Here is a 144,179-nt window from a genome sequence, read left to right on the forward strand (position 1 = left end):
AGGTTGAGCAATACGACCTGAGGCCTCAAATAAGCCCAAATGTGGCCTTGCAGTGATCTGGACCCCACAGCTGGCAAAAGGAACCAAGCTGTCCTCTGCACACGAGATGGGACTTGTCCCTGCATCTAGACTGGTGATCTCCTGGCCCACACTTCCAGCTATTTGGTTAAACAGAGTTGACCCAGGTTTGACAGAGGGGGTTTCACCACTGACCAGCTTGAAGGAAAAACAAAGTCTCAGTTCTTTGTCAGGAAAACATGAAAATCACTCCTGGGATGAGGCTATATCCTGGGATGAGAACCTGTTCTTTAGTTTTCTTGTTCCTTTAACAATCTACTTCAGTCAATAGAAACGAAATTGCTCCATTAAATTTCTAAACACATTAAGGGAAAAAAACACACAGACAAAACAAAAACCTCCCAGGCTGAAGGATATAAATCCCAAACCGAATAGTGGGACACGATGTTTTCCAGAAACAATTAGACTTGATTTTTAGACCAAGAAATGTAATAATCAGTGACATCTCAGAACCTCAGGGTTTTGCTGTGCTTTTGAAGGAAAACACAAAGCTCTGGTGCTGGAAAGCACGGAGGCATGGCGGTTACTGTCGGGACAAGATCACTGAATTCTCCTAACAACCCTCTGAGGTAGGTACTATTATTATCCTCATTTCACAGGTGACAACACTGAGGCACAGTGATTCCAGTAACTTGCTGAAGGTGATATAACTAGTAAGTGGAGAGCTGGGATTTTAACCACAGTTGTAACCACTAGGCGGTACTGCCCCTCATGACCCAGAAGAAACTCCAGTGCCCAGTACCAGAAGGAGCCCAGGCTTTTACTCAACAGGCTCCCAAGACTGTCGAGGGCTTTGGAATAACTCACAGTGCCAAGGAATAAGTCATGATAGCTCAGGACATCAGTTTTTGAAGCATGTTCCCACATCCTGGCTGTTTGGAAATCCATCCAACCTTGTTAATTTCATCCCCATTTCACAGTCATGGAAACAGGCTCAGAGGGGTTAAACAACTTCTCTGAGGTCACACCCATTATCTCCTAACTCCCAGGCACTGTCCTCTCCTTGGTGATGTGTAATCAAGTCTAAATGGACATATATACACTACCAAATGTGAAATGGATAGCTGGTGGGAAGCAGCCGCATAGCACAGGGAGATCAGCTCGGTGCTTTGTGACCACCTCGAGGGGTGGGATAGGGAGGGAGACGCAAGAGGGAGGGGATATGGGGATATATGTATACGTATAGCTGATTCACATCGTTATACAGCAGAAACTAACACACCACTGTAAAGCAACTGTACTCCAATAAAGATGTTAAAAAAAAAACAACAAAAAAAACCCCCAAACAAAACCAGGGGAGGCGGGAGGGAAGCTTCAGACAATGGCAAAGCTCTCTCCATACGTAGCACTGTGCTCAGACCCGGGGAAGCAGCTGCTTACAGCAGAGGAGGGACTGGCTTCAGAGCCAGCCAAGTGGCTCTGTGACTTTGGCCAAGTGACTTAATGTCTCTGAGTCTTGGTGTCTCGGTTTGTAAAATGGCATAACAGCAGCGACTAGAACTTAAGTTCCTTGTCAGTAGGGAACTTGCCTGTTCACAGCTAGATCCCCAGCTGCGTAATATTCGACCACAGTAGATGCCCAATAAATGCTTTTTTTTTTTTTAGCATGAAGATAAATGAACCAAATCCCCCCACTTCACAGAGTTTCTGTAGGGATTCAATGAGACACTGCAGGCATCGTGCATAAAACGGAGAACAGGTGCTCAAAACATGCTAATCACCTCCATCACTGTGTCACAGGCATTCATATTCATTATCTTTTTGTGTCCTCCAAAGAATCCCATGAAATAGGTCTGGCTATGCCCATTTGATGCGGGAGGAAACCAGAGAAGAGGGTAAGGAGTGAAAGAATTCTTAGAGAAGAGCTCATCCCTTTTCATAAAAATTGCACCTTTAAGAAAAAGGGTCATAGCAAAGAGCTGTAGGAAAAGGTTCTAGAGTCAGTCCAGGGGGAAGAGAAGGGCTGTGGGAACTGGGCTTTGGATCCAGACTGGTGAGCGTTTCTGCCTCCCTCCTGAGTCCTCCTCCACTGCGGGGGGGCATCCCAGGACCTGGCGGGATGGACCCCCCCCCCCTGCATTTGCCATCCGTCCCTCCTGTCTGCAGAGAGCTCTGGCCGAGACACTGAGTGCCCAGCTGTGCTCTTACCGACGATAATAGTGATCCTAATGAATTGCAGCCTGATGACTCACTGATTGCAGGAGAGAAAAAATTAAGAGTGAGCTGATTGAAACTCTTAATAAAGCTTATTCTTTGGGGAGGGTCTGGCTTGGCAGGTGGGAGGACTGCGGATCTCCCTGGGATCTGAGGGGAGATTTTTAAAGACGGTTCTGATGGTTAAACTGCAGAATACTCTCCTTCTCTATGTGGACATTGGCTAGAGCATTTTTTCACACAATATCAAAACTGCTTGGTTCCTAGGCTGTGCGCCCCTAAAGGGCACCCACCTCGTTCCCCGGTCGCTTGACATCTAGCATCCTGAACAGAGCAGGTGTGAAAATATCTGGTCCATATCCAAGACATAAGGAGTCTACGTACTAGTGAGATGAACAACGAAGCAACAGAAAGGAGCAGAAAAAAAATCCTACAGGGTGAGAACACACAGATTTGTTTATGAATTCCAACTGTAAAAGGGCTTATAGAAATTGATTGCTAAAACTTGAGCCATGCAAAGCTAATTATGCTGGAAATAATCCCGGCGGCCACACCCTCTTCCTGTGCTGTGTGCAGCATCTCCTGCGGCGCTTCTCAAGAGAAGCCGGCTCCCCTGCAGGAGCATCACCCTCAAGGTGTCCCTTCCTCAGAAAGCGCATTTCTCCACCTAATTTAATTGCAAATGCCCTCACCAGTGCTCACACCTCCCCTACAACGTGATTACTAGTGGCTTTTGAACCTGCCCCCACCTGTGTGCCCCCTTTAAAGAGAGGGGGAGGGCAACAGGGAGACACATGTCAACATGAATTGTCATTTAATAGGGCTCCTTGGTGATGACCCTGGGGAGAGGGATGAGGGAAATCAGTGCCAGTGACTGAAAAACAATATGAGAATTAAGAGGCCATCCTGAAGTCCTCTGGAATGGACAGAAAAATGCCTCTCTGAACATTCTGTCCGTGGTCCATCAAGACTGTCACTTAGGGCTTCCCTGGTGGCACAGTGGTTGAGAGTCCGCCTGCCGATGCAGGGGACACGGGTTCGTGTCCCGGTCCGGGAAGGTCCCACATGCCACAGAGCGGTCTGGGCCTGTGAGCCATGGCCGCTGAGCCTGCGCGTCTGGAGCCCGTGCTCCGCAACGGGAGAGGCCACAACGGTGAGAGGCCCGCGTACCGCAAAAAAAAAAAAAAAAAAAAAAAAAGACTGTCACTTATTCAAAGCAGTGCCATTCAAGCATTTCTTGAGGACACACTCTACGTCAGGCACTGTACCAGACACAGAGGGGACTGGAAATGACCAGGACAAAATCCAGGTCCTCATGTGGTTTTCTCTGTGAGTCACTAGAGGATGGGGGTCAAGATAACTAAGATGGATAAAATAAAAAGGTGACAAAGCAGAATTGAAAGTGGCTTAAGAGAGAGGTATGCCACCTTTCCTCCCATGCATGACATCACCTTATAAAGGATGGGAAAATGCTAGGCAGGGCAGCTGGGGCTTTGATTCATGGTTCAGTTCAGAGTAACCTGATTGGGAATCCTCAGGAAACTGGTGGCACAGGACAACTCATTCTAGCACCTTCTAAAGGAGGCAAGTGGCTGTTTCTGGACTCTGAATGCAGCAGGTACTATCTTCGGGGCTAGAGGCAGCTTTTTGGGATTATGGGCTGCTCAGCTCCATTTAAGGATGGGGCGGCTGCTGCCTGGTCCTTATATTCCCTTTTGAACAGGGGCCGCCTCTGGAGAAGGGGGCGGGGCTCCTGCAGCTGGCTTGGAACCGCCATGCAACCTTGGGTGAGAGAAGCAATCCAGGACCACCCAGGACGGGAGGCCAGCTTCAGATGCAGCTCTCAGGCTGGCCAGGGCCCGAGGGAAACACTGGTCAGCCTGGGTCACTGCTGCACACTAACCCGTGATGAGCCCTAGTGGGCAAGCAGGGCAGAGGGGAGCGGATAGGGGATGCCGGGAAAACCTTCTTGAGCCCAGGCCACCAGCTCAAGGATGTGGCTCCTTGCCCTCTCCCTCCATCTCCTTCTGCCACATTTTTTCTCTCTTTCTCCTTCATTTGTGTATTTTGTTTTTTTTAAAATTAAGATAACATTGGTTTATAACATTATATAGGTTTCAGGTATACAACATTGTATTTCCACTTCTGTATATACTACAGTGTGCTCACCACCAAAAATTTAGTTTCCATCCATCCCCCTACAGCTGATCCCCTTTACCAACTTCGCCCTCCCTGCTTTGCCTTGCAGACCAAACAAAAACACACACAGAGCTACAGAGTAGCTATTACCAGAGGGGAAGGGGTATTTTCATTTTTGATGCATTTTTTTCTCCCTCTTTCTTTCTATCCACTCACACTCACCAATCACCCCCATCTTGCTCTCTTCTTACACACACACACACACATGGGTGTGCACAACGGCAGAGTGCAATGTCAGGTTCATGGGCCTAGCAGTTAATCAGATCTGATTCACATCTCGCCTCTGATGCTCTGTGACCCAGCACACGTGACTGAACCTCTGAGTCTCCACTTCCTTGTCTTATAAAATGAAGATGATAATAGGACTTCTTCCCAGTGTGGTGGTGGGGACTAAATCTATAAGGGTCAAGTGTTGTACCTACTTGGACCAGAGTAAAGCCTGTTTAAGTGAGTGGTGTCCTTCCTTCCCAGGTCTTCTGGTAAAGCCTGGCCTGCAATGATGACAGTAACAAATATTTATGATGTGTCTGCCACTTTGGAAGCACTCAATAAGTGCTAGCTATTAGAATATAATAGTTTTGTTAATTCTGTTATATCATATTGCTTAACTTAAAAAAATTAATAGACTACTATTTAGGGCAGTTTTAGGTTTATAGAAAAAAGTGTGCAGAAAGTAGAGTTCCCATATCCCCCCTTACCTCTCTTCCCCTAGTTTCTCCTACTATTAACATCTTGCACTGATTCACAACTGAACCAATATTGATACAACAAAACTGATCATTAACCAAAGGCCACAGTTTATGTTAGGGTTCATGCTTTATGTTGTTCACTTAACGGGTTTTGACAAATCTATGGTGACACGTATCCACCATCACAGTCTCATACAGAAGAGTGTCACGGCCGTAAAACCCCCCTGTGCTCCACCCGTTCAACCCTCCCGCCAGGCTAACCCTGGCGACCCCTGACCTGTTTACTGTCCTTGTAGCTGTGCCTTTACCAGAATGTGACAGAGCTGGCATCACACAGTATGGGACCACTTTGGATTGGCTTCTTTCACTTACTAAGATGTATTTACATTTCCTTCATGTCTTTTCTTGGCCCGAGAGCTCATTTCTTTGTGGCTGAAGAACACCCTGCCGTGTGGATGCGGTCTGTCTGTCCAGTCACCTACTGAAGGGCATCTTGGTTGTTCCCAATTTTTGGCACATGTTGCTTAACTATTAATGGCATTTTTGTACACTTGAATTAAAAGAAACATGTTTCCCAAATTGGCAGCCTTTCAGAAATGCTGATCTAAATATATGTGTACTCAGCTCTTCATCAATGCCTCTCAAATACATAGAGCAAGAAACTCCTTTATCAGGGGTAGATACCAGTAGAGCCCCACAGACCATGTGGCCAATGCTCTGGATCACAGGATTTTGCAACAGGCCTGAAAAGGGTTAACCATTTACCCCAATGTTGGAGGTTTATATTTAAAATGAGGGTTTCTCCCATAATTTGAAAAGATACATAGCACCCCACTGTGCATCACACCATTTACAATAGCCAAGATGTGGAAGCAACCTAAATGTCCATCGACAGATAAATGCATAAAGAAGATGTGGTACATATATACAATGGAATACTACTCAGCCATAAAAAAGAATGAAATAATGCCACTTGCAGCAACATGGATGGACCTTGAGATTACCATACTACGTGAAGTAAGTCAGACAGAGAAAGACAAATATCATAGGATATCACTTATATGTGGAATCTAAAAAAAAAGATACAAATTAACTTATATACAAAATAGTAATAGACTCAAAGACATAGAAAACAAACTTATGGTTATCAAAGGGGAAAGGGGAGAGGGATAAATTAGGAATTTGGGCTTAACATAAACATGCTGCTATATATAAAATAGATAACAATCAAGGACCTACTGTATAGCACAGGGAACTATACTCAATATTTTGTTATAACCTATAAGAGGAAAGAATCTGAAAAAGAATATACACATATATATGTATACTGAATCACTTTGCTGTACACCTAAAACTAACACAACACTGTAAATCAACTATTCTTCAATAAAATACAGTAAGAAAAAAAGAAATTACTTTTTTGTATGCCAACTGGAAAAAAAATCAGGGTTTCTCAACCTCGGCAGAGTTGACATTTTGGGCCAGCTAACTCTCTGTTGAGGAAGCCGTCCTGTGTGCTGTAGGGAGTTTAGCAGCACGCTAAAATCCGTCACCAACTAGCTGCCAGTAGCAACTCCCCTCCAGTTGAGATAACTGAAAATGTCTGTAGACACTGCCCATGTCCTCTGGGGGGTCAAAGCTGTCCCTGACTTCTCCCACTGCTGCGAACCACTGTTTTTTTGATTAATTAATTAATTAATTTTATTTTTGGCTGCATTGGGTCTTCATTGCTGCGCGCGGGCTTTCTCTAGTTGCGGCAAGCAGGGGCTACTCTTCATTGCGGTGCGCGGGCTTCTCATTGCGGTGGCTCCTCTTGTTGTGGAGCATGGGCTCTAGGCGTGCGGGCTTCAGGAGTTGTGGCACACGGGCTCAGGAGTTGTGGCACGCGGGCTCAGTAGTTGTGGCACACGGGCTCAGTAGTTGTGGCGCATGGGTGTAGTTGCTCCACGGCATGTGGGATCTTCCTGGACCAGGGCTCGAACCCATGTCCCCTGCATTGGCAGGCGGATTCTTTCTTTCTTTCTTTCTTTCTTTCTTTCTTTCTTTCTTTTTGGCTGTGTTGGGTCTTCATTTCTGTGCGAGGGTTTTCTCTAGTTGTGACAAGTGGGGGCCACTCTTCATCGCAGTGCACGGGCCTCTCACTGTTGCGGCCTCTCCCACTGTGGAGCACAGGCTCCGGACGCACAGGCTCAGCGGCCATGGCTCACTAGGCCCAGCCGCTCCGCGGCATGTGGGATCCCCCCAGACCAGGGCTCGAACCCGTGTCCCCCGCACTAGCAGGCAGACTCTCAACCACTGCACCACCAGGGAAGCCCCATGGCAGGCGGATTCTTAACCACTGCGCCACCAGGGAAGTCCCCCACTGTTTTAAATATTTTGTTATTGTCAGGGCTGTTATGATGAAAACTTTCAATGCCACTCCAAACCTCCAATGTGAAACTGTACCTCCTAAGAGGGGGCCTTTCCTTTTCTAAGCAGTAAGGAGATGCCTCAGCCTCCTGATGTCTCTTGTATTTCACTCTTGTTGGGTGTGTTTACATACATCACAGCCAAATGCTGTCACTATGTGGACTGTCCTCTGGATGTTTCCTCTAGAAATGACAAATTTAACGTCTCGATGATATGAAGCTTTCGTTGACTTGCCAAGTACCACACTGCTAACGGATGAGGCCTGTGTCCTGACTGCAATCCGGTGACTTTTCTGTGAGCCAGAAAGATCTCACCAGCGGAGTCACAACAAGAAACAAACCACTCTTCTGCTCACCCCAGTTTATGCATCGGCGACTCCTGTCGGCTCTTCCTCCAAAATATACCCCAAATGTGACCCCTTCCCATCACTTTCCTACCCTGGTCCAAGCTGCCATCGCCTCTCGCCTGCTCTCCTGCTTTGGCATTTGTTCTCCAACAATCCAGATTCTACGCTGCTTTAGGGCAATGCTGAAAAATCGCAATCAGATCACATCACTCCCATCTCCAACGGCTTCCCATTTTTGTTATGAGTTTTCCGGTCCTGTGACTGCTCTGTCTCCTGTCCTTGCCTCTGCTGCTGAAGGGGTGTCTTTAAATGGAAACAGGAAGAACCAGAAGCTGGACATGTAAGGATCAGAATATCTCAGGGTTATACGGTAAACCCTGTACACCTGAAACTAACACACTATTGTAAATCAACCATACTTCGGTTAAAAAAAAAAAAGAAAAAAGAAAGAAAAGCACAGGTACCAGGCTCAGCGTTAAGTGCCTCCCTTGATCTGCTGGATTTGCACGCACCTTGGGTTTCCACTACTTGCCTCCGATTCCGCGAGTTTTCTCAGTCCCCTCCCCCGCCAGCTCCCATGAGGGCCAGGCTTCAGCATGGCCAACGTCACACCTCAATAAGGCAGCTGCTGTGGCTTCGTTCAGGTCCCACCTGGCCAGTCCCAAGGACTGGACCAGGGTGGCAGAAGTGGGCTTCAGGAAGTGGCAGGCCCCACAGTTGTCCCTGGGGACTTGGGAGGGAAGGGAGAAATTCTAGGGGACCCAAGATCTAGTTTTGTGTATTTCACCACTTCACAACTTGGGGCGGGTCACCCTCCTTCAAAAAAAGGAAGAAAGAATGTTTAAATAAATTAAAGAAGAAGATTCTTGAGGGTGGAGGCAAAGGACCTTAGTCACAGCGGTTGCAAAAAAAAAAAAAAAGTGCAAAGCTCATCCGTTGGCTTTGGAATTAAAAAGAGGGATGTGTGGGTGCTTGAAGAATTATGCAAGGAAAGTTACTGTTTCCACTCACACCTTTCAGGGAACAATAACCACACAGGATAAGCCGCGGTGCAATGCTTGTCTATGTCTGAAACGTGGCCAAAGAAAGATGAATCACACAGGGAAGGCTGATATCTCATGGGCAGATTAAGACAACAAGCTGGCAGTTTTGAGTTTGATTAGAAACTGCTCAAATCAGAACTTCCAGTTAGGGACTTCACCTTCAACAGCCTTCTGGTTTGAGGGGGATATGGGAGCAGGGAGGGTGATGGATTTAATTAAACCTAGTGCTTAATTAAGTGTTCTTAGGTATAAACTATCTCCTTTTTGCATGGTTAATGCAAACCTGGGTTCACAGTGCCCTTCAATTTGCTGGCTGGAAGGTTTAAGGAGCTGGGGAGGTTTCCACTAGATGTATGAATACAGGGACTCTTCTAATGGTAAGTTATGGAGTGGTGGAAGGGGTGACTTAGGGATAGGACAGAAACCCCTTCTCAGGAACAGTGCAAAGCAGAAAGGGTCCTGATCTTGGGGTCAGGGAAACTGGCTTCTACTGTCCACCTGGCCTCTCACTAGCAGGATGACCTTGGGCAAGTCACCTATCCCCATGGAGTCCCGGATGTGTTCATCACACAAGATGCCCTTTGTGATGCCACTCCCATGCCCCCTAAGGATTTTGTCTCCAAACTGCATTTACGAAACTCAACTTCATTTCCAGTTGTGATTAATCAACATGCACGTAGCAATGGCGATACATCATATTTATCGCAGGCTTCCCATTTATTCCAGGTACTGTTGCTCTAAGCACATGACATGGATTAACTATTTAATTCTCAGAACAACTCTAAGAGGTAAACACTATGATCCCCATTTTACAGAGGAGAAAACAGAGGCATAGAGAAGGAAAGTAACTTCCCTAAGGTCACACAGACAGTAAATGGTGGAACGGAAATCTGGACCCAAGATTCTGACTGAGCACAGAGAAACAGTATTAGTCAGGGTCAGCCTTGACCTCTTTTGCCAAAATTTAAGGGCTCCAACCTTAGTTTTCTTATCTGTAGAACACAGACACTCATCCCTGCTCTAACCTTCCTCCAGGAGTTAAAAGGCTCTGCTGTCAAGGTGCTTAGAAAGCTTTATATTGTAGCTACGAGAGGTGTTAGGATAAAGGTGGAGGGGCCTGAGTGCCCAGCATAGATCCTTTTAGCAACCTCACGTGCCACCGGGCAAATTAACTGGCAGTGATATTGCATCTGAATCAGAAGAATTTGGTCACGCAAGTTATTTGGTGTTTATCAGGCGTTAGTTAGATGATGCTACTACCTTCTGAATCACTGGGTTCAGTGAACTCAAGCTTTAGATGGGGTAGGGGTATTTTTTTCTGTTGTTTCTTGGGGCATGAACTCGGGTTCTCTAAGATAACGTTTCTATTGTTTGAATGGACCAGATGCTTGGGGCAGCACCTGTTTTAGATGCTTTTTAGGGCGGTGGCAGGGTTTTACCTTTGATTCAATTGTAGTACGTTTTCCCCTGTGCACTGCTCAATCTCAAGGTTCCAAAGGGACAGTAACAGCATCCTTGCTGAACTTTTTCATGGGAAGCAGAGGTGCCCAGGCCCCTGAGGCACAGCGCCTACCTCCAAGTCTCAGCTCCATCATGGGGCGACTTTTGGCAGGTCACTCGGTGTCACTGAGCCTCAGCATCCCATCTGGAAAGATGGGATAATAACAGTACTACTTCTCAGTGTAGTTTTGAGGGTTAAATGAGAGCACGAGGAACATTTCTGACTGCAGGGCAGCACTCAAGAATCTTAGTTAATGGGGATATATGTATATGTATAGTTGATTCACTTTGTTATAAAGCAGAAACTAACACACCATTGTAAAGCAATTATACTCCAATAAAGATGTTAAAAAAAAAGAATCTTAGTTAATTTTAAACTCATGTACTTCTCATAAAAACCCTATAAGGGAGGTAAAATTCTCTCCAGAGTCCCGGAGGCAGTAAGTGACATGTCCAAGGCCACATATCTGCAAGAGGCAGAATCAGGATTTGAACACAGTCCCCAGGGCTGAGTTGCAGATTGGTGGGGGTGGAGACAGAGAGAGGGTTGGTTGTACACCTGGCTTTGCCACACTTAGGCTCTCTGGACCTCAGTGTCCTCATCTGTGAAATGGGAATCATGCTAGTCGTTAGTGTTATGGGAAGTATCAAGTGCAAAATAAATTCAGGGTATTGGGCTACTATGAAAAAAATGATGTGGAATTAAGAAAAAATCCTTAGACAAGACCTTTCTTTCATTTGACCTACATTTCTAGGCAGACTGCCATTAGGGCAAACCTTGGGTACAAAGTTCTGCAGGGAAGCACATGGCTAACCCTGAGTTCTCAGGGCTGTGTGGGAAAGCAGCTTAGGACAAGAAGGTATCCAAACCCAGTGCTATGGAGAGTACACCAGTCCCCATTCCTCAGCCAAATGTTCTGCATGTCACTGCAGACACCTCGAGTCAGGGAGCAGGTGTGATGTTGAAGACACAGATGCTGGCTTCGATGCCATGCGTTGAGGACCCACTTTGAGGTCAAGTTCATCTTGTGGCTTCTGGGCCAGAAGAAATTATATGACTATTCCAATTTGTCGTTGAGGACTCCTCCTCCTAGATGGCTTGATGGTTCCATCAGGTGGATTTGGGGAAACATGGGATTGATTGTGATAACGGTCCTGATTCTGTATCCCTTCTAGTATCCATACTCTTTGACACAGAAACTCGTAGAGCCTTCCCACTGCCACTCTGGCTATGTGACTTGCTTTGGCTCACTGGATGTTTGTTAGCAGATGGGATGCAAGCCATGGCTTGGGAAAGCACTGGCACCTTTCTGCCTGTACTGTCGCCTGTCTACCATGAGGACATGCCTGGGCAAGACCTGGAGAGTGACAGTGTGTGGAGTTTTGTCAAGTCACCCTTGTCATCCCAGCTGAAGTCATCTCAGAGCCACCAGCATCCTGCCAACCCCAAAGGTAATGGTAAGCCCAATCAAGACCAGCAGAGCCGCTTAACTGATCCTTACCTGACCTCAGGTTCATGAGCGAACCCGACACAGACCGGCTGAACCCTGCAGATTGTGAGCTAAATAAATACTTCCTGTTGTTCACCAGTGAGCTTGGTGGTTCTTTGTTATGAAGTGCTATGGTGGCAATAAATAGCTGACACACACACACACATATATATTACAAAATGTAGGACACTATGGCTTTGATTATAATTTGCTATGCAACCTAAACTATCGTTTTTCTTTCTTTGCTTTTAGGGTTACTAGCACAAAACGTTTTCATTTTCCATATACATACACACTTGGTACAGACATTACTCCAACGAAATCCTGATACGAGGAAATGGAGAACTCTAAAAGCTGTGCTCTCCCTCTATGTCTCATAGAGACATATTTTATGTTTCTAAATTTTTTTTTTCTAAATTTTATTTTTCTAAATTTTTTAATTTAATTTAATTTTTTTATACAGTAGGTCCTTATTAGTCATCAATTTTATACACATCAGTATATTCATGTCAATCCCAATCGCCCAATTCATCACACCACCACCACCACCCGCCGCTTTCCCGCCTTGGTGTCCATACGTTTGTTCTCTACATCTGTGTCTCTATTTCTGCCCTGCAAACCTGTTCATCTGTACCATTTTTCTAGGTTCCACATGTATGCGTTAATATACGATATTTGTTTTTCTCTTTCTGACTTACTTCACTCTGTATGACAGTCTCTAGATCCATCCACTTCTCTACAAATGACCCAATTTCATTCTTTTTTATGGTTGAGGAATATTCCATGGTATGTATCTACCACAACTTCTTTATCCATTCATCTGTCAATGGACATTTAGGTTGCTTCCATGACCTGGCTATTGTAAATAGTGCTGCAATGAACATTGGGGTATATGTGTCTTTTTGAATTATGGTTTTCTCAGGGTATATGCCCAGTAGTGGGATTGCTGGATCATATGGTAATTCAATTTTTAGTTTTCTAAGGAAGCTCCATACTGTTCTCCATAGTGGCTGTATCAATTTACATTCTCACCAACGGTGCAAGAGGGTTCCCTTTTCTCCACACCCTCTCCAGCATTTGTTGTTTGTAGATTTTCTGATGATGCCCATTCTAACTGGTGTGAGGTGATACCTCATTGTAGTTTTGATTTGCATTTCTCTAATAATTAGTGATGCTGAGCAGCTTTTCATGTGCTTCTTGGCCATCTGTATGTCTTCTTTGGAGAAATGTCTATTTAGGTCTTCTGCCCATTTTTGGATTGGGTTTGTTTTTTTAATGTTGAGCTGCATGAGCTGTTTATATATTTTGGAGATTAATCCTTTGTCTGTTGATTCGTTTGCAAATATTTTCTCCCATTCTGAGGGTTGTCTTTTCGTCTTGTTTATGGTTTCCTTTGCTGTGCAAAAGCTTTGAAGTTTCATTAGGTCCCGTTTGTTTATTTTTGTTTTTATTTCCATTACTCTAGGAGGTGGATCAAAAAAGATCTTGCTGTGATTTATGTCAAAGAGTGTTCTTCCTATGTTTTCCTCTAAGAGTTTTATAGTGTCCCGTCTTACATTTAGGTCTTTAATCCATTTTGAGTTTATTTTTGTGTATGGTGTTAGGGAGTGTTCTAATTTCATTCTTTTACATGTAGCTGTCCAGTTTTCCCAGCACCACTTATTGAACAGGCTGTCTTTTCTCCATTGTATATCCTTGCCTCTTTTGTCATAGGTTAGTTGACCATAGGTACATGGGTTTATCTCTGGGCTTTCTATCTTGTTCCATTGATCTATGTTTCTGTTTTTGTGCTAGTACCATGCTGTCTTGCCAATCCATTTATTTTAAATAAAAATTAAATGTATTTTTAAATTCAACAGGTCATATTTGTTTAAGATGAGCTCCCACTCAATGTGAAGAACGTGCCTTTTAAATAGTCAACCATGCTGTGGTTTTCCTCCAAATGTTCCCATCCTCTGTCCATGAAGACCCATGAGCCTTCAGGGCATCCATGGCCACTCTCTCCAGACAGCTGTCCCCAAAGCCCTCCAGGGAGGCACCTGTGGTCCCAGCACCACCTGTGTGCTCCTCCTGGTGGTGTGATTTGCATTTTGTTAGGTGGCAGATGCAGACAAACTGGATTCAAATCCCCTCTTACTAGCCTCACAACTAGTTCCCCAACCCCTCTGGGCCCATCTCCTCATCTGCAAGGTGAGGACAGTAATAATGAGAGTCTCTGTCTCACAGGGCTGCCGGTGAAGATTAAATGAGATAGTGTACCTCATCGCTGCCTAGTGCCCGAGGGAGAGTAAGCCCTTCATAGACAATTGTATGCATGGTACCATGGGAACCTGAAATCCCAGCGAGCAGCTTTTTAATACTTACCATGTGCCCACTGTTTTGCATATTTTAAGAATGATTTTAGTGCTTTTTATACGTTTATTTCATTTTTCTTAAAACCTCACAACAACAGTTAGGTTTTCATATAGGTAGTGTTGTTATCTCCAATTTATGGATGAGAAAACTGAGGCACAGAGAGGTTAAGTAATTTACCCAAGGGCACACAGCTAAAAGATCACCATGATAGCACTCTCCCCAGTTTATTATAGTTACTTACCCATCTTTCCCCATGGGGATCTGCAATGGGTAATTAATTTGTGCCTCCCCCGTGCTCAGCATATAGCTGGTCCACCACAGTGGTGGAGGTTGCTACAGAATGGTCTCGTCTTTCCTCTCTCAGCATTGACCCTTTTGAGGGCAGAGGACTGGGTCCTCCAATCGATCCCTGCACCTGCCTGTTACTGAATCGATCAGGTGGGACCAGATGGCCCCTTGACGAGGAAAAGAGCTCTTTCTCACCCCAGCGCACACACGTTCTGGGCTCTTTGCACACTGTCCCACAGCCCAGCTCGATTCAAGACACAGGAAGCAAACAAGGCTTGCAGCAGCCTCAGGCGTGCAGCGGTGAAATTAGTAGATCTGTGTACAAAGGAGTGTTTAATAATGCTATCAGGCTACCCTGACCGTGCGGAGCCATTGTTAACATTCTGTGTTAAAGAACTGACAACCCTTGGGACTTCCCTGGTGGCTCAGTGGTTAAGAATCCGCCTGCCAATGCAGGGGACACGGGTTCAACCCCTGGTCTGGGAAGATCCCACATGCCGCGGAGCTACTAAGCCCATGGGCCACAACTACTGAGCCCTCCTGCCACAACTACTGAAGCCCACGCAACTAGAGCCCGTGTTCTGCAACAAGAGAAGCCACTGCAATGGGAAGCGCACACACCACAAGGAAGAGTAGCCCCTGCTCGCCGCAACTAGAGAAAGCCCGTGTGCAGCGACGAAGACCCAACGCAGCCAAAAATAAATAAGTAAGTAAGTAAGTAAGTAAGTAAATAAATAAATAAAAGGAAGCGACAACCCTCAATTGCTGCGCGTAACGGAGGCCTGGCATCACGCTGGCTCCCAGCCCCCAGAACACTCGCATTTTCTGGCAATGGATAGCGCATGGGGATCAGGGGGAACTGATGGCTTTGTGCAAAAATGTCCTCTAAGTGCTTTGTAGTGTGGTTGCTCTTCTGATTGCCTGTCAGGAGTGTAATTTTCATTAAATATTAAGGAGCTGTTTGTTAAAATAGTGTCGTCATGGTAACTGGGTGGGGGAGGGGTGCTGAAATAGTCTGGTGCTGCCCGAATTGCAGCATGTTAACCAAATGCTCGGTGCTATTTAATGAGCTTCTCTGGGCAGCTCCCCACGACAGTGAATTTGGAGGACCCAAGGGCTTGGGGTTTACCCCAGTTGTCACTGTCAAAGACGTGGGTGCTTGTGAGTTCCTGGGGCTGTGCTGTGTTTGCTTGACGGATGGATGGGTGGGTGACGGACAGATGGATGGATGATGGATGATGGATGGATGCTGTAAACAAAACTTTAGACGCTCGAGTCTGAGCTGTCTCTCACAGCTCTTCCATTTTTCAGTTTCTCTTTTGCAGTGGAAAGGAATTTTGCCAGAGAGCTGGGAGAAAGAGGTGAGGGGAGTAAATGGAGGAGGGCTTTGCCTGAAAGGAGAGCTGATGGCAATGACAGGGCAGCAGCGTGGGAGAGTGTAGACCCGGACCGCCTGGGTTCAAGTCCCCACTCTGTCTCCTCTCCCTGTGTCATTGCGACTCGGCGACCTGCTCCCCCAGGCAGCTTCTGTTGCCCCGGACATCACAGGCGTTCACAGTGCGTGTCCCTCAGAGGGCTGGTGCGGGGATTCAAGGAGATGAGGCTCTTAGCGCAGCGCTGGCCCAGAGTAAATGCTCAATGAACCCTGGGCACCTCCTCTGCTGTTGCTATGGGTACTGCTGCTGCAGAGGGGGGTTACGAAAACCCCCCTCCCCTCTGAGGGAAGGCCTCACCATGCTTTCAGGGCCTAAAGGTCTAATGGGGCCCTGACCAGCCAGTGCAGGACCCAGACCGAGGTCTGCTTTACGCTTACTACCCATGTTCTTTCTGAGGTCGGCACACTTTTCCTGGAAAGGGACAGATAGTAAATATTTTAGGCCTGGTGGGTCACGTGCAGCCTCTGTCACATACTGTCTTGTTGTTGTTTTTTTTTTTAAAACAATCCTTTCAAATTATAAAGCCATTCTTAGCTCCCAGGTTACTCAGAGATAGGCCTGGTTGGCCAGTCCCTGCCATGCTGCCTTATGAGGAAATAGAGGAAGAAAGGAAAGCAAAGTAAAGGGAGATGTAGACGTGGGTATTTTCTTTTTCCCACTAAAAGTAGGTTGAAGCTACATAGAAAAGAAAAATTGGGGTCCAAGAATTTGTCTGACTTTAAAAATGAAAATAAAACCAGCCACAGTGATTCACTATAGCCTTGTAATGCTCATTTCACTGTCCAGGAAAGGGGGGCAGACGGAAGTGGGGTGACCTGGCCGAGGTCACATCACTAGTAAGGGACAGAGCTGGGACATAAACCCAGGGGGTCTGGCACCAGACAACCTCCCCACCACCCCATCTTCCTTGACTACTGTAGGAAAGAATCTCTATTTTCTATTATTCTGAGACTCCTGACATCTTCCATCAGCTGACCTCCTGGTTAAGAGCCAGACTTTGGGGTCTGGCAGGTCTGCAGTCCAGCCTCAACTCTACTGTCACTGCATCTATGACCTTGGAAGTGATTAACTTTTCGGTGCCTCAGTTTCCTCAATGGTAAGATGGAGAGATCTGCTGTACCTCCCTCTGGGTGGTTATGGGGATGAAATGAGTTAAAGGCATGTAAGGGACTTAGCAAATGGCTTTGCACACGGGCAGTGTTGGATCAAGGTTAGAACTGATGATTATAAGAATCACTGTGGCAGGCAGAATAATAGCCCCCAAAGATGCCCTTACCCTGAACCGCAGAACCTGTGAATATGTTATCTTAAATGGCAAAGAGGACTTATGGTAGCAGATGGAATTAAGACTGCAAATCAGCTGACCTTAAAATAGATAATCCTGGATGATCTGGGTAGGCATGATGTAATCACAAGAGCTAAGTTAGAGATGGAAGGGAGAGGCAGAAGAGCCAGCCTCGGAGTGATACGGCCCGAGAAAAACTCCACTGGCCATTGCTGGCCTTGCAGGTAGAAGGGGCCATGAGCTAAGGAATTCCGAAAGCTTCTGCAAGCTGGAAATTCAATGAAACAGATTTTCCCTTTGAGTCTCCAGATAGTAATGCAACCTGTTGGCATCTTGATTTTAGCTCGGTGAGATGCATTTCAGACTTCTGACCTCCAGAACTGTAAGACGATAAATGTGTGTGGTTCAAGCCACTAAGGCATGTGTTACAGCAGCAATAGGAAGAGGAAATTAATATACCGTTTGTCCTACACACAAGAGGACGCCCCAGTGTTGGCAGAGCCACCGGAAGTGAGCGTGGCATCCCGCACAGTCTGGAGAAGGAGGCCTTCTCTGCACACTCCTCAGCCGGCAACCCTTGGCTTAGGGATGGACACGTGGCCTGACCCTCTCAATTCCAGGGCATTTGCTAGGATGACGACAGAAGCAACACCCTCTTTCTGAGGGGGCTGCAGAGAGAAGGGGCTGGGTCAGTGGGGGACACATGCCTTGGTAAAGCCTGCGTAGGGGAAAGTTGAGGCAGGAGATGGAGAAAAAGCACACCCGCCGGCACTGTTTAGATCCAGCTGGGCTCAAAGCCAGACCAGCTCAGACTTTTCAAGTACATGAGCTGCTGTTTTGTGTTGCACGTACGTCAGTATGAATTAGATCTTTAGTTTGTACCTAAAAGTCTGACTAATATAATCCAATACCCACTTAAGTACCGTTTCCTACTAGTTTCAGGTGTTATCTTTTCCTTGGCCGATAGACTTTGGGCTCTGGAGTAACGTGGAGTGGGGTTTAGGAGTGGGCATTTAGGGCAAATTTGTATGTTTTCAAATTTAAAACATTGGATTTATTTATTTATGTATCTGCCCCCACTGCGAGGCATGCGGGGTGTTACTTCCCCGACCAGGGATCGAACCGGTGCCCCCTGCAGTGGAAGCTCGGAGTCTTAACCACTGGGCAGCCAGGGAAGTCCCTTAGGGCAAATTTTTGGATGGACGACGGTAGGGGAGAGTGGGCTGCCGTCTCTCACTTCTCCTGCTTAGCTCAGAGATGTCAAGTCTACTGCTGCTGGCGGAAGAAGGAGTGAAGAGCCCCTCGTGGGCTACTGAACGGGAATGTGGTTTGAACTTGCACCTGGATCTGTGGGAGAACCAACAGCCTATGGCAGAGTCTTCATGTCTAGTCCATTAGGGTTGAGTGATTTGCACATTTATGGCACAGGGGACGGCTGTGACTTGCTTTCCTGGTTAGGCTGTTTCTTCTGGTCTTGCCCCTTGCATGTTGATGGTGTGCCAGGGTTCTGTCCTCTGGCTCTGAGCTGTCCCCGAGAGAGCGCAATCCCCCCACGGCCTCCCTTGTTTCCTTCATCCGCTGTCCGTCCATCCTAATTCTGTCCCAGTAGGCCTGAGGGATGTGGCACACGTCCTTGGGTGACAGTGACCCCTGCCCTGCCTCCTTGAATTTTCATAGGGCAGTAAAGGTGGGGTGGGGCTATGTCACAGTCGGGGAAGTTGATACGACTCGTAAAGAACCCAGGTCACGCTCGCCTTTTCCTCCCCCAAGCATACACTGGCCAGGTTGATGGATAATCACTGACCTATATAAGGATGACTCCTGAATTAATCCATCCCGACCTGAGCTTGCTCCTGTGTTCCAGGCCCAGGCTGGACATTTCCACCAGGACGATGATACGAACACTAATCCTAGAATTACTATCAGCACTGATACTAATGTAATTCCGGGTCATGTTTATTGAGCAGCTCTGTGCCAGGCATACTGCTTAATGCTTTACATGTACTGACCGGAATGACCCTCTCGGGCAGCTAACAGCTACATAATCCCCATTATACAGATGAAGAAACTGAGACTTAGGAACGTTAAAGGACCCCCCAGGATTTCAATTCAAGCCATCTGGACTCCTGAGACCACTTGTTCAACCACTGCTCTATATTGTCTCCCAGGCCCCGGGCGTCACACCGGTGTGCCCAGGGCCATGTCCCCAGTACCTTCTGCGACATACGCTACTTTTTCCCTACCTGTGCACTACCTGGTTAATGGGATCACTCGCTTAGATTCCCAAGCCGGGAGCCTGGGGCTCGCTCTTGACCCCTCCTTCCTCAATTTTCATGTTCAAGTCCAGTCAATGCTTTCTCTGAATCGGTACTCTTCAGAGACCCCCACTCTCACCCCTGCTGTGACTGCCTTGGTTTAGGTGGCCACACCCTGTCTCCAGGGTCATCTCTCTGCAGCTGCCCCCTGACTGCTGCCTTGTCTTTGATGTCTCTTATCTGCAGCCTACCCTCTGCGCTGTGACCATGTCAAGCTTCTAAACCCAAGGCTGCGTCGCTTGGTTTGAGAGAGTGGCATGGACATATATACACCACCAAACGTAAAACAGATAGCTAGTGGGAAGCAGCCGCAGAGCACAGGGAGATCAGCTTGGTGCTTTGTGACCACCTAGAGGGGTGTGATAGGGAGGGTGAGAGGGAGGGAGACACAAGAGGGAAGAGATATGGGAACATATGTATATGTATAACTGATTCACTTTGTTATAAAGCAGAAACTAACACACCATTGTAAAGCAACTGTACTCCAATAAAGATTAAAAAAAAAAAAACCCACAAAACTTCTGAAAGTTGCTTATTGCTTCCTGCAAACAGTCCAGTCCTGAGCATGGCATTCGGGAACCTCTGCGGTTTGACTCAGCCGACCTTGCCCATCTCAACGGCCACATGCTCCCCAACCAGGCTCTCTCTGCTCCAGCCACAGCAGGCTTCCCGACACCCTCCACACGTCTTCCTCTCCCTTGGCACCCCTGCCCAGGCTGCCCCTTCCTCCCCTTCTGCAGAAATCCTCCCCCTCCCTCAGGGTCTAGCTGAAAGCCTCCCTGAGCCCACAGGTCGAATGAGGGACTTCATTTCTGTGGGTAGGAAACTGACTGTCTTGGTGTCCATCAGGCGATCACGCGACACACTGACTTCTGCATTTCTTTACCTACTGATTTTGTTTTACTAACACCTCTACTCAGTGCCAGGCACTGCTCTAAGCATGTTTCATAAGCTCAGTAGTCGTCCTAACTACCCTATCCAGTGGCGCATTTTAAAGATGAGGAAACTGAGGCACAGAGACATTAAATAACTTGGTCAAGATCACAGGGCTAGCGAAGGTACGGCCTGGATTCTAACGGAGCCAGTCTGGCACCAGAGTGCACGGATTTAAATGCTCTGCAGTGCCGCCTCACGCTGGGTGGTGTAGACAGTACCCTCTGTGGGAGCCCAGAGAGGAGACAAGGGCCTCGGGGAACTGTGGCACCTGCTAAGTTTGGAGTGATGTGATGCCCATGCCTGCCCAGGCCTCCAGAGGCCAGCTCCCCAGGAGAGCCTATGCCTTCTAACCCCAAGGCTTCCCCCTGGTCCATGGTGCCCTCAGCTCCATCTTCAGGAGCTAGGAGTCTGAGGCCACACAAGGATGAAGTGAGGGACCCAGGACAGGGTCCTTGCACCAGGGTGTGGAGCCTCAGTGGGAAGGATGGGAGGGCAGGATGGGCCCCACTCCTCTTTTCCCTGCCGGTGGGACATAGGGTGACCACTGGCCACGCCTTCTCTGGCGGGGCTGCTGCTTAGGCAGGGGAGCCGTTCTGCTCTAGGCCTCGGAGAGAGGACAGAGGAGAAGCATGAGGTTATCTGACCCAGCTCACCAGGCCAGGGGCTGGAGAAGACTGGGGACAGATGCTCAAGGTGGCCAGAATAACGGGCATGCACTTGCCTGGTGCCCCCGAGAAGCCAGCTCTGGGCCAACAACCCAGGAGTCCTAATGAGCCAGCTGGGCTTCCAGGCCCTCCCCCCGCCCTCGGCTTCTGTGACCAGAGGCTCTGCTCTTCCCACTGTGCATGAGTTCCAATCCCCCCTTCATATCGATTTAACTGCTCTTGATGTTTATTTAAGTATAAATTGAATGCTTCTCCTGAAGAGTCTCAGAAACTAAGGCTGAAAGAGGAATTCCAGTTCAAACTTCTTCTCCATTTTAAACAGGTAAAGCCCACCCTTTAGACATGCTCCCACTCAAATTCAGTTGGTGCCAACTTGGCGTTCAACCACCTTGGCTGTCCGCACTCTCCCTGCAGTGGGAGTGAATTCGGGTGTTGACACTTGCTGAGCTGAAGGGAAGACACGGTCTAGTCACTGTGGGGTTCAGTCCCCTCCAGAGACACCCCCTACCAAGACACTCATGCACATGCATGTTAGGACCCTTGGGGCATCAGCTACTCTCTGCAGAAGACCGAGAGTACAGTGACTCAAGTTGAAGGCTTAAGTGGACCTTTCCTATTGGAGACTCATCAACAATAAAAAATGAGCCTCTGAAAAACTAACAGGAGTCATTTGAAAGTATGATACTATTAAAACAATCTGTAACTTCATTTTTCTCATATTATAAGAAGAAAGCTCTACTTTCAGGGTGATTATGGATGGGAAGTGATAGAAGGGGAGAAGATACAGCATCTTTTGACCATATTTTGTGAACAAGATCTTCTGCTAGGTCTCTTCCACATTTTATCTCATTTACTCTCCTGCAGAGCCCTGTGAGGTATATTATATCCCCATTTTACAGATCGGGAAACTCAGGGGAAACCTAGTTCTGAACTACTTTGTCTCATCTTCTGCATATAATTCTGGAAACACAGCTTATTCCCAGCTAGTGCAGTGAAGTCTAATTCAGAGCCCTTGACAATTTGAAATAGAAGCAAAGCTGCCCACGGAATGATTTGCTACTTTAGAAAACGTCCTGCTTTTGTGAGAGTTTCGTTGGTATCCATCCTAAGCTCATAAACAGAGTAAGTGCCCTAGAAGTACAGGTTAGGTGTGCTCAGCCAAACGGTCAGACATGCAAGCACAGGCCGCCAAGGCCCCTGCCTCCCCACCTGTCAGCTAGCTGGGCTGAGCTGACTCCGTGTACTGAAGGATAACAGAGCTCACCTGCATGCAGAAGACACCCACAGATTAAGACTTTTCACTCACTCGGCTTGGTACTAAAGTGGTCCAGATTAATGAGGTTTTGCTGTGCTTTGCCTCTCTGATGTAAAACAAGGCTGCTAGGTAAAAGCACGAAGTGTGAGAGCAGGGAGGGGCCTTGGAAATCGCTTTGTCTCAGATGCCAAAAGGCAGCACATGTGCTACGCCCTCGTTATTGCTCCCCAGCAGACATCACTAATCCATTGCAGCACACCCTTTCCTGGGTATGCCTCAGAATCCTTCTCCACACAGTGCCCCTGGCAGCCATGACCAACTGATAAGAATGGGCGGGAGATGAAATCTATTTGCCACCCCTCACCTAGCCCAGTTGCCTCATGGGAATAGAGGTGGAACAGAAGCTGAGAGATGCCAAATGGCTGACGGAGCCAGGAATTGGGACCTCTTCTCTCTGACCGCTTTGCCTTTGAAGCTGCTCCCTGCCTCATCCCTGTCCCCTTCCCACTAAAGTTAGAACTGAAGTTGGGGTCGCTTGGCAAATGTTAGGGGGTACATGGGGAGAAGGAGACTGATAAGAGTGACAGTTTTTAGGATCCCCATAGGCATAGGGGCTGTGCCTATGCCATAAACAAATTTTGGCTTAAACTACCATCATATTAAATTCCAGCTAGGATCACAGGGCGATGGGGCAGGAGAGGCAAAAGGTAGGCCCCCGAGTAAGCCTGTTCCATAGTCCCAGGTCTACCACTAATGCAAGAAATGTGACCCTGACAAATGCTTCAGGCAAATGTCATTTTATTTGAAATACGCTACAAATCCTGGGTGGTGAATGGTGCCTTTTGCGAAGTGAAGCATCGTTTTGAGAATCTGTCTTGAGACAGCCAGGCCTCACTGGAGAAGGGATGGGGAACCAACATTGACTGTGAGACTCCAGACTGCGCTACCCAAGCTCAAGTCTTGAACGATTTTCCATCTGTACCAACAGACCCTCATACCCGTGCTTTTCACTTTTGCGAGGGAAGGACGTCCGCATTGTTTTCTCATTTACTGGGAGAAAGAGAGGTCCTGAGAAGTCAAACCACTCACCATGAGGCCCCCAGCTAGTAATAAAGGGCTGAGCTGCCCCTGCCTTTGAACCAGTGCTGGGACCACCAGAGGGAGAGCAGGAAAAACGGAGCTGCCCTTGACCGCCTTCTTGCAGCATCTCTGCTGTGGAGTGAGCTTTGGGGGAGTGATCACTTTCCTCACCCCCTCCCTGCAGCTAAGCCAGGGCTTCTGACTCCCCGTCCAGTACTCTGTCCTCTCACCTCTGTTGCTATTTCCTGTCCCAACACTGAACCTTAATCTGGGGTCAGGCCCCACATCTAGAATGAGAATAAGGGCTAATATTTATTGAGCACTTACGATGTGCGCGCACAGGACCAAGCGGCTTTGCGTGAATCAGTTCATTGACTCCTCACAGCCCCCTTATGCAGTAGGTACTATCATGACGCCCATTTTGCAGATGGGGAGACTGAGGCATAGAGAGGTGGGCAACTTGCCTGAGGCCCCACAGCTAGCGGAAGAGGCAGGATTTGAACCCTGCCGTCTGACTCCAGGGGCCCTGCTCTTAACCACAGACACGGCCTCCCGAGCTGCCTCCTCATCACTTTCCCTTTTAATCATTCGACAATCACTTCTTGAGCACCTACGACATGCCAGGTTCTTTGAATCAAAGACACAGCCTCTGTCCTCAAAGCCCAACTCATGCTTGAAGGCTTGCCAAGGAAGCAACAAGTCACAGCTGAAGCTCCTGTTCAGCCCCCTCCCCTTCCTCTCCCACCGATCCACCCACCGCACAGCACTCAGGACTCAGCTGAACGTACAGCCTCTGCACAATGACTGTCAAACTCGATTCTCGTCCAGGCTTCAGTTTCTTAAAGAAAAACCCCATCTCTGGCCTCCCACAGCGCCTTGCCCTCGCTACACATTTTGTGCTGCAGCTGACCCAGGCCCGGGGGAAGAAGACCCAGTTACAAAGCACAAAGGAAGCCCCCGTGCTCATTATTCAGACCTTCAGACCCTCTCCCTTGCAATGGGTGTCTCTCCTGGGCAATGTCGCCCCCGGCGTCTGTGGTATGATTCCTCTCACGCTCACTGGGCCAGGTTTTGGTCACTGGAGAATGTGGTCCTACCAAAGGAGCCCAGCTCCCTTGGGGAAGCCATGCTCACTGTCCTCCCACAGTCTGGGGGTTTGGGGAATCCTGCCGCAGCGCCCCCCCACCACAACCCTGTGCCTTCCCTTCTGGTCTGTGTGGTCGGGATCCCGGGCAAGTCTCTTGAAGGCGCAACTCGCTGGCAACTCTTTCGGTGGTCCTAGTATGGGGGAGAGCTCCCTCGAGCCTCTGGTCAGAGCCCGTATCGCGCTTGGAGAGTCGCCCACCCCTTCACACAGATCAGGTGTTTGGGGTCACAAGTGTGATGTGTGGACGTCTGGCATAAGCTCAGGTACAGCTGGCCAATGGACAACAGGTCTGAGGATAGACCATCTCATCCAGTAGCTTAAACTGTTTTAAGGCAGCACCCTGCCCCATAAAACAGGCAGCGCCGAGAGAGTGTGTGTGTGAGCTCACAGGTTCCCCTCATTCACTCTCCCTAAACTCTCTCCCTCATCCTCCTGCCTCTCCGGGATTCTTAGTCATCACGGAACAGTCTGTAAAACACTACCCTGTCAAAACCCCTCCCCACTTCAACATTTCCCATCCATGCTTCTCCAACCTGTGCTTGAATTCTGCCAGTGACAGGGAACTCACTACCTCTAATGGACGTCGATTTTACCGTTGCCAACCTCTCTTTAGGAATTTCTCCTTAGGCTGAGTCAATAGCTGCCCTCTTGCCAGTGACAGCCGTTCAAAGGTGCAAAGGTGGCATTCTCACCTCCATTTACTCATGTCTCCCCAGGGCTATGGTTTATAAACTGGTGTGAGCCCGGTAGTTCCCCCTCTAGTCCAAGCATATGTCCCTAACCCTGGGTACAGGGTTAGAGAACAATTCCCGGCACGAACCCTCTGGATGGTGAGCCTGAGTTGTTGTCATCTGAGCAAAGAAAGGTCGGCACAGCCACCTGCATCTCCCTTTGCTTCTGGGGAGGGACGGGCCGGGACCCAGTGAATTCCAAGGGATTCACACCTGGATTCTCTGCACTGTGCACTGTTTCCAGCTGCATCTGGAGGGAAACCGTTTCGGGTGCAAAAGCTCAGCTTCCCCTGGCCCTTCCATTCATCTCCCTTCCCTTCCTGAAATCCAGCTGAGGCCCCGACCTCCGCCAAACACACGGGTCACTCACCAGTTCCATATTGCTTACATCCTGGGAATCTTTTTACACTTTGAGAGCAGACAGTGCGTCAAGACCTACAAAGAAGAGATACTCAATATTAAAGGCAGAACAAGGCAAATGGGGGTTCAACTCTCATTTCTAGAGGGACTAAGGCGCTAGGATCCTGGGATGGAGATGGGGAGGAGAAAGAAAAAGGAAATGGTCAGGACCGGGGTGCTCGTTAAACTGTCCTCAAGAATCTCAGGGCTTTGGGACGATGCTGAGAAGAAGAAAAAAAAAAAGAGAGAGACCCTTACTCTGGGTGAGTCAGCGGCTTTTTGAGAAGCAGGCCTTTTAGAAGAGCAAAACTAAAAGCCAAATCTGCTGGGTGGGGCTGGGGAGGCGTCTCTTGAACCCCACTCCAAGTTTCCTTGAGTCTTTGGTGTCCGTTCCTAGCAGCAGCGGGGGTTCACAGCTCCACGTTGGTGAGGGTGGGGGGAAAAAGCTCTGCACGCAAGGCCTCATGTCCGAAAGATACCGCAGTCCTGAAAACAAAAGCCCCCGACGTGGATTTCCATCCTGGGAGACTCCCGCCAGGCGAGCCCTGTGCGCTTTGAAAATTCCTCAGGAGAGCTGTAGCCGGAGGAACATGCGTGCGCCTGGCTCGGAAGATGCGTTCCCCGCATGGCAAGTCGAGGCCTGAGCTCTAGAGGTTTCTGCAGCCAGGCAGAGGCCCACCTGCAGCGCACACGTGAACGTGGAGAGCCTGTCGATGAGCTGCAGCTGGGGCCACGCTTCTCCTCGCTCCCCACGCCCTGCCCACCTTTAAAGCCAAACTTGTTTTTTCTTGTGGCCCTCAGAATCCTGAGGGGAGCACAGGTTTCTCTATTCACCTATCGCTGTTCTCAAAGGAGCACCCTTTGGGGGGAAAAATCTTCATGGCAACAGTTTCTATTGACTGAGTACATACTATATGGTAGGCGCTTCATATCCCGGATCCATAGTCAAAACTGAAATCGCATCACCTGGGAGCTTGCTGGAAGAGGCGATTCTCGAGCCCCACTCAGCCCTACAGAATCAGAACCTGCTTTTCAACAAGCTCCTCAGGTGATTCTTGGGCAAATTAAAGTCTGCAAAGTGTGCATTTCTAATCCTCTTAATCAGAGAAAGAAGGAAGGAAGGAAGTCAGGAAGTTGTAGCCCATTCCCAAGGTGAAGAAATAGGTTCAAGAAACCACAGCTTGGCTATTATGATTTTAGAGCTGCTGTGTGGTAGAGCTCATTCAAACCCGTGTTCATGTGATTCCGGAATCGGTGTTCCTTTTCTCTGCACCATTTTGGGGAAGCAAGATGAGAGGGTGATGGGACAGGCGGGCCTGGCTTGGTGGGAGGGGCCTGGGGAAGAGCAGTGGGCCAGGGGTCGGCTGATGACCTCAGGCCCGGAGACGGAGGCTGCCGGGTGAGCACTCAGAGAGAGAGGCATCAGGTACTGTGGACACAGGGGCTCCACAGAGGCCGTTGGACGCCAGCAAAATTTCCTGAAGCTCATTCAAGCTTCTGCACTGAATCTCAGTGATTAATTTATTTTGTTTGATTCCAGTTTAGCTGCATTTGCCCTCTGCCCTTAGAACTAGCCATCCAGCAGGAGAAAGTACCCTAGGAGGCAAGCTAAGCTGAGTATCCCAGCACTGATTTGCAGGAAGGACAATACTCTGCAAAGCCCCTTATAGTTTAGAAAGAACTTTCCACCCACCAGCTAATCTGCTCTTTCAAAGAACTTGGGGAGTGTTGCTAGTGCTACTCTGCAGTTGAGGAAACTGAGGCACAGAGAGGTTAAGTGATTTTCCTGAGGTCACACAGCTTTCAGGCAGGTTGGGGTTGAGGTCCCCTAAGTCCATGTCCAGAAGTGTGAGCTCAGCTGCTTCTGATGGGGAAAGCGCTCACACCACAGGTTTATGATGCCCTTGCTTAGTGTCACCCCACCCCATATGTCTTGTTTTACCTTCTGCTCACTGAATGGGTTTACTGAATAGACTCATGAACCAAGAGGAAAACAGTCTACAACCCACACAGGGTGTGTGACTGGGACCTTACTTGATGTAAACTGGCCAGTGGGCATTCTTGGTTTCTCAGTTAGTCATGTATTCCATTATGTAATGTTTGATCTGCTGCACTTGCTTCCACGAGGAAGATTAGTGTATATAAGGTATATAGGGGTCAATAAAACCTGGAGTTTGCACTGGTTCATAGGCTAATGTTCCCAGCACATTAATATTTTGCACCATGAAGTGCGGGCAGTGGATGCAAGGTACACACAGCTGAGTAGAACAGGCCACGGGGGACTCCGCCCTCCCAGCTCCTCCTCTGGGCTCCAGTGGCCACGTGCTCTGTCTTAGCCACTCCTGTTGCTCGGTTCTTCCTGGTCTTTGTGCAAAGGCCATGGGCTAGAGAAACCATCTGTCCCTGCTACGCCCTGGCAGAGCCTGAAACTGCTCTTCCACCGGGAACTCCTGATAAAGATGATCTGCTCCCTTCTGTCTCTAAACCCATTAGCCTCAATCCTTCTCTAGCCCCTTACATCAAGTTTTCCCCCTTTTAAAAATAATATATTGTCCTATAGTTACTCAGGTGCTAAAGTTATTGCTATATTTGTTTTCATCGAAAAAATTTTAATATAAATTTATTTATTTAATTTATTTATTTTTGGCTGCATTGGATCTTCGTTGCTGCGCGCGGGCTTTCTCTAGTTGTGGTGAGCGGGGGCCACTCTTCGTTGCGGTGTACGGGCTTCTCATTGCGGTGGCTTCTCTGGTTGTGGAGCACGGGCTCTAGGCGTGTGGGCTTCAGTAGTTGCGGCACGCGGGCTCAGTAGTTGTGGCTCGCGGGCTCTAGAGCAAGGCTCAGTAGTTGTGGTGCACGGGCTTAGTTGCTCCACGGCATGTGGAATCTTCCCGGACTAGGGATCGAACCCGTGTCCCCTGTATTGGCAGGCGGATTTTCAACCACTGCACCACCAGGGAAGTCCCTCATCCAAAATATATCATGCCCTTTGAACTCTGCTTGGTATCATCACTTGGATTGTGCTTCATTACAGAGTCACATGAATTGTGAATGCTCTGCTACAGCCCAATTGTCCCCAAAGCGCTGTGATTTTTGAACTTTTCAGAGTGCAGGGTTTTATAGGCACGCATATATCATTTTAGAGCAGAAATGCCTGCATAATGGAAGTTATATTACAGGTACTAATATCTATATATAACAAATATATAATATATAGTTATTAAATATTGAACATGTTACTATTATTAAATGTTGACTATTTTAAATATCTGATGAACAACCATTTATTGACTATCCATATATACCTGATTCTGTGCTAAGCACCAAATAGCCATAAATAAATAAATAAATAAATAAATACATAAATAAGACCCAATCCCTACCCTTAGGAAACTCACGGTATAAAAAAGGAGAAAGATACATAATAAACTGAATGTGAGGAAGGGCAATGTACATAGAGGTGGTACAGGTGGGAGCAGTTAATGAACGCCCCATTTGTCTCAGGAAAAAAACCACACTCCTTACCCCAGGGTCTTGGAGCCTGTGAGGTCTGGCCCCTGCTCATTGCTCCCTGCTCCCTTTGCCCCGCTGTGGTCTGGGCTCACGGATGCCTAAGCTTCTTGAACCCACTCTGTCCCCTGCAGCCCTATGGCTATGCTATCTCAGACCCTCTCTCTTCAATGCTCTGTTCTCCCTCTTCCCCAAATTGACCCCGAGTTACCCCGTAGGACCCAGGGTGGTAACACATACAAAACACTTAGAATCATGTAATCAGGCATGATAGCTACTATGATTATTGATAATACTTATTATTATCCTCAGCTGACTAGGTGCTTCTTCTTGAGCACAGAGGCGTGGAGTGGGGCTTGGCTGGGGCCACACAGTGAATTCTTCTCAGAGCTGGGGCGTCTCAATGAATCTGTTACACCTTCCCCGTTTATCCTGGAACTCAGCTCTGCAGCATCACCCACTAGACACTGGATCCTTCCTAACCAGCATGGGAGGAAGATCACTGGTCTTGGACACAGGACGTCTGAGTCTGGTCCTGGTTCTCTCACATGCTTGTTCTGTGCCCTGACGCCAAGCACCTCCCTCCCGGGGACCTTGGTTTTCTTAAGCAGCCAAGTGGGGCTCTAAACAGAACCTGGCTCCTTGGGTGGCATGGGGGATCCAATGCCATGGTGCCGACCACAGTTCCTGCACGTGGAAATGGCAGCTTTCATCGCGAGCAGCATAAATGAAGTAAAGGACTTTTCACTGTCTTTCAAGCTCTTAATGGGCACACGTTTCCCGTCTTCCTGGCTCAGAACTCCTTTCCCCAGAAAATGGTCACATGGCACAAAATCCCAATAAGGAAAAATGTGCCTGTAGGATTTTCCCTACAGGTCCCTCCTATTCCCTTTTGGCCTAGTTTAAACCTACCAGATGGCAAGACAACTGCAGGGGAAAAAAAGAGGAACGGTGATTTAACGGTCTGTAGAAGAAGAAAAACACACTACCCCAGGGTCACCCCCTCTCACGTAGTTGATTCCAGTCCATTTTTTTCACTCGGCAAACGTTTAGCGGATGAGTGAGAAATTCTAGTAAACAGGTCATGATGTCCCGAGGTGATGGCCTCATATGGAGGAGAGGGTGAGGAACCCATGGAGGACAGACCTGGGGAGTGACTGACTCAGGCCAGGGCCAGTGCAGACTGGATACAAGGGAGGAAGGTCAACTGCAAAGAAGGTGGAAAACTACAGGCCACTTCTGTGCGGCCATCATCCTGCCAGCCAGAAGCGCAGCCTTAAGTTGCCTGTCTTTGCTCCCGAAAATGTTCCACTTTGGACACCAACAACAGCCTTTAATTCATAAGAGCGAGCAGCGGGTGACGAGCACAAAGGCCACCACTTCCCGAGTGCTTGCTCTGCGCCAGACGCTGAGCTGGGCCCTCCACGTGGCTTGTCTGTCTTTCCCACAGCAAGCCTGACGAGCACGTATCCTTATACCCCTTTTACAGACAACAGACCTGCACCTTAGGGTGATCAAATACATTGCCACGTGTCAGAAGTGTAAAATGTCCAGCACTGAGCTTTGAGCTCAGGCCTGATTGAGTGTAGTCTTTCCATTCCCCGTCCCACCCCCACCCCACTGCCTCTTAAACTTTGGCTCCATGACTTGAGCTGCTGGCAAACTGGGCCACGTCTCCCATCACCCCCAACCTGGTCTTCCACTGAGACGCCCCCAGGAGCACGGAGGAGGCTGAGTTCATAACCTCCCCGACGTGTGAGGGCGCAGCCCGACACCTTGAACATTCACCAGGACACTGAATTCTACTCTAGACTTGATCTGTATTTGTTTCCAAATATTTCCCCCTGAAAACTGTCAAGTACAATCAACACTCCACGAAGATGTGCCCAGCACCGGGCAGGGCAGTGTCTGATTTGCTCACTGCTGTCATTCCTCCAATAACTATGGGGCACTGACTACGGGCCAGTGCTGGGGACATAAGATGAGCCCTGCCCTTGCAGTTGGGTTGGATAAGAGACTCCAGTGACGTGACGGTGCTACCTGAAGCACATGCAATGGTGACAAGATCGCCAGGAGAGGCACGTGAGGATATGGCAGATGGGGGGTTGCGGGGTGGGGAGCTGGACCTGAAAGGCAGGCAGCAGCAAACCTGGCCAAGAGGGGAAGGAAGAATCGAGAAAGCCAGAGAGACCGTGTATGGGGCCGAGGGGGAGGAGGCATACGGGTCACCAAGCAATGGAAGCTGGCTGGGGTGGCCACAGCCAAGCAGGGCAGAGAAAAAGCAAGTGCCAGCTCTTCCAGGGACTTGCTGGCCTTTAAGAAGCTGGGTTTTTATCCCTTTGAGTGACGGGAAGTCACCAAAAGAGTTGGATTCTCAGTGTCTGCAGTTCTCCACACGTGGTGGCCCTCGGTAGTATTTGTTGAACGGATGGTGGAATCTTATTTACCCCCGGCCCCATCAGGTCCTCCAGCAATCTGAGAAGCACCGCCTGGGACTCTGCCATGTCTACAAAGGGCAACCACGGGACAATCTGATTTGTGTAGGGAAAAATTCTCCCCGGGCACCTGGCCTGAGCCTCCTCTGTCAGGCCTCGGGGAACCGTGGCTCCGGCGTGGCTGCTGGCAGATGTGTGGGGATGAATACACCTTTGATTACAGCTCATGTTTCCGAGGGAAAGACACAGCTCCCTGGAGATTGGGAGTCTATGAAAATGAACCCTTGCAAAAGAGATGTAAGTGAGCTGGAAATACAAGTCCTCTGGGCGGGTGGTGGTTTCTTTCTTTAAAGTAAACAACAGCAGAGAGGACCAGCCTGGATGAGAAGCAGGTTTTTTTGTAAACCCAGACGGGCGGGACTCAAAGGCAAGTGGCAGGCGGTGGTTAAAGGGACTGGTCTGCGAGAAAGTGGTACCTGCCTAGGATATGCGGGTGTGATCTCTGAGAATGGGTGTCTTTGCTTCCCTCCTTGGTGGGGAAACGCAGCCCCTGAGGACATTAATTTAACCCAAATTTCTTTACCATAGGGAGACTCACAGACCCAGTTTAGAATACGATTTCTACCATTTAAGAGCTCTGTGCCCACAGACAAATTATTTTCTCTTCTCTGAGCCTTAGTTTTGTCATCCATAAAATGGGAGAAGAGGGGTCTTAGATAATATTACGAAAGTAGGCTGAGGTTTGAACCCAAGCGCGTCTGAATACAAGCATTCCATTTTCCCCCACACTGCCTCTTGAACTTGGGACATGTACCCCGACCCCAGCCCCGATTATCTGGCACATAATAGCTTCTTAATAAATGCTGGTTATGCCTCCCTTCTTTCACATATTTCTTTCCCCACTATGTTGAGTATAAATCAGGGAATCCAGGAGGTGCTTTATAAACCCATGTACATCGGGTCCTCCTATGTGCAATGCAGCAGCTGAGAATACAGAAGGAAAAGGCAGCTAGCTGTGTTTTCTCTCCTCAACTCTTGTTTCGAACCCTTTATTAAATATCTTAAGTATTACTTGCCTTCAGGGTCAAAATACAGTTTCCGGAGATTTCCACTTTGCACTCATAAAGGATTCTTGCTGAAGTCTCTTTCTTCTTAAAATTTTTAAATGTGTGTGTGAGAGCGCATAAATGTACTGACTCATAGCTGGAAAAACTCTCTCTCGCTAACACATTCCAAATTTGTCGAGTCACATGAATTGAGTAAGAGCGCTTAATGTGGCTGCTAGCCCCGAGCTGGCGAGCAGTTACGCCAGAGACGGCTCTTCTCTCCCTGCCCTGCCCCCTGCTCCGAGCCAGTGTAGCCGGGGAGGCTGTGCAGATGGCAGTGAATACCCAGTGCAGGTTCTGTGAATGCAAGGATTGGAAAGGATCTGGCAACTACCTAAAGCTAAGCTTGAATTCTGTAAGGCGGTATAATATTTTTTCAAAAAATCAAACAAAAATTTGCATATTGGATTGCCAGAATCTCACTTCACTTATTAAATCAAGTCTATGCTGGGCATGACATCAAGCACTTGACAAACATGACTCATTTAGTCTCCACAGCCACCCTGTGAGGTAGGGGGTTATGACTTATCCTCATTTTACCAGTGAGGAAACTGAGGCACAAGTGTTAGTAATCTGTCCAAGGTCTCACCGTGTGTAGATGGTGGAGCTAAGATTCCACCCAGTGCAGCTCTAGAACAGACGCCTTTACACATCTGACCATTCATTCTGAAAGGAAAGAATCTTTTCACATAGAAGAAAGAAAACTCCACTTATTCCACAAATATCTACCCAACACTTAGAATACGAACACCGCAACAGATGTCAAAGAGGAGGCTGGTGATAGGCATGGGCAAAATGGAGGCAATTTGAGCTTGGAATTGTGTAGAGGAGCTATGATGTATGCACAGATAATTACAATACAAGTAAGTAAAAATGGCACCAGCAGGATTATAAAGTGGGATGCATGGGGAAGCCTTGCTTAGGTGATGACTCTGGCTGGGGTGATCTGGAAGGCTTCCTGGTGGAGGTGCCATTTGAGTTGGATTGAAGGATGTGTAGCATTCAGACAGAAGCTGGCGGGAGGAGGTCCTGCTCCCTTATCCCGGTGAGTACAGACAGATGGCTGATGGCCCTGGGAGTTCTCATCTTGGTTCTGACTTGGGACCCACCCACCCCAGGAAAGGCTGAATCTCCATGTCTGGCAGGTGAGGCACACAGGCAGAGGGGAAGGAGGGAAAGAGGTGTCCAGGAAGGAGATCGGGGAGAGAAGGCAGGACGCTGGAGCAAGCGGGGGAGGAGTGCAGCTCTGGCCAAAGCTAGAGCTCCAGTCCCACCTCCAAATGGGCTGGCTCAGATCAGGTCTCTTGCTCTTGGGCCTCAGTTTCTCCCATCTACAGGGAGGAACATGAAGGAACTGCCTGAATAGTCCAGCTGGGCGGAACCTTGGAGAGCTCCCAATTTATCCTATCCATTTGTAGCTGAGAGAACCAAGGGCTGGAGAAGCTGGGCTTGTGCAAGTCCTTGGATTTGAATCCAAGTTTGTGGGATGAGGATGCAGGGGTCCCATCTCCCAGTCTAGCTGCTCTTCCCACATCCACACCTCAAAGGGCATGCTGACCTGTGTCAGAAGGCCAGGAAACTCCAGGTACATTGTGGAAAGGGAGACGTGCCTCAGCTGGTCCACGGGCATCAGGCTCAGACCTCAGCTAGTCCTCTGGCCCCCATTGGCCCCAGAAAGCTCGGCCACAGTCCCGACAGCGCAGCCCTGGCCCAGCCCCCAAGCACGGTCTCCTCTCTCTGCCCTGGCTGGCACCTATCCTCAGAGTGCCCCTGCTCCACACTGAGGAAGTTTCCAGGAAACCATGACCAGTTCTCCGCAGCCATGGCTCTCCCTGACAAGATGTACATCTGGTTGTGACTCACAGCACTGGATTCTTGCCCGGGGCCCTGCCTCTTGAGTGGGGAAACCCGCCCACCCCGCCGTGACAGTGAGGGCTGCTGCCCTTATCAGCTCACGCTGAGGTCATCCACGTGGTGCCTTAGGCTCCCGGCCTGGCATTGCTCTCAGAATCAGCTCAGGCCTGGGCAGTCTCCCAGGGTCCCTCAGACACCAGGCTCTTCGACCAAACTCCCCTCTCCCCCGGGATGCTCGTTCCCCACCCCCCCCACCAAACGCCACATCCTCCTCCTCCGCTGCTGTCCGTTTCCCAGCACTCCAGCTCTCAAGGTGCTGCTCCCCTCTGAAAGCCGGGTTCGTCTGGGCCCTGCTCCCTCCCTGGAGGGCTGGGCAGAGGTCCTGTGTCCCCCCAGGGTGGTGGCCTCTGAGGGTGGGACCACGTGCAATAGGACCACAGCTATCAGAATGAATACCACGGGCACTGAGGGTGCCCACCTTCAGGCCTTCATGATTGCTACTCCCCCACCTGGAATACTCTGCCCCGAGTCTTTGAATGGCCCTCAGCTTCTTGTCAAAGTTACCTCCCCAGTGAGGCCTTTCCTCCCCTGCTGCCTTCTGCTTCTTTTATTTCCTTATGGCCCATGTCCCATTCTCAAATGACGACGTGTTTGCTATCTGATCACATAATTCCTTGTTTATTATCTGGCTCTTCAAGGAAGAATAAGAACAAGGGATCTGCTCTGTCCTGCTCACCACCGGCTCCCCAGCACCCAGCAGAGAGCCTAGCATGGAGGATGTGCTCACTAACTGTTTCTCCAGGGCGGTCATGAATGCTGCTGGGCATGGTGGATGTGCATGGATCTTGCTTAACCCTCAAACAAACCCTGGGTGGTTGGTGTCATTGTCCTCCTTTCACAGTGAGGAGTGCAAGGCTCAGAGAAATTGCATAGGTTGTCTAAGGTCACCTGGCCAGTAAGCGGTGGAGCTAAGTATCAAACTTGAATTTGCCTGATATGAAAGCTCGTGCTTTTGACCACTGGACTCTGCTGTTTGCCTTCAATGTTTTCAGAATCCCCATAGTGAGGACACAGGAAAGACTTGTGGATTGAATGATCTGGGATGCCATGTGTTATGGACTGAATGTTTGTCCTCCACTCCCCAAATTTACATGTTGGAGCCTTAACCCCCAGTGTGAATGTATTTGGAGGTGAGACCTCTAAGGGAGGTTAAATGAGGTCATAGCAATGGGGCCCTCACCCCATATAATTAGTGTCCTTATAAGAAGAGACAGCAGAGAGCTTGTTCTCTCCGAGTGCACACACCGAGGAAAGGCCATGTGAGGACACAGCAAGAAGGTGGCCATTTGCAAGTGAGGAAGAGAGTCATCACCAGAAACAGAATTGGCTGGAACCTTGATCTTGGACTTCCAGCCTCCAGAAACTGTAAGAAAACACATTTCTGACGTTTAAGCCACCCAATCTATGGTATTTTGTTATGGCAGCTTGAGCAGACTAATTAATACACCATGTTTTACGGAAGCCAATTGCCAGGTCTAGGAAGGTAAATTCTTCCTTTTTTCCTCCCCTCCTTCCCTCCCTCCCTCATTTAAGTAGTGACAACCGAGAGAAGCACAAGAATCCCGAGGAGCTCCCAAGAGTCTCAGACTGGTGGCCCATGGTTCAAACACCAGCCACCAAGTTGTTTTGTTGGGCTGGCGTGTGTTTTAAAAAAACCCACAAGGAATCAGAATGCTCTTAGGCGGGGCACACATTGTCCGGTGCTTCCACAAGCCACCCTGCTCCCTGCTGTCCTTTGTCCCTCTATCTGCGGGCTATGTTAGGTGCCAGTGACGCCGGGTGAGCTATGCTGCAATGGGGTGTGGTTCAGGGTGCCCTGGGGCAGAGTGATGCTGGGCAGGGAGAAGGGCATGGGAGATGGTGGCTCAGAGGAGGCTGCATGGAGAAGGTGGCTTTGGCCTGGTGCGTGGAGGATGGATGGGAAATCACCAGTCAGAAGGGGAAGGAGTGTGCCTTCCAAGGAGGGCAGCAGAGAGGCGAGGTCCAGAGCAAGGGCATGGCCTGAGCGGGGAGCAGCTGGTAGTTGAGTGTGGCTGAGAGTGAAGGTGGAGGGGCTAGGACGTGGGCTGGAGGGTAGGTGCCGTGGGCACAGGGAGGCCCTGTACACCACGACAAGGAGTTTGGACATCGTCCTGTCCAGGAGTCATGACCAGCAGTCCCGGTAGGCTTTAACCAGGGAGGGGTCACCGGACAATCTGTGTCAATGCATGCAGAACCTGGGTTTACCACCTCCTTGTTGTGTGACTATACGCACGTGTCACCCTGGGGCTGTGTGGTCTCAGGCACCTCATCTGTGAAATGGGAGTCATAATGCTATATATCTCAAAGGGGTTATTGTGGGGATTAGAAGGACGTAAAATGTGAAAAGCCCCTAGCACAGCTCCTGGCACATCAAAGGTACTCAGTAAAGGATGGCCACCATTCTGACAGGAACTTATTACTAATCTAGTGGTGACAACAGTGTAGGAGGTGGCTGGGAGCAACCGAAGACTCTGTTTGCTAAGATTATTACAGTAAAGTGAGAAAAACCCTGAGGAAGGACCCAGGAAATACTCAGAGGAGATAGGAGGAGATAAACGCAACCTTAAGATCAGCCTTCTCAACCTCTATTTCCTCGTCTGTAAAATGGGACTCTCCCTGCCTGTCCACACAGGGTCTCTATGTGAATCAAGTGAGAACAGAGATGTGAGAGTGCTTTTAAAGTTAATCAATGCCAGAGGACCATATGGGTTTCATAGATTTTTTTTTTATCACACAGAGGGGAAGGATGTCTGGGGATAGATGAGCACCTGCGGGCTCTTATTTCTACAAACAATCAAGGCAAGAAAAGTAGCAAATGACAGGACAGCAAGACACAAGAGAGAACCTGATGGAAATGAAGCCCAGATCGTGGACCTTCCTGTGATAGCCTTGATCCTGCTGCATCCCAGTCACCTATACTTCTTGCACTCATACCAATGACTCAAAACTACTACCATGTTCTCAGCCTTACAAGCATAGATTTTTCAAGCTGAAAATATGATTGAATGCATTCCCCACAATTTACAGATGAAGCTGAGAGTCACAAAAGAGAGCTGGTTAAAACCCATCCTCAGGAGACATACGGCCTGCGTTCACATCCCGGCTCCGCCGATCGTGAGCTGTATGATTTTGGTCAAGTTATTCAACATCTCTGTGTTTCTGTGACTAGGATTACTGGGGTTAATAAGAGTACTTATTCCCATGATTGGTTGGGGAACTAAATGAGTTAATATGCATAAAGCACTTGGAATGTCTCTAACAGCTGGTAAGACGCAGGGAATAAGAGGTATATTACTATTTAAGGGCACAGGTTATCTCAGTGGTAGAGCTGAGAATGCATCTTTGCATGGTCCCACGCTGAAATATTTGATTCTTATCAACACACCATGTTTACTAAAGGCGGAAAATGGACTGACCTGTTTTTGGAATAAAGGGCACATTCACGCAGCCTGCATGCCCCATTTCCAGAACATTCCGGGCCACTGAAGTCTGACAGGAACTGAATAGAGCAATAGTGCCTCACGGACACCCTTCTTACCCCCTTACCCCCATTGTACCATCAGGGGAGGCAGCAAAAAGAGCTCTCACAGTTGAAAGCATTAAACGGGAAGGAGACCCAGAGCAAATCTGGAGCAATCAGCTTAGACGTGCTGGGCTCGGCTATTGTCGTCCTGGTACATTCATGTCGTGCGTTTCTGTTTCCAAAGGTCTGTCACCACAGTCTCTCATTTCTGTCTCATGACAGATGGTGATTCGGAAAGTGGGTTCTGGCAGGAGCCGAGCTGGTTCAGATCCTGCTGCTGCCCTTCCCTCGTTGGGTAGCCCAGGACATTTATTTACTGTGTCTGTGCCCCGGACAAAATGAGGGTGTGACCACACCGACATCACTGGTTGCTGGGAAAGCAGGAGGATGCGTGCAGAGCCAGAGCCCAGCCTGTAATCATTCCCTCGTCCAGAAAGTGCTTCTCATGTGCTTAACATGTGCTTGGGGCTGAGGACCCAGCAGCCATCAAAACACAGTTTCTCCCTTCACAGACTTGAGCGTGATGGGGGAAAGCGCACAATGCCACAAGCAAATAGACATCTGGTGCCAGGTAGCAAGCTGTGTTTTGAAAAAGACAGGTTGAGAGGATGGAGATTTGTGGGGATGCCGGCTGAGTGACGACCCTGCGGTGGGCAGGGAAGGCCTCCGTGACAGCGTGTCTTTTAAGCACAGACTGAATGAAATGAGGCAGAAAACCACAAAGATAGCTGGGAAAAGAGTTCTAGGCTGAGAAAGTAGCAAACACAAATGCAAATGTGTGTGTGTGTGTGTGTGTGTTTTGTTCAAGGCTGGTGGCAGAGAGGAAGGTGATCACGTGGGCCTGGGGGTTACCATAAGGACTTTGGCTTTTGCTCTGAGTGAGATGGGGGAACCATTGGAGGGTTTGGAGCAGGCAAGTGACAATCTGACCTGTGTTTTTAAGAAGCAGCTGTGAGGAGAGGAGACAGTCGGGGGTGCGTGCGTGAAGTGAGGGAGGGGCGGCACCTAAGGGACGAGCTGAGAGGACAGCCAACGGTGACTGCAGTGACCCACGTGAGAGACGATGGGGCTTGAACTGGGGGACGGGGGTGGAGGTGGCAGGAAGCAGCACCACGGCGCTGAATATAAGACTCCAGAGGTGCCATTCACAGCCACCAAAATGGGGAGGGCGTCCCCTGGAGGGGTGCAACGTGGTGGTACTGAAAGACGGTGGTCACACTGGGGATCTGTTTTGAAGGCAGAATAGACAGGACTTATAGATGGAATGAGGTGTGAGAGAAAAAGAGGAAACCAGGGTTATTTAAAGGATGGAGTAAACAGAGGTAACTATTTACTGAGAAGTTGAAGAATGAGAGTCAAGAGTTAATTTTAGACGTGTTCAGTTTGGGAAGCCTCTTCACAAATGTTAGGGATGATGATGATGATGGTGGTGATAATGGTAATGGTGATGGTGATGGTGGTGATGGTGGTGATGGGGGTGGTGATGGTGGTGGTGATGGTGATGGTGGTGATGATGATGGTGATTATGAAATGATGGCTTGCTGAGGATTATGACAAAAGCAAACACTGAGTGTTTGCTGTGTGCTAGGCACAGCTCAAAGGACTTTAGACGTATAAACTTGTGTAGTCTCCATAATGGGATTTCCATTATCATCCTCATTTAATAAACCAGTGTAGTGGGTTGAATTGTGCCCTCCCCCCACAAATGATATGTCTATGTCCTAGTCCCCAGAGTCTGCCAATGTGACCTTATTTGAAAAGAGTCTTCGTAGGTGTAACTAAGTAAAGGATCTCAAGATGAGATCACCCTGGCTTATCCAAATGGGCCCTGAATTCAATGGCAAGTATCCTAACAAGAAACATCTGGAGAAGAAACCCACAGACAGACGAGAGGGTGATGTGAAGGCAGAGGTGGAGATGGGAGTGATGCAGCCACACAGAATACCAACAACTTCTAGAAGCTGGAAGAAGCAAGGAAGGATGTTCTCCTAGTCTTTAGAGAGAGCAGGGTCCTGCTAACTGTTGATTTTGGACTTCTGGCCTCCAGCACTGTGAGAGATCAAATTTTTGTTGTTTTAAGTCATCAAGTTTGTGGTCCTCTGTTATGGCAATCACAGGAAACCAACATAACAAGGAAAACCAGGCACAGAGATATAACGTAACTTGCTCAAAGTCACACAGCAAGCAAATAGCACAGCTGGCAATGTTTGCCTCCAGAGCGGCTCACTTGGTAGGTGAGTATTGTTCACCCTGTGTCTCCAAGGAGGAAATGGAGGTCAGAGCCTCAAGGCCACACCAAGGAGCACAGCTGGTGAAAGGCAGTACCAGGCTCCCTTGAGTCTCTAGCAGGGAGGCCAGATGCCTTTCCCACTCTCAATCCCCACCTCTCCACTTTGAAAAATCCAGAAAGGCCCTTGTCCAGACCCTCTAATGCTTCTTGGCAGCCACCACATGCATCCAGGGCTTTGCTGGGAATCCCATCCAATCTGGTGATTCCAGTTTACAGCTGCTGGGTCCATGTACAAGTGGCCCCAGAGACACCCTGGCGGGCTGGCGGCCTCACTCAACAGATTTCAGTGGCACCAAGATTCACAACAGTCACTCAGGGAAGGCATATGATCTGGATTTCAAAACCACCTCCTCTTTCTGTGATACTGACACTGAAAACCTCTTGGCTCCCTCCGTACCGGGGACACGAGGATTGAAAAGGGAGGGGTGCTGGGGCAGGGTACACTGGCCGCCCCTGAACCTCTGCCAGCAGCTAAAATCAGTCTCTGAAGAAACAGAGATTGTCCATTTCCTCTCCCGCTGATGCCCGGGAAAATATTTTACCGGACAAAACCCAAATATTGGGAATCCGGGGAAAACATCCTCCCTCCCTTTCCACCCCCAACCCCCCGCCTCCTGCCTTGTCAAAGCTTCATCATTTTAAGAGAGATGGACAGTGGGACCTGCAACAAACAGGGCCTGTGAAGAGGGCCCAGGCCTCTTCCCACACAGAACCGCGTCCTTAGAGCACCTAATGAGGGGAGGGCAGTTAGTTTCCGGGTTGGGGTGGGAATCAGGGGCAGGGGGAGGTGTTCTATTTATGAAGAATACAATCATGACATTCAGGTCGCTGGAGGGAGCCAGCGGGCTGGAACAAATGTGGGGGCTGGGGGAAAGGGAGGCAAGGGGCAAAGGGATGACTGCTATGGCTGCTGCAAAAACAGGGCTGTCTCCCCCGGGCTGGCTGGCCTCCGGGGGCCCAGGGGGCTCAGCAGGCCCCGCTCTCTCCCCTAAGGCACACACGTACACAAGCACAACAACACACGTTGTTCTTCCGATCCAACACACACTCGTACACTCGTTCATTCCTCTTTGAGGACAAATTTTAAACACAGTCACAGAAGTGAGCCAGCCCAAAGCGAACCACTGTCTCAACGAGGTCCCCATGGCAGAGCCTGCACGTTCATCTCCACGATGCCCAAGACGTGTGTGGAAGCCTTCCTCTGGAGCTGTCTTCAGAGTCAGGTTACAAGGCAAGGCGTAAAACTGCTCGCATTATCGTTTAATTGCCCCTGATTCAGACCACCCTTCCTCGACAGCTGTATTTCTAAGGGGCGTCACAGTCCTGGTTCCACAGATGTGAGCCGTGGAGCCACCCTCAAAGGGCAGAGATTGGCCAACACCAAGGAGAACAGTGCGGTGTTGGGGGACGTTCTCGAATGTTCTTGGGGGTCTCGGAGGTTCCGAGCCAGGGAGCCACCTTGGGAATAAGGGGTAAACTTCCCAAAGGGATGACCTGGGTGAACGCACCACCCCTTTGCATAGGTGGGTGCTGGGCATGATTATTTTTATTGTTTTCTAAAAGTCAGTTGTATAATGTCATGGCACCTGCTCTGGGTGTGGCCCTGGCCAGGCACATGGGAGCTGGAGAGTCACAAGGTACAAGGCGAGGCCTCTGTCTCCCTCTACCCAGTGCGGGAGCCAAGACTCACATCTGTGGAGTCATCTGGGATGGTAGGGGTGGGGCCCGGGATGGCTGGAGAAGGGTGCCGTGAGGGCGGGGGTCAGGGAAGGAGGGAGTGGAGGCGGGGTCTGAACCCCACTTCAAAGAATGGGGCCCACGGGAAGATGAGCGGCAGAGGGCAGGGGGCACAGGGGCAGGAGGCAGGGAGGAGGGGGGACAGGCTCCGAGCGGTCCTGGATGGTGTGTTCAACCCACCTCACGGGGGATGGGGACTTGCAAGGGAGAGAAGGGGGGATGGGGGAGGAGAATTTCAAAGGGATCCAGGCCCGGCAGCAGCCTTCCCGCCTAACGACCATCACTTCGGATCCCTTCTGAGCGTGGCATCCAGAAATACCGCACATCCTACACAGCTCGGAGTTGATTCCACTGCTGAGCGTGTACGACGCAGTTGCATTGTGCCTCAGTTTCTCTATCTAGAAACTAACCAGACAAACAGCAATAGCTACTGTTCACCAGCCAGCCCCGTTCCAAGGACCTCAACTCTTTTTTTTTTTTTTTTGCGGTATGCGGGCCTCTCACTGTTGTGGCCTCTCCCGTTGCGGAGCACAGGCTCCGGACGCGCAGGCTCAGCGGCCATGGCTCGCGGGCCCAGCCGCTCCGCGGCATGTGGGATCTTCCCGGACCGGGGCACGAACCCGTGTCCCCTGCATCGGCAGGCGGATCCTCAACCACTGCGCCACCAGGGAAGCCCCAAGGACCTCAACTCTTTTAATCTAGCCATGCCATAGTTACCTCACTTTTACACGCTCTTGGCTACTGTAGTCCTCCGCCTCTCAGAGCTTAACATGCTGTTTATCTCACCTCAGAGATTGTCTGGAGGCTAAAATCAAATAACGCATATAAGAGAGGTCTTTTAATTAAATGACACTCCACCAAGGCTCATTATTGTTGTCGATGTTATTAGCATTTTACTAGGCTTCATCTACCTCAGGGTAAAGGTTATTTAAGGCCTGAGTACAACACTAAAAAAAAAAAAAGCATCACTTTCAAACATTAGCAGAGGAAAGATCCCGTGGAGACTGGCAAAAGAAAAAGTTACCCAAAGCCTGAAACACAAGAAGGCAGGACATGGGGGTTTTTGTTTGTTTCTTGTACGGGCCACAACGTTCTCAGAAGGGGTCATTAATGGCTTTCTGGTTCCTTGGTGGCAGAAGGAACACAGCACCTTGCCATCGGCAGCATGTTTCACAGACCGGCTGCCCAGGGTGGACCTGAGTGCACCCAGCTCACATAAAGCATTTATTCAATGCCCAGCAGCAAGTGAATACGACCTGCTCTCTGCCATCAGACGGCCCAGTGTTTGGAATAAGATACTCTCCTTCGAAAAACAAACGCAAGTAGAGCCCCTGATTGGCCCCTCCCCCTCACCTCTGAAACGTGTTCCTCCACAGATGTCCCCACCGTCAACCGCCCATCAACCCAGTGGGAAGCTGGAAGCCATCCTTGGTTCTCCATCTTCATCAACATCCACAGCCAACCCACCCTAAGGCCATCTTGTGACCTCCACTCTCTGACCCACCTTCTCTTTATCTCCGTGAACGCTGTATCATTTCTTGCCTGAACTTCCAAAGCCACCTCCCAAGTGGCCTCCTTGGTTCCACTTCTGCTCTCTCCCCTCTCTACCAAGAGATCTTCTAAAAATGTAGATAAGATTGCAGTACTTTTCTGCTTAAGCACACTGAACTCAGAACAATCCAAATTTCTTTACCAAATCCTACAAGGCCCAGTGGGATGCGGTTCCTGACTGTCCTTCCCACTCAGCATCAGCCTGAAACTGTCTTCTCTCCCCCGAGGACTGGGCAGAATCATACCTACCTTCCAGGACAGTTGTGAGGCCACTAGGGGTGGGGAATACCTAAAACTGCTCTGTAAACCAGAAAATGCAGCACAGTGTAACCTCTATTCCATTATAATTGGGCTTTTGTGTTTTGACTCTTGTTTTCATGGTTTCCAGTTCATTGATATCTTTCATTGTTTGCAATTTTATATCCTTTTCAGATATAAGGATATTTATATGCACAAGGTAGTACTGAAAACTACCATGCCAGCATCTTGGTATTCCAAAGATAACAGCCCAGCTACGGTGTGCTTAAAACCTCGACAATATTTGTTCTTCCCAGGGCAGAAAATCAAAGTTTTAACTATGCAGTCAGATTGCCAGAGGCCTAGAGAGAGATCTCATTTAAATGATGAACCAGTTCATTCTCTCACGAAAATGATGCAAGAATGTGATCTTCAACATCTCTCCAACATTTTCAGTAGCAGCAGATAATGTTTATTAAGCCCCTACTTTGTACCAGTCCCTGTATTAAACACTTTTAATGCTTTACCTTTGTTAATCCTGACAGCAACATTAAGACGTGTTATAATTGTCCAGACGAGGAAGGTGAAGCTCAGAGAGCTTAAGTAACTTACCCAAGGGCACACCACTAATGAGAAATGTCCAATCCTCTGTCTATTTTAATAGCCCATGTTCTTTTGTTCTACCCTATGTATGTTGCGGGCGGGAGAACCAGGAATGTGTCTCTCTGTGAAAGGGGAAGAGGGATAATTGGGGGATGGGGGTTTAGGCAAGTACAAGGCCACCAAGCCCTATGGATGCAAGGGATTTGGGGCAGTAGATTCTCCTTAACTTCAAGCTTCACTCCTCCGAGTCTTACGTTCTATCTTGCAAAGTTACATGATGCCCAACAGTTTTCCCCATAATCAGTGAAAAAGAGTAGAAGTCTCTCCTGTAAAGGGTAGTCACTGCCTTTTTGTTATTTACACCGAGAAATGTGTGTGTGCCTGCATGTGTCTGTGTGTGTCTGAGAGACAGACAGAGAGGCAGAGAAGGTGCTCTGGCCAGAGAGATTCCCAGAGAAGTTTTCCTGTCACTTCACTCACTGTTTGCAAAACAATCACTCAGATGGAAATAGCAACAGGACCACCAGGGCAATACCCTCCTTCTACTGTCAGTTCTCTAGTGCCCCAGAACTCGCTGTGCAGCTTCCTGCAAGTTACCTCCTCCCTCTGGGCCTCGGGTTTCTCATTAGTAAAGTAAAACATCTAGATTCCTAGAATTTCATCCAGCTCTCAGACTGGAGGGGTGCTCTCAGATCCATGATCTCTTTTCCTATCACCACCTCCCTGAGGAGACGGGTAAGTCAGACTGGCCATGGGAGGCTGGGAGAAGGTGCCATGGTTGAGTGGCAGATCCTGGACCAGAGCTATTGACTTTCGACGCCAATTCCAATGTCAGTAGACTCCACCAAGCTGCCTTCAAGGGTGCGGACGGAGCTTGTGCAGGACCTATGCACGTCTGTCCTCTTAAACCAGAAAGGATAGCACGCCGAGGCCACTGTATGGGGGGCTCCGGCCACGCCAGTGGATCAGTGTTTGAGGGCAGTTCCTTCATTTATTCCCTCCTCCCTCCCTCCCTCCCTCCCTCTCTCCCTTCCTTCCTTTTCTTTGCAGAGGGAAGAGAACAGGTATAAGTAGGAGATGCCGCCCAAAAGGTATGGATGGCTTGAAAAACTTGAGATCCCTGCCAGACATAAAAATAACTGAAAACAGGGCTTCCCTGGTGGTGCAGTGGTTGGGAGTCCACCTGCCAATGCAGGGGACATGGGTTCGAGCCCTGGCCCGGGAGGATCCCACATGCCGCGGAGCAGCTGGGCCCATGTGCCACAATTACTGAGGCCCAGGCACCTAGAGCCCGTGCTCCGCAACAAGAGAGGCCACCACAATGAGAAGCTCGCGCACCGCAACGAAGAGTAGCCCCCGCTCGCCGCAGCTAGGGAAAGCCCGATGCAGCAACGAAGACCCAACGCAGCCAAAAATAAATAAATAAAATAAATTAAAAAAAAAAAACGGAAAACAAAACAAAACACACATACACACACACACAAGCATGATCTGTGTTGTATGTGAGTGTGTGTCCGTGTTGACGAATGGTAAGATTAAAGAGCTAAGTGTGGAAAAAGCCCTCATGGCCACTTGTATTTCCTAGTTACTCTGTATTTTATATGTTTGCACAAATCAGTGAGCTTCCTATTAAACAACAGGCCAATTTTCACATGTTAGAGGGAAAGAAGCTCCCCCACTAAGACGCACCAGCTGGGAGAGTTGAAGTCATAGCTCAACCTTGTCCACTGCTATCTGTTCCCTGGGATCCGGCACCAACAGTTCTATTCCAGGGCGCTTACAGGCAAACAGAACGTTGGCCAGGCCAGAACCCACGCAGAACCCCGGCAGGTTGGGATCCAGCAGCAGACCACCGTTTTCACCCCAGGAGCTCAGTCGGCTAGAGCTGCAACGGTCCCCGCTTACCCGAGGGGTCCTTTCAAAGTGGGTGAAACGAGAAGAGTAGCAAGCAGGCTGTCCCGCAGGTGTGAGCCAGGGGCCACCACCGGCAGGGTACAATTTGTGGGGAACTAATGAAAGCCTCCTCCAACCAAAAGCCCACCCCCAACCTGGGTGGTGACTCCTCTCTGAACCTGGCTGGAAACTCTCCCGACACTCCAGGCAGAGACAGCAAAGACAGGCCTCATGGGGTAAAGAAAGTAGCCCGAGCTTTCCTCTAGAAAGTCCTCGTGGTATTTGTAGCAAGTGCAATCTTAGATGATCACTTCATCTCATCCTTTGTTTTTGAATCTGCAAACCCTATATAATAATGAGAGACATGGATCGTAGACATCTAGCACAGGGCCTGGCATGTAGCGCGTATCATACTAAATGGTAGCGGTTATTATAATATCGCAATAATTTCGAAGGTCTCTGTTAAAAGTTCATGTGCTGACAGGACTGCTCCACCCCGGCCATCGCCCACAAGTAGAGATGCCTTTGCTGGCTGGCTTGGGAAGTGAGTTAGGGCAGTGGTTCTCCAAGTGTGGTTCCCTGCATCACCTGGGAATTCGTTTGAAGTGCGCATGTGTGGACCCCCTTCTGAACTACTGAATCAGAAATTCTGGGGGTGGTGCCCAGTCATTTCACACCCCCGCCCCGTGACTCTGATGCCTGCCAAAGTTGGAGAACTATTGAGCTCAGCAATAACTGCCAAGTCTGGCTGGTGAGCAGAATTTCCTGGGAGTGTTTAGAGGAGAAATGCAGGTTCCCGGGCCCATCTCCCAGGGACTCAGAGTCATCAGGTTCTGGGAAGCTGCCTGGGAGTCAGCATTTTAACAGGCTCCTCAGGTGATTCCACTGAGCTAGAGGTTGGGTTTGTTGGGGAGAGGGGAGCACAGAGGCTGGAAAAGACCCAGGGATGGGGGTTCCTGGGAAGGGACTGGGAGTGCAGGCCTGGCAGAGCTGGGGGCACTGAGATGTAAGAAAGCACTGAAGACCAAAGTGTTCATAGTTCTATAGATTTATGAGATGGAATCTCCTACCATCTTCTCATTTTCCATCCAGGGAAACTGAGCTCCAAAGAGAAGTGACTATTCTAAGTCCATGCAGCTCATGCTTGGAAGAGCTGGGACTTGAGCCAGGGGTCTCCCTTCCAGAGCCAGCGCCCTTTCCACCGAGCCCCACAAGCTCATGCTCACGTGTTCCCTCCCTCTCAGCATCTCTCTCTGCGCCGAGCACTGAATCCACGCGCATTCCCTCAGTGTTGACCACGAGGGTGAGATCTAGGGAGGAGTTGGAGTTAGACCTCAGACCTGAGTGCAAATCTAGACTCAGTCACTGAGTAGCTGAGCCATCAAGTCACCCTCTCAAGGCCTCAGTTGCCATATCTGTAAAATGGGGATAAAATCTGACGGCACAAAGCTGCTGAGAAGGTCAGTAGCTGATGAGTCAGGCAAAGGTGCTTTCCAAGCTGTCCATCACCCCCACAAGCACAGGGGCTAGAGAAGAAGGAGCAGGGTTCACTATGACCTCTTGCCTAGAAGCACTTACCATCTAGCTGAGGCAGAAGAAACACACTCAAGGCAACTGGAGAACAAGGAAGCGCTCAGCTCCACGCCGAGTGCAAGGTCACGCCTCAGTGCCTCTGCTCGGGCACCGCTCTGCCTGGAACACCGGCCCCCAAAACCCTGTGGGTACAAGAATCCCCGGTCATTTGGTTCACAGTCTGGGCCTGACTTTCCCCACCCGTGAAGGCAGGAAGTAAAGCTCGTTCAGCTTTGTGGCCCCAGAATGTCTACATTTCAAAGGTGTGCTCAGGAAGTGGCTGATTCGGGTAGGGAGGCTTCTGGTCAGAGGGGCCTTAGAGACCTGGAAGGGCCTTTTCAGGGGGGCACGTGCCTCAGAGAATTCCTGTAACACCCCACTGGGGCAAGCATAGTGGGGACAAGGGCTTCAAACCAGCCAGAAGCCACCAGCCGACTCCTGGCCCTCCTACAGGTCCCCAGCGTGTCTATCATCCACCCCAGGGACCAAGGCTCTCAGGTGGGGTTGGTGGTTCCTTCACAGTCAGGAGGGGAGGAAAGTGAAACAGGAAGCCTCAGCTCCACCCAAAGCGGCACCAAGATCTACTGAATAAAGGAAGACACTAAGCAAGTGGCAGGTACGCAGGAAATAGCGATCCAAACTAGGGCTCCCGAGGATCTGGTCATTTGTTTCTCCTGTTTCTCCCTCTTCTGGACTGGAGGATCCAAGGAGGTGTCCAGAGGGAACAGGGCACGGCAGAGTGAAGAGCTCTAGAGACGGGAACTTTCTCCCACTGCCCCTAGGAGCAGGGTGACCTTGACCATACCACGTCAGTTCTCAGGGCCTTTAAAATGGGTACCTGGTGAATAAGGAACTGGTGGATTGTTTTCCCCTGGAGGATAAAGCAAATGACACAGCTAGCAAAGTGAATGCCCCCGGCCCAGCCAAGCAAAATAGGTTCCAAGCTGGCTCTGGGTCCTGGCTGCGGTCTTCCCGTGGAAAACTGATAATAACAACGATGGTGTTGAGGCTGACAACTCATCTTTACTCAGTGTGTACTGGGCGCCAGGAACCAGGCAAGCACTTCTCATTCATTACGCTGTTCAATCCTCGCAATGACCCTTACGGCAGATACTACCGTCATTCCCATTTTACAGTTGGGAAAACTGATACTCAGAGAAGTTACACCTGGGATCGTGGGTGGGGGAGGCAGGATTTGAACCCAGGCTGTCGGATTCCAGAGCCCACCTACTTTCCTACTGGAACCTTCTGAACCTGCGAGTCAGTATTCCACAGCTGGGAAATATGGGAGGATCTAGAAAGGCAATTACAGTAATCGTTTTCTAGACCCAGGACTGAGTCTGGAAAGAAAGATCACATTTGGAGCAAAAATTCAAAGTCTGCTGAATTTTTCGCAGTACAGGAAACACAACTCAGGGACTTGGTTTAAACAGGCAGATTGGGTGCCCTGGAGGCAGCCCAGGCCTTCGGGGTAGACACCCTGGATTCTCGGCCACTGCCCCCATGCACCAGCCTGCTTAGCCGGGGTCAGGCAGCTGCTCTCCAGTCCATTTTCTCATCCATCAGGCATGCCAGGATATTCCTGCCTTCACCACCTTGCAGGTGGGCCCAGATTAGCTGAGTCCCACCAATGTCCACCTTCTCTCACCCCAAATTTTAAAAGATTTTGTCTCTCATACAGTAATTAGTTTCTCCATTAACAAAATAACGAAGCATTTGTGTAAGTGCTGAATTTTCTGATCAAAACAAAGTAACAGGGCTTCCCTGGTGGCGCAGTAGTTGAGAGTCCGCCTGCCGATGCAGGGGACACGGGTTCGTGCCCCGGTCCGGGAAGATCCCACATGCCGCGGAGCGGCTGGGCCCGTGAGCCATGGCCGCTGGGCCTGCACGTCCGCACCCTGTGCTCCGCAACGGGAGAGGCCACAACAGTGAGAGGCCCGCGTACCGCAAAACAAAACAAAACAAAACAAAACCCCCAAACCCCCAAAGTAACCATTGTCACCAACTTCCAGCCCAGAGTGAAAACAAAACAATCCCCCAAAGCCCCTACCACACCACAATATTTTTAGGCAGCCAGTGCCACTGTATCCTGGGTACTGTACAGCTTCCACTGGTTTCTGGAATACTGACTCCCATTACGTGGACTTTTAGGAAAACACTGGCCTAAACGGTTTCTGAGGTCTCTTCCAACACCAAGTTCAACAAGTCTACAAAATCGATGCCGTCTCTTCGTGTGCTTGGCTAATTGCGAACGTGTAGTCACCGCTCTTCTTTTGTTTGCTCAGTCCTAGAAACGCAAAACCAGGGAGGACCCTTGGAGTCTAAAGGAGGTCACCTAAGGATACCCATTGCGCAGGCCTCTGCCACCTCACACCGAGGGTGGAAAACACAGGGAACTCCTTGGGCCCTAGAGGCTGTAGCAGCTAAAAATATAAACAAGTTCAAGAAGTGTTTAGCTGGACTCGTGGAGGAGGGAACGACGGGTGAGGGGGATTAGGAACGTCGGGTCTCGTCCTTATACCCCTGCAGCTTTCTGTTTCCTGCTAGCAATACGATATCTGGCGGGCAAAACACCGACGGTCCCTCTGACAGCACAGCTGAGGTTCTCGTGCAAGGAGATTAAAAGAGGAAGGAAAACAAAGAAAAAAGGAAACGAGTGTATGTGATAGTTTCCTGCTTTGACGTCTAACTTCTATGATCGGAAAAAAAAGAAAAATTTCCATTGTAGGAAACTTAGAAAGAGAAGAGGAAACAATCTCTGATTCCACGTCTAAGGAATAACTGCGTTAACATTTTGCTATGTTTCCATCTGTGTGCCTGTTTTTTAAGAAATAAAAACTCTATGTGCAACAGGTATCCTGCATTTTTCACTTAACATTGAAAAGAATCACATGACTTAATAGACATGCTGTTGACTTAAGGATTTCTACTACTTATTTACTTAAGAATGAATTTATTTAATCGTTGAATTATTTTGTCATTCACCTCTTGTTGGACATTGTTTTTCTCTTCCTAATTTTCTACCGTATAAATAATGCTGGGATAGACATGCCTACTGACTTCTCTTTGGAGAAATAACAAATCTCAAAATCTTGGAGTGTACCATTTAATAAGTTTCTCTTACACAGACAGAGGGCAGGTGAGGGACAGGCTGGCGAGGACTTCCCCAGGGAGCCCTGCGTCTTGCTACAATACCATTTTAAAGGCTCAGTGCTTCTGGTACTCACTCCCCCATCCCACTGTTTCCCCTCCTTCTCCACAGCTATTTATTCATGCTGAAGACTCTTGCCTTGGTCCCTGCAAAATAGAGCACTTAGAGAGCTAAAGAGACTCGCAGCCACAATAAGGACCTACTGGATAGCACAGGGAACTCTACTCAATACTCTGTAATGACCTATATGGGAAAAGAACCTAAAAAAGAGTGGATATGTGTATATGAAGAACAGATTCACTTTGCTGTACACCTGAAAGGAACACAACATTGTAAATCAATTATACACCAATGAAAATTTAAAAATAAAATAAAATAAAATTATATATATTAAAAAAAAAAAAAAAAGACACTCGCAGCCATTGGGCTGCAGCTCCCCAGGACATGGCCCTTATTAGAAATGCAAATCCTCAGCTAACAAACCCCAAACACCCAGCTCACCAGCCCCCCTCACCGCCTGCCCGGTCGGGTGGCCTCTGTCCTCTGTCTTCCATTTTACCTGAATGAGCTGAAAGGGAGTTGGCTGGGCTGTGGATGAGTCATCTGAGAAGGAAAGGGTCTGCCTGAAATGGAATCGTCTCCTCGGGGTTTCAATTTTACCCAATAAGAGGAAGTCAGTTCCTTTCTTCCCAGCCTTAACTCTACTAAAAGCCATTAAGCACTGCCAGGGACAGGAGACATTTATCTGTTGGTGAGTGTGAATGCTGCGTTCTGTACCTCCAGCTGGGATGGAAATGAAGCTGTTTACTTGGTGGCCACCCCAAGGGACCGAAAGGAAGCTCTAAGGTGATGGTATTTCTGAAATGCATTTTTAAAATCTCAAATTCTCGGCCTCCATTCCTGCCTGTAAAATCACCAGGAATTTGCAAAATTCATTTAGCTGAATTACACCCTGACCAGCACTGACCACCAAATGCAAATGGGGTGACCAGCAGGTGACCTTACCGAACCGGTTCTTGTTTTGGAAAGGGTGGTGGGCATCTGAAGGCTGTTGTGGTTGGAGTCAGGCTAGCTTATACGAAAACCAAGATCAAAGAGATGTTTGGTACTGGTTTTGCAGGTGCACTTCCTCTACGTGTTCAGTCACATTCAAAACTTCACATGATAGAGTCCCGTTATGTAGGGCAGGCCAGCCCCCCAATACGTCTCAGTGACGTATTGATTACTTTGAATTAAAGTTACTTGAGAAACAGCTGGTGGCAAGAAATGACATTTAAAAAACCCATTCTGATCCCCACTTTCCCCCTGAAAGTGGGGCATAAATCTCCCACGTGGAGGTACCCTCCCTATATCAGGAGGATAGAAAGCATCCTTCTCACCAGAGTTAGGAAAGTCAAGGCTAAGAACGCTATAGAAACAAACTTTGTTACTTCTTCATTAGTCTGCTACCCCAAGCACAAGCCCCTTTGTTTTGTTCCATCTTCACAAAGAACTGTTTCTTCTTTGTCAAAAAGTGATATATAAACAGCCTGCTTTGGTCACTTGAGGGAGGGCATCCCGTTTCTACAGAACCTCCATGCCTATGAATAAAATTGGCTTTTTCTCCTGTTAATTGGTCATGTGTCAATTTAATGATTAGACCAGACAAAAGAACTCAAGAGGGGTAGGGGGAAATTTCTCCCTTTCCGTCCCCCTCGACGTGGCATGAGCAGGTTCTCCCTGTTTAGAACGACAAGCCCACTTCCTCATCAACAGACTTCCCTTCACAATTGGCCCATGCCATTCCTTCTGCCAGTCTGGGGGCCATTGCTACTTCAAAATGCCACTCCAAACTTACCTTTTATATGCAGAAAACCTGTCAGGCTGAATTCCAACTGAGGTCATTTATTTTGTATCCTTTTGGCACTCTTAACACTCAGAGCCCTCAACGTGACTTTGCTTCTACATTTGGTCCCACCCCTAAGTTCCTTAGCACTGGAAGGTGGAGCCAGTCTTTTATGTTTGGTCCCTGCTATACTGAATGTTTGTGGCCCCCACCAAAATCTATATGTTAAATCCTAATGCCCAAGGGTGATGGTATTAGGAGGTTGGGGCCTTAGAGAGGTAATTAGGTCATAAGGATGGGGCCCTCATGAATGGGATTAGTGCCTTTACAAAAGAGACCCCAGAGAGCTCCCTTGCCCCTTCCTCCATGTGAGGACACAGCGAGAAGACAGCCGTCTATGAACTAGGAAGTGGGTCCTCACCAGATACTGACTCTGACAGCCCCTGGATTTTGGACTTTAAGCCTCCAGAACTATGAGAAATAAGTTTCTGTTGTTTATGAGCTGTATACCCAAAACACCATGGACTCAGTCTATGGCGTTTTGTTATAGCAGCCCAAAGGGACTAAGAGTCCCAACAGTGCTTAAATAGAGAGACTCTTGCCCTGCTCCTAGAATAAGGTGGGAGAGCTTTCATATTGTTCTTATTCTTATTTCCTAATTTATATGAATGTATATGTGCGCATATCCTTCTAAAGGGAATATAAGCATGTTAAATAAATTCTGAAAAGTACAGTTCCAACCAATCTAACCACTGTTGTAAGTTCTTAAAGTTCTTTAGCAAGAGTAAAAGGTAATGGGCCTTGCTTACATGCGAATTCTGCAGTCAAACAAATGATTTTGGATTTGCAGATTTGGAGCTAAAGATGTATCATAAGATGCCCTTTGTAGTGTAGTGGTGATTAAGAGGATGCACTCTGTCTGTGTTGAATTCTGGCTCAGCCACTCAACAGCTGTGTGACTCTGGGCAAGTTACTTAACGTCTCTGACTTTAGGCATATCCAGATTCTTTAAAAAATGTCCTTCTACTACACATACCCTTTATATATTCCTCATTTTACCTAATGTCCCATGCAAGTATCTACCCTTATCATTACACAGTTCTCATAACCAACATTAAAATAGTTGTGTAATATTCTAGGCAATCACTGGTGCAGAGTTAAGTAAATGTTTTCTAACTTTTTGCTGAAATGCAGTATTTCAATGACTGTTTAAGAAAAGATCAATATCCTCAATTTGTGGGATCAGTGAATTAGTATCTGCCATCTCCTGGATACTCTGTGTAAAATAGAAGCCAGCCCACAAGACCCTGGTAGACCCCAAACCCACTGTACTTTATGTTCCCAATGAGAACAACCTGGAATAGTCATCCAGGAGCCCATTCACATATATGATCCATCATCCTCAGGAAGGGGTGGGAAAAATATAAGATGAAATAGACCATGCAGCCCTTCGGGGCAGCACTGCCCTGCCCCCCACCCCATCCCATAGTCCACCTCGGCCCACGTGCACTGGGGCTGCCTCCGTGCATCCACTCCCATACACACCCTGCACAGTCATCTCATGACAGCACGGGCGGCTCTCCGTCAAACAGGTGTGTTGTGGGAGGGCGTCTCCTGAAGTTCCGCGGTTGGACACTGGGGGCAACACGTCAGTCATGGCTTTCCCTGTCTTCCCAGGTTTCGGTTTTTCTTTCGATCAGTCCTCTCATTCTTTTCCCACGCAACGACCCAGGCTGAGCTGGTTTGAGGACACACTCTCCCTTACGGCAGTCGCTCCGGAGGGATGTGTGTAGGAGGAGGACACACACGCACTCACGCACGCACACACACTCTACAGGAATTTTTGCTTCATTCCTCCTGAGCCCAGGTCTGTGTTTCTTCCCTGAGGTCAGAGCTGCCCTCCCCACAGACATCAGCGTCCACTTCACAGAGGTCCCTTTGTTCCGCGCACACTGCACCTCACACTGCGCTCTTGACCGGAACCTTCTAGCTGCCCCCCCCGCCCGCCAGTGCTCTCCTCTGTTTCAGCTCTTTTCTCCCTCATCTTGTCTCTGTTCTTAATACTTTCCAGGGGCCTGTTGGCCCGATCCTACTATTTCCCGATCACTTGCTTATGGATTCTCTCCTTTTTTCCCCTAAAGATTCTGATTCTGAAGTCTCATCTGGGTCACCCTGGGCCTCAGTTTTCTCATCAGTAAAACAGGGTTATGTTAGTACTGACCTGCTTCCCAGAGGTGTGTGAGGATTAAAGGAGATAATACAGGTACAGCACCGGGCACAGTGCTTGGCTCCAAGAAAGCACACAAATGTTAGCAATTATTACCTTTATCATTATCATCATTAATTATAATAATGAATAACAACCCTCAGTTTTTCTAAAAAGCCGGAGGTTCTCCCATAGCTTGTCATTCCTAAATTCCTCCATCTCAGACTTCCCCTCTCTCCCTAGGAATCCTACTCAACCCCACACCCTGATCTCCTGATTAGTTTTCTTTTCTCTGGACTTGAAAAAAATAACAAATCTGGATTAAGAGTCAGGAGATCTGAATTCTACTGTCGTGAAAGAGTGAAAAGGGCCTGTGACCCTGGGCAAGCAATAGTCTTTTTGGGTTCCATCTCCTTCACCTGAAAAGTGAGGAGATTGGACCAGAATAGCATTTTCCCAAGCATGTTCTGGAAGCTTCCATCACACTCGTGCTCCCCCCACCCCCCGCCCTGAGCCCCCCTGGCCACAGCAGTGCCATAAGTGACCAACCTAGCACCCAGCTCCACCTCACTTAGCTCATCGTCAGAGCTGGGATGCTGTCTACACTGCCTGGTGCCTCAGTAGATGATTACAGGGCTGATCCAGCCCCTTTCATAAAAAAAGAGGTTTTAAATTGGTGTAAATATCAGCTCTGTAAGGGAGGAAAATGAACTGCCAGCTCTGCTGAAAAACTAGGACAAGGTTCTCTTTAGCAAGTCTCCAGGTACTGTTCAGGCAATCACTGGGTATCACGAGCCTTAAAATATGCCCCTGCCTGGTACAACGTCTCCTGATTAAGCTGGCTGCCAGGCCTGGGGTATTTCAGGCGGGAATGGTGTATTTTAAAACCACACAATTACTAGTAGTTTGGAAGAACCTTTTGAAACACCATGCCAATCATTTAATTCATTTTCCAAGTCCTTTTTAAATGCAAAATATGCTAATACGTTGTTGGAGTATCCAGCAGAGAAACCTGCTAGAGACTGGGGCCTCTCTTGCTTGGAGGTTAAGCGGAGGGCTGGTGGGAATGGGGCGCCGCGAGAAGAATGGCCCATTTTCCCGCCGATGCCACTGGGCTCAAGTGTTTCTTTGTGTTCCCTTCAGCTGCAAAAAGGTGCGATCACCCTCACAGGCACAGATTTGGGGCATAATGGGCTTCTTTTCTGCCCAAAGCCCAAGTCCTGCCCCTGGTAAGTAAGACATGTCCTTGAGTTGTTTGCTAGCTCCTCCTGGTGAAGAGGGGACAATGAAGGAGGGAATAAAGAAAGGGTGAGACAGAAATTTATGGCTTGAAGGAATAAATTACTCTAGGCCGGGAGGGGCTGCTGCAGCCTTTGAAAAAATGATATAAACCAGCAAGACTCCATTTCTCTTACCTATACAAGGGAGGAGGATAAATTACAGAGCAGGGGTCTCTCTTAGAGGTTTCAGGTGGATCAGTCTCTTTACCAAATATTGCACCCATTTTGCCAAAATCCATGGGCTTCTCTGTACCTACTTCATAACTGATCCCATAATATCATTCAAAGTTGCTGTGGCTGCTTATTTAGTAAGTACACGTTACTGGTCCTACTCTGTATACCCAGCGCTGTGCTGGTCTTGGTGGGACGGGGGCAGCACACAGGAGTACAACACGGGGATCTAGCCCTTTATAGCTATCTTTAATTGAGCCTCTGCTATCTTCCAGGGACAATAAATGCCTGGACTGCAGAGGGAAAGACACACATCCAGGCCTGAAGGAAGCGAGGCAGGCATGGCAGCCTCCCCACCTGTCCGAGTGGGAAACCCGGAATGCAATCTACCGAGGCTCTGGCCCAGGCCTTGCCAACAGGTGGCTGGGACTGGATTTGGCCCTTAGATGTGTTTTCTTTGACCTTATACACTGCTTTAAACATTTTGGGAATATCTCATAAAAATCAAGATTTCCAACTTTTCTTTAAAAAATGAATGAGGGGCTCCCTGGCCTCACTGAATCCATATGCCTGCATGGGAACAGTCAGTGGGAGTTCAGTGGCAAGTGTCCCCTTTAGACTGGGCATGGATACCCTAATTTGCCAAAGTCACCGCCACTCCTGTGACTTACCCCTAGCTAGCCTCCCTCATTTTCTTCACCTGCCTGACCTCTGTATGCATTTGGGTGTGCCAGCCTGACTCAGGACAGGCCCCTTACTTGCAAAGGAACAATCTGAGGCCCAGAGAGGTTAAGACAGAGAGAAGTACAGGTCTCTGCTGGACACCTGGGTGTCTGCTATTTTTACTATGTCATACTGTGTGTCATCAAGGGCAACCTAGGGGTACATGGTGCATTAAATAAATGAGGACCGTCATAACTACTCGATAGACAGAGGAACAAATGAATGAACAGATGGACCAGCCCAAGCCATAGATGCAGGCGTGCAGGGGCCATGGTGGGTAGGGGGCTGGAGGAGGCTTTATGAAGCGGATAGAAAAAGAACAGGCCTGAAACAGCTCAGGAAAGGAGTAAAGAGTTCCCAGCTGACCTGAGGACCTGGAACCCCATTTATTTAGTTTTTGTGACTTTTAAAATGTGTTTTTATTGTAAAATAGGACATAGAAATAGAAAAGCATTCCCACCAACAGTGCAAGAGGATTCCCTTTTCTCCACACCCTCTCCAGCCACTATGGAGAACAGTATGGAGGTTCCTCAAAAAACTAAAAACAGAACTACCATACAACCCAGCAATCCCACTACTGGGCATATACCCTGAGAAAACCATAATTCAAAAAGAGTCATATACCACAATGTTCATTGCAGCTCTATTTACAATAGCCAGGACATGGAAGCAACCTAAGTGTCCATCGACAGATGTATGGATAAAGAAGATGTGACACATGTATACAATGGAATATTACTCAGCCATAAAAAGAAATGAAATTGAATTATTTGTAGTGAGGTGGATGGACCTAGAGACTGTCATACAGAATGAAGTAAGTCAGAAAGAGAAAAACAAATACCGTATGCTAACACATATATATGGAATCTAAAAAAAAAAAAAGAAAAATGGTTCTGAGGAACCTACAGGCAGGACAGGAATAAAGACGCAGACGTAGAGAGTGGACTTGAGGACATGGGGAGAGGGAAGGGTAAGCTGGGACGAAGTGAGAGAGTGGCATGGACATATATATACTACCAAATGTAAAATAGATAGCTAGTGGAAGAAGCCGCATAACACACGGAGATCAGCTCGGTGCTTTGTGACCACCTAGAGGGGTGGGCTAGGGAGGGTGGGAGGGAGACGCAAGAGGGAGGGGATATGGGGATACATGTATATGTATAGCTGATTCACTTTGCTATAAAGCAGAAACTAACGCACCACTGTAAAGCAATTATACTCCAGTAAAGATGTTAAAAAAAAAAGAAATAGAAAAGCATGTAACACATAAAGATACAAATTATTTTCAACTGTTTATGATTATTTTTGGTCCTGTTTTCTTTCTAAAAGCCATCAAAGCTACTTCAAAATCAGGGTTTTCTGTGCTTTTCAATCTGTACTCCCTGCAGAGTAAGAAAATACCCTACCCCTTCCAGCCTGATATGGTGTAGCAGAAACATCAGGGGGCAAGCAACTGGGAGACCCAGGGTTCAATCCCAACTTAGATGCATGGGGAAGGTGGTTTACCCTCTGACCTCAGATGGGGAGACAGGACCAGATCTCTCTGAGGTGCCAATGTTCCAATGCTGTAGGATTCTGTAAGGCCAGGAACGCTGGGGAGAACAGAAGGAAGCTGCTTAGGATGTCCGGGAAAGGAAAGTCAGCGATCCAGTCACTGGCTCAGGCCAGAAGCAAAACTGTCATCATGGCTGCATTAGAACCTGAAACCAGTCACCAGAATCTGTCCTAGATCCCCCCAGGTAATAAGATGTTGGTGAAAAGGGTATTTAGAGGTCATGGGCTCCAGGCCAGCTGAGTACAAGCAGTTTGGATGAGGGATGTGACTTGCCCAAGGTCTGATCCTGAGTATTAAATTGCATCCCAAAGGCTTTTCCTTCAGGCTTTATTCCAAGCATGGGCTCTTGCAAGTGCCAGAGGCCTGGGGACGTGAGTAGGAAGGCTTCTTGGGCCAGGCCTCTCCTTCATGAACGGACTTACACTTAAACTTTTGACAGTCCCTGCAAGACACATATGTGGCTGTCTGAATTTGGGCCTACAACACACATACGTGGCTGTCTGAATTCAGGCCTACAACACACGTAGAATACCCTGAATTAATGTATTTTAAATATAAACCTGCAGTCAGCTTACAAGACAATTCTATAGCATTGTATTTTGGATGTCAAAAGAGTTAACTTGATGGTTTAATTATTTTACGGATCTTCAATTTCTATAATCAGTTTTAATATTTTTTTTTTCATATTTTAACATGCCAGGAGTCTAAAAAATGTGGATGTGGCCCGAGTCTCTCTCTCCATCTCGGTGAGGACTGATCCCAGGGCAGAACTTGAACACCAGAACCTGGGGGAGGCCCCTTCAGTTGCTGAATGGAAATGGGGATGGGGAGAGTGCAGTAAAACGAACATGGACCACTTCGGTCTCAGCCAAGGCAACCTGCACTCCCCATGTGCTTTCTGAGTGCCAGGAATGTCCAACAGCTGGCCCAGAGATGGCCAGGCCCTGCCCATGAGGCAGTCATGGCCTAGCCAGCCGGCCAGACACTGAATGAGCTATAAAGTGATGTGACAAGTATTGCGACTGAGAGATGCAGAAAGTACTGGGGCATGTGCGGGGAGAACGTGCATTCGCCTGAGGGTGGACCAACGGGCAGATGATGCGCTGGGAGGTGTGGCGCAGGAACAACGCCCCCTCCAAATATGCCACGCCCTAACCCCCAGTACCTGTGAATATGTCACCTTACATGCCAAAGGGTCTTTGCAGATGTGATTAAGGTTGTTGTCATAGGGAGATCATCCTGGCCTATCCGGAAGGGCCCAGTGTAATCACAAAGGTCCTTAGAAGTGAAAGAGGGAGGCAGGAGAGTCAAAGTCAGAGCGAACCAGCTGGAGAAAGACTCAGTTGGCACTGCTGGCTTGGAAGATGGAGGAAGGGGCTTTGAGCCAAGGAATACAGGCAGCTCTAGAATCTGGAAAAGACAAGGAAATGAATTCTCCCTTAGAGCCTCCAGAAGACAGAGTCCTGCCAACGCCGTGCTCTTAGCTCAGTGAGACCCATTTCAGACTTCTCACCTCCAGAACTGTCAGATAACATGTGTGTTGCTTTAAGCCACCAAGTTTGTGGTAGTTTGTCACCGTAGCCCCAGGAAACTAAGGCAGGAGTATAACCCAAGTAAGAGACAGGAGTCTTAGTGGACCAGTCCTGAATTGGTACCAACTGCCCTCTGAGAGCCTCTATTTCTCCCTCCAAAAAACAGGGGCACTGGGTAGATGGCCTCTGTCATCCCTTCCCTTTCTGACACTTGGTGTCTTGATGGATGAAGGCAGCATCCACTGTACCATATGGCTGGCAACTGGTGGTGAGAGTTGACAGAAAACAGCACGTCCCAGAGTGTGTTTGGTGGAATTTAAGTTCTATGGGCTGTGGATGAGGGTTAGTCAGAAAAGAGGGTTATTCACACAGCAAATCATTACCGAGCACTTCCCAGGCACTGTTCTAGGCATGGGGGAGCCAGTGGTGAACCAGGACAGACAAGGTCCCTGCCCTCGTAGAATTCAGAGCAGAGGAATGAGCAAACTAGCGAGGAAGCCCATTTCCACTGGTCAGCAGACCACAGAGGACATGAAACCTGGTGACGAGACAGAGTGGGACGAGGAGGCCTGCCGCTCTCGGCAGGGTGGTCAGCGCTGGCCTCCCAGGGTCAAATGTGACTTGGTCCTAAGTGACGTGAGACGAGCTGGGCATTTAAAGAGAAGGGGAAAGAAGGGTGAAAAAATACTGAGCTAAACAGAGTGAAACAGAATTATATATGAAGGAGTCCCGAGCGTTTGAACATACTGATTGGTCGTGTGTTCATTTGACACATTCTCTCTTTTTTTGGGGGGGGGGATGCGTGGGCCTCTCACTGCTGTGGCCTCTCCCGTTGCGGAGCACAGGCTCCTGACGCACAGGCTCAGCGGCCATGGCTCACGGGCCCAGCCACTCCACAGCACGTGGGATCTTCCCAGACCGGGGCACGAACCCGTGTCCCCAGCATCGGCAGGCGGACTCTCAACCACTGCGCCACCAGGGAAGCCCCGACACATTCTCTTATTGAACCAGGCAGTGTTCTGGGCACGACGGATACAGTCCTGAACAAAACAGCCAAGCAAGAACAGGGGGAGCAGCATTAGTGCGGGGGAGATGGACTACACAGAGGTAAACAGACAAGTGTAAAATGAGGATGTAAAGGGAGGAACAGAGCAGGTAAGGGGGTGGAGGTCTGGGAAGACCTCTCGGAGGTGGTGCTACCTGAGTGGAGTCCTAACACACAGGAGGAATCAGTGTGCAGCATTTCCCAAACTAACACGACAACGGAACCCTTTGTCCTAGAGCGTCTTGCAGGACGCCTGCTCCTCAGACAGGCCTTGAGAAGAGCCTGATGCGTCAAGCTGGCATCTGCTCATGCTCCTAGGACCGCGGTGGGCATGTCAGGATGGAGGCTGTGAATCTCATGAAAGCAAAGGAAGACACCTCACGTAGAAGTCCCCCCTCCGAAGGCATATCAGAAAACGGGAGTGACTGGGAGGTCTCTGATGGACTTGTGGATTTAGAAATCCCTGCACTTTCTCCTGGGCGGCCCCAGATTCCCCCTTGGTGCTGCTGGAGGGTAGCTGAGAGCCCAAGATCAGATGAGCTGGCCTCTGCAGGTGTGAGCAGGTGCTATTTTTCGCATGTCCCAGAAAATGGAAGAGAAGAACAGGAATCCTTTTCCTGGGATGTTGCATTGTAAAGAACATGTATTTTTTGGGTTTTTCTATTGGAGTCTATATAATAGATAACTTGTATGTGTTTTTAAAGTGTATCTGGGTGACGATGATCAATGTTCCCATTTCCGGGGATCAAGTCCTCCTTCAGTCTTTTTTTTTTTTTTTTTTTTTTTGCGGTACGCGGGCCTCTCACTGTTGTGGCCTCTCCCGTTGCGGAGCACAGGCTCCGGACGCGCAGCCTCAGCGGCCATGGCTCACGGGCCCAGCCGCTCCGCAGCATGTGGGATCTTCCTGGACCGGGGCACAAATCCGTGTCCCTTGCATCGGCAGGCGGACTCTCAACCACTGCGCCACCAGGGAAGCCCCCTCCTTCAGTCTTGATAAAGGAATACATTCTACACCCCAGGATCAGAAACAAGAACCGGAGGCCCAACCAGGGCACATCCTATCCTCGTGGGAAGTCCACGCCCAGAGAGAGAGACTAACATTCTCTGCAAGGAGTCCCAGGGAGTTGCCCTGAGAACGAACGCCGCCGTCCCTGCGATATCCTCTCCTGTCTGGAGCAGGCCGTCTGGACTTTCTCACAGCTCAGATCAGTTGAGGCGCATTGTGTATTCAAATCCTGCGGCAGGAAGCCTCCCAGCAGCGGCCATCCCGCCCGGGCTCTGTTCCTGATAAGCTGGGCTCCAGGGCTGCCAGGGGGCCGCTCTGAAAGACCACAGAACGCGGCCTGACCTGGCAGGTGGTGACGCCACTCATTTTCCACATTCCCTCAGCAAGAGGTCAACGCAGAGACCTATGGGAGCAGCCTTCGCACGAGAGCTGACATCTCTTTCAAGCCCCTGTTTCCCGGGAGCAGTAAGAGGGGCACAGGACCAAGCACCCGTGTGGTTCCTCTGCTTGGATGCTCTCCTTGGCCCTCACCACCTTTCTACTCATCACCTTTTCATCTCAGCTCAGTGGCACTTCCTCTGGGAAGCTGTATAGATTGGATCAGACCCACCATTTTGGGTTCTTACGGCACATCCTGCCTCTATTATGAGCACCTGAGAAGGCTTCAGGCCCCAAGTCTGGCACTGACTGCGCCTTGAACAAATCCCATCATCTCCCGGGGCCTCAGTTACTGAAGGAAGGGGGTTGATAAGATGCCCTCTGTGGTCCCTCCCAGTCCCAGCACCCTGGGATTTCCCTTCCCAAAAGAAGAGCCCTGAGCACAGCATGTACCCAGTCAGAGGTCTTGGCCTTGGGCCATGACCTTGGGAAAATCCCCTTCCCTCTCTTCCATTTACCCAGCATTAAAATGACAGAGCGAGTTGCCATGCTGGTTTGCAAAGTTTTTAAGGCATGAAATCCTTTAAAATAAAATGCAATCTGATACCTAAAACAGGTAAACGGGGGCTTCCCTGGTGGCGCAGTGGTTGAGTCTGCCTGCTAGTGCAGGGGACACGGGTTCGAGCCCTGGTCTGGGGGGATCCCACATGCCGCGGAGTGGCTGGGTCCGTGAGCCACGGCTACTGAGCCTGCGCGTCTGGAGCCTGTGTTCCGCAACGGGGAGCGGGGGTGGTGGGGCGCGATAGTGAGAGGCCCGCGCACCGTGATGAAAAGTGGCCCCTGCTTGCCACAACTGGAGAAGGCCCTCGCACGGAAACGAAGACCCAACACAGCAAAAATAAATAAAATAAATTAATAAACTCCTACCCACAACATCTAAAAAAAAAAAAAAAAGAAAAAACAGGTAAACGTGGAGCCACTTTGCTTGAAATAGGCGCGAGGGTCTGGGAGGCCCTTTTTGTTTTGGCCTCTGAGGCACCTCCCCCAACAGCGCTACTAAAGCGCAGCTTAAAAACTGCCGCTCCCTTAGATGCTCCTTCCAAATCCAACCCGGAGTCAAGTTCCGATGTCCACCCACGCACACCTCACCTCTGCTCGGTGCCTGCCTTCTGTGGGGTCTGGAGACCTTCTTTTGAGGCGCATCCAAAAGATACAGAAGTTTGCCTGCTCCTCTTTAGTTTCTTGTTTTTGTTTTTTACATGCTTAACTTTGAACATCACTCCATAGAGCACAAGAAGTGAGAATTATAAAGGTAGGAGAGGAGAAACCCATCACTTAACCCATTTCCAAATCACTGCTATGGACGCAAAAGCCACAAGTGCTGAGATGAAGGACACAAGTGACTGTGGCCAGCTCTGCCTGTTTACAGAGGAATCACCAACACCCATGGAGGGGTTGCCAGCCCCCAACACCCTCCCGGGCACGTGTGTCCCATCACGGTGCCCAGCAGAGCTCCTGCAGTTCCTACCACGGAGTTCCTACCATGGATGGAGGGGCAGCCCATCAGGAGACCTGGCCGCTGGTCCCCAGGAGGACCCTGCAGAGCCAAAGACACAGACAAGGACCCTGCAGAAGCGGTCCGCCTTTCCTTCAGAACTCAGAATTTGCTGAGACACCTCCCCGCCGTCACTATTCCCCAGGTGTGAGCGACTGGGTGGCTTTCTACAGCCCGGGCCGCACACTCCTTTACTTCTTTATTTCCTAATGCCTTCTAAATTCATCACCCTCCCTGTGTTGAGCAAAACGTGCTGAGGTTTGTAGAGAAGGAAGGAGCGCCCTTGCTTCCTCGGTGTCCGAGAGACACAAAAACCCACTGAGAAATCCCCTGGGAGAAGGCTCAAGGGATGGGCCTTTGTGGGCACCTGGCTGTAGGTTTTTATTTAGTTATTTGCGGTACGCGGGCCTCTCACTGTTGTGGCCTCTCCTGTTGCGGAGCACAGGCTCCAGATGCGCAGGCTCAGCGGCCATGGCTCACGGGCCCAGCCGCTCCGCGGCATGTGGGATCTTCCCGGACCGGGGCACCAACCCGCGTCCCCTGCATCGGCAGGCGGACTCTCAACCACTGCGCCACCAGGGAAGTCCTGGCCGTAGGTTTTGATTTGGAGGCCAGGACAGCTGACCTTTCAGAACCAGAGAGAAACCTTTTATATTTTGAGGCAGCTGATTTTCATTATTATTTTTTAGAGGCTCTAAAGCTTCTCTAAAACCATCTCCTGCAGGTAGAACTTCTCTTTGTTTTCCCCCAATGCTTACTTGGCTTATGAAAATGCATTAAATCAGTAGTCATTCTGCTACTCCCAAATGTGTCCCACTCTCAGCCCCATCGTCTGGCTGGTGATGATTCTCTTTATCAATCCCAAGACAGCAGCTGAACCTCCTGCATGATCTGGCATCTCCCCCTCCTCCCCACTCCCCGCCCCCCTGTCCTGCTCGGTCCTCTTGAATTTAAACTGTCAGCCCTGCAGTGACAGACATCGCGAGTTGGAAGGGGAGGGAAACAGTGCTATTTATAATCCAGTGGAGTTCACCCTCAGAACACGGCCATTTTTTTCCAGGCCACCTGCCAGAGCCCACATTCTCCAGGCTCCATATATGGGCCTCCCCACAGGCCCCTGTGGCCACAGCCTCACCTCTGAGGGGACCAAGGCAGCCAGGCGACTCAGGAAGGTAAGGCCGGATCTGCTTCTCCAGGGCCTGTGACACCCCGCTGCAGGGTGATCTGAGATGGGGGGCGGGGCGAAAGAGCCAGGAACCCCCGGGGTACCAGCCTGACCAAGCTTGGAGGGCAGCCGGCTTTCCCCCCAAGGCTTGAATAAGAATGGGGAGGAAGAAACGTATTCTTGCTATAAAACATTAGATCACCCCATAGTTTTGCCAAGTGGTTTTCAATTGTTTCCACTGCGATGTGACTGAGGTCCGTGGCGGCCTTGCCAGCCCCCAAGGGCTCCGAAAGCTGGATTTATGGACGCCCTGGATAGGCAGATGGGAGGGGAAGGCTGGGGAGGGTGTGCAGGCCAAGGCAAGGGAGCGGGGCTTTGCCAAGCAGATCTTTTCTGCAGGCTCTCGGCTTTGATTAGCATATATTAAGGACACAGAAAGAGAAAGGCGTCCGGCTTCTCCTGGGCATTTGGACACAAACACCCAACTACTTTCTGGAAGCCAAGCATGGAGGCCAACAGGAAGGGCCTGACCGGTTGAGTTGTCACTCTGGGCTCTTCTCTGTCCTTTCTGTGCCGATGTCTGTGGGACCAGGCTGGGGCCACAAACGGGTCAGGGTGGGGTGCCTATGGGCCAGAAGTCCTGGAAACCCTCCTCCAACTTCCTGTAAGCAGTTTTACTTCGATGTCTTGGAAAGCATCTCCAAACCTCCTCCAGAACTGTCTGCAGTGGACACAGCTGTGACAAATCAAGTTCAGGTCCTTCCTTTAAATAGCCTTCTGTGGTCATCTGGCTATCTCTTCCTTAGGATGGAGAGTATCTGGTATTATGATGAATTGTTATTATTAATATTAATAATAACAGTTCGGCTTTATTGAGTGCTTACTCAATGCCAGGCATTTAACACGTAGCATCTCATTTAATCCTCATAGGGGTGTTACTTTGTCCGTGAGGAAACTGGGGAGCAGAGAGGTTAAGCCGTGTGTCTACCCCGAGTCTATCCAGCTCCTGACCCCCAGTCTCTCCGCTATAGGTACTGGTTCCTGTCACTCTTGCCTGCCGCCTTCTTTGTTACATTTTTATCCTTGCAGGTGGAGGCCATGCCTTAAACTCCTTGTCTCTTCTCTTCTTCCTTGAGCATCCAGAACAAAGTAGACCTGCAGAAAATCTTCACTCATGTGGCAGTCCTTAGGCTGAGGCACCCTTTACTTGCCAGCTCTTTTCAGCCTGGGATGGATTCCTGATTCTCTTTTGACTCCGTGGCCTCCAAAACCAGCCCCGAGGGGCCACGATCCTGTATCTGTGGAGGTCCCAGGCATCCCTACCGTTCCTCGTTCGCCTGTGACAAATATGGGACTGGCACTTCAGCAGAGGAAAAGCAGCAGCAGGAGTTGATCAATTCCTAAGCAACGAAGATCCTGTTTTCATGCAAACGTCCTCGGCATTAAAACAAAAACAAATTCTTCCCAGGGTGCGTCCTGGATGCCAAGTCTTCTTGCAAGACACATTTTGAAGCAAGGTTTTGCGCCTGTGCTAGAGACTGAGGGGGGCTGGGAGGAGAGCTGCGTGCCAAGTGTCGTCTTGATATGCTCTCATTTTAAACTCACAGCCACCCCACGAGCTAGCCACAGTCGGATCTCGGCTTGACAGATAAGGAAACAGGCAGAGAGAAATGAGGGAACGGGTCCAGTGTCTATCAGCTGGCGATGGCAGCCAGGGCACATGACCAGATCTGATTGAAGCTGTATTGTTTTGGACACAGACACAGGTATCCACTGCAACTGTATTCACCTTACAGAGAGGAGGGGGTTGACCATGAATGTTTCAGATGACTACAGGCAAAATCTTTTTTTCTCCTTAGTGTACTTTTCCCATCACGTAAATAAAAAGTGTGTTTTCCCCCTCAAATAAAAAGAAAGAAGGATGCTGCCTGGGTACCACTCCTCTTCTTACAATAAACTAGTCCTGGGTGTGAATCTGGATGAAATGTTAGAACTGACTAAATACTGTTGAGTCTGTGATGCCTACAAAGTGCTCAGGAGTGTCCCTGACGACTTGGCTCTGGCCACGGTCTCGGTTTCCTTGCCTCTGAGGCCGACAGCAGATAAAGAGAGGGTGACTATGAATGAGGTCACAAAGCAATGCAGGGCCTATATATATAGGTGGAATGGCAACAAGTGCCCTTGAGTTCTGAAGAGGTGGGGATCACAGAGGGCTTCCTGGAGGAGGGATTTATCCCAACGCAGGAATCAATCCCTCCTAAAGGAGCTGAGTGCCCGCCCACCAACACTGGCACTACTGGAACACTGCCAGGGTCACTGGGCTTGCCCAACAGTTACAGGCAGTGCCCAGAGGGCATCTAGCCTCCAGCTGGCTCCAGCAGCTTTGTCCCTTAGGATCCTGTGGGTTCAAAGGCAACACACGTTGATGGGTTAGGGACAGCCCACGCGAGTCACTTTTGGCAAATGACCGTGAATACCAGGATTGCGGCACTTTAGTGCTGCATGATCGCTGGGTGCCACCCCCTTCCTGCTGATGTCTTGCCCAAGGCTCATGGTCCAGCCAAGACTCCAGCTCAAACCTCTTTCCTCCTGCCGCTGAAGCCCTCTGCTCAGCCCCCTTTTCTCACACTGAGGAGGTGATCACTGGCTTCTGCATGTGCCCAGAAGCAGCCATTGAGCCCGGGATTGGGAGATACAGACAGCAGCCTTCTCAGGGTAACCTGAAAGCGAATCCAGGGCAGGGAGGAGCTTCTTTTCGGAGCACCTCTCTTCCTAGCGCTACCGCAGCAACTGGGACTGAGTAGGCAAAGGTCTGGTGCTGGGAACAGTGAGTAGGCAAGTCTGGCTGGAGAAAAGGGCCCATAAAGAGGCTTTGTGGAAGTTAAAAGTGACAAGAACCAGCTGAGTGGAAAGAGCATGGACTTTGTGTACAAAAGACCTGGGCTGGCATCCAACACTGTCACTGTGTCAGGGGTTGAGAGTGCTCCCCAGTATACATGTTCTCCTTTTCCTCCCAGGCAGCAGCTAGACTACATCTCCCAGCATTCCTTGCAGTGACAGGTGGTCATGTGACAGCTTTCCAACCAACGGAATTTGAGTGGAAGTGATGCGGGCCAACTCCAGGCCTGGCCCCTAAAAACCTCCCACCTGTGGTTCTCTTTTCTCCATCTCCCAACTGAATGGAGAGAGCCCCCAGGACTAGAGGGAGACAGCCACAAGAGGGAAGGAGCCTGGGTCCCTGAATCACCATGTGGAACACTGCCTGCAGACATACACACCGAACTGTGGTGTGAGCAGGAAATAGACTCCTAAGCTGTTAAGCTATTAAAATTTGGAGGTTGTTACAGCTGTTAGTTCAATCTGACTAATATAATATAAGCTTTTACTTGCCATGTGACTTTGGATGAGTTTCTTAACCTCCTTAAGCTTAGATTTCCTCATCTGTAAAATGAGAATTAAAAAAAAAAACAAAAAAGCTTCCAGAGAATGACCAGGCTAGCATTTGTAAAGTTTCCACAGCAAAGGCTGCATCATAAATTTGGGAGCCCTAGGCACTTTTACATTTGTGGGTCCCTTCCTGCATTAAAAAAAATAAAAACAAAACCCATAAAAAAATAGGTTTTAATATTATGTTGGTATAAAGACAAATATATTCCAGGTTGGATTAATCATTATGTTTATGATTCTTTAGGATTTTAATATTTGATTTTATATTCATTATTACTATATTCATTTTTTCTTCTAATTTTAAGAGAAATTAAAATGAAACGCTTTCTGGGGCCCTAAAAGTATTGTGGGCCCCAGGCACTGAGCTTATTGTACCTAATGAAGAAATCGATCCTTCTTACTACAGAGCCTGGCCCCTGATGCACACAATAAATGATAACTACTATGGGTATTTAAAAAATAATAATAGGAAGGCGGACACACGAACGGCCACAGATGGTTATGAAACCCCTTTCACACCCCTCATTTCCTCCAGTGCTCACACCCATTGTATGAGATGGTTTCATCTATATCTTCCAATGAAGAAAAGCGAGGCTCAAGGAGGTCAGGTGCTATGCTCAAGAGGGGTAAGAACATCTACCACTCAGCGCTTTCTGCCTGCTGCCTTATGCCAAGCACAATGCTAGACACCTGTCTTACTTGATCACTTTTAATTTTCACAACCTGTCACGAGATAGGGCTTCTTTCTTATCCCCATTTTACAACTGAAAAAAAGAAATCAATACTGAGGACAAGTGGCTGAGTTGAGAACTGAAACCACTTCTGGTGCCAAATCTAATGCTTGTTCTACCAGCCCACCTTTCCATCTCTCGAGAGCTATGTCCTGAGCATTGATAAGTGGCCATGTCTGAGGAGGGTGTCAGTCACCCCAGTACCTCCTTTCACAGAGCAGAGAAGGACCTGCTCAGGGCTGACATCCAAACACATCATGCTAAGGTTACACTTGAGCTTTCTCATTCTCTACGTAAATGTACTCCTTCGAAGGTCTAATTATAGTGACTTTTATTTTCTTGTAAATAATCACATCTGTCATAACTGATTTCACTGATCCAAGGCTCCAAGTTGGCAGTCTTGGAGGCCTGAGCCAATGCGTCAATTAGGCCAAGTAGGCTGTAAGCAAAAGTTGCACGAAATGGCAGAGAGAAAAAAAAATTAGTCGCAGGCATATAGATGGTGGGGACCAATATGTGCTTTTCCACAACAGTTATATCAACACAGACTCCTAATGTGGCTCATGGTGTCAATCTCTCGGCAACCAAAGCTAGTAAAACCGGCACAGCCCGCCAGATCCCAGAGAATGAAAACAATCTTTTTAGTGGAGACTCAATCCTAGAAACTGGTTTTTCTAATATCTTTCGAGTCTAAGGTGATGCCCCCAGGAATTTGCCATGGCACTTTATGCTTGTTTTCAGGAAGAAAGACAGGATGCAGGGCTCCCTCCTGTGAAGGGCTCCCATAGTCTTAAGGGCTACGTTTTGAGTGCAGCTGTTCAGCCAGCATTGAGTCATAGATCAAACATCGTCTCCGGATTTGGGTACAAGTCTCTTTCCACCTGCCTTATCAGTACTGTGACGAAGCAAATCATTTCACCTTCCCCAATTCATCTCGGCTTCCTTAGCTATGAAATAGGGACAGCCTACAACCCTCGTGAGGCTGAATGATATAATGACGGTGTGTGACAGACAGCCTGTGGGATAAGTGCTAGTCATCACCATCACGATCAACAGATCAGCACATACTGAGTTCCGTTTTCAATCCGTGGGGATGGTTTCTTTCTCTCCTCAAATAACTCTACGTAGAAACAGTCATGCTTCAAGTCATCGAAGGATGGGAGCCATGATCTACTTGGGACTTCTTTCATGGGGAGGTGTTTGAAAGTCATCTTGTGAATTAAGCTCTGAAAGTCCCTGTGTCCAATGGGAAGCTTCGAGAAAGGAGTGTCTTCCAGGTGAGAACGTGGGGAAGTGGAAGGCAGCTCTCGTCTACTCCCCAGCCTGCTCACAGGAAACTGACATATGCTTGTGGTGACCCCAGTTCTGCGGTTGGTGTAAACTCCTTTGGGTCTGGCTAATCTGTGTGAGCAGCGGGGTTAAGAGCACAGACTCTGAAGTCAGGCTGCCTGAGCTTTGAGTCCAGCTCCACTCTTCACTCACGGTGGGACCTTGGGCAAGTTATCTTATCTTTCTGTGCTTCAGCTTCCTCACCTATAAAATGAAAATAATGACAGTACCTAGCCCTGAGGGTGGTGGTAAGGAATAAAGAAATGAACACCTGTCAACAGACTGTAACAGGCCAGGTACCCAGGAAGCAATCAGTACCTGTCCATGGTTATATTACAGTCAGTGACCTTCTTTCCCTCATTCAGCATTTATTAACATGTGTGTTTAAGTTAGCCATCTTCAGATTTCCACCTCAAACCCCTTACTAAGACGGAGATTCTGAGTGCAATCTAAATTGTACTCAGGGGCTTCCCTGGTGGCACAGTGGTTGAGAGTCCGCCTGCCGATGTGGGGTACGCGGGTTCGTGCCCCGGTCCGGGAGGATCCCGCGTGCCATGGAGCGGCTGGGCCCGTGGGCCACGGTCGCTGAGCCTGCGCGTCCGGAGCCTGTGCTCCGCAACGGGAGAGGCCACAACGGTGAGAGGCCCGCGTACCGCAAAAAAAAAAAAAAAATTTGTACTCAGATTCTGATTCAATCAAAATATTGAATCACTATGTCATACATCTGAAATATAATATTGTAAATCAGCTATCCTTCAATTAAAAGAAAGAAGGGAACTCTGTAGTCCCCATAGAAAATCTAAGAGCTCCATGATCTAGAACTGAATCTTCAAGAGAGGCCCAGAGCCACCTCCTTGAAAGGAATTCCTTTCTGGGGCAGAGATGTGGGAGAAGGAGTTCCAGGCTGAGAATCAGGGGACCCAAGTCCTAGTAAATATCATTTTCCCACTCTGTGGCCTTGGGCAAATCACTCACCCTCTTGAGTGTAAGTTTTCTCAGTTGTAAAATAAAGAGGGCTATCGGCTACGACTCTCAGTTTTTCTTCTGTAAAAAGGGATAATAGGAAGAACTATCATACATGTGCTATGACGTGCGACCCAAACAAAGCATCACATACTAAAATGGGTGAGGGCCTGACCATGGCCCACAGGCTCTAGGCCATCTGGCTCCTGTCACTCATGGTCCATCTCTCTCCCTCTCACCCATTCTGCTGCACACATCGGTCTCCTTGTTTTGCTTTCGTCCCTCAGCACTACTGCCTTAGGGTCTTTGCCCCAGCTTTGTCCCTCTGCCTAGGGTGCTCTTTCCCCACATAGCCCTATGGCTCACTCCCCTACTTCCTTCAAGTCTTGAATTATTATTTTTTCCATAGCAACTATCACTTTCGAGCATAGTACATGATTTCCTTACCTGTTACGATTATTGCTTACTCTCGGTCTCACCCCAGGCTGGGAATGTAAGGAATCTCTGTTTGATTCCTCAGACCACCTTGTACATAATAGGTGATCAATAAATATTTGAGGATTCACTGAGTGAATGAATGGAGAGCACTTTGTACACTAAGAAGGGGCTTATTTCTGGCAGCCTTCCTAAGTGTGAAGGGGGTATTCTCACTCCTCACCTGTCTTCTTTCCCTTAATCACCTAGACACCTGGACCTGTTTCCATCCCCCTCCTCCCTCCCAGCCTGGAAGTGGAGTAAAGCACCTGTTGGCAGGTAACTGTCACTGGTCTATTTCTCGACTTGGTGAAGTTAATCTGTAAACATCAGAGATGCAGTCTCTCTGCCTGTTCTGTCTCCCCCTGATCAGAGAGCAGCAATGGCCTGAGTGTGCCTCTTTGCAGACTCGCAGTTTCACTGATGGACACTTTATGGTGTGGGGTGCGGGGCAGGGAGCGTTAGAAAGACCTTCTAGTCAGCGACCAAGGTAAGTCATGCCCTCTAGTCTGGTTCTGTAAGGAACAGAGGGGATATATATATATATATATATATATATATATATATATATATATATATATATATATATATATATATATATATTTTTTTTTTTTTTTGCGATACGTGGGCCTCTCACCATTGTGGCCTCTCCCATTGCGGAGCCCAGGCTCTGGACGCGCAGGCTCAGTGGCCATGGCCCACGGGCCCAGCTGCTCCACGGCATGTGGGATCCTCCCGGACCGGGGCACAAACCCGCGTCCCCTGCCTCGGCAGGCGGACTCTCAACCACTGCGCCACCAGGGAAGCCCAGAGGGGATATATATTTTGATCACACCTGTCTGACTCTGTCTCTCTCGATTGGTCTTGAACCTGGCTAGGTAACAGAGTTGTGTCATTTACTGACCCCTCAAACTCCAACACCAAACATTCTGGATTTTAGCAAGTGAAGCCTTACAGTCCCTGGTTCCAGATTGTCTACAGTTCTCGCCATTCTCCTCTGACGTATTAATTTGTGGATGTCCCACTTTACATACAACACTGCAAACTGGGCACAGTTCTGCAATGAAGTTTGTGACCCAGGGGAGAGGGGCTGTTACCTGCTCGCCCATTCCAGACACCATTCTGCCATCAGTGCTGTGGAAAGATATCTCTATATCCCTCCTCCCACCACTGGACTCTCCTAGACCTGCAGTCCTTGGACACTTTCCCACCCAGGATCTGTAATGCCTCAGGTCTCCACCCCCTGCTCCCATGGGACATGATGCTGTTCTGTAAGTTGCTAGATTAGGCTCCTTCTTCTAGTCCCCTGAGATCTTCTAGGATACTGTCTCTATCACCCGACAAGTTCACTATCGCTCCCAGCTTCATGTTATCCCTGACCACAGCGAAATGATAGTGACCACTGCCTGAATGCTTGCAAGGGCTCAGGAATGGGGCCCAGCGCCCTCCCTACCTCGTCCTGTTTAATCTTCAAAACAAGCCAAAAAGGCAGGCATTACTATCTCCCATTTAACAGGTGAGGAAACTGAGGTTTTTCAAGGTGAGGGGTCTTTATGTGTCATTGTAGCTTGTAAGCAGTAGTGTGAATTCCAAAGCCTAGACTGGATGGCTTCTAGGGCTAGCATTTAGGTCTCCATTTAAGCCACAGAAAAACATGTGGACCCCAGGCCCACCCCCAGGAACCTAAGTCCAGACGATTTCACTCAGGTCCGTCGGCATCCTTTGCGGTGGCCATTTAACCTGCAAGCTTATCCAAAAGGATCATCCAACATTTCTCCATCATGTTCCCAAGGAGCTCACGAGTGGTGTTCTCAAACACCTTAATGACAACCAGGGATGCCTGGTTTGTGGCTTTTTCCTCACCCACTGGCTGAAAAGCCATGAAAAAAACCTTAAGTTAATCTGCTCCACCTGATCTGGGCAAATCCACACTGGATTCCAATGAGCACTATTCTGCCCTCTCTAAGCCCTGGCAAAACAGCCTTGGAAACAGCCCAGGAACCAAGAGATTTAAGGCAGTTAAGATCATCACTAGTTGAGTCCAGGTACAAGGTTAGACCTGGAGTAAGGCACTGCTTACCCACCAGCAAGTCAATAGCAGGGAGGTGAGAATGGCATCGGACAAGGAAGCAAAACAATTCATTTGGCAAGAAGAGGTCTGTCTCAAGGTTCCCAGTTCCCCTTTCCCACTGTAATTCTGGAGCTCTGGGCTGCACTCGCTGAAACAGCAACCCCTGCGACTCCTTTCCTGAAGCATCCAGGCAATAGTGACAGCAAGTCATCAGGGTACACAGACATTAACAGCCTGCATTTATTAAGCTCTTACTATTTGCCAAGCATTGTGTACAGTGCTGATTTACATGGTCCCTTAAAATGTTTTAAAAATATTTTTAGCAAAGAAATACATGTTTATGGTCAAGAAATCAAATACTACAGAGGTTTATAATGAAAATCACCAGCTTATAATGAAAACTAGCCATCCCCCCCCAAAAAACACTCCCCAAAGGCAACTCTTTGTTTTCTAGTTCTTTGGGTGATGACTTCTCTAAGTATAGGATTTCTCTTAACCTTCAAAAAGACTGGATGATGTAGATAGAATTATTACCTCTCTTTACAGATGATGAAAGGGTGGCAGAGTGTAGCCTCAGGTCACACAGCTGGAAAGTGATGGAGCCAGGATTCAAACGCACGTCTGCCTTACTCCAGGGCCTGCTCTTAAACTTGAGGCTCTGTGGCTGAGAGATCTGGAGCCTAGTAAAGGATGTGGCTCAGGTCACTTGGGCCCAGGATGGCTCCTGAGGTCACCTGTTGCCTAAAATAACTCGCAGAGGCTATAACGAAATGACATCATGGGATTACACAGAGGTGAGCTTTCTCTTCTCCTGGGAGGTCTGTTTTCAATTCTTCTTTCTGGTCTCTTTGGGTTTCTCCTCCTGCAGCCACTTCAGGCATCTCTGCCCTTTCTGTTATGATACATCGGCCAACATGACCTCAGAGGGCGAGTCTCTGGGACCCTTATATTCCTCTCTAGGAACTTCACATCTTCCTGTCTCTCATCCTAGAAGATGGTACTTAGAGCGTTTATCACCATCTCCACTGGGATGCTGCATGAAAGACCAGTCCCTTCCTGATTCAGGTTTTATGAAGAAATGGTTTTCCTTTGTTTTGTTCATTTTCAGTGCAAAATGTGACAACGTGGACAGTCTTTGTTGATAACTACTGGTTAGGAGCACCAACCCAGACGACTAGTCAGGTTTCAGTCTTAGTAAGGACACTCGCTCACTAGCTTTGGTAACCTGGCAAGCTATTCCCTTCTCTGAAACTGATGATTCAACTGTAAAACCAGAAGGCGTGTGGTGAGAATTACGGATTATGAACAATAATGACGGGGCTAACAGATGAGAGCTTTGAACTCTGCTGATCAGAACCAGGGCTCCAGACATGTTATTGTTATTTATCAGTACTGTTTTCATTGTTGCCTAGCCCCTTGCAGTTTACCTGAGGTGTCCATATATGTCGTATGTGGTCCTCATATCTAAGAGGAGTCAGGGCAGAAATGACCGTGCCTCTTAAAAGTATTTAAAGGTATAACTATGAGTCCCATTTTACAGATGAGCAAGTAAACGGAAAACAAGGTAAGTGACCTGCCCAAGGGGACAGGATGGTTCAGAGTCAGAAGCAGTCATGAAGACCCATTTGAACTCTCTTGCTAGCAAGGCTGGGTGCCTTTGGACAAATCACTGTACCTCTCTAAGCCTCGTTTGAACAATAAGAGGGCTGAAGTCAGGTCTCAGTTCCACCAGTCTCTAATAGAGGCGCGATTAGCACTGCAGTTGAAAGAAGATCTCCCGAGTCAGACTCTGGACTTGAATTAGGGGTCTTCCACTTACCACCTGGATGACCTTGGGCAAATTACTTAGTCTCCCTGGGCCTCAGTTCCCTCATCTGCAAAATGGGGCTACTAACAGAACCCACCCTAGAAGATAGTTACGGGAACTGAATGAGTAAACTCGTGTAACATCTCAGGGCAAGACCTGGCCCATGAAAGCACACAGTGAATGTCAGCTGAGCCTTAGGTGGCCATCCCGGCCTCCTATACCCTGTCAGCCCTATGCCCTTTTTTATCAGCACCACAACCTCCCTCCTGACCACGTGGAGCCCACTGGGCAGGGCATCACCTGTGGTTTCCAGGTTGGGTGGTCTCAGGCAGAAGTGTTAAATTCTCCACTTAAATTCAAAGGCCACCACCAAGTGCTTAACGTTTCAACCTGAATGGAAAAACCTACTTTTCTCTTTCTGCCTATAACACTGATGGTACTGTTTTGCTTTCCTTCTCATATAGTCTGAAAATCCTGAAAAAATGTCAAAAAGAATTCACTGAGTCAAGTATGTGATAGTATTTAACCTCTTAGGAGTGAACCATTTCCTACATTACCAGAAGCATAAAGGGATGCTATTTTCAATTACATTACTCGGTACATATGCTCTTCAGGGCCTGACTGACGTTTCTGTCCTTTGTAGTTAACAGGACAGTGGTTCACTCGTTCCACTGGAAAATATCTGAGTCCACCCTGGAGCCAGGCATGGCCCCATGCTTTGATGATCCAATGACAATAAGAGTAGCAGCCTCACTCCTACTTACTAATCGCCTCCCTTTGCTCTGCAGATCCACTCCCCACCCTTCTCCACTCTGCTCTGTGACTCCCGTGGACTGTTTCAGTGGGGGTCCTCACCCTCTACATCCAGGTGAGTTCCACCACCGAGAGGGACCAGCGTGAGATCAGAGGGTCAAAGTAGAGTGAGGTCCCACCACCACTCTGGGACCCAGGAAAAAAAAAAGAATCTGTGCCTCAGCTTTCCCATCTGCCAAATGGGTCAAATAGTAATACTTACCCTGTAAATGAATTAATGGGTTTAGAACAGTGCTGGCCATGGTCGGCACACAGTAAATGTGAGTTCTTACTCCTTATTATCTTATGGGGCAGCTACTCTGCTCCAGCTACCCCTCTCTTGAGTTCCAGTGGCCTCTTGCCCCTTCAGGTATAGGGGAGACAAGGTCTTCAGCTGTTGCTAGCCTGGGGTTTCCGCAGGTCTTGTTGGCTCTGTTTAACCCTGCCTACCCCACTGTCAGTAGTCCATTCATTAGCTCCCCTTACCTCCTCGTTACCTGCTGGGACCCTAACTCAGACACCTGTACATACTGTGTTCTACGTAGTTTTCATGAACTTTCTCTAATGCTTTGCAACCCCCCTGTGAAAGAAGCATTATTGTGCCCATTTCTAAAGATAGGAAAACTGAGGTTTAAAGTCCAACCCAAGCCCCACAGTTAGGAAGTCGTTAAGCTGAGTTTCAACTTCAGGTTTAGCTTTCATACCCAGGCCCAGCTTTAATGCCCAGTGAAAATGACACAGGCATCCCTGACATTCCCCAAGCTTACAGACAAGAGGTGATGACAGTCTTGCAGAGAGGATGACTCTGATAGGAATAAGAACAGCGAACCTGACAAAAAACCAAGGGCATCTGGGATTGGAGTGTTAGTCAGAGATGGCTTCCCAGAGGAGGTGATATTAACCTGACTCATAAGGAGGCGGAGTTATGGGCTTCCCTGGTGGTGCAGTGGTTGGGAGTGCTCCTGCCAATGCAGGGGACACGGGTTCGTGCCCCGGTCCGGGAAGATCCCACATGCCATGGAGTGGCTGGGCCCGTGAGCCACGGCCGCTGGGCCTGCGCGTCTGGAGCCTGTGCTCCGCAACGGGAGAGGCCACAACAGTGAGAGGCCAGCGTACCGCAAAAAAAAAAAAAAAAAAAAAAGAGGGGGAGTTACTCTGGAGGGAGAAGGACTGGAAGGTGTAAAGGTCCAGAGGGAGGAGAGTCAGAGAGAAGGAGCTGCAAGGAGTTCAAGAGTCCCAGAGCAGAGAGCTCGAGGGGGAGGTAATGACAGGGGAGGGTGTTGGGTCCTGATGATGAAGAAGCATGGGTGCTGAGCTGAGGGGCTGGGACTCAGACGTTTCGGTGCTGATGCTTGAACAGGAGGTGCGCTGCTCATCTGTCCACGATGGCCAGCTCGGTCAGGACAGAACGTCTTTCTATTTCAAACCTATCATGGAGCTCTGCATACAGCCGGTGGCTCAGTGAACGAGGCTGCAGACTAACAGAGCGAACTCGAGTGGAGAGCTGTTCCCCTGAGTCTGAGCAGACGCTGCCCATGCCCCGCCCACATCCCCCTGCCCTGCCCGCTCCAGTGCCTAGTGGCCTCGCTTCCAACTGACGACACCTGGGTTTTCTCGCTTGGGGGCTCTCCCTGGTTTCAGGCCCACTTTGCTTCCTGGGTGGAAAGTGCCATACCTGTCTCAGCCAACAGGTGGCCAGAGGTCCCCGTGGGATTAAGTCCCAGTTGCCCACTGTGATAACTTCTTTGAAAATGCTCCATGTCTTGCTACCTTCTCATCCCTGTCTCACTTCCTGGCTCACCCACCAGTTTCCTTCACTTCTCAGATAAACGACGTGCACTTGGATCTTTGTCTTGGGGTCTTCTTCTGGGGAACCCAGACTAAGACAGTCTGACTCCTGGTTTCACAGAATGAAAGAGCACAGAATAAAGCGTCTTCAGGGGCAGAAAACACAGACTCAGTTGCTGGTTAATGGCAGAAGTGGGATTGATTTTTTTTTTTTTAATCCTGACTCTGTACTTACTAGAGGGTGACTTTATTTTTATTTTTTTAAATTAGTTTCTGCTTTATAACAAAGTGAATCAGTCATACATATACATATGTTCCCACATCCCTTCCCTCATGCATCTCCCTCCCTCCCACCCTCCGTATCCCACCCCTCTAGGTCATCACAAAGCACCGAGCTGATCTCCCTGTGCTATGCAGCTGCTTCCCACTAGCTATGTACCTTACGTTTGGTAGTGTATATATGTCCATGTCACTCTCTCACTTTGTCACAGCTTACCCTTCCCCCTCCCCATATCCTCAAGTCCATTCTCAAGTAGGTCTGTGTCTTTATTCCTGTTTCACCCCAGGTTCTTCATGACATTTTTTTTCTTAAATTCCATATATATGTGTTAGCATACGGTATTTGTCTTTCTCTTTCTGACTTACTTCACTCTGTATGACAGACTCTAGGTCTATCCACCTCATTACAAGTAGCTCAGTTTCGTTTCTTTTTATGGCTGAGTAATATTCCATTGTATATATGTGCCACATCTTCTTTATCCATTCATCCGATGATGGACACTTAGGTTGTTTCCATCTCCGGGCTATTGTGAATAGAGCTGCAATGAACATTTTGGTACATGTCACTTTTTGAATTATGGTTTTCTCAGGGTATATGCCTAGTAGTGGGATTGCTGGGTCATATGGTAGTTCTATTTTTAGTTTTTAAGGAACCTCCATACTGTTCTCCATAGTGGCTGTACAATTCACATTCCCACCAGCAGTGCAAGAGTGTTCCCTTTTCTCCACACCCTCTCCAGCATTTATTGTTTCTAGATTTCTTGATGATGGCCATTCTGACTGGTGTGAGATGATATCTCATTGTAGTTTTGATTTGGATTGATCTTACGTGCCGGTTGTGTGCACAAGCAAATCCAGGCTCCTGTGTTCTAGCCTCAGCTCTGGATGCAGCATCGTATGCTGGAAAGAACGTGGGCTTTTGAGAGAGGCAGACCTGGGTTTGAGTCCAGGCTGGGCCACACATAGGCAGGTGACCCCTACTGGAAGTTATGTAGCACCTCAGTTTGCTCAGCTGGTAAATGGGGGCCACACCTACTGTGCATGGTTGTGATGATGTTCAAGTGTGAAAATGTAAGTAAAACACTTCATGGAGAGAAACTAGGTGCTTTTCCAGTGTCTTTTAAGGAACTGCTTATTCTGTGTTCTAATTGCTGTCCACAGACCTCCAGTCTAGCAATGATCTCATGATATGGGCAACCCTGCATCTTTGCATATTTGTGCCTCCCAGGGGACTGGAGGCGCCTAAAAGATGGGGATCACGTTTTACTCAACTTTGCATCCCCTGCATTTAGCACCTCACCTGGCACAGAGCAAGCACTTCATGAATGTTGTTGAATGAATGATAAAAATGAAAGAATCCCTACCAAAACCATCCACGGCTGACGATGGTTTTTCTGAGCATTTGTTCACTCGTGCGATCTCAGTTCTGAGTCCCCCCTATGCACCGGACGCCCTTCTAACAATACAACTGTGGCCACGGAGCCACGTTCCTCCCTCAGGCGGCAGCTCACCCTCCGGTGGGGAGAGAGCAGTGATCCTCAAGCCAGGCTGCCCAGCAGACGAATCTGGGAAGCTTTTAAAATGAGCATGTCCCTATACTCCAGAGATTCTAACTGAATTATTTGGGGGTGGGGCTGGGCAGTGGGATTAAAAAAAAATACTTCTCAGGGGCTTCCCTGGTGGCGCAGTGGTTGAGAGTCCGCCTGCCGATGCAGGGGACATGGGTTCGTGCCCCGGTCCGGGAGGATCCCACATGCCACGGAGCGGCTGGGCTCGTGAGCCATGGCCGCTGAGCCTGCGCATCCGGAGCCTGTGCTCTGCAACGGGAGAGGCCACAGCAGTGAGAGGCCCGCGTACCACACACACAAAAAAAAACAACTTCTCAGGTGAATCTACTGTGCTGCTGGCCTGTGCACCAGAGGGATGAAGTGAAAAAAAAGTAAGATCCTTTCAGAGAGTGAAGAAGGCCGAGATGAAAATAAAACAGAGCATGTGATTTAGCCAGTGGTTCTCAGTGGAGGGGGAGGGAAGGATGGGACAATTCTGCCCCCATGGAGACATCTGGCAACAACTGCAGATGTTTTTGGAGGGAACTGGAGGGAAGGCGCTACTGGCATCTGGCGGGTCGAGGCCCGGGGTGCTGCTCGGCACCCTGTGATGCACAGAACAGCCCTGCACAACAAAGACTCCGCCACCCCCAAGTGTCAACAGTGGTGAGATCGAGAAATCCTGGTCTGGAGGAACGGGGAGCAGGGACCACTCCAGGGAAGGCCTCCCCGTGGAGGTGACAGGAGGGCTGAGACTGAGCTCCAGTGCAAGTCCCTGGAGGAAGTGACGCGGGGCGCTGAGTGTGAGGTGGGCCCAGAGCCACCGTTACAGCTTCGCGCAGAAAGACGCCAGATGGTTAAACCGCCAAGTCTGGTTCACGCCACCTACTAACCTAAGAGCGCTCCCACCTCTGCTCCGGGTGCCATTTGGGGGTTGCTTGCTGGGCTGGGAGGGGGAAGGGAGAGGGAAATCCGGTGGCTTGTGCTTGGCTGCTTTCACTTTTAAGTGCCCACAGCCCTGAGTCCCCACCCCCTGCTTCCCAGGCTCAGAGCCGGAAAGGGGGAAGGAGAGGGCGTTCATCCAGGCTGACCACTCAGGGTCCCGCCACCACCTGCAGGCTCACTTTGTCCTCTTCTCCTAGAGCATCTCCCGCTGCCACCCCCTGGTCCCCAAAAGCTCTGACTGGAGGGGAAGGGAGATTGCTTTGGAGACATCCTGCCAGCCTCCTGCAGCCCTTGAAGAAGTGATTTCCCAAGAGAAACAGGGATCCACAGAGCCGTAAATAAACATGGCATTCCAGAGGCCGAGGGCTGGGAGGGCAGCCCGGCCAGCTTTGCCCCCCTCACCCCCACCGAGACGGCCCATTAACTTTTCCAGCAGGCGATGGGCCCCGAGAACCTGCCAGACCCCCTCCACCCGCCACGAGCCGCCCCTTCTCTTTCCCTTTCTCGCTTCTTCCCTGTAAATCAGTCCCAGGCCCATTGCCTTGGGAGCTGCACACAGCAGCCTGCTTGCTCAACACCACGTGGGCTTTCCAAGGAAACGTCATACCAGTTCCATGGGCAATTTCGCTGGAGAGTCGAGTTCTTTTGTACAAGGCTTCCAGAAAGATCTGAGTCAACAGGCTCCTCTGAGGCAGCTGGGTGGCAGCAAGCCTCTGACAAGCAGCCCAACCTGCAGAAGCCCTGCCAGCCTGGAGCGGACAGAGAGAACCCAACCAACAGACCACTGGGAGGAACAGTCACTCCAAGTCTGTGAGGCCACGCCCACTTTACAAGCGGGGACACTGAGGTCAGAGAGGGGGCGAATGACCCCCTCCAAGTCAGCAGGCAGTGGGTGGCTGAGCTGGGAGACCCCAGGCCTCCTGACCCCCGCCTGTGTATAGAATTTCTTTCAGGACACATACTTATTCCAGAAGAGTGGGAAAGTTCCACGTGGACTCATTCAAACGGAAAGACAGAGATTGCCCAGAACCGGCAGCCATCTTCCTCCAGATGTGCACCTGGGGTTAGGAGGACGCTACTGAGCACCTCTGCTTCCCTAGTCTATAGAGTTCTCATCTGAGCTGAAAACATTCCCCTGCGTTCCCAGAGTCCCCAGATAGAAGCCCCATGTCAAAATCCTGTTCATGAGGAAAGCGGTCAGACCCAACGTAGGAAACTCCATCTCCCAGGAAGGGGCATTATGGGAACTTCGCAGGAATATGTTTAATTAAGTAATTATTTTACTAAAAATGATAATTTGCCCACTATGCCCTGAGAGTTTTATTCCACATAGCCAGAAGGAAGTAGCTAATTTGCAATAAGTACACCCTCTCTGCAAACCCAGGAGCAGGAATTTTTCTGTGTGTTGTTATTTTCAACAAACACCACACAAGCGTATAGTCTTTACATTCGTTGAAAGCCTTGGTTTGCAGAGTTGGAGGTCTACAGCACGGAACTTACAAAACAAACCATCAGACTTAACGTATGTTTTCTGCTGTTAAAGTTGGATACAAATACCTTTGCATTGGCAAACAAAAGACTCAAAAATATTAAACTTTCCAGCTGTGCTGTTTTAGCTCTGTTTGTGTGTGTGCGTGCACCTGTCTACACATGATATAACTTCCAGTTGTAGGTTTTTGTTTTGTTTTTATAAGTCTTTCAGGCAAACCTCCCACATGGTTTTGAAAGGAGGAAAAAAAACAAAACAAAACACATTCTTTGTTCTTTAGCTCCTGGAGTTTAATAGGATTTTCATTCCCCCTCCCCCTTGGGAAAAGACTCTGCTCTTAAGTGACCACTAGCTATTCTCACGACTAACGCAAGCATTCACTGTTAACCTGCATTTAGGGTTACCGAGAGCATGTGGTGCAAAGATGTTTCATCAGTTGCCAGAACAAATGACCGAGTGCCAAATCTCCAACAGCTTGCCTCCTGGATGAGGGTCACTGTGGGTCCATTGGTGCTGCCTGCCTCAGGAATTCCACAAATATTTGCTGAGCACAAGGGGTGGCCACAACAGCCTGGGGGCTCGCTGCGCTGTCTCCCTCCCACTGTTTTTGCAGAAGCCAAGGGTTGCAGGCCCAGCACCGGCTTCCTCCGTGGGCGTCTAGCAGAGCAGAAAAGCTGGAGGCCACCATGACCCTGGCCACCAGTACCATGTGAACCCAGGACAGGGGAAGAGGGCAGGATGGGATGGGGCTGGGATGAAAGGGACCTAATGGTGACCGGTGTCCTCTGTCGTCAAGGTCACCTGAACTGCAAGACAGACAGACTCTAGCTGTACCAGACCAGCTAGGAAAAACCAAAAGCATTTTCTTTTTCTCCAAAGTAAATTCAATTGCTGTTACTCATGCAAAGCAAAGGCAGAGGGTTGGTGGGATGCAGGTGGATGGGACTCTTCCGGAAGCTTGGAAAGAAGAAGCTGACTACACCTCGGGGTCCAGCGGGGTCATCGGGACCGAGAGTTTCTCATAATCAGAAAGACTGGGCACTGGCCTGCTTCCTCCTCGGGGGGCCAGCGTCACCACAACCAAGGCCTCTACTCGCGGAGATAATTAAGTCATACCAGTATATTCTGGGCACCAAACCAGCTACAAGATGTGATGTTCACCAAAATGATATTTAATAGACTTCTTTGGATTTATATCTCTTCCACCTGCACCCCTCATCCCCCAATATGAAATGATTAGCTTGGTCAGAGAACTTGGCATGAAATTCTAATACTGAAAATCAAACAAGAAAATAGTGAAGCACAAGCAAAAAGCACAGGGCTCTAGCCCCGTTCCCACTGCTAGTAACTTGACATCGTGTGTGTCCTTTACCTTCTGTGATGGAGGGAAGGATGGCTGCAGCCTTCACCACCTCCCCATTCCCCCCAAAACCTAGGAGTTGGGCGGGGAGAAGGACTCATCAGCTCTCCTGCCCTGGGCGCTCTGGGTGGGTGGAAAGGCATATGGGCAAGGTGTTAAGAGCTTAGAGAGGTGAAACACTGTATCCTTTTTTTTTCCTTTGGCTGCACCGCAGGTCATGCAGGGCTTTAGTTCCCCCGACCAGGGATAGAACTTGGGATAAGACCTGTGCATGCTGCAGTGGAAGCGCGGAGCCCTAACCACTAGACCACCAGGGAATTCCCAAAACACTGCATCCTTAACATTCCCGAATGTAAGTGTAGAGGAGAGAGGCGCACTTTTTTTTTGTTTTTGTGGTACGCGGGCCTCTCACTGTTGTGGCCTCTCCCGTTGCGGAGCACAGGCTCCGGACGCGCAGGCTCAGCGGCCATGGCTCACGGGCCCAGCCGTTCCGCAGCATGTGGGATCTTCCCGGACCGGGGCACGAACCCGTGTCCCCTGCAAAGGCAGGCGGATTCTCAACCACTGCGCCACCAGGGAAGCCCCTGGGGCGCACTTTTTTCACCATTGATGCAGTTTGTTGTCCTGGAGCCAGCTTTGATATTGAAACCTTTTATAGTAGCGGAGGGGCCTTGGGCCTTTCACGCCCCAGGGAGAGCCTGGGTTTCCTCTCCTATAAAACCTCAGAGGGTTGGACTAGGTGATCTTGGAGGTTGACGATAATATTGGTTGGCTGACTGTACAAGACAGGAACTGTGCAAAGGTGATAACCAACAAACGCTTGGCTGGTTAATTGTGGGATCCATTGGTTGAAGAGGGTCCTTATTTTCCGAGTAGAGCTCAGGGGCCACATGCAATGTTTTCAGAGTTAAGATTCAAACACAGGACCATTCCTGGGCAGGAGGCTGGGATCAAGGTTCTTAAGTTACTTTGCAAGGTCATTTAAAAAATGTAGAAAGTTCCAAAGAGAAATAAACATATCTAGACTGAAGCAGTATCTTATTCACGGCTGTAGCATTTAGCAGGGTGCCTGTAGTAGGAGGTGGAACACTTCTTTTATGAATCAACAAAGTGTCCAACACTCAGAACACTCCTGACACTCCCCCACCCCTGGAATGCATAGGCATAGCTGAATCCACAAAAAGCTTTCAACTACTTACCTTAATGGCACTAGTATTTAATCCCTGGCCTTTTCTGCATCCCCTATGTACTCCCGATCTCACAAATCAAGTGTTGGGTTTAGAAGCAGCTAGACCTGCCAGGGAAGCCGAGCTCCGCCCCTTCCTAGCTGTGTTCCTTCACCTTGCTGAGCCTCAGTTTCCTCATTTATTACATGCAAATAATCAGGCCTCTCTCAGGAGGAAAGGAACAGTCAGGCCCTCCGAGGGGAGGTGGGAGGAGTATATAAATTAATCCACTAGTGCTGAGACTCCACCTGGCACAGGGCACACTTGCTTGTGGTAAATACCAGCCATTAGAGTTACTCCTGTGCTCAGCATCATTCGTGCTTGGCAGTGATTCAGGCCTCATAAAAGTTTAATTTCCTCTATGCCAGACTGGATGCTCAAGGCAGAACCAGACTGGAATGGTACTCTACACAATGTAAGGAAGGTAAATATGCTACAAAAAATGAACTTGCACGTTTGATGGTCTGTTGGATCCTCAGGACCACTTCCCCACATACCACTGGGCAGGACAATTGGACACGGTCCTTAGAGCAAAAAGTGACACTGGACTAAGTGGCAGGAAGTTTTCTTCAGATCTGGGCTTTGCCACTGGTCCTCTTCACTCCCTGAAACTAAGCGAGGCTGAGAAGCAGCACAGTCCGTCAGCCCAGGATGTGGCTGGACACAGACATGTCCTACTCGACAGACATCCACGTGCTCCACCACGTTTTTCCAGGCTCCTTGCAATTAGGCTGGGTCATGTGAGCAGAAGTGACCTGTTTAAAGAGTGTGTATGTGACCCTTTAATTTTGTTTTCCTCTTCAGCAGCCTGAAAGCCGATTCTTTGAAATGATGTGGCTAAAAAATTCAGCCTGGGGACTTCCCTGGTGGAGCAGTGGATAAGACTCCGCGCTCTCAATGCAGGGGGCCCGGGTTCTATCCCTGGTCAGGGAACTAGATCCCAGATGCATGCCGCAACTACGAGTTCGCATGCCACAACTAAGGAGCCCACGAGCCACAACTAAGACCTGGTGCAACCAAATAAATAAATAAATATTTTAAAAAAATTTGGCCTGCCTGGATCCCTAAGTCATAGCTACCTTGAAGAGCTCTTGTCCTTCAGTGAATTTCATGAAAGTAAGAAATAGTCCTTGCTTGGTTAAGCCACTAGGATATCAGGATGTCACTGCATCATAGCTTAGCCTAAGCTGACTACTCATACATCTTATTCAGTGCCTGTTCCAGAGGGTTCATGCATGTTTGTCACAGAATGGCCAGTTATTCTCTATTACACACACACACACACACACACACACACACGATTGAAATTTCATAGTAAATTGGCCATATCTCTTGTGACAAGTATTTTTCTTTCTTCCCACCCCAGAGGAAAAATATATGGTGCCAAAACTGTAAGAGGACAAGTATCTTGAGAATAAGAAGCTGTATTAGTGCCAGGAAGCACCTTCTAAGGGAAAGAGAAAAGATGCCTTTGTTACTCATTCTAGCCACGCAACCTTTTACATCAAAATAGTAAACTCTGTATCCCACTCACTAAAGCACTTCACACAGAGTCTTAATAACCTTTCACTTACATGCCAGCTCTGCAGTGTGGCAAGTACTTGGGCTCTGATGTCACTTGGGCCTGCCTTTAAATCCAGTTAATTTTATAAAGCCTCAATTTCCTCATATGTAGAATGGGTATAAAAATTTCTACCAGCTGGGGTTGTTGGGGGAAGGAAATAAAATAAGACAAGGTAGAGAATACAGTATGCTTGGTTCAATGGTTGCCATGCAGCAGGCATTCAGTCAACGTGTGGCCTTCTTCCCTACCACCTTTAGAGTTTGGTCTCAAGTTCAGACCTGGCCAAAAAAAAAAAAAAAAATTACCATTGGAATTGGTAGAAAGATCCCGCAATGCCACCTGTGATATTGCTATGGGTGCCACACAGGAAGGTTGACCCAGTGTTCCTGGAAGGAAACAGAGGCTACAGCCAAGTCAGAGGGAGGAAGTGGACCCAGGATGCATACAGAGGCCAGATGTCCAGACACGGTAGCGGGGCTGAGCCAGGGAGGCAGGCAGATCAGCAGAATTTGGCCCAGAGGCCCCAACCCTGGGACAAAGGCAGCCTGGGACGGAAGGCTCCTTGCTGGCTTCCTGTGACGAAATGGTCCAGTGACTGTCCTTCCAGGCACTGGCAAGGACCAGCCACCAGGGGCAGCAGCGAGCAGCAACGCCTATTTAACTACCTCGTGCTGACCCAGAACACAGGCTCCCAAACAGGTTCTGGTGAAAGAATCATTTACTCATTTGTAGAACCACCCAGTCACTCGAGAGAGACGCTCATTTTCAACCTACTCCGTGGGCCAGCCCTGGGCGGGTGCTGGGAACACGAAGACAAAGAGGACGGTCTCCCTTGGAGCGCAGGGGTGGTCCACAGCTTTTCACAGAGACAGATGTGCAAACAGATCAAAATCCACGTGCTAAGATTTCTAAGTGGTTATTTCCATGGCATACTAGCCTCTCGGAGGGGAGAGCAAGTATCTCTCTAGCAGGAATGAGTAGATTTTGCTAAGTTTGGAGGATGAGTCTTCCGGGGAGAAGGACCTACGTGTGGAAAAGGAAAGAAATGGGAGAGAGGATGGCACATGTGGGGTTTAGGGGTCAGCCTTGAATGGCTGAAGTGTGGGACACATGGCAGAGCAGAGGAAGAGGTTATGGCAAAATACGTCTGGTAGGTAGAGGTCGGCTCTCAAAGAGCTGCCATGCCAGGCTCAGGAATCTGGACTTGATTCTATGGCTTAGAAGTTACTAAGCAGAAGTCCTTGGAATGGACAGGAAAGCTCACTTAAAATGTTTTGATTTTGGGTTCCTTAGACTGGACATATGCTTTCTCCTTTGACCCACTCCCCACCACTCCCTAACGTCCTACACTTGACCCCTTTACTTGTTTCTGCTACCTGAAAAGCCCCTAAAAGCATTTGGGTTTACGACTCCTGGGCATGCTCAGATTTTGTATTTTAGGACCACACGTCAGTGGTGTGGAGGCAGGGAGAGAATGGTGACAGATGCCACGACATAGATTCCTTCTGATAACTTCCTCCATCCCCCTCTTATTGAAAAAACCAGAAGCAAAAAAATCAACTCTGAAGAGTTCCTGTTCACCTCTGGGTAGTCAGGCCCATCATGGCTCCCTCTTCCTATTTCAACACACACAGATTCTCTTTGATTCGATTCTGTTTATCAATTAAACAATGATTTATTGAGCCACCATTCAGCGAGAGCTAGGGGTTCAGGTGGCAGGGGCTGAGGGGGCGATGTGTGGGTTAAAGTGTAAAGCCCTCATGTCCAGCAAGCCTGAGGTCTTGTCATGGTGTCCGAACACACCTGAGACCACCGGTGAGGCACTTGGTGACCCCGCAGCACGGACTGCCCATGCTCAGTGTGCCAGCAGGCGTGTGGCAGGCACGGTGTGTGCACAGGCCTGGGGAGGGCACCAGCCAGGAGGTCTGAATGCCTTCGGTCCTGTGGTTCTGCCAGCAAGCCGCCTTCCCCCGAGGCAAGACCACTGAGCTTCAGTTATTAAGAGAGGTGGGTCCACTTTAAGCCATGTACAGAATCTACGTGGCCTCTGACCAAGCCGGGCATCATTTCTATCATTTTTGTAACTGAAACGTCTTCTGTACCCAGACATCTTGAAATTGATTCCCCAGATCTCCTACCAGGATCAATCAGTGCACCCCTCTCCAACCCTGAAAGACCAGCAGGCTGAGGTGTTTACAACCCAGGCCACCGACAGGGCCCCTTCACCCAGGTGGGGAAAACCAGGGGACTGTCAATTGAGCACAAAGGACCCAAGGACATTCCTTCCCTGGCTTACCTTGACCCCCACTAGTCAAGACCTAATTGTCCATTAGGTCTTTTCTCAGTCTGGGAGCACAGGAATTGCACTCTGGCTTTGGAGGTAACAGAGCCAGAACTGGAGTGTCCACAGCCCGACCAGGGACACCCGTGAGTTGAAGGAGAGCTAGTGTTGGGCTCTGTGGACGGACCCACCATTCCCAGGACAGGCTCAGCAGGTCTGAGGAGGGCGCGGATGGCCAGTTTCCTTCATCTCTGGCCACTGCTTGGTCACTGGGTGATGGCTCTTCTGTGGGGTGGGGATGAGGCTCCGTCACAGATCCAAAGCATCAGGACATCCCTCAAACTCCTGTGACTCAGAGGCAGCCTCACGACACACAGGCCCAAGATATGTTCAACCACGGTGCCAGTCAGCACTTCTGAGGCACTGCCCGGCTGTCGGGCGCTGTGCTAAGTTCCTCACAGGTATTCAGGTTCCCCTGAAATCTGCACAGCAACCCTGTGAGCAGGGATTCTGCCTCTGCAGGTCCAGCTAGGCTCGCTGTGTGTGGTTGCAAATGCACAAACTCTCCAGCCAGACGGAGGGCCCCTCTGGGGAAGGGGTGGTGGCTTGATTTTCTGTCCCCCCCACCGCTGCCCCCCCCAACACGGAGCACAGCGCCCTACACACAAGGAGCAGGGTGGCTGCACGGCCAGGGCGAGGGTGAGGTAAGGGGCAAACTAGGCACCCAGGATGCGAAATGTAAGGAGGTGCTTTTACTCTCTCCCCGGTGCCGAGCCTGCACTTGCTGACCTTGAGAGTGAGCACCGTCTTAGATTCCACACACTGGGTGCCTCATTTGCTAACCCGTCCTGGACCCGGGTAGGGAACTGGTCAAACTGGTGTGTGTGCGTGAAGCCTGCTCCTCTGCCCTCTAACCCTCTGATTGACCTTCCCCGCTCAGTGCCTCAGTTTCCTCACCTGGAAAATGGACCTTATGACAATGCCAAGGGTTGGCCAAGATATGGAGAAATCAGAATCCCCACATGCTGCTGGTGGGAATGTAAAATGCAAACAGCCAGGGGAACAGTTTGGCAGTTTCTCAAAAAGTTAAACACAAAACCCAGCAATTCCACTCCTAGATATCTACCTAAGAGATGAAAACACACGTCCACACAGAGATTGCACACAAATGTTCACAGCAGCATTATTACAATGGCTAAGACGTAAAAACAACCCAATTGCCCATCAGCAGGTCAATGGATAAACAAAACAGCCCATGACACCACTGTGGTATGATATGAATTGTGTCCTGTCCAAATTCTTTTGTTGAAGCCTAACCCCAGAATGTGACTGTATCTGGAGTCAAGGCCTTTAAGGAGGTGATTAAGCTAAAATGAAGCTGTTAGGGTGGACCCTAGTCCAATCCGACTGGTGCCCTTACAAGAAGAGGAAACTGAACACAAAAAGAGACACCAGGGAGGCACGTACACAGAGAAAAGACCTTGTGAGGACACAGTAAGAAGGTGGCCTTTTCCAAGCCAAGGAGAGAGACCTCAACAGCAATCAAACTTGCAGACATGTTGAATCTGGACTTCCAGCCTCCAGAACTGTGAGAAGATGTCTGTTCTTTAAGCCACCCAGTCTGTGGTATTTGGCTATGGCAGCCCCAGCACACTGATACATGTGGTCTAGCCATACGATGGAATATTACATAGCCATGAAACAATGAAGTACTGATGCATGCTATAACATGGATGAACATCAAAAACATGCCAAGTGAAAGAAGCACATGAAAGACCACATGTTATACAATTCCTTCCATAGGGAACGTCAGTAAAGGCGAATATATAAAGACAGAAAGTCTAATCCATGGTTGCTGAGGGCTGTGGGAGAGAGGGTGGGAGATGGGGATGGAGAGTGACTGTCAACGGGCACAGGACCTCTTTCTGGGGTGATGGAAATGTTCTGAAATTAGACTGTGGTGATGAATGCATACCTCTGTAAATATACAAAAAGTTAACTGTACGCTTTAAATGGGTGGATTTGAAGGGATGTTAAGTTACTTCTCAAGCTATTTTTAGAATTGTGACTAATGCTAACATCTATGCTACAGAGATGCACAGGGCCTGGCACACAGCACTTGGGACTTCTTATTATGCTCAAATAAGTATCTGTTGCTCAACTGAAAGTTGCCTAAAGTGTCTCATAGTTCCTTTAGTTTTATGGAGACCTCTGGGAAACTAAACTGGGCTGCCACCTGTGATTCTGTGTCCCTAAGTGACCTGCCCCGGCCCACACAGGACTCCCCAATCAGCGACTTCTAGCTGAGGCATGCCTGCCTGATGTGGCTAAAACTGATCCGGTCTGGGATTGCACAGACCTGTGCTGGAGTTCCGGCTCTGTCCTTCCCACTATCTGCTTAGCAGGATTGCCACACAGATGACCTGGGCTATGGTGTAAGGGTGTGTGGAGCCTACGCACAGTTGACATTCAATACCTTGGGAAAACCCCCCACGCATAAGAAGGCCCTTTGTCAGGCCCTGAATGCACGCCCATCCTTGTGTCATCCTCGGTGCGGGCTGGTGACTCCGCCCTCTGTACTAATCAGTGGGGGAGGGGCCCCAGCCCTCTCGCTGGAGTTGCAGGTGCACAGAGGGTAGGAGAGGCTGCATGCGCCCCTGCCTAAAGAGCATCAGGTGTGGTGTAGGATTGCCTGACTTCCAGAAACCTTGGACAGAGGACTTCCCACTCTGTGCTTTTTGGTTGGTAGGATTGCCTGACTTCCAGAAACCTTGGACAAAGGACTTCCCCACTCTGTGCTTTTTCATCTGTTAAATTGGGATAGCAGAGTCCTCATAGGTCCTGGAAGCGCTGGGAGCCAACCCACAAAAGGGAGTCAGCTTTGTGCCTGTGATGTCAGAAAGCAGTTGCTGCTAAGTGCCAAATGACCGTGAACTTCCTGAGAGCAGGGATGTTGTTTTCTTCCTCTGGTAGGTGCTCAGTGAGTGTCTGCTGATTGGACAGAAAAAAAGAAGGGGGGAGGGAAGGTACTGTGATGGGGCTGGCTGGTCAGGGGAGTCCGAAGGAAACAGAGGGCCTTGAGTTAGATTGTATAGAAGAGGGAAAGCCATACACTGCCGTATGATCCTGTAACCTTAGGCGAATTCCCTTATTGCTCTGGGCCTCAGGTCCCCTAAGCTTGATTAGGCGATCCCTCAACTTTCTTCCTGCTAGAATACTCCTTGATCCTATTAATGCACCATTAATAACATTAATAATAATGCTATTATTCTCATCCCCCCAAAGTCCCCCTCCGGGGATGCCAGAGGACATTAGACTTTCTACCAGGAGACCCATAAATCCCATTTCTAAAACTGCCGAAGTCATCCATGTCCCATTTCAGTGTCGACTCCTGCCCTCCGTCTTTGGAGGGTCTACCATTAACCCACCAGTGATCCAAACCGTTTCTACTCTTTGGCCAGGAACCTTTGCTCTTGGAAACAATGTGAAGTCTTCCAGCTCTCCTGAGCTGTCTGGCTCTGGCAGAAATTCACTGCCTGCTCAGAATCAATTAAATTCCAGGCCGTTCTACAGGATAACGCGATCTTGGCCCTCTGTTAGGGCAGGTTAGGTGAGGCCCTGTTCCTCTCCGCTCCTGCCTGGAGCCATCAGCATCCCTTCCCCTCGATTTCTTGGCCAGGGGGCAGTCTCTTCTTCCAGCTTCTAGCTGTCAGTCTGTATCTCCCCTCCTCCAGCCCCTGTCATTCTGGTCTCTCCTTACCCCCTCTGGGCCACCACCTACCCTAAACAACTTGGCCGTGACATCCAGCTCTGACCAGGCTGGGTACAGATACCTTAAAGGTGCTGCTTCCGAAAAGACAAGAGTGCAACGCAAGGCAAAATAGTTTCTAAAAGTCCTCCTGCATAGGCCAGGGAGGTTCCATGGGGGCTCCAGGTACACACAGGGGCTAAGGGAGCCTGAGATGGCTTTTTCGTTCGAGCAGTTCAGCCCAGTCTCATATTTTAAAAACAGCGGGAAAAGTCATGTCAGCTGAAAGCAGTTTTCTGTGTGCTGTTTAACTAGATGGCCCTGCAGCTGGAGAGCAGCACGGGCAGACGTGTTACGATTCAAGGGCTCCCGCTTACAACGACCCTCTTTTATTGTAATAAAAACAGCGACGCAGCCACTCTCCTCCCTCCCAAGGCCTGCTCGCTCTATCTCCTTCCCCCACTGGCTGGCACGGCTGTTCAGCACCCTGAAAGTAGCACCCAGCTTCTCCTCCCACCGTCTCCAACTCTGCAGCTTTCAGCCCCCAGGGATTCCTTTTCTCGCCGGAGCCAGGGAGGAGAGGGTGGAGAGGGTGCCGTGCCCCCTAGAGAATGTTCTGGTAGAGACACGGATAGAGGCTTGAGAATTGTCTTGGGGGTGGGGTTTGGGGGGCTACGGATAACAGGCACAGATTTGGAAGTGTCTTCTGTTTTGACTAAACTCACAAACACACACACGCAAGCCTGTGTGAGCTCACCCCTACACTCCTTTAGCAGAAAAGCTGTCAGACTGTCCAGAAGCTCATTCTAAAAGTGTCCCTTCTCCCCCTCTTATTGTTCCAGGCTGGGGTGGAGCTGGCCTCCAGAAGACTTCAGAAAGACCCGGTGATGACCACGAGCATCAGCTTTAGAATCAGACTGAGGTGAGTTCGAATCTTGGCTACCTTCTCTTTGTGACCTTGAGCAAGCACCTGAGCGCTCTGAGCTTTGGTCTCCTGTCTTTAACATGGGGCTCTGCCATGGCTCTCAATGTGTTCCTCAGGGTCACATTGAAGGACACAGTGAAGAGAGGGCATTCAGCAGGGCGCCTGGCACAAGGTAGGTGCTCAGTTTTTGGAAGTCGTTGCTGCCCTGAGGATGGCGGCGCTGTGTTTGTGGTGCGTCTGGGCGTGCAGGGAGATTTGTATTCATTCCATCTCATCAGCCAGAGTGGACAAGGCTGGGGTCTGTGGCAGGGCGGAGATGGCGGTCGGGGGGACACATATGTCAGCCCCGCTGAGGAGTGTTTTCCTTGAGGCTTTCTGCCATACTGATTTAAACCGTCACGTCGGCCCAGCCCGTGCATGCGCGCATGCGGCCTCCTCCGTGTAGGTTCTGGTCCTTCCTTGGTTTTCTGCAGATGTTTTGGAGCCCAGAAGCTGCAGCTGCAGGCATCCAACCAGCCCAGAAAATCTCATTCATCTTTTTCTCTCTACCCTTCTTGACAGCAGGCTCCTTCTTTCTCCCACAGAGTCTGTTCTGGGCCCCCGACAGGGAGGATTCCCTCCCAGAGAAAGAGCTAATTCAGTTCGGCCACCCTCCAATGCCCCAGAGACACAGGAATCCACTCCCTGCCTGGAGCTTGACAGCAAATGGTTCCCAGGATTTGGCTGGTTTCCCCCTGCCTGGTGAACCCAGAGTGGCTTTAAACCCAGGAAAGTAAACCCAGCATACGCTTCCCATTTTTCCATCCCAAACCAAGCCTGTGCACCCCTAAAATATACTCTGAACCTCTTATACCGAAGTGAGTGAATGCCTGGGTCACACTCCTTAATATCGATTCCCCATGAATCAAGAGCACAAGCATTTCATTCACTGCAGGTTTTATGTGGTAAATACTGTTGCAGTGAAACATTGTGTAATAAGATTTAATCTCTACTAAGTGTTTCTAGTACTAGGGGACCGGAGCTGGGCAGAAAGAGGAAGAAAGTGTGCAGAACTGTGGCTTTTAACACGTAAATTGTTCACCAGGGGGTAAGGAGAGGTGTCAGCAAGAAAACTGACTCTGGCCTTTTTTTGACTCCATTCTAAAGTTTGGGTGGCACGTGATGGACCGTTGCCAAGACTGTTTTTCTCCTTGGGGGCTTGTTACATGTGCGTATGTGTGAGACACACACACACACACACACACACACACACACACACCATTGCCAATCAACCCCTCTTAAGTGCATGACTTCAAGCATAGGAAGAGGAAACAGATTGGGGGTGGATGCTCTTAAAATCACAACCTGTTCGATATAGGGTAGGGGTGGGGAATCCAGAGGACTTTCTTTTTTTTCAACTACAAATGAAACTACCTTGTCAATACCAAAAACAATGCCCACTTTATTGTCTACCACAGGGATATGTGAGCAGCTAAGCATCCTTTCAGAACTGCGCTGTCTGGATCTGACCATGACACAGCACATTACAGTACCTGAAGACTGCACCAGGGTCCCACTGTGATATTCAGGAAGAGATTTCCATGTCAGTAGCTGCTCAGACTTGCCACAAATGAGCATATATGTGTATGGAGGAGGGGGGGTAGGGAGGAGAATTGCAATGAGATGGGGACAGTTGGGGTCTTGAAATCTACGATAAGAATCCATGCATGTTAATTACGTGGCACCTCAAGGAAACAAGAAAGTCACATCCTAGAGGTAGGTGGTGGCAGTGATTATGATGGCGGAGGAGATGACGGTGATAACAGGTAACGTTCACTGGGAATAATCCACGTGTTAGGCACTGTGCTAAGCTGTTTTATAAATCTCTTCTTAAGCTTCACAACAACCCAGAAGGCAGCTGCTGGAAGAATCTCCATTTTAGAGATGAGGAAATTGAGGTTTAAAGAGGTATGTAATAGCCCTAAATCATAAAGCTATTACCTGAGCAGAGAATCAGGGGTGTTGGTCCTTGCTGGAGGAATCCAGCGTGGGGAACCTGACCGGAGGCCCTCTGAGGCCCTCTGATAGCACCCCCTCCTTTATTTATTTGTTTTTTTTTTTTTGCGGTACGCGGGCCTCTCACTGTTGTGGCCTCTCCTGTTGCGGAGCACAGGCTCCGGACGCGCAGGCTCAGCGGCCATGGCTCATGGGCCCAGCCGCTCCACGGCATGTGGGATCTTCCCGGAATGGGGCACGAACCCGTGTCCCCTGCATCGGCAGGCAGACTCTCGACCACTGCACCACCAGGGAAGCCCAGCATCCCCTCCTTTAAAAGCAAAACTGAAGGGTCACGACCAAAATTATTCTGCCGATGAGTGGTGGAGTTGCAGGTGGGGCCTGGCGAGTCCGAGGGTCAGGAAAAAAGCAAGTGTCATGCATGGGGAATAAACTGGTACCCCTCCCAGTGTATCCAGTTCCACTCACTGAGCTACTGCACAAGGAGAGCTAGTTACTTCCTGGTGACAGCCGACTAACATCAGGTTAATTTTGGATTCCTATTGGCAGGACCTAAAAGAAAATCTCCCTCCCTTTCTTAGTGTGCTGTCTTCTTTTTGCCCTAAGGCAGAACTGGTCCCCTGGTCTGAAACTTTCCAGAATTCATTTTAGTTCAAATAAAAACCAAGCTGATTCATCTCCATAAGGCACACTGCTGTCAGTCTTACCTTCCTAAAGCACCTGACACTCCCTCCTCAGAAGCCTGCCATGGCTCCCCAGTACCTACAGATGAACAGCCAACCTCCTCTACGTCCATCCCCAAGTGTGGTGTCATCTCTTTGCACAACCTTCCCTGCATCCCACTCTCCATCTCCCCAGAATACACACAGCTCTCAGGACGCAGTTTTAACTTCATCAGGAGTAACCTCTTCTCATCTGAGGCCACTAACGCTTTATCTGCCAACTCAACAACCGTTTCTCCATTCACCCCTTCTGCCTTACAAGCTGAACCCCAGTTTGCTCGTGGCAGTGATGTGCCTAACTAAAAACATGGCATTGCCCCTTCCTGGTAGGGTTGGGTGGCCACGTGGCCCAGTTCTGGTTGAGCTAAGGACAGAAGTCCCTGAGAGGGGTGTCCCTTTCCAAATGTAACAGTAAAGCCACACTAGGTAAATGCTCTTTGTGCCTCACTCATCCTACCTCCCCTTTCCTGGAATGCAGAGGTGAGGCCTGGAGATGCAGCAGCCACCTTCCTACCACGAGATGATAGACCTGGGGACAAAGGCCTATACTCTAAGGGTGGCAGAGTAGAAAGTCAGAGCCTGGGTCTCCAGTGGTACAGCTGAGGTATTGTCCCACCCACTTTCTTGTTGTCTGACACAAATAAGCCCCCATCTGGTTAAGTCACTGGTGGGCAGGATTTCTGTTGCTAACAGGTGAGTTCAATGATACCCGACACACCACCAGACATTGTTCCTCCTCAGTCATGGGTCAGTTCTGATGCTACCCACTCTGGGAAATCCTCCATGGGTCCCTCAGAACACAAGAACTGCACCCTTCATTGTACTTCCACAGTAGTTACTTTTCTCAATTCTAGCACCTATTTAATCCTGCTTTATTTGGCCTGCTGGCTGCTCAAATTCCTAGAGGGTAAGGGGTCTCGGTCTCACTGACGTCTCCATAGTGTCTGGAGCAGTGCTTTGCATCGAGGTTAGATAGATGCTCTATCTCAGCAGCACCTCTATAATGTCTGGAGCAGTGCATTGTCTGCAAACGTGGAGTGTGCCTGTTCTGGGGTCTGGCACTCTGCTTGCTAGCTGTTTGGTCTTGAGCAAGTTAGAGAACCTCTCCGTGCCCATTTCCTCATCTATAAAAAGGAGAGGATGACAGTACTTTACCCCGCAGGGTTGTCACAAAGACAAAATAGTTTAATCCTAAGCACTTAGAATGGTCTCTAGCATATAAAATTGCTTAATGACTCTAGGCTTTTATTAGTGTGATGAATATTACAGTTACGGAATGAACAAATAAATCAACACACAGCTGCTAAATAAATGAATTAAGAGAAGAAAACTAGGAAAATTCCTGAGTTCGGACCACTGGGCCATGGTCACTGTTCCCTCTTTTCTGCCTTTACTTTTCATTCTAACTACAACTTCCCATATCTGAGGAGCTGCTATACTGGAGTGTTGTAAGGCTTGGCTTCAAACGTGGAATTTGATTTTTGCCATGTGGCTTTGGGTAAGTTTGTTTCACCTCTCTGAGCTTCAGTTTCTTCCACACTAAACTTGGGATAATAATATTATTTATCTCATAGGGTTATGGTGAGAATTAAATGATAAAGCATGTAAAATATACAGCATTATGCCCGGCATACTGAAACAGTGTTAGCAATTGTTACCAAGCACCGTCATTATTGTTTTTGTCAAATGCATGGCATCCCACTGAATCACACGGTCCTGATGTGGATGGGACGCTTGGGGTGGGGTTGCCTTTTGGCATGTCAAGGTACACTGCATTTACATTGGGAGAATACTTTTCTTGAGTGCCAAGGAACATTTGTGGCATTTTGATTTTTTTTCCTTTAAACAGGGATTAGCTAATATATCCGATTTACCCCAGAACGTTGGCCTCCAAATTTTCCCCTTAAAAGCTGTGAACTTCAAGTGGATCCTTAGTTGACACCAAACCTGGCCGGAAGGTACGCGTGCACATGAGAACAATCGCAAAGCAGAGTGTTTAAACAGCAATGATATTCCCACAGATCGCGGATCCAGTCATTGTCGGTGACACATTTCAATCTTACTTGTAGATTTCCCGCCTTTGGTCTAAAAAGAAGATGTGTATACAGCTTTATATAATTTTCCCTTTAAACTTAAACCGTTATGTTAGTCCCATTCAAGCACTTGACGGCTCCATTAATCTATTTTTACCATTAAACATGCCATTTTACAAGACAGTTATTCCATTTTGTTGTCATCCAAATGCTTTTTGACATCACTGCCCCGGGACTCAAGTTCCTTAACTAACTGCCCTCGTAAATAGAAAATCCCCTTTTGGCGGAACTCTTGAAGAGCTCTCTGAACCTCAGTCTCTTCACTTCAACAGGCATTAATTTCTGCTCTACATAAAGGAGTGAGAGTGTGTGTGTGAGTGTGTGTGCGTGCATGTGTGTGTTTTAAGAGGGTAACTGTGGGAGGTCTGAGCGGCCCAAGGGATGAAGGGGAGGGATACCTGCTCCCCAAATCCTGCCCAGCTGGGCCTGCCTCAGACTTGGGGAGCTGCTCACTTGGAGGCAGAAGGCGATCACCAGGGAGCAGGTAGGGCAGAACTCTAGGGCCTGAAGAGACTTGGTGATCCCTGGGGCCCAAGCTGGGCAGCGACACTTTCAAAGGGGAGGGGTCCAGGGAAAGTCATTATTTCCTCACCTTCCTCCTCCCCCCACCTCCCAGACAAACAAAAGGCCATCTCGGCAATAGCTGAAGACAGAGATCCCACTGGCTTTGAAGCCGATCCATCAGGTGGAAGCCTGAGCAAATCACAACTTGGCTTCCCAGCAAGTTTTCTCCGCAGCCTAACACACCACCCTCCTCCTCCCGGTCGTCCGCCGCCGCCTCCCGAGCTCCGCACGGCGACGAGGCCGAGGGGACCGTGCTGTGATGCTCACTGCTTTCCAACTTTCCGCTGCTCTTCCAGCCTCCTGCAAAGCGGCTGGGAAAGGGGCAAGTTTGCAAAGGCGAAGATACCAAGTCCCGGGGACGCCACAAAGGAGCCGCAACACCAACAAAGATGAACCTCTCGTGGGGCAGACGAAAAGCGCCAGCTGCCGTTCCGGGGGGCGATCGTGGGCTTGGGCGGGCTGCGGGCGCGGGCCCGCGGGCGGCGGGCAGCCGGGCCCGGGGGTCCCCAGGGTCCCCCGCCGCCCCTCCCCACGCGGGTTCTCCGGCACCTGAGCGGGGCGTGGGGACAGCGCCGCGCTCCGGCCCGGCCCCCGGCAGGTAGCTCGGGCGGCCGCCCGCCCGCGCCGCGCGCCTGCTGCCTGCAGCCACCAGGAGCGCGGAGAGGAGAGGCAGCCTCAACCCACGGCGTCATGCTTCCTGCCACCACATTACGGCGAATCGTCACCGGGAGAGGGGAGAAGAGGGGAGAGCGGGGGAGGGAGGGGAGCACACACACGCAGCCCCCCGCCTGCCAAACCCCGCGGAGCCGGGGCCACGTCCCGGTGGAGTCCCCGCGGGACCGGCCCCGTTCGCACAAAGCGCCGCAGTTTGGCCAAGAAGGGAGGGAGCCGGCCACGAAATAAATAAATAAAAACAGAGTCGGGTCTACGTAACGCCCTGTCGAAAGCGGACGCCATATTTTTTTGTGGCTTATGTCGACATAGGGAAACGTAGACATGTTTTTCCTCCTCCTCCTCCTCCTCGGTCTGCCTCCCATTGATCCAAACTTGTAATCAAAACTCTTTAAAAAAAATCTCCCCCACCTCTGGATCCTCTGATCTCCTCCTACCCGCAAAAAGAGCCTGCACCCTCCCTCCCGCCCCCCCCCTTCCAATCGCAAACCCGGCCAAGTCCCATTAACAACACATTTTCGGGAGCCGCGGCGGCGGCGGCTGCGGCAGCGGTGGGAAAGTTGGGCTGGAGTGGCCGGTGCCCGGCGTGCGGGGCTTGGGGCCGGCGGCGCCGGGCGGGGGGTGCTCCGCGCCGGGGCGAAGTTTCTTACCTGCGCCGGGGCTGGGAACGCGGAGACCCGGGCTGGGAACGCGGAGACGCGGCACGGGCGTTCCAAAATGGAACTCTGCTGGCTCCCCCCACCTACTCCCCACTCCCCACCGGGCGCCCGGCTCGGGCTCCGTGGGAAAGAGGGGGAAAGCCAGCCTGCCAGCCAGACAGACAGAAGAAGCCCCCGTTCGGAGAACAGTGGCCAAAATTTTTAGAAAGAAAGAGAAAAAAAAAAAAAAGAAAGAAAAAAAAAGGGGAAAAAAATGTCTCGATCAGTGGGGAATCTACGCCAAAACCCACATGATCTGTAACGTCAGCATGCGTATTTGCATACGATACCACCACCCGAGCTGCCACCCGGGCTCGGGTTCCGCAGAAAGTTACAAAGTGAAATTCAGCCCCCTTCGGAGACGCCGGCGAAATGTCATTTTCAGGCGGGAGCCGGGGGTGGGGCGGGAAGCTAGCCCTAAAGGCGCTGGTTACTAGCCAAGGTTGGGGGGAGGGCAGTAAATTAACTTAAAAGTCTGAGCCCAGTAACGGACTCGGTGGAATTTCTGCGAGGGGAGGAGGGGGAGGCGCGAGCGAGATCATTGAATATTAAGCAGGACCCGGCGCGGCGGCCGCGGCCGAACCCTCCCGCTGCAATACCCATTTTCTTTATGAAAAGTTCAAGGTGTCACTGATGAGCTCAACAAACTGTTGATCTTGACCACGTGGAGTGGCGGACGGAGGGACCGCGGGGCTCGGCTGCTCGCCCTGAGCCGGCGGCACCCGGGATCCCGCGTTCCTGCCGCAGCCCAACGGGCAGCGCGAGGGTGGGGCTGCCGCGCGCCCCCGGCTCTGCCTGCTCTTTCTCCCGCCTTCAAAGAAATAATAATAACTTAAAAAAATTTTTTTAAGCGAGACACATTTAACTCCTGGAATAGTAATGAGAGGGCTTGGGGTAGGGAGGGTAAGAAAGAGCCCCCTACTTATATAACGGGTCGAAATTAGATGACTTTTGCTGGAGAGATTCTGAGATTTCCGCTTGCGCCAGGTCTGAGGTTGGTTCAACATCCTCAAACTTTTCCCCTAAGAGCCAATAAACAAACAGACGCCCCGGGAGCTGACTTCAACTCTTGTCGGGCCAGCTTTCGCCGGGATTCTCAGACTTCGAGAAATGCACACCCCTGCGGCGCTCGCAGGGAAGTCCCTCGGAAGCGAGGCGGGTCTCTTTCGGAATTGGGACTCCGGCGTCCCTGGCGCGAGGGCATCCCTAACCGCCGCCCCCGCCCCCCGCCCCCCGCCCCCCCCCCGCCGGATCCCCTCCGGCGCCTGAGAGCAAAGGCGAGTCAGGATCTCGCCGCTCTTCGCCTGCGGCCTCTGCAACCGTGAGCTTGCGTTTGGGGCGCGGCGTTCCTGCAACAGCGCTCAGCTGCGGAGCTCTAAGGGATCTGGGATTCAGGGGACGCTTTGGAATCTCACGGAGAGCAACCTGTCTATGCCGCCCGCTCCTGCCCGGATGGACCAGTTTCTCCTCCGTGGGCATCTCGGCGCGTTAGCATCTCCCAGGTGTGAGCTGAGTGCGAGCGCGCACGAGCCAAGCGGGGACAAGGGGATGCTGTCTGGGGTCCACTTTTGACGTCCGAGCGCAGCGGGGAGACAACGGGAGCCTGGGGCTGGGAGGCTCAGCGGAGTCCCCGCCTGCCCTGAAGATGAGCAGGGGCGGGGTGTCGGGGCTTCCCGGCCGGCCTTTGCTCCGGGGAATTAGAACGAACTCTAGCGGCGGCTTGCGACTCGGCTCTGGGCGCGAGGGCAGCAACAGGTGGCCGTGTACGGCGGAGTGGCTGGAGGTGAGGACAGGGACTGGGGTGAAAACGGCTGGCTCTGGGGCTGACTGCGAAGCCAACGCACCTGGAGACCTTTCGGCATTTTCCTAGGATGAGAAGAAAGTAGCTACAAAGTTTTTCTAGGGTCTCTCCTAGGGCTCCAATTTCTCTAACAGAACCCCTTCTTTGGGTCCCCAGAAATTTCTGCAATAAAAATAGCTCATATGCAAAACTTTCTTACTGGCTTGCACCTGTTTGTTCCGTTATTGCGGATGTAGGGTTTGTTTGTTTGTTAGTTAACGGTGCATAAAGCTAGGTCCTGGCCTTGGAGGGGGTCTCTCGCGAGGTGCTCTCCTACCTGACAGGCGAACTGCCCTGGCCGGCCCTTAAAGGGGTCCGTTAAGAACTTCCTGTATGACTATGATCCAGTTAGTGCCGCATCTTTCTCACACTCATTTGATACCTACCGTCTAAAATCCTCATCTACTTGCCATCAATATCGGAATTTAGGGATGCCGATTTTTTGTTCTTCCCTCAAGGGTGTGTCTGAAAAGTGAAAGAAAAAGACCCCTCGCCCCGCAACTCTAATATTTTTATATCGCTTACTCTTGACTCTTCCAGGTCATCCCACCGTTTCCCCACCTTCCCTTGAAAGTAACTACGGTTCTTAGTTTGTTTCCATGGAAATTAATGAAACCTTCAGGAAGCTATTCCCGTTTTGAGGCGGCACCTACTTTTGCTGGTCAACCACTTAGGACGGGGTTCTATAAGCCACGTTTCCTCCGCCTCCACCTCAGTAACGCCTTCTTCTGGCTGGGCCAGCGAGTAATAGGATGGAAGGGTCAGGGTTGAGCCAAGCAGGGTAAACCCTCTGGACTGTCCGCTGAGTTCTCATGTCTTCAGGGCACTTGGATCTCAAGTGGGGAGCCTTTGATGACTGCAGTATCTTTAAATTGTTCAGAGTTTAGCATGGGCTGAACCTTCTCTATATAAACAAACAGGAGGGGATAAAACAAGGGTGACTTTTGCATCAGGTGCTATGATTTCAGTTTGCTTTACGTATAGGTGGAGTAGACAGACCCTTGTCTGATATGATCCAGGAGATTTGGAACCAATAATTATAGGGATAATGTTTATTGAGTGCTTTGTATACATACACCAGTAGCTACTTAATCTTTTTTTTTTTTTTTTACTAAAGTATAGTTGACTTACAACATTGTATTAGTCTCAGGTGTACAGTACTTAATCTTTACAACAACCCTAACAGGCAACGATTCTCCAAGTGTTTTGTCTTAGGTCCCTTTAGACTCTTAAAATTATTGAGGACCCCGAGTAGCTTTTGTTTACATGAGTTACATACATCTTGATATTTACCATGTTAGAAATTGAACTGAAAAAAAAATGAAAGCACAGGAATTTACAAACACACTTTCCGTTAGTCATGGGAGCAATGATACTATGACATGTCACGGAGCCTCTGGAAAACTACTGTATACTTGAGAAAAAATAAGAGTGAACAGGGCAAGTAATGTTTTAGCCCTATCACCAAAGTAAATTTTACCTCAAAGACCCCTGGAAGGGTCTTGGGGGCCTCCAGGATCCCTGGATAATATTTTGAGAAACACTGTTATGGTAAGTTATTGCTATGTGCATTTTACAGATGAGGAAGCCAAGCCTCTTAGAAATGTAGTAAGTTGCCCAGGGCAATGCAGGGAGCAGGGATTTAAACTGGGTTCTTCAGAGGCCAGAGCCAGAGTTCTTAATGATTGTACAATTCTGCCTTTTATTAACAACCCAAGCTCTACCCTCAACCTAGAACAGCCTCTAGGGCTTCCCAATACTACTTTTTATTAACAGCAATTACCTTTTGAGCCTTTATTATGTGCCAGCCCTTCTTACCCATTATCTTGTCAAATGCTTACAACCACCTTCCCTGCAGGTATTGTTTCTCCCATTTTACAGATGACAAAACTGCAGTTCGGAGAGGTTAAGAAGCTTCTTCAAAGTTACTCAGCCAAGGGCTTCCCTGGTGGCGCAGTGGTTGAGAGTCCGCCTGCCAATGCAGGGGACACGGGTTCGTGCCCCAGTCTGGGAAGATCCCACATGCCGTGGAGCGGCTGGGCCCGTGAGCCATGGCCGCTGAGCCTGCGTGTCCGGAGCCTGTGCTCAGCAGTGGGAAAGGCCATAGCAGTGAGAGGCCCGCGTATCACACACACACAAAAAGAACAAAGTTACTCAGCCAATAAGGAGAAGAATCTGGATTCAAATCTTTGTCTGGTGGCTTCAAAACCAAGGAAAGACAGGAGTCTATCACAGTGATTTATAGAGGCCTAGCGGGGAGGAAACGGCTTCTGTTCATGATTTGGTGAGAACTAGGCCTGTTTAAAAGTCTTGAAAATTTAGAAATGTCAGGAGGAGAAGAAATAAAAAGCAGCATTGCCCTGATGGGGCCCCTAATCTAATGACAACAAATCCACACTGGCGTGTAAACTCAAAAGAGATGTAGGGGAGCAGCAAAGATTTGGAATTGAGATGGGAATTGTGGGGTCATCCCACCCAGCTATCTGATCCCTGCATGAACATGCTAGATAAGTATTTTTCTAAATGAATGAAAAAAGAAAACACAAAACACAGAGAAGCAAGCAAGAAAAAGAAAGCATCAGCAGTCCAACCAGGTACTGCTTATAATTTTGGTATGGATCTTTCCACATGTTACATTTATTTACTTTTTCCACTATAAGACTCCTAAGAGAAATGAAAATTATTACATATCAATTTACCGACTGTAGCACAGAATGGCCACTACTGACATGTCTTACAACAAAGCGAGACAGAGGATGACCTTTCAGAACATTCAGATTGCTTTACTCAATACCTGCAAGTGAAAGGAAGAAAGGAAGTGTACTAGACAGAGGCTGTCTCCTTCCATGTCTGCATCCCCCCCTCACCTCCCGCCATGGCTTGAGAATAAAATGTCTCATGCCCTGAGATCAATCCCATGGCACTGGTAACATCGGAGCTGGGACTTGATGTTTTCACGTTTACAGCAGGAGCTTGGCTTGGCAGTGACTTGATCCTGCTTGGAGAGTAGAGTTAAAAATTTACCAAATGGGGAAAACTCAGAACCTATTATTTGCTTGATTTTACAGTCTGGTTTAGTCCTTGTATCATCTCTGTAAGGAAAGCAGAACTGGTACTATTGTTCCCATTTTACAGAGAAGTTTACCGAGGCTTATAAAGGTTACAGTCATTAGTTCAAGTTCACAAACTGAATTCTGAACCACTATATAAATCCGTCTTGTAACTGCAAGACCAATGCTATTTCTATGCCCCTTCTTCATCATTTGCTATCTTACCAAAAGGGGTCTGAACGTGCCTCCTATGAGATGTTGTCTCTCCTTTCTTGCAGAACCTTGGAAGAGAATTATCACTCAACAAGGTCTTTTTATCATATGCCATTTTATATGTACTTATGCATTTATTTGGTTGTCTCCCCACTAGAATGTAAAGTTCCTGCAGCCAGGTACTTTGTTTCATTCATTGCTGCTGTATCCCTATGTTTAAACCAACATGGAGTATCACAGGTGCACCACAAATGATTGCTGAATGAATGAATGAATGAAGTGCACTTCTTGTCAGGGCTTATCCAGTTCTAGGGAGTCAATGCTTTTTAAGAGTATACACATCTTCTGTTTACCTCAAATGACCTTAGCTAAGAACATCAGTTCCCGGGGTCAAGTCTTCAATTTCTATGATGCATAGGATTTGTGTCTGGTGAGACACTGTGGGTGGTTAGTCCTCATCTGGATTCCTAGCATGAGAAACGTTAGCAATGGAAAACCTTACGTCAAATTTTTTGAACCATCCAAGATTACCTCCTTATGATAAATTCCTTGATAACTAATCACTGGGTTGAAATATACACATAATTCTAGAGTGGAAACCCTTTGCAGTGAGTGAAAGCTTCAGGAGGCGTGGTACATGGTCTCGCAAGATGACTGCAGTCAATCCTTTCCCTCACCGTATGAAAGAGACTTCACCATTAAGAGGTGGCATTTATCTCCCCTCCCCTTGAATCTGAACTAGTCCTGTGATGGCTTTGATGCTATGACAGTGATATTCTGAGACATGTGAGCCCAGGCCTTAAGAGACTGGCATTTTCTGCTTCCTTCCTCTTGGAATTCTGCTGCCATGTTGTGAGAAGCCCAAGCTTCTTGGGGAGGTCACATGGAGGAAAATCAAGATGCTACAGACAACAGCCCCAGCTGATTTCTGGCTGACTCCCAGTCAGACTTTAGCCGTGTGAGTGAGCCATCTTGGGTGCTCCAAACTAATTCACCTCCCAGTTGACTGCAGCCCCAGTTGACATCACATAGAGCAGAAGAGAGCCACTCAGTTTAACCCAGTCAACCCCCAGAATCATGAGCAATGGTAATAAAATAATAGTTGTTCAACACCACCACGTTTTAAGGTAGTTTATTACACAGCAATAGATGACTGAAGTGGGAGGTATTTTCCTTGTGTTTTCATTTGCACATATATCTGAACATTCCAGATGAGCTTCCCACTGATCTCTGTGGGATGTAGCATTCTGAGATCATAGAGAAAGCCAGACAAGGGGTGGAGGGATGGGTCCATGATGCCTGGGCTGGCCACTCCTCTGAGTCAAATGCTTTTCCTGATATCAGTTGTTTTTCACAAAACAGCTGAATTTAGCCTAAGGACACCACCCCCCCCACGCGCACACACATGTACAGGATCCAGATCCTAAGCAGATGAATACTCCTATGTAATATTTACCAAGTACAGATACTCAGTAGGTGCTAGAGTTAAGTTCCTGTTTGGTGTTGCCAAAAACCGAGGTTTCCATTCTTCAGAGATACGCACTGTGATGGGAACTCCAAATGCCTACCGTGCACAAGGCCACCTAGAAGATGCTTCTTACACTTGGTTTCACTTAATCTTCACAACCTTCTAAGTAGGTGTATCATTTCCTTAATTTGTGGCAGAAAACTAAGACCCACAGAGGAGTCGAACTTAAACCCAAGTTTGACTGACTGCAAATCCTGCCTGCTTCTTATTACACTTTTGTGTCCCAAATTAACTCATTTGCACACCACCTTCCCAATTTTTGCCCCAGAGGCATATGTACCACCTGTAATATATTTATTTAACATTTCAATTTACACTGATTTACATTCAAAACTTAAATGTATGTACTTAATAATAATAATGATAATCTTTTATCACAATGGAAAAAGAAAAACCAATACTGATTGTAACAAATGAAAGATAGCAGTAAAAATAATCCACAGAAAGAAACAGTGCTGTTAAGCTAGCTAGATACTTTTATTTTCAGAAGGTGGAGCCAGAGGGTAAAGATGTTAGAAAGGTGTTAACGACAAGGCTAACACCAAACTGATAACTTTTTCTTGAGCTAATTAAAAGGATAGAAAGAGAATTGCAAAGGAATGACTTTCTTTCCGAGTCAGGGTTATTTAATGCTGCGTCCATGCATCGTTTAAAACCTGTCCTCTAAGATTCAGCATCAGTGGATAACTTGTCCTTCTCTAAATTTGCTGTGGTCTTTTCTAACTTTGTAAATGGTGCACCCTCTACTTGGAATGCCTTCCCTCCACTGTGCTTCAAGACTCGGATCAGATGTCACTCCCTTTGGGAAGCGTTCCTGCACTCTTCCCGAAAGAGTTAATGCCTCCTCGGAATTCCTACAGAATATTGCACTTTCTTTGCATTAGCAATTACTGCCCTGTAGTTGAATCACTTCTTTGTATTTGCTACATTCACTTGACTGTAATCCCTTGAGGATAGGTATTTTACCAGTCATCTCTGTGTCCTCTCTTGCCTAACATGGAATATGGGCTAGTAGAAGCCTATGATGGCCCTCAAGATTCCCAGCCTCTGCTTATTCAAATGAGCACTAACCAAGATACTGCTGTGAAAGAATTTTGCAAACATAATTATGGTCTCAAGTCAGTTGGCCTTAAAATCTGGAAATTATGAAGATTTCTGGATAGGCTTGATCTAATCTTATGAGCTCTGTAAAAGCAGATTTTGTTGAGGAAGTCAGAGACATTCACAGTGTGAGAAAGATTTTACACAAGGATGATTCTCTGCTGCTGAGGTGGAGAGGCCATGGGGCAAGGAACTAGGAGCCACCTCTAGAAGTTGAGATCAGTCCCTGGCTGACAGTTAAGGCAATGGGGACCTCAGACCTGCAACCACAAGGAAGTGAATTCTGCTGATAACCACTGAGCTTGGAAGGCCCAGTATATAGTTTATCTTGGTATATGTTCTGTGGACACTTGAAAAGAATGTGTATTCCTCTGTTATTGTGCAGAGTGTTCTATAAATGTCTATTAGAGCTTGTTGGTTGATGGTGTTGTTGAGTTTTATACCCTTGCTAATTTTTGTCTAGTTGTTTTATCGGTTGAAAGAAGGCTATTGAAATTTCCAAGTGTACTTGTGAATTTGTCTGGTTCTTCTTTCCATTCTATCCGTTTTTGCTTTACAGATTTTGTAGTTCCTTTTTTGGTACATACATGATTAACCTGTTAGGGGTTCACTCAGCTTCTTAAATCTGTAGTTTTATGTTTCTTATGAAATTTGGGATGTTTTTGGCCATTATGTCTTTGATAATCTTTCATCCTTGTCTTCTTTCTCCTGTCCTTCTGGGACTCCAATGACACAAATGTTAGGTCTTTTGTTATGGTCCCACATTCCGTGAGGCTCTGCTCTTTTATTTATTTATTTTTCAGTCTATTTATTTTCTGTTGTTCAGATTGGGTGACTTCTACTGCTTTATCTCGGAATTCACTGTTTCTTTCCTTTGTTCCCTCCATTATTCTGTTGAGTCCATCCTCTGAAGCTTTTCTTTTGGATATTTCAGGTTGAAATTTTCCATTTGCTTTTCCTTTATATCTTCTATTTCTTTGCTGAGACTTTATGTGTCTTTGATGAGGATTTCAATTTTTTCATTTGAAGCAGGTTCATTTGATTCTTGGAATCGTGTTTATCATGACTGCTTTAAAGTCTGTGTCAGGTAATTCTAATGTAGTTCTGTCATCTTGGCATTGGTGCTTCTTTTTTTTTTTTTTTTTTTTTTTTCTTTGCAGTACGCGGGCCTCTCACTGTTGTGGCCTCTCCCATTGCGGAGCACAGGCTCCGGATGCGCAGGCTCAGCGGCCATGGCTCCTGGGCCCAGCCGTTCCGCGGCATGTGGGATCTTCCCGGACCGGGGCACGAACCCGCGTCCCCTGCATTGGCAGGCGGACTCTCAACCACTGCGCCACCAGGGAAGCCCCATGATATTGGTGCTTCTTGACTGTCTTGTTTCATTCAGTTGGAGATCTTTCTGGTTCTTGGTATGGCATAAGATTTTAGACTGAAAAACGGACATATTCATGTTATATTGTGAGACTCTGGGTCTTATTTAAACCTTACGGTTTAGCTGGCTTCCACTGATATCACTCTGGCATAGGAAAGGAGAGCGGCTCTGTCTTGTTTCTGCCAGATGAGGATAGAAGTCCAGGTTTCCCACTTGACCTCTGTTGGTACCCGAGAGGGGGACTCCTCATCACTGTTGGGCAGGGGTTGAGATTTCAGTTTCCCATGTGGTCTCCACTGACACCACCCTACAGGGAGAGGAGAGACACCTCATTATTGTTGGGGGAAGGTGGAGGTCCGGGCTCCTACATGATCTCCACTGAGACCAGTGGTGATGAGAGTCCTGGCTACCCTCTTGGCCTTCTCTGACATGACCCTAGTGGCTGTGTGTGGCACCTCATTACAGCCACACCAGGGTGGAAGTCTGGGCTCCTCGCGTGGCCTTTGCGGGTGTGAGTGGGGCTGGGTCACAGTGTTTTCTGTGGTGTTTGGCTGGAGGACGGATGTTGTCTTCACATTGTCTGTCTTGCTCCTGTGTTCCTTTCCTTGTCCTGTGACTAGAGAAAGCAGGCTTCGGTTGAGTTTCACTGGGGCTTTTTTGTCAGCACCTGTTGGTGTTTGTAGGTTGCTGGCTTTGTTGGCTTCAACTCTGGGGTGTATGAAGCAAAAGAAAACCCAGGGAAATCACTGTTGTGCCGTTCCTCAGATCCAGAGGTTCCTAATTGGTCTGCCTTCTTCTCTCCACCCTCCAGAGTCTTTGTATGTTTGTAAGTGGTTTTGCTTGCAATGTCCAGGGATTTTAGTTGTACTTTGCAGGAGGAATAGGGAAAAGTATGTCTACTCCATCTTCGCAGAAGAAGAATTACTAAGTGGTGGGATTTTAAAGCCATTTTCACAGGATTATCATGAACACTTTAGGTCTCTGTGATGGTGAATATACTGTTACTGCCTTATAAAGGATGCTCAGCTGCTCATATGAAGGGAATTGGGTGCTGTGGGGACGTCCTGACTGGAAGACGTGCCTTCGATGTCCCTGGATCTTTAAAGGGTCTTGATTCATTCCCTTTTAGAGAAATAAAGGAAGCATTTCCTTCTGCCCTCATTGACACAGGGCTTCTGAGCTGATCTTGTGAGCTTGAATCCCACTTCTTTCATGAAAGTCTGAAACTTCCCGTGTGGCAGATGTGAAAGAGCACTGAAGAAGAGGTCAGGAGAAGCGTACTGCTGTGTGTCCTTGGGCATTTCATGTCCACTTTCTGAGCCTCAGTTTCTCCATCTCAAACTCAGGAAAGATGGGGATGGACCAAATCAGGGTTTCCAAACTTCAACCATTTATCCAGCACCAGTTTGAGTTTGTCATGTAGGACCACCTGCTTCTTTATATATGGAGTACTTTCCTCCACACTGACTCACTTTAAAGAGGAAACTTCCATTGCCTTGGGACCTGTGCCCCTCAGCAGGAGGGAAGCCATGCTGGCTTGGCACACCTGGGACCAGTGTTTACTTGCAGAGTCCTCTGAGGTCTCAATCCCAGCCTGAAGGAGATGGTCACTGGCGCTTGTAAATTCGATGTGCCACCTCTACCCTAACCCAGATTCTGATAAAACGTATCCTCATGGCAGCGGTCCAGTTATGGAGACCCTCCAAGCACAGTTGCCATGAGCTCTGGGGAGTGTGTTGGTAGTGTACCCTCCCCAGACTGCAGAGGAGACACCTGCTTTGTTTCATTTGAAAATTTCCAACCACGTCTCCCCTCTCTGCCTCCACTTCTAAGGCACTTAATTAAAAACACCTCTTTTATTCCCAGACATTTTGGAGCAGGCAATTAACATCGTGGCACTCCCTGTCTGGGAGCCGTCTTCTTCTCCCTCCATGACACAATGTTGTTTGCCAGCATAGTCATTCTTTAAATGCAAGTGAATTAAAAATCATCTCTTCTGCAGCACTTGTGAGGAGAACTTCATGACACCTCTTATAATAATTGGAGAGCCCCAGGGGATTCAGCACAGCTGGGATTAGCTACCCAGTGCTAGAATCCAGCCAACCTCTCTCAGACCCCCTCCTGGGATGTGATGCTGGGAAGTGCCTGGGTGGGTGACCGCCCTCTCAGCAGCCCAGACGTCCCACTAACAGCTAGATGGCTCCCTAGAGGGCTGGGAAGGCACATCCCAGCTGGGGCCGAGTATAAGACTGGTTTCCCCTTCCAACTTTTTCACTGCCTAAAATGCTCCATTACATTGTTTTGAAATGTCCTAACATTATGAAGACAGCATCCCTGCCTTTTCTGTTCAGTGCCACATCTTCAAACACTTAGAATTGTATCTGGCTCTGGCAGAATGACTCTCAATGAACATTGGTTAAATGAATAAATTCTGTAGTTGTATTCATTGAATTCTAAATTCGATTAGGCCGGGACCGTTTCTGTCTTATTGCATCTCCAGGACTTAATACAGTCCTGGGCACGTGGTATGTGATCGATAACTATCTACTGAACTGAGGTGCTCCTTAGACATTCTTCATTCATTCCTTCCTGGAGTTGCTGTGGCCTCACAGTTTGGGGCAGGGGTCCAGAGTCAGGCCGTCCTGAGTGTGGATACCGACTCAGACGTTTTCTCCCTGAGGATCTCTGGCAAGAACTTCAACACTCTGACCCTCTGTTTCCCTTGTAAGTAACACAGAGATAATAACCCCCCACCCAGTTTCTTCAACCCACAGGTTGTTGCGAAGATTAAATTGAAGGCACATGACTTTAATAATGGCAGTTATAATTATCGTTGCTGTGGACCGTTAGGTCTAACTTCTGTTTCTTAGGCAGATAGGCATGCCTGCACCACTTGGTTGGGTCTTAAGTGGAAGAACTGTCCTGGTGATACGGCAGGGAGAGCTGGACAGGGCCTGGGCTGTGTATCTGGTGGTGGCCTCCTGTCCACAACCCACAGGCATGATCTGGGTGCTTTGAGAATTACCTGCAGCTTGTAAAAAAGCTCACTGGAAATCGTAATCCAACTTTGATGAGACTGCATTAAGCATGTGCGTGCATGTGTGTGTGTGTGTGTGTGTGTGTGTGTGTGTGTTGTGGTGGGATGGCATTGCAGGCTGATGAACGAGGACTGATAGCCACACATGACTTCAAGAAAACAATGACTTGATCATAATATAATAAATGCTGTCTTGTAGACCACATATTATACTCCCTGGGAGTTGTGAGGGGAAATAACAGAAGGGCCCTAAATGTGGTTCCTAAGTGACCCTCAGTCTTCACCTCCCTGAGGGCTGGAACAGAGAATACTGAAGCACAGAGGTTAAGTACAGGAGCATACTGGGTGCAGGTAAGGACCCAGATCTCCTGGAATGGAATCCTAACTCCTCCACGCACGAGTTCTACTGTCTTGGGCAAGTTACCCTTCTCTGTCTCTTTGTCCCCATCTGTAAAATGGAGATAATTGTGGTACCTACCATATAACATTGACCGTGAGGATTAAATGAAGCAATTCGTATAAAGAGCTGACAGCAACACCTGGGGCATCATAGATGCGTAGGCATCATAGATGTCTACCTATTACCTACCATAATTGGATAATCTGTAATTATCCAACTGCTTTACCTTTTTCACAGGTGTTATTCTCCAACCGACTTTTTGGTCCCTGCTCCAATCCATCATGTTCTCCTATCTCGAGTTTTTTTGGGTACAGATGTGGACCCAGCACTCGCCTGGTCCTGCCATGATAGTGTAAGGGGAGGATGACCTCAGCCCCAGAAATACTTCCTGATGACTGCTGGCTTCTATTTATACGCCCCAGCACTGGGCTTGCTCAGAGGATGCCAGCATTATACATCCGTGACGCCACCAGCTTGTCAGTCCCCTGGACCCTGAAATCATTCTCTGCAGTTATTATAAAGTGTCTCAGAATTATAGAATGCTGGAGCTGATGTCAAAACCACAAAAGTCTCTTAAATCTTACAGATAGAAGTAGTCACGACCATGGTCAATGTAGGAAAGATTGGCAAGGGCCAACGTTTGTAAGCCCTTCCTAGTTTTCAAACACACTTCTCCAGAACCCCTCCCCCAGCTGTCTCCTTCTCTCCTGTTCACCATTACCTCTTGCTCAGACTCTATAAGAGCCTCCTAACTGTTTTTCCTCCTTGTATCTTTGAGCTTCTCTGATCCAATTTCTAGAGCAGGGATTAGGAAAACTTTTCTGTAAAGGGCCAGATAGTAAATATCCCAGGCTTTGCAGGCCGTAGGTCTCTGTTTCAGCTACTGAATTATGTTGTTGGCACATAGCAATAGCCATAGATGATACGTAAAGGAATGGGGTTAGCTGTGTCTTGATAAAACTTTATTTATAGGTGCTAAAATGTAAATTTCATAAAACTTTCATGTGTTATGAATTATTATTACTATTCTTTTGTTAAACTAATTTAAAAATGTTAAAACCACTCTCAGGGACTTCCCTGGTGGCGCAGTGGTTAAGAATCCGCCTGCCAATGCCAGGGACACAGGTTCAAGCCCTGGTCTGGGAAGATCCCACATGCCGCGGAGCAACTAAGCCCGTGCGCCACAACTACTGAGCCCGTGTGCCACAACTACTGAAGCCTGCGCGCCTAGAGCCCGTGCTCCACAACAAGAGAAGCCACTGCCATGAGAAGCCCGCGCACCGCAATGAAGAGTAGCCCCGGCTCGCTGCAACTAGAGAAAGCCCGCGTGCGGCAACAAAGACCCAACTCAGCCATCAATCAATCAATCAATCAATCGAAGCATTCATAGCTTGTGGACAGCACAAACATAGGAGGTAGGCTGGGCTTTGGTCCAGGGGCCGTCGTCTGCCCACCCTGGCTCTAGAACGGTTTTTCAGAAACGCGCTGAAACCACTATTACGGCTGCTGCTGCTGCAAAGCCATCTGCTGAGCAGTGAGAGGCACCAGGCACTGAGCTAAGAGCTCCTCCTGGGATGCACTCAAACCTCACACACTGTACCAGAGGCACTATTTGCCTCCTTACTGAGAAGCATAGGGATGCCCCAGGGTACATGCCAGGAAGTGGGATAGCCAGGATTTGAAGCGGGTTGCCTGAGCCTGCTCTCTTATCCGCTGCGCTGCACTGCCTCGGCCTCGGGATGAACGGCCAATGTCTTCCCACTGCCCCTGGAAGGTACCCCATGGTCCATCCCCCCACCCCTGAAGGCTTGGGATGCTTTCATCCCCTGTGCCTCCAGCTCTCCCCCCAGCTGTCTGCTCCTTAGCCAGTTTGATTGTCTTTTGGTTCCGTGAACTCTCCACATTTATTTCTGGCTCAGGATTCTCACCTGTACTGCTTCTCCCTCCTCGCTTGGCCAAGCAAATGCCTGTGGGTCTGAGCTCATGTCACTGTCTCAGAAAGGCCTCCTATATCTCCTGCAATATTCTCTCTCACAGAGCTCTGTCCTGCTGCAGTATTTCTGACAACAGGCGACTGCGTAGCTACATATTGATTTCATGCTCATCTTCCCCTTAGCCTGTAATCCCATGATGCATGATGGGAGAGCATAGCTCCTGAACACACCTTGTTAATACATAGTTTTGAGCCCAGACCCCAGGGTCTGGCCCAGAATAAGTGTTCAACAAATATCTGGAGAATGAAGAATCAAATACATTTTGCCTCTTTGTCTTCTCAACATCCCTGGGAAGTAGTTATGGCTCTCTCCACCATCTCCCTTATAATTGAGAAAACCTGGATTCAGAAACAGCCAGTAGTTTTTCCAAGGTGTCAGAAACAATAATCAAATTCAGGGTCTCTGCTGCCATGTCCAGGGACTTTTTTTTAATGGACCATGAACATTCCCTTATGATTATTCATATATGTGTGCATATTTATATAGATAGGTTTATTTTGGTATAGCTGCCCACATTCAGATGATACATAATGGGATAGAGCAAAAATTCCCTGTTGCACTTCTGTCTCCCAACCACCTAGGTCCTTTCTGAAAGCAACGAGTGGTACCTGTTTCTTCTAGATCCTTCTAGAGGTCATGCATGCATATCTGAGAAAACACCTGTACTTATGCTTCTCCCTCCGCATATCTGACATAAGTGGTGACATAACATACATACTGTTCTTATTTTTTTTGTACTTAGCAATATGTCGTAAAGATCCATATCTGACACATTCCTACACGTCTCTTCTGTATTCCTGCAGATAGAGCTTACTTTAAATGTTTTTTTATGGCTGGGGAGTATTTCCTCATCTGCATATTCCACAATTTATTTAACCATTCCCCAGTGATAGACATTTGGGTTGCTTCCAAATTTTTGCCATTAAAAACACTGAGTAACTTTGTAAATATGTCCATTCACACATGTGCAAGCATATCTGAAGGATAAAATTCTAGAAGTGGAACTGCTGGGGTAAAGGGTATGCTGCAATGAAAAAAAAAAGTCTGTCTTTTCAGAAAGCATGTTTTAGAAAGCATGACACATCATTTCTGAGATTCATAGTGACCATGACAATTGGCCCATGGTACTGCCAGGTCAATATCTGAAGGGGAGCTGGTGGTGGAGAGCTCCCTTTCTAGGGCGACTTAAGAATCAGTCAAGTGCATTCTTCCTCCAACATTTACCCTCCATTCTGGCTGTTTAATACTATCACTCCTGTGGACTGTCTTTGAAAGGCAGGCAGCATCCTATGTCATATGGTAGAATCAGCCTGGGCTTCAAGATCGAACATACCTCAAATCAGGTACCACCAGCTCTGCAATTATAAGCTGTGTGACCCAGAAAAGGTACTTTAACCTTTCTAAGCCTCAGTATCCTCACCTGTAAAATGGGGCTAATAATTGCACCCAACTCACAGGGTGGTTGTGAGGATTAAATAATCTGATACATGTAAGCTATTATTATTGTTTTTTTATTATTATTATTTAAAATTCTTTGTTATGGGAGGCCGTCCAGTGCATTGTCAAATTTTTTTTTCTTTTTGATGTTGGGGGTAGGAGTTTTTTTAAAATTAATTAATTAATTTATTTTTGCCGTGTTGCGTCTTCGTTTCTGTGCGAGGGCTTTCTCTAGTTCTGGCAAGCGAGGGCCACTCTTCATCGCGGTGCACGGGTCTCTCACTATCGCGGCCTCTCCCGTTGCAGAGTGCAGGCTCTGGACGCGCAGGCTCAGCGGCCATGGCTCATGGGCCTAGTTGTTCCGCGGCATGTGGGATCTTCCCTGACCGGGGCACGAACCTGTATCCCCTGCATCGGCAGGCGGACTCTCAACCACTGCGCCACCAGGGAAGCCCTCCACCCCCGTTTTTTTTTTTTGCAGTATGTGGACCTCTCACTGTTGTGGCCTCTCCCGTTGCGAAGCACAGGCTCCGGACGCGCAGGCTCAGCCGCCATGGCTCACAGGCCCAGCCGCTCCGCGGCATGTGGGATCTTTCCGGACCGGGGCACGAACCCGTGTCCCCTCCATCGGCAGGCGGACTCTCAACCACTGCACCACCAGGGAAGCCCTATTATTATTGTTATTAACTTTGGGGTCACAAAACCCTAAGTGGCTGGACACGGAAGGATAAAAGCAGTGGGTCTGGGAGGGGGAAGGAGATGGGGCAGGGCGATTGTGGTCCTAGCAGACTAGGGGTCAGCTTAAGGCCACGTGGTGCCAGGGCCAGGGGTGAGAAAGTGACGCAATAACTCCACAGATAACCTTTGTCTGTTTCCCAGCTTAGCTAGAGCCAGCTTGGTTAATGGTTAAGTGAGTGGCGCTTGCAATGTGGTGAACGTGGAAGGCCTTCGTGCGTACTTGGGACTAGGTGTAGCCAATTAAAAATATCCTCTGCAGAACAGACTTGTGGTTGCCAAGGGTGGGGGAGGGAAGGATTGGGAGTTTGGGATTAGCAGATGCAAACTAGTATATACAGGATGGATAAACTACAAGTTCCTATGTATAGCACAGGGAGCTATATTCAATATCTTGTGATAAACCATAATGGAAAAGAATATATATATATGTACAACTGAATCACTTTGCTGTACAGCAGAAATTAACACAACATTGTATATCAACTATACATCAATACAATTAAAAAAAGTATATCCTCTCCAAGTGAAGGCTCCAAAGGTTGTGTCTGCTGGAAGAGCTGTGTGGAGTGTGATCAGGAGCTGACTCACCTGTATGGAAAACCTCTTCGACGCCTACTGGCAACCCCATCTTTGCCATTGTCAAGCCCACTGCTGCCAGCACCGCCCTTCTCCATGGTAACCACTGTTTATCAAGTGCCAGGTACTGTGCTAAGAAATAGACACGCATTCTTCTCTTCTCAACACCACCTTGAGGGAGCTATTATTCCCATTTCACAGATGAGGCAACTGAGGCTCAGGGAAACTTGCCTAAGATAATGCAGTGACTAAGTGGTGGAGCTGGAATTTGAACTTAGGTCTCTGTGTAACTCCAAGTCTCTGTCTTTACCCACTGCACGACAACGCATGTTACCGTCACCACTGGTAACACCACCATCTCCATCATCACCAGCACCACCAAGAACACCATTATTATTATCATTGTCATCTGTATCATCCATGTCCAAGCCAGTGTCACATATATCATCTCATTTAATCATCTCAACATGTGATAATATCATGAGTTCGTTATCTCCAGTCAGCAGATGTGTTAAACGAGTTACCACCTGCAAGTGTTTAGAGCAGTAACTGGCTCATTCCTAGCTCCCAAGGAGTCTTTGTTTATTATGATTAAACTCTATTATTATTACCACCACCATCATCATCATCGTCATCGTGATCATCATCTCAGCACCAGATCAGACGCCCTGCAAAGTCACTGGGTCCCTAACCTGCTGGGTCAAAGCTCCTCCTAACGTCTCCTAATTGCCCTCCTGTAATGTGATCCACATGGCATCTGCCTCCCAGACTGTAGGCAAGGTGCTCAGGGACGAGGTCCAATGACACTGCGCCCCTGGGACTCAGGTTTGGGCTGTGCACCCTGACACTGCCCCTCCCTCCCCCGCCATCTGCTTAAGAAGCCTGTGCACAGGACTCTCAGAGGAGGCTAAGAAGATAGAACACCACCGGGTCCATCGCCCCGCTGCCATCTTGGGCAGGCTTCACATTCGCAGCTGCTTCCCTTCTGGGTTGTCGCTGTACCTGGGATACCCCCATCCTTCTTCCTGGAGCTCACGGCTTCCCCCACCTGGGGCTTCTCTCCTGTCACTAGCCCTTTCTCCAAGACCATTCTTTCTCCTTTGTGTCATTTTTACTCACCAGTCCCCCTGCTCTTCTTGGAGTATTATTATTATTATTTACAAATGAGATCTGGGGCTTGTATTTCGGTGATGCTTTTGCTTCACTCGTTCCAAGTCCAGGTCTTGCTGAACTTTCTAGGCACCTGGTCTGAAAAGCTGACCAATTTTTGGACTTGAGTGTCATGGCCATAACTTTCCTAATATCACACAGCTGCAGAGGAGGTGGGGTCAGGGGAGGCCAGGGCAAAGCCCAGGTCTGGCTGGGACTTAAATCCCTGCATGAACAGGGGACCCCCTTCCAGGGATGACCCCAGCCCTGGAATTCATGGGTTGCTACCTGGTTGTTCAGATAAGATATATGCCTCACCTGCCAAAGCCAGTAACTCTTCTGATGTAGAGCCGTGTGGAGGTAGCCCTGAGACCTTATCTCTGGGTTCCCCAAACCCCTGAGCTCACAGTCCCCAAAGAACACGTTGTAAAGATACATGCACAATAGGCAGACGTTCAAAGCAAGGTGTAAGTGTGTGTGTGAGAGGGGACAGGTGCTCGTTGCCTGGCTCTATGCTCTTGTGCATGGACAAGTGTGTGAGCCACACCCACGTGTGACCACACATATGGAATATTTTGAGTAGGCACAAGCTTTAGAGGTGGGCAGCTCTGGGGTCTCGTTCTGCTCCTCTCTACCTCCCCACACCCCGCAGCTATCATCCATGTGGGAGATAGAATACGGGCCGTGGGAAGTATGAGCTCAGGAGTTAGTTTACTTGGGCTCAATTCCTGTCTGTCCTGATTATTATCAATGGAACCGTAGACAAATTGTTTGATGCCTCTGGGCCTCAGTTTCTTCACCTGTAAAATGGGGATGATAATCACACTGATCTGTATGGCTGTTGTGAGGCTTCAGTGAGATAAATGCATCTCAAGTACTTATCCCAGGGCCTTCAAATAAACTTGATGAAATTGTAGCTGATAGTTTCTAAGCATATTTTATTAGGCCACTATTGTTCTTAGCCCCTCTCTTTCCTCTGTAAGCATGTCTGAGGATAAAGGCTGAGAGACCTCGGAGCCGCTTACCATCACCACGCCAGTCTCCTGGGCTGACCCCGAGGTGTCTCAATTTGCCCATTTGAGTCACGTGGACAAAAGACAAAATCCTTGGCGCTGTTTGTGGAGCTTAACTGTGACGATGTCAGCCATGTCTCAGCTGCTTTTCTCTCCTTCTTGGCTTCAGAATATCTGATCTAATGACTTGTCTGGAATCCTCAGATTTCGCTGTGAGAGTGAATTTTGCAGGCTTTCTCCAGCACAGCCCTTGCTGGAGATGTTTTCCAGCCAGGAAAATTCTTTCTTCTCTAATGCGAGGCAGATGCCACTTACCTAAAGGATGTGGTGAGAGAGACACTGTTGTTGGGTTTCCCGGATTCTGCTCTGTATGCAAAGTTGCTGGGGACACCTGGCCATCCCACGAGGGTCTCAGTTTAATGTGCGGCCCTGATATACCTGCAATCCGTGGGTGTCTGCACAGAGCCTGTGGGCACTCTGAGCAAGGAGCTTAGCACACAGCTCCTGGCGTGGATGGAGGGTTCTCTTCTTTCTCACCCAGATCTCCAAGGAAAAAGGGAGGGGTGGACCAAACTGAGGGGTTCCTTACTTCCCCTGGCACTAGGGGTGGATGGAGCCCATGGCCAACTCCGATGCCATTCTCCAAAGGGAGCACTTCCGGTCCACCCACCAAAGCAAGGAGATTGTGACTGGTGGCAGCTGGCTCTACCTAGTTCAGGTGACCCTGTAACTCTCACTCTCCTGCCTCGCTCACCCCAGGAGAGGCAGTGTAGCACGGGGGTGATGACACGGGTTTGGAGTCTAAGTGACTTGGGCTTGAATCCTGGCCCTACCCCTTATTATCTGTGTGACATTGGGCAAGTTACTTACCCTCTCTGAGCCTCAGTTTTCTCATATGCAAAGTGGGGATAATAATATCCACTTTGTAAGTTTGTGTGAAGATTGAAGTGAAATGACCTGTGAATGGTGTAGAGTCAGAACATTCCGTAAGTGGAAATGGTTTTTAAAAAACATCTCATGGAGTCCTTTTAAGTTGTGACACTAACAAGAAAATCAACTGAGTGGTTGCAAAGGACAACAATTGTGATATGGAATAAATTAAAGCGGTTTTTACCAAGCCGTGTATGTACAGCTATCATGTGATACAGATCTGCAGTTAACTATTAATTCTCTGCTTTCCTGACCACTGACGAAGCTCAAATCCAGGGGACCCCAAAGTAAATGCCATTGTCCTGGTTCTCCTTCCTGATCCCCTTTGCTGTCTCTGAGCTGTTCTGTGTCCTCCACTGATCCACTTCCACACCTTACATCTATCTCTGCTGAGTCACGCTGGAACACTTTCTTGTACCAGAGCTAATGAAAGAGCTACTGAGAATTCTTCGTCTCCTCTTCCTCAACCCCCTGTCGGCAGCAGCCATTTACGTTCCCATTAGCAACTGTACAGACCCGAGCAAATCCTGCCTGCACGAATCTCAGTTCTGCAAAGTCCCTGCTCCAGCGCTCGGTGGATGCTGCTAGACCACTTAAAAAAAACCCAACCCTTTAATTTTGAAATAATTATAGACTCACAGGAAGTTGCAATGGTAATACTGAGAGGACCCTTCTCCTCTTCACTCAGTTTTCCCCAGTGATGACATCTTACTTACCTACAGTGACCAGGAAATTGACATTGAAAGTGACATTGTGTGTCAATGTACCGTGTGTGTATCTTCTTGTCCCTTATCACATGAATAGATTTGTGTAAACACCACCACAATCAAGATGTAAAACTGTTCCATCACCACAATGGTCTCCCCTTTGCTTCCCCTTTATAATCACACACACTCCCTGTCCCCACCATCCCTAAACCTCAGCAACCACATGTAAGCCATTTTCCAAACTGGCATACTTTGGGGAGTGAAAGGGGATGCCATCAATTATTATGCTGGGTCAGCAGGTGTACGCTGGGATGTTTGGTCCCCTAATTAAATGTATTATTTCTTTTTTAAAAAAATAAGTTTATTTATTTTAGGCTGTGTTGGGTCTTCATTGCTGCTCAGGGGCCTTCTCCAGCTGCGGCGAGCGGGGGCCACTCCTCGCCGCGGTGCGTGGGCCTCTCACCACGGTGGCCTCCCCTGTTGCGGAGCACAGGCTCCAGACGTGCAGGCTTCAGCAGTTGTAGCACGCAGGCTCAGCAGCTGTGGCTCATGGGCTCCAGAGCGCGGGCTCAGCAGCTGTGGTTCATGGGCTCCAGAGCGCAGGCTCAGCAGCCGTGGTGCACGGGCCCAGCTGCTCCGCGGCATGTGGGCTCCTCCCGGACCAGGGCTTGAACCCGCGACCCCTGCATTGGCAGGCGGGCCCTCAACCACTGCGCTGCCAGGGAAGCCCAAATGTATTATTACTCTGTGTGTGTGTGCGTGTGTGTGCGTGTGTGTGCGCGTGCACATGTGCGCGTGTGTGCACATGAATGCGTGCAAGTTTGGGGGTGGGGTAGGGAGTGAAGCTCTTCATGAAGCTCTTTAGCTGTCTTACGGCGAATTACCCTCCCAGAGCTTCCTGAGAGATTTCCCCTCTGGCTCATGGGAGTATCCTGCTCTGCAGGGTCTGTGGCGGCATCTAATCATTCTACACCCATGCCCACCGCAGGACAGAGCGGCTTTTGTCCCCTGTAGAGCTACCAGGAGGATGGATTTAAGGACATTTTTTTGTTTGTTTTGTCCTTGTTTTGCATTTACTCCAAACTACAGCACTCTGCCCTCTGCTCCCCCAGAAGTTGCCCAAGTCACCACTGACTCTTCCTTGCCACATCCTGCCCTGGAGGGGTCGGAGTTTCCCGGATCCTGGCCCAGGTTCTCCTCTCACCCTGCGCACTCTTGCTGGGTTATCTCACCTCACCCCAGGCCTTTAATAATCACTTAGGATGATGACATCATGATGGTTGATTTCTCAGGTTCTTATTCCCCATGATGATGTGGCCCCCTGTGGCAGGGCTTAGTATCCCCACGCTCACAGTGGCTTTTCTTCCAGCCCCTGCACATTTTGGAATGTAGTTCAAAGTTGTTTTTCTTTGCACTTTTCCCCCTTAGCTGGTCTCTCCTGCCTTAACTCAAGTTAAGTATGGATCTAATGTACAGTTTATATATATGAGAAGGTTAGTGCACCATAATTATGTTGAATAATCCTACCAAATTGCTTTAAGTTCTTAGTATGATCAGAAAAGACTTACTCATTGATTTGCTTTTTGCATTTTAAATTGATGTGATCCCCAGCAGGTGCTTTGTGCTTTTTTTCTCCCCTAGAGATGGTGTTCCCTATCACTTTCAAGGTACTGATTCCACTTGTCCTTTCCCAGACTGTGTTTCTTCTCAATTTCCCTTCTTGCCTTATCATTTTTATTTTTTATCAGCTAGTGTTCTGGTGTTGTTTTCCTAAAGGGGAGCCTGAGACAGCTGGTGACACAATAAATACGCCAGTGTGGGTCCTATGCGTCCCTGATCCTTCTAACCTTTGACGTTTTGTGCAGATGCCACGTTCTTCATGAAACCCTGTCTCATTTCCCAATCAGAAATTCTTTTAGTTCTTCCAGCATTCTCAAGTCCTGATTTCATCCTGCTTTGAGTTACATGCTCCACTATTAGATCGTCAACTCCTTGAGAATGGAGATCATGCTTTTTTTCATCCTGGAATCACCTCAGGTAATAGAATAATGGCTTGCATAGGGAAGATGCTTAGGAAAGGCTTGTAAAAGCTCTGTGATCTTAGGAAAATCACTTTCCCTCTCTGACCAGTCTTGATTTCTTTACTTGTAAAATGAGAAAGTGCACAGGGTTGGACAAGATGATCTGTAAGATTCCTTCTAGCTCAAGAATACCTTGAAGAAAACAGTTATCTCCCTTACTAGCTCTGATGCTTCTGGAGTTGTCAACTGGAATCCATCTATGTCCCTTGTAGCGTAACCACAGAGAGCTGTGTAGCAACTTTCTGTGGTACCCACAGTCTCTTGGACTTTAATACCACCTGCCTTGTCAAATAAGATTAAATACCACCACCCCAGACAAGCAACCAAGCACAAAAGACTAGAAGGAGAAAGACAAATATCATATGATATCACTTATATGTGGAATCTAAAAAATGGTACAAATGAACTTATTTACAAAACAGAAACAGACTCACAGACATAGAAAACAAACTCATGGTTACCGAAGGGGAAAGGGGGGTTAAATTAGGAGTTTGGGATTAACAAAGTACAATATATAAAATAGATATACTGTATAGCACAGGGAACTGTATTCAATATCTTATAATAACCTATAATGGAAAAGAATCTGAAAAAGAATATATCTGTGTATATAGTTATATACATATGTATAACTGAATAACTCTGCTGTATACCTGAAACACTGTAATCAACTATACTTCAAAAAAAAAAAAAAGACTAGAGGGAAAATACACTCACACAAACACTCATATACATACACACATACACTGCATGTGTGTGCATATCCCCATAACTTGTTAGTCCAAAAGGAAAGATTTGGTTTATGCAGGGAGAGAAGTTGGAAAATGAAAGAAGAGGAGAATCAAACACATTGGTAAATATATATCTATATACATACACACGGCCTGCTTTGGATCCTTAACACTTTGAGATTCCAGTTTAATCATGTGTTGTCCCTTTCCTTTACTCTCCTTAGTTATTCTTTCCCCTTAGTTATTATTTATGATTTATATATAAGTGTATTGTTCAGGTGCAAGATGGTTTCTATTCCAGCTTGTATGGAAGAATGTCAGCAAGATAAAGTTTTTTGCATATTACTTCCTGAAAGAAAGAAAGACAAGACATATTATCTCTTCAACAACACCCACGGTCTTTCTAAAATAAACCTTCCTTCTTCATTATTGCTGAATGGACATCTCGATCTGTTTCATATGAATGTAAAAGTGTTGATACTAATTAAGGAAAAAAGCAAAGCACAAATAGTTAGTAAGGATTTAAAATTCTTGTGTTTGTATGGGGCTTCACTGTGAAACGAAATATGCTTTTCCAGGTTTTATTTTATTTAATGACTAAAGCAACCTGTTAGAGAAAGTAGGTGAAGTATTATAATCCTCACTTTATAGATGAGAACACTGAGGCTCAGAGAAATTAAGTATCTTGCTTAAGTTTACGTGCTTAGAAAGTGGCTGAATTCATTTATAGTTTAGGTTTTCTGACTCTAAATTCAGTGCTCTGTGTTGTAGGATTCCTAATATGTGATATCAACAAATTTATGTGTTCAATATTGAGGTTTAACCAAGTTTAGTTTTCTGGCAGAAATAGTAAGTTTCATTTTGCCGATGGAAAGCTTTTGTGCTTATCTTTTCATGTGTCAGTATTAATTTCAGGTGGGTAATTTCTGAAAACCTAGCATCTGTTTACATGAATATCAAGTCCTACTATATATACCCTTAGCCAGGATGGCTGGTGAGAAACCACCTTTCACACTGATGTTTCAGTGACATCAGCCATGCTGTGGCTTGCTCTGTGCATCATCAGGCCTGTGGACAGGGCAAGAGAGGTCCCAGTGTAATAGGGAAGAACCTTCGTATTCTATTACAAGTTAATCACTAAAGGGATGTTGCCTATAAGCTTAAATTATACATAATGGCCCATCTCTGGGAACCCTGCTTCCCAGGTAATGAGCATTAAGCTAAAATACCTTTGTTTAGCTCACAGGAAACATCCTGACCAGGTCCACCTGTGCACGACTGCAGGGAGGAAGAAATGAACACATCCCCTCCGGAGGCTGATGGGAACCAGGAAGTGTTTGACTTTACTCCCTCCCCTTTTAGTATAAAAGGAGCCTGAATTCTAACGCAGGCAAGATGGTTCTTCGAAGCACGAGCTCACTGTCTTCTCAGTTAGTTGGCTTTCTGAATAAAGTCGTTGTTCCTTGTCCCAACAACTCATTTTTTTTGTTTTTTTTTTTTTTTTTTTGTGGTACACGGACCTCTCACTGTGGCCTCTCCCGTTGCGGAGCACAGGCTCCGGACGCACAGGCTCCGGACACGCAGGCTCAGCAGCTATGGCTCATGGGCCCAGACGCTCCGTGGCATGTGGGATCTTACCGGACCGGAGCACGAACCCACGTCCCCTGCGTCGGCAGGCGGACTCTCAACCACTTCGCCGCCAGGGAAGCCCTCATTTCTTGATTATTGCCCTGTTGTACAGTGAGCAGTACGAACTTAGGCTCGGTAACGCCAGGCGTGCTACGGAAAGAATTGCGGGAGGCTTCCTAGAGGAGGTGATGATTGAGGTGAGGTCTTTATTTATTTATTTATTTAGTTAGTTTTTGCTGTGTTGGGTCTTCGTTTCTGTGCGAGGGCTTTCTCTAGTTGTGGCGAGCGGGGGCCACTCTTCATGTTGGTGCGCGGGCCCCTGACTGTCACGGCCTCTGTTGTTGCGGAGCACAGGCTCCAGACGTGCAGTCTCAGTAGTTGTGGCGCATGGGCTAAGTTGCTCCAGACCAGGGCACGAACCCGTGTCCCCTGCATTAGCAGGCAGATTCTCAACCACTGCCCCACCAGGGAAGCCCCCGAGGTGAGGTCTTCAATATGATTTATCTTTCCCTGGTGGTCAAGGGGCACAGAGCAAGCATTTCAGGGAGGGGAGGTAGTGTGAGCAGATATATAGAGGAGTGATATAGCTTGGTGTATTCTGTGTATTCTGTGGTCTGGAGGGGCTGGACAAAGAAGCCTGTTTCAGATGGGGATGGGCCGACGTGGGGCTGACAGATGAAGGTCAACCCTACCAGAATTCAAGGCGTCCTCCAGTCTGAGAGTCAGTCCATCACAAAGAAGATTTGTGCAGACCTTCTGGGCCAGCGATTCTCACCCCTAGTGCACATTAGAACCAAGCCCATGGTTCTGACTCCTTAGTCTTAGGTGGGGTCCAGGCCTCCTCAGAATTAAAAAAAAAATGCTCCAGGTGTTATTAACCAACTGTGAAATAATTATTCCAACACTTGTTAAAATGGTAAGGGAGACATTCAAGACTATTGCAATGGGGATATTGCAACAGGGGAGAGACATGGGGTTCAACTCCAAATACGACAAAGACAAGTGAGGATTTATAGCCAATGGGTAAAATGCCCAAGGCACAACTGGTGACATTAAGAAGTAACTGACTTTTCCTATTGAAACTACTGTACACATTTTGAGTATAAGTTTTTTAGTTGCTAAAAGTCCAGTTATTTGAAGAAAGCTTAGAGATTTAAGGGAGATCCTGGCAGCCATTCAGAGATAATTCTCCAATATTTTGACCTCTTTCTTCTGGTTGGCAAAGGCTGCATCTCTTTGCAGGTAGAGGGTGAGGACTCATTCATATAATTCTAAAGTGACTTCTGTTTTTGTCAAGGAAAATTTGCTACAGTGGCAACTTTATAGTGAGTGACAGGAGGAAGCAAGCATGGTGATTACAAATTATTGGTGTAATCTGTATGGTTTTTGGGATGAATCCTTCTAATGTTTATCCTGACTTAGAAAAAAAAAGAAGGATTTGGCAATCGAAGTCTTTGAGCTATTATCTTAACCTTCATTAGTATGCACACTTGTTTTTCTTTATTTTTAAATTTTTTTTACATCTTTATTGGAGTATAATTGCTTTTCAATGGTGTGTTAGTTTCTGCTTTATAACAAAGTGAATCAGTTATACATATGTTCCCATATCTCTTCCCTCTTGCGTCTCCCTGCCTCCTACCCTCCCTATCCCACCCCTCTAGGTGGTCACAAAGCACCAAGCTGATCTCCCTGTGCTATGCGGCTGCTTCCCACTAGCTTTCTATTTTCCGTTTGGTAGTGTATATATGTCCATGCCTCTCTCTCACTTTGTCACAGCTTCCCCTTCCCCATATCCTCAAGTCCATTCTCTAGTAGGTCTGTGTCTTTATTCCCATCTTACCCCTAGGTTCTTCATGACATTTTTTTTTCTTAAATTCCATATATATGTGTTAGCATACGGTATTTGTCTTTCTCTTTCTGAGTTACTTCACTCTGTATGACAGACTCTAGGTCCATCCACCTCATTACAAATAACTCAATTTCGTTTCTTTTTATGGCTGAGTAATATTCCATTGTATATATGTGCCACATCTTCTTTATCCATTCATCCGATGATGGACACTTAGGTTGTTTCCATCTCCTGGCTATTGTAAATAGAGCTGCAATGATGCATACTTGTTTTATTTTGTGCTAACTTTCCTTTTCTGTACTTCATTTTTCATGTAGAAAATGGTCGAAATTAATTTTTTTTCATATTACCTCCATGGAATTCCATAAGTAATATGTTCTAAGTAATCTGTGCTGAATAAAAATAGGATATTTGTTCTTGTAAAAAAAAAAAAAAAGTAGCTGTCTTTAAAGTAGGATTCGGAGTAAGGAAGGAAGTTCCGAAGACATGATCTCCTATCCTGTATTTACGCCCTGATCCCTCACCAATAATGATAATGATAGTGATAATATAAATATATATATATATATAATATACTTAATATACTATATAACACATTATTTATAAAGTAAAATATAAGTGCTACTTTGGATTCTGTTGTAGTCATGAAACCTCTGAGCTGTGGGTCCACTGGATTACTGAGCACAGGGAGAGACCATCTGGGGCTAGATAACATGATTTGACTTAATAACATGATTTATGATTTGATGCCAGCAAGCTGGGTGGCTCAGAGGTAGAGATGGGGATAACAAATCTATAAGGTTGGCAATAAACAGAGTAAGATTGTGAACAAGGCACACATTTTGAGGTGGCTGAGAGGATATTATTAAAATGACTGATCTTGGGGACCTGGATAATAGGAAGGAGGGGGACTAGGACAAGTTTGAGAGACTGGGGTCCATGGAATCTGATACTTACATAGGCAGGAGGTCATTGATTCCTCCCAATAACCTTGTAAGAAGGGTAATATTATTATTCCCAATTAACAGATGCAGAAACTGAGGCTCAGAGCAGTTTTATGATTTGCTCCAGCTCATAAAGCTTATAAGAGGTCACAGCAGGACCAGCACCCAAGTTTGTTTAACACTAACAGCAGTGTCCTTTTCATAGACAGGGAAGAGTGAAGTCATGAGAAGACCCATGTAAGCCAACGAGGCAATATGCCCATCTAAGTAGCCATTGTGGTCTTCCACTTTCCCAGCCCAGCCCTAGGGAAGCCCAGGGCTCCCTGTCCAAAAGCTCTGGAGAATGGCATCTGAAGATATTCTAGTGTCATCTTGCATGTGGTCTTGTGTGCCAACATGACAGGTAAAGGTCAAGGCTGCAGTGAGGGATTTCCCATCTGTTGATAATTAAGTTCTTCAGCCAACCACTCCAAACTTGAAATGCATATTTAATAAGCCGACTCTCTGCGACAAAGCAATTTAACTCACTAATAATTATGCAGGTCCACCTCTTGCTCTCAGGATGCTGGCTTCACTCACAGTATCCTCCATTTGGCACATTGAAGACCCTTACATCTGTCTTGGGCATTTAAATTCCCAGAGATGTGATCATTATTTTGGAAATGTCAAGAATTCAGAGTCCTGCAAAAGGACCACGTTTCCACTAGGTTTGGCAGTTAAATATAGGATACCCAATTACATTTGAATTTCAGACAAACAATGAAGCATTTTTTAGTATAAGTAGGTCCCAAATATCACATGGGATAAAAATTTTTTTTGTTAAATATTCAAATTTGATTGGGCATCTTGTACTTTTATTTGCTAAGGCTGGCCACCCTACTTTCCACTGAATTAAGATTTCTACTTGCTCACAGATTTCAGCTGAATCTTTAGCTCTAGGACAGAAGGAACCTTCAGCATATGAAAGGACTGTGGATTGGGGGAGTGTAGTCCAGCTTACACTGACCTTCTTTTTTGATAGTTGTTCAAAGCAGCCATGTTTATCCATGGGATCCAGACCCTCAGCAAGAGTTGACTGGCTGGGGTGACCATGTGAGTTGAGTTGGTCCAATCAGATCTCTGTCTGAGAATTGGGATTGAGAGAAAGCCAGTTAGTCTTTGCAAGTGGTTGGAACTGAGGGGATGGCCCATGAGATAACCCATTATCTCTCCCACAAATCTTCCCCTTTCACTGAGCTAGACAAAGTTGATTTTTGTTACTTGAAACCAAAGAGAAGGGGTGGTAATCCTAGATGGTTGTTTAGTAGAGGCATGAACGAATCCTCTCCTGGGATTGCCATGCTAACCTCTTCCCCACTGTCTTAGTCCATTCAGGCTGCTATGACAGAATATCACAGACTGGGTAGCTTATAAATGATAGAAATTTATTTCTCATAGTTCTGGAGCCTGGAAGTCCAAGATCAGAGTGCTGGCATGATTGTGTGAGGGCCCTCTTCTGGGTTGCAGACTTCTTGTATCCTCACATGGTGGAAGGGGCTAGGTATCTCTCTGGACCCTCTTTTATAAGGGCACTAATCCCAATTATGAGGGCTCCACCTTCCCTATTTAAGCACCTCAAAAAGGCTCCACGTACTAATACCATCAACTTCAGGCATTACGATGACAACATATGAATTTTGGGGGGAACACAAACATTCAGATGATAGCACCCACCCATTCACAGAAATGCTACTCATTCTTCAAGACCAGATTAAGTCCCATTTTGTCCATCTTAACGGTCCAGCACATTTTAAAAAACTGACCAATTGCCTGATTATCAAGGGCTACCTCAACTGAAATGTGAGTACATGAAATTCCATCAGAAAAGTAGGACTTAATGGAAGCTATAAAGAAGACATTTCTTTTCAACCTTTTTATATTTCTCCACTTGAAACCTCCATAGAGAGCCAACACTTTCATTACCTGAGACCCTTCCAGGCTGTACCCTCTCTGAGACAGGACAAAGAACACTGCTTCAGGATGCAGTATATTAACCTGCTGGTTGACTTCCACTTTTGCCACATACCAAAGTGTGACTTTGGATAATGATCTTGGGATGCATTCTTGCTTTGACTCACCTGCTTTGGGTCTGCATTGCTTGTAAGTGGATGAATAATTTCCTAACGAATGCCTTATCTTCAGTTTTCCCCCACTGTAACCTACTCTATGCACTACTACAGTTTAAGTCTCTAATTTATGACATGAATAGACAAAGGAATGATAGCCTTAATTTATAAAGAGCTTATGCAAATGAATCAGACAATCACTATGACCCCGAAAGTCTATGCCTTCCCACTCCCAGAACATGCCAGGCAGTCACGCCTCTTTTCCTTGCACATACTGTTCCCTCTGCCCGGAATCTCCTTCCCCTGCCTTTCTCCTAGTCACTTGTCAAGATGCAGCTTAATTATCACCTCTTCTGTGGAGCCTTTCCAGTCTCTTTCCCAATCCCCTCTATCTCGATTGAATGTGTTCCCTGCTCCGTGCTCCCCTGCACTTTGTACTGTACATTGTTGCATTAGAGTATTTATCACATTGTATTGTACAACCGACCTTCCATATCCTCGGCTTCTGCATCCCTGAATTCAGCCAACCACAGTGCTGGTGGATGCTGAGCCCGCAGATACAGAGGGCCAACTGTATCATTTTATATAAGGGACTTGAGCACCTGCGTATTTTGGTGTCCACAGGGGCTCCTGGAACAAATTCCCCGCAGATACCGAGGGATGATTGTACTTATTATTACATGTACTTCCTTGCCTATCTGTCTCCTCCCACAGGCTACAAACCCCTCAAGGGCAAGGATGGGGCCTTCCTTGTGTCTTCAGCACCTGGCAGGTATCAGGTGTTCAGATTGAAGCTCTCAGGATGAGAGTAAACCCTCCTACTCCTCCCTGATACCCCATGGGTTCTTGGCCAAGTCATATGCAAGGAACAGTAGTCAAGGGGGAAGCAAATTAAGAGCTTGCTTAATGATCTGCAAGTACCGTAAACCACCCCCCCCCCCCGCAAAGAAGGCCTTCTTTGATAAAAGCTGGATAGGAGAATGGGACCTCAGGCCAAGAGGAAAAATGGAGGTTCCTTCTCCCTGTTGCCTCAGATCTATAATGGCTGGGACTACAGAGCCTTTTCCAAGTCCACTTACCCAACCAGCTCCAAGGTCCAGGATGGCTGGCTTGCATTACACACCCAGTAGTGGGCACAGAATCAGGCCCAGAAACGGAACCGGGTTCAGCAGGCTCTGCCCTGTGACAGAGAAATTGGGAAGAGGGTTGTGCTCACGAGTGCAGGACGTGTAGTGGTGTAGTAGGTCCACCTGACAAGAAACATGGTCCAGTGATCTCTTCGGGTTCTGATCAGTGACAGGAGCTTGTCTCTCTCTCTTGGGGGAAAGCTATTAAGGGAGGGAGTAGACAGAGGCACTAGAAGTGATAAAAGGAATGGCGGTTCCTCTAATCCTATGAAAAAACTGGAGAAGGGCAGAAGACACCCCTCCTCTTCTAAAAATGTTTTTTGAGTGAACGTAAAGATTTTCTATACAGCCTCCTCCTTTCCTTACCTAAATCCTGCCTGAATCCTACCTCAAAGGATGATCAGAGAACAAGAAATAATATCAAAAAGACCTAAAGATCAGAGATTAGAAAGCAGTATAAGTACCGTATCCCCCCAGCCCCCTTAAAAACTACTGGTAACTTCATAGAATCAACTCGTTTTAATCAGGCTTTGAGCAACCTAAACCAGCAGGTAGCCCTATTAGAATGATTAAAATTTGGAGATGGAGAAATTTACTGAGAAAAGCATTTAATTTCCTTCTCTGGTTGTGGGCTATATCTTCTCATTGGAAAAGCCTACGTGTTTTTAGAGATGCACGTGTCCCAGATGGGCTACTTAGAGGTTAGAGGTAAGCTGATCTCTCATAGGGGACTGATCTCCGGACCTTTCAGATCAGAGAAAAATACAAGCCCATTTGGACAGGCAGCTAAGTGCTGCTCCCCCTTCTTGCAGACCCTCTGCATTGGCTGCCCGGTGCTGTCAGAGTTGCCCTTTAATACATGAACACTGTAGAACATTTTGAAAATACAGATTAAGGAAAAAAAAAAGAAAATTAAAATACAATTCAACCACTCAGCTATTATCACTGTCATCATTTTTAGTCATTATCTTTCCAGGTCTCTGTGTGTGTGTGTATGTATGTGTGTGCACGTGTGTGCTTATTACATGAAAACCCTTATTAGGTCATATCACACATATTAGTTTATATGTCTATGTACCTGCTTTTAAAAAAATGACCAAACAATATCATGGTCACTTTTCTGTGACATTAAATACTCTTGTACAAAATGATTTGCAGTGGCTGCTAGGTATTCCAGTGTGGGGATGAGCCATGGTTTAATTACCCCACTCTCCTGTTATTGGACATTTAGATGGTGTCCAACTTTTCACTATTATAAACAATTCTGGGAATGAGAACTCTTAGCCATATTTTTGTGAACATCTATGATTGTTCACCTAGGATAAATTCTTGGAAGCAGAATTGCTAAGTCAGAGTTTGCAAGCTTTTGAGGTTTTGGGGACAGCTGTTTGACATCAGGTTGTGCTAGTTCCTTTCAGCAGTGGTCATTTCCTCTGACATTCCATGACTGGGCAGTATTGGGTCTTCAGCATGTCCTTGTCTAGCTGGGAGATGAGGCGCTTTCCTTGGGGTTCAGTGAGCAGTGAGCTCCAGCAACACAAAAATACCCCTCCCGTTAACACACCCTTTATTGGTCTTCTTGCCTCCCTGTCTCACTTCTCCCACTTCCTCACTTGTCTTCCTGGGATCACATCCCAAAGAAACTCCTTGCATCCAAGTCCTTGTCTCAGAGTCTGATTTTGAGGGAACCAACCCCAAGGTTAGGAAACCCAACCTAAGTCACGTGGAAACACCAGAGGCAGGTTCCATTCTGCTTGGGTGTCTTGTTCAGGTTGCTGAAACAGAATACCACAGACCGGGTGGCTTATAAACAGTAGGAATTTGGGACTTCCCTGGCAGTCCAGTGGTTAAGACTTCACCTTCCAATGCAGGGGGTGTGTGTTCGAGCCCTGGTCCGGGAGCTAAGATCCCAGAGGCCTTGTGGCCAAAAAACAAAAACATAAAACAAAAGCAATATTGTAACAAAATTCAATAGAGACTTTAAAAATGGTCCACATCAAAAAAAAAAATCTTAAAACAAAAATCGGAATTTATTGCTCCCAGTTCTGGAGGCTGGGAGTCCAAGATCAAGGAACTGGCAGATTTGGTGTCTGGTGAGGGCCTGGTTCCTCACAGATGGTGCCTACTAGCTGTGTGCTCACATGGTGGAAAGGAATTGGGGTCTCTCTCCAGCCTCTTTTAAAAGGGCACTAATCCTATTCATGAGGGCTCCACCTTCATGACCTAATTACTTCCCAAAGGCACCACCTCCAAATACCATTGCATTAGGCATTAGGATTTAACATATTCATTTGGGGGGCACACAAACATTCAGGCTATAGCCCTGGGAGAGAAGTGGTAGTAGTAGTAGTTGTTGTTAAAGTAATAACGATCGTAGTTATAAAATGTCATGGGGTGTAATGTACAGCACAGGGAATACAGTCAATAATATTGTAATAACTTTGTATGGTAACAGATGGTGACTAGACTTACCATGGTATCATTTAGAAACGTATAAAAATATTGAATCACTATGTTGTACACCTGAAACTAATATAATGTTGTAGAGCAATTATAATTCAATAAAAAACGGTTTTGTAATAAAATTTTTAAAGTAATAATGCTAATAATATTGAAAATATATAGTAACAGTGTCATTGCTTATTGTGCTCTTACTGTGTGCCAGGCTCTTCCCGTGCATGAAGCCCCTTGATCCTCACAATTCCATGAGGTGTGTACTGTTTATTATCATCCCTTTTTTTTTTTTTTTTTTGCGGTACGCGGGCCTCGCACTGTTGTGGCCTCTCCCGTCGCGGAGCACAGGCTCCGGACGTGCAGGCTCAGCGGCCATGGCTCACAGGCCCAGCCGCTCCGCGGCATGTGGGATCTTCCCGGACCGGGGCACGAACCCGTGTCCCCTGCATCGGCAGGCGGACTCTCAACCACTGCGTCAACCAGGGAAGCCCGATTATCATCCCTTTTGATGGATGAGGAAACCAAAGCCTCAGATAGTCAGGGAACTTGCCGTAGACACTGGGTAGGAATAGCAGAGCTGGAAAAGTCCGACTCCAGGACCTGTGTCCTCAGAGAAGGGGACATGTGAACTGGCCCTTTAAGGAGGAGTATGTGGGGTCCGTCAGGTGGTCGGGGAGAGGCCCCCCTCAGACAGATAGAGGAGGAGGAGGAAAGGCAAGAGAGGCTTGCGGAGGGGCATGTAGGGAAAGTGTGATGTATTGGGAAGGGTCTAGATAGGACAAACAAGGGAGACTGCAGCATTTGGCTGGGGCCGGGCTGTGATGGACGTCATTACCTGCTAAGAACTTTGGGCTTGGAGCTATTGGATAGGACACTTTAAAAAATATATATATATATTTATTTAATTTATTTCTTAATTTTTTTGGCTGAGTCAGGTCTTAGTTGCAGCATGCGGGATCTTTCGTTGCGGCGCACGGGCTTCTCTCTAGTTGTGGTGTGCAGGTTTTTTTTGCTCTCTCTAGTTGTGGCTTGTGGGCTCCAGGAAGCGAGGGCTCTGTAGTTTGCGGCCTGTGGGCTCTCTCATTGAGGTGCGTGAGCTCAGTAGTTGTGACTCGTGGGCTTAGTTGCCCCGCACGGCATGTGGGATCTCAGTTCCCCAACCAGGGATGGAACCTGCGTCTCCTGCATTGGAAGGCAGATTCTTTACCACTGGACCACCAGGGAAGTCCCTGGATGGGACACTTTTAAGGACAGAAATGTCATGCTCAGGCCTGTGTGGCAGAGTGGAGAAGGGATAGTGAAGGGAGAGGTGGCAGGCAAACCAGTTAGGAAGCGATTGCAACTTGATCAGCCTCCACCCTGACGTTTCTGTAACTCCCTCGGTGGAGATGGACCTGGGCTGCCTGGCAAACCAGCTGGGCAGCTCCCTGGGGATGATCTTTTTAGCAACTGGTTGTTCTTCCTATAGATGAGCTGGGTTTGCAGAGCAGCCCACAGACTGTCCTGATTTATAAATAAGCTTTCTCCAGCTCCATTCAGCCCTCCCCCAAGTGCTCCAGGCAAAGCCTTTTCTAGAATTCAGACAACCAGAGAAACCTCCGAAGCCTCCGTTTGGTGGGGACGGTTGGGGTGGGGTGGGGTGAGGAATGGACAGTGCTGAGGAATGTAGGTGGTGGAGTTGTGTATGTTTGAGCTGGTCAGGACCTAGAGGGAGGAGACCTCGAAGACATGGGGAAACCGAGGCTCAGAGATGAAAGCCTGGGTCTCCAGACCCCTTTCAGTTACACAGCCCTTCCTTAGGTCCTTTGCTGTAGCTGTTTCTGTTGCCTCATGTTCTTTCCCCAGGGAGTCACTTGGAATACTGTGCCCCACCCCTTCCAGTCTTGGTTTACACTCGCATCTTCTCAATGAGACCCACCACGACCACCTATTCAATATTGCACTTGTTCCCTCCTCACCTGTACTTTCTTCTTTCTTTTGCCACAGTACTTCTCACCTCCGAAGATACAAGGTCATTAACTGTTTGTTTCTACCCCATGTTAGCTTCTCAAGGAAGGACCTATGTTTGCTTTGTTCTCTGATGATCCCAAGTTTCTGGAAAGTGCCTGGCAACAGTGGATACTCAATAGATATCTGTTGGACTAACCATATTGTTTGTCTTTCTCTCTTCATGGCTGCCTTTAATGGCAATTTTCAACTGGTCTCACTGATGTTAAAGTGAGGTATAAATATGGTAGAGGGATGATGCTGATGATGCTGATGATGATAATTTTTAGCTAAGAGCCACAATCCAGTTGTTAAAGAGGAACTTAAAGACCTGTAAATCCGTTCTCAAACATTTAATGAATTGCTTCTCTGAAAACACTAGTCCCTAGGCAGCTTTTATATTTCCAATAGAAATATAAGGACACAGCTATATTTTAAAATTTTCTAGTAGCTACCCTAAAAAAAGTAAAAATGACAGGTGACGTTAATTATAATAATTTATTTTGTTTAATCCAACATAGCCAAAATATTATCATTTTGAAATGTAATAAATATAAACATAATTGGTGAGATAGTTTACATTTTTTTATCTCTCTAAGTCTTTAAAAGTCAGTGTGTATTTTATGCTTTCAGTGCGTCTTGATTTGGACCAGCCACGTTTTTCTTTTTTTTGAAGTATAGTTGATTTACAATGCTATGTCGGTTTCTGGTGTAGAGCAAAGTGTTTCGGTTCTACATATACATACATAAATATATATATAATTTTCATATTCTTTTCCATTATGGTTTATCACAGGATATTGAATATAATTCCCTGCGTTTTACAATAGGACTTTTTGTTTATCCATTCTACATATAATAGTTTGCATCTCTGGACTGGTCACATTTTAAGTGCTCAGCGGCCACAGGTAACGAGTGGCTCCAGACAGGGGTTTGAAAAGGAAAACATAGCCCTTTCCCTCTAGGAGCTCATATATGAGCCAATGACTGCAGCCCTGCGGTGTGGCCAAGAATAGAGGCAGGAACTAGGTATAAGAGAGGACCAAGGAAGCGGTGATTAGTTCTGCTTCAGGAGTGGGAAGTTGGCAAAGACATGAAAAATCAGGTCACGTAAGAATATATACTTAGCAGGTAAATATGGGAGCATGTTTAGCTTTCTGTATTATCAAAGAGAGGAATTACACTAAAGTCATAATTTTATTTGATACAATTAGATTAGTAAAAATGAAAACTAAGGAGGTTGGTACACATGAATGGCTAGTGGCAGTGACAGTGGTACAGCACTTTGGGGAAGCATTTTGGGGATATGTCTCAAGCACCACAAGAGGCCCTTATATACTTTACTCAATAAAACCCATTTCTGGGAATTCATCTTTAAAAATTATTCACAATGAAGGGAAAAAGATAATACGTGACATTGCTCATTTTAGCGTTACTTAAAAACCAAAAAACTGAAAATGACTTAATGAACAGTGAAAGGTTTACCTCCATTTGGAAGACTATCTTGGAGAAAACGTACCAACCCAGGAAATGCTATTGTTACTATGATAAGGGAAACAAGTTGAACCTAACATTATGTCTATTTCGTGCCTGTAACTCTGTAAACATTACCCAAGCATCCTCAGAAAAACTGTGAGGGAACATGGAATGATTTTCTTGTATGGTGAGATTGTAGCCATTAAAAATTTCCCACATTTTATCTGTTTTTGGAAAATTAGTTAACATCTGAGTAGCATTCTCTTATCTGACTATCCCCTGTTACTGGATGATTGGGTTACTACTGAGATTTTTATTGTCATAAAGCAAAGCATCCAACAGCATCCTTGTTAGCTGTCTTTGTGCATGCGCTTAATTATTTCTTCAGTTTACATTCCTGTACTGAAATTGGTGAGTAAAAAAGATTGCACAATAAAAAGTTTTAAAAAAAGAAATTGTTTTTAAAAAAGAAAAGCAGCAGCAGGACCTCCCTGGCTATCCAGCAGTTAGGACTCCGAGCTTCCCCTGCAGGGGGCGTGGGTTCAATCCCTGGTTGGGGAACCAAGCTCCTGTGTGCTGCTCAGTGTGGCCAAAAAAAAAGAAAGGAAAGGAAAGCAACAAATTATAAGCATGCACAAATGATATGGTGATGGCCTCTTCACTCTTTCTGCCTCTCCAACTAACCCTACTCCCAGGGGCATCACTGCTAACATTCCCCTGGATAGCCTCCCAGAACCTTCTCCTAGATTCAGGCAAGCGTCCTTGTCCACATATCCCCCTCATTCTACACTCACATGCACACACATTGCTTAAGGCTTTTGATTTGTAATGTCCTTTTATCTTCCAGAAAGATTCTTTGTCTCATTGCCACTTGTTTCTGTCTCTGACCCTGTTGCAGAGTTGCCACTGGGAAGCACTGTGCCAGCTGCTGTGGGGTTTCGGCTCATCCCGGCTTTCAAGCTCTCTGAGGTAGGGCAGAGAAGGTTTGCAGCTGCAGGGGGAGGTGCTTCTGCATTGTGGTGTGTTTTGGGAGCAAAGCTCAGACCCAATTCTCATTCGGTTTTCACCCAGCCCAACATGTAACAGGACAGGTAGGCATTGAGAGGCTTTAGAGACAGGTGTGGCTTCCTTGAGGAATGTAATGTACCACCTCCACCTTGGCAGAGCTTCCTGCTTCTTCGTCATGAGGCTCTTGTGGAAGAAAAGAGAAAGAACAGGAGGACAGGGCTTCCGTGGTGGCGCAGTGGTTGAGAGTCCGCCTGCCGATGCAGGGGACACGGGTTCGTGCCCCGGTCTGGAAAGATCCCACATGCTGCGGAGCGGCTGGGCCCGTGAGCCATGGCCGCTGAGCCTGCGCGTCCGGAGCCTGTGCTCCGCAACGGGAGAGGCCACAACAGTGAGAGGCCCGCGTACCACAAAAAAAAAAAAAAAAAAAAAGAACAGGAGGACGTTGTATCCCAGATCCTAACCCTGAGAGGGCTGGTTCCAGGGCAGAGGCAGGGAGCTCTGAGGCCAAGACTACTGAGAAGAGGTGACCATATCATTTATTGTCCAAATGGGACATGAAAGGGACATTAATGATACTGATTCTGGGGCAACAGCCATCTGGTCACCCTCCCTAAGAGGACGCTGGCTTCAGATAGGTGTGCTGTTGTGGATGGAGCACTGGGTTGGAATCAGAAGGCCTGGGTTTGAGGCCCTGCTCCTTGTTGGCTGGTGAGACATGAGCAGTCCCTTCACCCCCAGAGCCCGTTTCTTCCTCTGCAAAGCGAAGAGTGATACCATCGACCTCACAGGGACATTGTAGTGAAAGAGTGGGATGCCAAGCTTTGTAAAGTGTGATTCTCTGTAAACATCTGAGGTATGGGAGACCAACCCCTGCAGTCTCTCGTTAGTGAATCCCCAAGAAGGGCTTTGCGGGAGAAGCCCGATTAAGATACCAGAAGGGGGCTTCCCTGGTGGCGCAGTGGTTGAGAATCTGCCTGCTAATGCAGGGGACACAGATTCGAGCCCTGGTCTGGGAGGATCCCATGTGCTGCGGAGCAACTGGGCCCGTGCGCCACAGCTACTGAAGCTGCGCGTCTGGAGCCTGTGCTCCGCAACAAGAGAGGCCGCGATAGTGAGAGGCCCGCGCATCGCGATGAAGAGTGGCCCCCGTTTGCCACAACTAGAGAAAGCCCTCGCACAGAAACGAAGACCCAACACAGCAAAAATAAATAAAATAAATTAATAAACTCCTACCCCCAACATCTTCTTTAAAAAAAAAAAAAAAAAAGATACCAGAAGGGAGCCAGTGAACAGTACGGCCTCAAACTACATCCCAATCCTCTGAAAGGAGAAGAAACACTTACATTAACCCAAGGTATAGTCAAGGTGGGTGTAGTGGGTTGAATACTGTTCCCCAGAATTCACGTCTCCCTGGAAACTTAGAATGAGACCTTATTTAGAAATAGGGTCTAGCAGATATACTTAAGGTAAGGATTGAGAAGGGATTATACTGCATTAGGGTGGGTCCTGATTCACTGTGAGTGTCCTTATAAGAAGACACACGCAGAGGCAGGGAAGAAGGCCACAGGAAGATGGAGGCAGAGGCTGGAGGGATGCAACCACTGCCCAGGAATACCAGTAGCCACCAGAAGCTGGAACAGGTAGGAAGCACCCTTCCTTAGAGCCTTTGAGGGTGCACGGCTCTGCTGACACCTTGATTTCAGACTTCCAGTCTCCAAAACAGTGAGAGAATAAGTTTCTGTTGTTTTTAGCTAAGAAGTTTGTGGCAATTAGATATGACAACACTAGGACACTAATACATTGGTGTTGATATTAGCAAGTGCCATTTACATAGCACTTGGGCCGAACCAGGCACTGTGACAAGCGCCACATGAGAATTGACTTATTTCATCCTTGCAACACTACGAGGTAGTACCTTTACTACCAACTGCAGCTTACAGAAGAGGAGCCTGAGAATTGGGGAGGAGCAGTTACTTATCTAAGGCCATGTGGCTGATTGGTGGCAGAACCAGGATTTATATCCAGGGGTTTCAACCCCAAACTCCTTATCTGCACCACAGAGCTCTCCTATCTCCTTTGGAAACAGGGGTCCTCACGGGGCTGCCATGGGTCCAGGAGGCTGGCTGGTCCTCGCTGTGGTGGGATTTCAGGGGGGCCACTGTCTCTTTGAGGTTCAACCCTAGGCTTTCAGCTCATGCCTTCCTGGTATATGAAGCCACATTCTCGTGAACTTGCAGGGCCGGGTGGGGCTGGAGGGGAAATGGTCTTGGGGGTTAAGTCAACTTACATGCACGTGAGAGGGCGGGAGCAGGGGATGCAGCGTGGGGGCTTGGGAGGACATCTAGTAGCGTCATCATTCCCTTTTAGGTAGTGATGCCCTGGAAGGTCTCTGTCACAGAAATCGGAAGATATGGGGACCAGTCCTGTCACCTACCAGTTGTGTGTCTGTGGAGAAGTCACTTATATTTCCCTGGGGTCCAGTTTCTTCATCTGTAGAACAGGACTCATCTCTGCTGCGCTTGTATTATAGAGCTGTGTGAACAACAGGTGGAATTCTGCTCCTGGAAAGTTATCTTATGGAAAGAATTCAAGAGACAAGAACATAAATGTGGGAAGATATTCATTGCAGCTTCATTTATAATAGCCAAACCAAAGAAACAAACACAAACAGCTCCACAAAGGAACCAAACTATAAATAAAGAAAGGAAACCCTCAAATTAACCCAGAAGCTATTCTGTGACATCACCGGCTTGGAAAATTGTGTAGCTATTAATAAGGACCATTCCGAAAAGTGTGTAGCTACTTGGAAAAGTGCTTGAGCATTGTTACATAAAAATAGGAATACAGGGGCTTCCCTGGTGGCACAGTGGTTGAGAGTCTGCCTGCCGATGCAGGGGACACGGGTTCGTGCCCTGGTCCGGGAAGATCCCACATGCCGCGGAGTGGCTGGGCCCGTGAGCCATGGCCGCTGAGCCTGCGCGTCCGGAGCCTGTGCTCCGCAACGGGAGAGGCCACAACAGTGAGAGGCCCGCGTACCGCAAAAAAAAAAAAAAAAAAATTGTATCTGCTTGAAAGCACATAAAATCACCTATGAAGTGAAGCCAGCCTGAAAGGAAACATGGAACCATGAAGAACCAAAGTGTTAAAACAATGAGATGTTGAAGAAAACAATTCTTTATTAATACTAAAATGTTTTGACAATGAATGCAAATTAGAAGAAAGTTCAAATAAAATGTATGTGAAAGTGCATTTTTTTTTCACAGCTTATCCATCAGCTCTAATTAAATCATCTTCAAGCCGAGAGTCTCTTGTTTTAAGTCCCAGGTAAAGTTCCTAATGAAAGACCCTAAAGGGAAGCCTGATGAATCCTCAGGACAAGCCTCTGCTGTGGGCATTGTCATTCCCATTTCACAGATGAGAAAACTGAGGCACAAGAGAAAATCAGTGCACTGTCCGAGGTCGCATAGTGAATGGCACAACCAGGGCTTGAATCTGGGTTTGCCTGGCCAGACTCTTCCTCATATAACACTCTCTGGCCTGAGCTGCCTTTTTCCTGAATGTGTTGTAGAGGAAGTTCAGACTCCCTCTGCAGAGACTCACTCCGTCGTTGCCTGCTACGGTTCTGATGCTAAGTTGCCACGAAGCTTTTCTGTGTTGCCTGGACATCAGCCTTCATTTCCCCCACGGAGGTCTTGCCTCCTTAATTAGGTCATATACACTGAGAAGCAGCTTCAGCTCCTTCCGAATTCTGCTCAGTGCCGGGAGCCTGCTTTAGGGGCTCACCAGATTCCTAGCGGAGGAGAGAATGAAATCTGGAGGACTGAAAGAGAAACCCCTTTCTCTATTTTGAGTCTGTGGGGAATTCCCATTCTCCTTCCCTGAAATCCCAAACCCACTTCTGCAATTGGTCATTACTGGATAGTAGCAAAGGTGTGTGTATTAGCCTAGAAATTCCTTCAGTAGAAGTTTTAAAATTTCAACTTCAAAGGCAGGAAATGCTTGGTAGTCTTTGATGTGCATGAGGGAAGTCAGCTAGACTTTTGGGAAGGGGGTGTGAGACAGACAGACACACACACACACACACATACCCCTACCTTTCTTTACCAAATAGGAAAGATTCTCACTGCTTCCTCCATCCTCAAATATTGGGAGGTTTCAATTCCTAGGAGACTCTCTCTGGCTGTCCTAGGTGGGTGGCGAATGTTTCTTCAGATCTTTTGCTTTACTTTGCTCAGCAGTGCCTTTCAAATAGAATCCCTGCTTCGTTCGATTGCAAATGGTGCTACAAAAAGGGTCGGGAGAGTTTCTGCAGCAATGCAGTGCAGGAGAAAATACACTGGCTCTGAGGAGGGAGGACTTGGACTTCTCCAAGGTCATTCATTTAATCCGTGGCCCCGAAAACTGCTTCCC

The 144,179-nt window shown here is 48.2% G+C and overlaps 1 long non-coding RNA gene across 1 annotated transcript; it reads right to left on the bottom strand.

Annotated features, from left to right (window-relative positions):
- Positions 1–24,322: 24,322 nt before the first annotated feature.
- On the bottom strand, positions 24,323–101,684 carry LOC309791754. Its single transcript, XR_014291564.1, has 3 exons — positions 101,247–101,684; positions 48,199–48,335; positions 24,323–25,836 (listed from the first exon to the last, which is right to left on the bottom strand). It is a non-coding gene; the product is annotated as an uncharacterized lncRNA (long non-coding RNA).
- Between the last annotated feature and the right edge of the window lie 42,495 nt (positions 101,685–144,179).

This window comes from Mesoplodon mirus (assembly GCF_964341445.2).
Source record: "Mesoplodon mirus genome assembly, chromosome: 16".
NCBI classification, from domain to species: domain Eukaryota; kingdom Metazoa; phylum Chordata; class Mammalia; order Artiodactyla; family Ziphiidae; genus Mesoplodon; species Mesoplodon mirus.